Raw genomic sequence first — 144,179 nt, 5'->3', positions numbered from 1 at the left:
GGTGATCTCGATGCCTTATATGCTTGTTTTGACTGTCAAAACACAGAGGCATGAACTCCCACAGGCCCTGATGATGTTATGATTTCAGTCTCCATGAAATGACAGCATCCTTCGGGAAGCATACGGCTCAGACGGACTACCTGGCTGAGTACTAAAGGGCTGTGCTGATCAGCTGGCTGGAACATTTTTCGATATCTTTAAATTTTCTCTACGGCAGTCTGAGGTATCCAGCTGCTTCAAGTAGGCTTCAATTATACTGGTGCCTGAGAAGGGCGTGGTAACCTGACTATCAATGACTATCGTCCAGCAGCACTTAAGCACAATGTGCTTTGAGAGGTTGGTGATGAAACATATCAACTTCTGCCTGAGAAGCAACTTGAATCCTCCCCATTTTGCCTACCATCACAACGGGTCAGCAGCAGATGCCATTTCATTGGCTCTTCACTCAGCCCTGGAACATCTGGACAGTGAAGATGCGTACATCAGAATGCTCTCCATTGAGTACAACTCAGCATTCAGTACTATCATCCCCTCAAACCTAATCAAAAAGCTTCAAGATCTTGGTCTCAATACCTCCTTGTGCAACTGGATCCTCAGTTTCCTGATTTGCAAACCCCAATCAGTTCAGATTGGCAACAACATCTCCTGGACAATCTCCATCAGCACAGGAGCACCACAAGACTGTGCACTTAGACCCCAGCTCTACTTACTTTATACTAAGGACTGTGAGACCAAACAGAGTTCCAAAACCATATTTAAGCTTGTTGATGACATCATTGTCGCTGGCCAGGTCAAAGTTGGTGACTAATCAGTAGAGAGATTGAAAATCTAGCTGAGTGGTGCCACAACAACATCCTCTCACTCAATGTCAGCGAGACCAAAAGGCTGATTATTGACTTCAGCAAGAAGAATCCCAAGATCCATGACAGTCCTCATCAAGGGATGAGAGGTGGAGAGGATCGGCAACTTTAAATTCCTTAGTGTTATCATTTCAGAGGGTTTGTCCTGGGTCCAGCACGTAAGCGCTATGATGAAGAAAGCACATCAGCGCCTCTACGTTCTTAGAAATTTGTGAAGGTTTGGCACATCATCTGAAACTTTGAGAAAATTCGATAGATTAGTGGTGGAGAGTCTATTGACTGGTTACATCACTCCCTGGTATGAAAGAAACAATATTCCTGAACAGAAAAGCCTACCGAAAGCTATGGACACAGCCCCAGTTCATCACAGGTAAAGACCTCCCCACCACTGAGCACATCTACAAAGAGCGTGGTTGCAGGAAAGCAGCATCCACCATCCAGGTCACGCTCTTTTCTCGCTACTGCCATTAAGCAAAAGGTACAGGAGCCTCAGGACTTACACCACCAGGTTCAGAAACAATTATTACCCCTCATTCATCAGGCTCTTGAACCAGAGGGGATAACTTCACTCGCCCCATCCTTAAACTGTTCCCACAACCTATGGAGTCACTTTCAAATATTCTATAACTCATTTTCTTGATATTTATTGATCATTCATTTATCTAATATTATTATTCAGTTTCATTCTCATATTGTACTTGCACATGAGTTATTTGTCCGTCATATTGAGGGCAGTCTTTCATTAATTCTATCATGTTCCTTGTATTTAATGTGAGTCCCCACAAGGAAAATGAACCGCAGAGACATATAGGTGTATATATGTACTTCAATAATAAATTTACTTTGAACTTCAAACTTAAATAAATCAAACACAAAAATGAATAGCAAGATAGTGAGGATGGAAATCAACTGACAAATCCTCACATTGGAATAATTGGGTAAAAGGTTTGGTCTTTCCAGATTACAATATCAATTTTTGGGGTTTACTTTGATTTATTGTCCTCTTAAATCTGCTGTGGTCATTTTCTGCGCAGAGAGATAACGGAGAAGTTGCTCTCACAACCTTCCCACCGGCGCCATGCTCCAGCCTGCTAATGAATAAGAGACAGTATTCAGAGGTACTTGCTGGTCATACCAGTTCTGCACTATTCTTCCACTCGAGCCTCCATCCGCTGAAGAGAGGAGCACCTGGAGACGCAGCTCAAGGATCTGTGGAAGGAGTCCTTACTGGCATTTGTACACAAGAGCAGAGCTGTTGAGCCGTGTACCCTTCGCAGTGCTGCATGTAGTTAAACTGGCCAAGGGAACTGCCGTTGCTTGTGAAATATTGTATTAGAATCGATTTATTATTGTCATATGTACCAAAATACAGTGAGAGCTTGTCTTGCACATTGCGTATATATCTCAAATCCCTGCACAGTGCAGTGTGGTAGAGCAAGGTGAAATAATAACAATGCGGAATAAAGTGTAAAAGTTACCGACCAAGTTAAGCGTAGGTAAATGATAAAGTGCAAAATCATAATGAGGTGGATAGTGAGGCCAAGGGACCATCTCATAGTGCATTCAGGAGTCTGATAACAGTGGGGTAGAAGCTGTCCTTGCTTTCAGGCTTTTGTGTCTTCTGCACGATGGAAGAGGGGAGAAGAGAGAATGCCCAGGGTGGGTGGAGTCTTTGATTATGCTGGCTGTTTCACTGAGGCACAGAGAGGTGCAGGTTCCTGTTATGTGCTGAACAGGGTCCACAATTCTGCAGTGACTTGCATACTAAGCCATTGTGCTTCCAGACTGACTGCTTTCTGTGTTGGTAGGAGTCAGTGGGAACATGGCAAGTTTCCTTAGCCTCCTGAGGATGTAAAGGAACTGATGAGCTTTCTTGACTGTGCTATCAATATGGTTCGACCAGGACGGGCCCTTGGTGATATTCACACCTAGGAACTTGAAGCTCTCAACTCTCACCAAACCACACCAAAGATATCATTCAAGCCAAGTGATGACAGCTTTTGAAAGAGGAAAGAACATCATTCTCTCTTAAAGATATTTCAGAGTTCACAATGTAAAACAGTAGCTGCAGTGTCAACTGACAAAACTACCCACTACCCCAAATCGATCCATGTCTAGATTATTTACCATCTTACATTGAATGTTGTAGCACTGCCATTGACATATATCCAAGTTCTCTGCTCCGCACTTCCTTCTGAAACATTTCTGCCTCTTAGCTCTTATTTTAATATTTGCACTTACCGATGACTAAAGTAGGTGGTGTTAGAGATAGTGCAGAACATTTTGAAATATTACAGAAGGATTTTGGCTTTCTATAAGATATAGAAACAGAATTAGGCCATCTGGCTCATCGGGTCTGCCCTACCATTCCATGATGACCAATTTATCGTCCCTCTCAACTTCGTTCTCCTGCCTTCTTCCCATAACACCCTTACTAATCAAGAACCTATCAAGCTCTGCCTTAAATATACCTAATGACTGAGCCACAGCCATCTTTGGCAATGAATTCCTCTTCATCTCTGATCTAAAGGGACATCCTTGTATTTTGAGGCTGTACCCTTTGTCCTGGACTCTACCACTATAAGAAAAATCCTCTCCACTTGAGCTCTGTCCAGACCTTTCAATATTCAATAGGCTTCAATGGGATCGCCCCTCATTCTTCTAAGCTCCAACAAGTACAGACACAAAGCTACCTTAACCCTTTCATTTCTAGGGTCATTGCAATTTGCCTATTGCCACAATAGGTCAATGGCAGATGCAATCTCAATGGCTCTCCACACAGCTTTAGACCACCTGGACAGCACAAACACCCACATCAGGATGTTGTTCATCGACTATAGCTCAGCATTTAATACCGTCTTTCCCATAATCCTGATTGAGAAGTTGCAGAACCTGGGCCTCTGCACCGCCCTCTACAATTGGATCTTTAGCTTCCTAACTGGAAGACCACATTCTGTACGGATTGGTGATAACATATCCTTCTTGCTAACAATCAACACTGGTGCACCTCCGGGGTGTACTTAGCCCACTGCTCTACTCTCTATATACACATGACTGTGTGGCTAGGTATAGCTCAAATGCTATCTATACATTTGCTGATGATACAACCATTGTTGGTAGAATGTCAGGTGGCAATGAGAGGGCGTGTAGGAGTAAGGTATGCCAACTAGTGGTGTGGTACTGCAGCAACAACCTGGTACTCAATGTCAGTAAGACAAAGGAGCTGATTGTGGACTTCAGGAAGGGTAAGACAAAGGAATACATACCAATCCTCATAGAGGGATCAGAAGTGGAGAGAGTGAACAGATTCAAGTTCCTGGGTGTCAAGATCTCTGAGGACCTAACCTGGTCCCAACATATTGACATAGTTATAAAGAAGGCAGGACAGTGGCTATATTTCATTAGGAGTTTGAAGAAATTTGGCATATCAACAAATACACTCAAAAATGTCTATAGATGTACTATGGAGAGCAATCTGACAGGCTGCATCATTGTCTGGTATGGAGGGGCTACTGCACAGGACTGAAAGAAGCTGCAAAGGGTTGTAAATTTAGTCGGCTCCATCTTGGGTACTAGCCTACAAAGTACCCAGGACATCTTCAAGGAGCAGTGTCTCAGAAAGGCAGTGTCCATTATTAAGGACCTCCAGCACCGAGGACATGCCCTTTTCTCACTGTTACCATCAGGCAGGAGATACAGAAGCCTGAAGGCACACTCTCAGCGATTCAGAAACAGCTTCTTCCCCTCTGCCATCCGATTCCTAAATGGACATTGAGCCCGTGAACACTACATCACTTTTTTAAATATACAGTACTTCTGTTTTTTGCACGTTTTTAAAATCTATTCAATAAGCGTATACTGTAATTGATTTACTTATTTATTACTATTATTATTTCTCTCTTCTATATTATGTATCGCATTGAACTGCTGCTGCTAAGTTAACAAATTTCACATCACATGCCGGTGATAATAAACCCAATTCTGATTCTGATTCTTGTGGAACTCCTCTGGACCTTCTCTGATGTCAGTACATCCTTTCTTGTAAAAGGAACTCAAACCTGCTCATGATACTTCAAGTGCAGTCTGACCAGTGCCTTACAAAAAGCCTCCTTGCCTTTAGATTCTAGTCCTCTCAAAATGAATGACTTCAATCCAGATAAATGTGAGGTGTTGTATTTTGGGAGATCAACGACAGTAAGATTTATGCAGTGAATAGTAGGCCCCTGGGGAGTATCATGGAACAGATGAATATAGGAGTGAAAATTCATAGTTGAGTGAAAGCAGCATCACACATGCACTAAGAGAAGAAAATCTGCAGATGCTGGAAATCCAAGCAACACACACAAAATGTTGGAGGAACTCAGCAGGCCAGGGAGCAGCTATGGGAAAAAGAACGTCCAACCGAAGGGTCCTGGCCCGAAACATCGACACTGCTCTTTTCCATAGATACTGCCTGGCCTGCTGAGTTCCTCCAGCATTTTGTGTGTGCTGATCACACATACACTACATGGTGAAGGTGGTGTCTGGCACTCTAGCCTTCATCAGTCAGCACATCGAATAATGGAATCCAAAAGTCATGTTGCAGTTCTGTTAGAGTGTTGGTGAAGCTGCACCTGGGGTTTTGGTCATCCTGTTACAGGCAAGATGTTATCAAAGAGTGCAAAAAAAAAGTGTTGTGTGAAGGGCCTGAGTTCAAGGAGAGGTTGTGTTGACTAGGGTTTTATTTCCTGGAACACGGGAGATTGATGGGTACCCTGATAGATGAGAGGCATAGACAAGATGAAAGCACATAATCTTTTTTTCCAAAGGATAGGGTGCTAAAAAAAACAAGATGGTATGGATTTAAGATCAGAGTTGAGAGATTTGAAAGGGACATTGGGGCAGCTTCATCACACAAAGTGTTTGGAATGAATTGTCAGAAACAGTGGTTGAGGTGGACACATTGGCAACATTTAAATGCTGTCTTGGTAAGTATATGGATAGGAGAGTTTGAGAGGGCATGGACCAAATGTGAGCAGATTGGACTAGCTCAGCAAGGGCAATGGGCCTGTTCCCATTCTGTCTGACTCTGTACCTCTGTAACCTTCAGCTCCTCCATTCAAATGAACCTCTTAGACCAAGAGCTGTTACCCACTAGGAACTCCTACTGGATCATCATTGCTGCTCTTCAGGTAAATGCAGTTGACAAAGCACATGAATGTTGACGATCCAATCCTGAATGACAAGCCTTGAAAGTTCTCAAGTTTACTTTGTAGAAATTTCACTCCAAAGCTGCGTTAACTTTTCCACCATGTGTGGGCTGACCGCACTATGAGTCTCGATGTCTTGGACCTCTATAGACTGCTTGTGCCCTCCAGCAAACACTGTGCAGGGTGAGAGGCAGCTCTTTTGATCTCTGCAAAAATCTGCTCTTGGTTTTGGGTTTCTAACCTTCCTTAAACCTTTTTGGAGATGTCTGCTGCCCATCCACACAAACCACTTTTTTCCAGACTCCAATATTTTTAAAACAAATAATCAGAAGTATTCAGAAGAACTTCTAATGCCACCATGAATTTTTGCTGGAATGATCAGAAGGAAAATTTTTCATTTCGGGCAGCTTCAAGATAGTCCATGAAGCTTGCCCACCTTATTCCCGGAAGTTATCTACATTATCCTGGGAGTTGTTCGCATTATCCCAGAGCAGTATTCATATTCTCCTGGAGAGTTGTCCATATTATCCCTGAGGAATGTACACATTAAACCAAGAAAAAAATTAAAAGATTTAAAGATTAGCTTTATTTGTCCCATGTAAATTGAAACATTGAAACATACAGTGAAGTGTATCAGTTGTCTCAAATCAAATCAACAAGCAAGTGTGGCCACACTTCCAGCACCAGCAGAGCGTGTCCACAACTCACAAACCCTAAACCTAACCATACACCTTTGGAATGTGGAAGGAAACTAGAGCACCCAGAGGAAATCCACACAATCCCAGGGAGAATGTTCTGTAGGGTTTTGTAATTGGTCAAAAAGTACATAATTCACAACCACCAACAGCGAGTTGGGGTTCCCTTCAAGGGACCAGTCTGACGTGATGACATAATTATGTGAAGTTCAGTTACTCCACGCTTTGTGTTCAGGTTTTGGAGTACAATAAATGAGTTGTTACGGTTTTTCTTAAATATAGAATGCCTCACGTCATTTTACTTGCAAAAACCTGCAGTACACACTCTCTATAGACAGCAGTAAGAATTGAACTCTGATCAGTGATCACTGGCACTGTGAAGCAATTGCACTAACTACGATGCTATGCTACGTGGCATGTAGAAGGTTAATTTTCCGTTCCTGGCAGCTTCAAGATAGTCCAACAAGTTGGTTTGCCTTATTCCAGGAAGTTATCGACACTTTCCTGAAAGTTGACAACATTTTCAGAGTTGCAAGAGTTGCGAGAGTTACAAGTAAGTATCTTTTTAATCCCCTCATAAATCCAGACATTATTTTGACATAAAACAACAAATCTTTATCACACATCACCATCCTGTTCACAGTGTGGGCTCCTGTACACGGAGGAGACTAAATAGGACCTGGGAGCCACGTGTGACAAATACCTCTGCTCAGCCTGGGTTCACCTGACTTCCCAGCTACTCCGTTAGCAGGTGGAAGCTACCGTTCCACTCCTTGCAGAATTGACAGGAGTTGTACTTACTTCCACAGTGAAGAAGTGATTGAGCGGTTGGTGATGAAACATATCAACTCCAGTTTGAGAAGCGACTCGGATCCACTCTAATTTGCCCACTGGAGTAACAGGTCTCCCTGTTGCAATACCTCCTTGTGCAACTGAATCCTCGATTTTCTCACTTGCAGACCCCAGTCAGTTTGGATTGGCAACAACATCTCCTCTACAGTCATCAGCAGAGGGGCATCACAAAGCCGTGTGCTTAGTCCCCTGCTCTACTCACTTCACACTTATGACTGTGTGGATAAGCACAGCTCCATTACCATATTCAAGTTTGCAAATGACAACATTACAGGCCAAATGAAAGGCAGTGATGAATCAGCATATAGGAGGGAGATTGTAGATCCAGCTGAGTGGTGCCACAACAACCACCTCTCACTCAATGTCAGCAAGACCGAGGAGCTGATTATTGACTTCAGGAGGAGGAAACTGAAGGCCCATGAGCCAGTTCTTATCAGGAGATCAGAGGTGGAGAGGGTCAGCAGCTTTAAATTCCTCTGCGTTATTATTTCAGAGGACTTGCCCTGACCCAGCACAGAAGTGCAATTATGAAGAAAGCACAGCAGTGCCTCTACTTCCTTAGGAGTTTGTGGAGAATTGGCATGACATCTAAAACTCTGACATAGATGTGGAGTGGAATGTATTTTGTCTGGACTGGTATGGAAACACCAATGCTCCTGAATGGAAAATCCTACAAAAAGTAGTGGATTCTGCCCAGTCCATTAATGGGTAAAGCCCTCCCCACCATTGAGCATATCGACATGAAACACCGTCACATGATCATCAGGGACCCCCACCACCATCAACATGTTCTCTTGTCACTGCTACCATCAGGAAAACAGTACAGGAGCCTCAGGACCCACACCACCAGGTCTAGGAACATTTATTATCCTTCAACCATCAGGCTCTTGAACCAAAAAGGATAACTTCACTCAATCCATTATTGAAATGTTGCTACAACCAATGCACTCACATTCAAGGGCTCTTCATTTCATGTTTTCTAAATTTATTTATTATTATTATTATTATTATTATTTCTTTCTTTTTGTATTTGCCCAGTGTGTTGCCTTCTGCAGTCCGGTTGAAAGCTCAAGTTGGGCGGTCTTTCTCTGATTCTGTTGTAGCTATTACTTATTGAGTATGGCCACAAGAAGATGAATCTCATGGCTGTAGATGGTGACATACATGTACTTTGATAATAAACTTGCTTTGAACTCTTGAACAAGGCTCCATTCGCTGAGAGCAAGTAAACCTTGGTTTGCTCATCCAGTCTCGGCTCCTCAGTTGTGTACCAGACTGTTGTGCTCAGTTCCACACGATGAACTTCAACCCACTCAGAATGATCATCATTAAGACCCAGAAAACTGCTGCTGCTTTTCTGACAAACACTGACATGTGCTCCCTGAAGCAGTCATGTGAGCCACCTCCAGATCGGCAGGGGATTTTGAGGTAATTTTTGTTCTCTACATTGGACAGATTGTGCATGTTACACAAGAGAAGGCACAGCATTACAAACAAAGCACAGCAGCACCTCTGCTTTCTTAGAAGTTTGCACAGACATGGCATGTCATGTAAAACTTCAACTAACTTCTATACATGCACAGTGGAGAGAATCCTGACTGGTTGTGTTGTGGTCTGGTATGAAAACACCAATGCTGCTCCACACCATTCTAAACTGATTCCACAACTATCAACTCATTTTCAAGTACTGTACAACTCATGTTCTCAATGTTATTTATTTATCTATCTATCCATCATATTTATTCATTCAATCATCTGTTTATTTATTTATTCATTTATGTGTTTGTTATTGCATTTTCATTGTTTGTCTTCTTTTGCACTCGGGTTGCTTGTTAGTCTCTGTGTGTCGTTTTTCATTGATCCTTTTGTACTTACAGTGAATGCCTTCAAGAAAATGGATCTCAGTTGGATAAATAGTGACATATTCATACTTAGGTAAAAAAAATTACTCTGAACTTTGAAGAGAAACGACAGATGCTGGTACACAAAACGTTGGGGGAACTTAGTGAGTCAGGCAGGACCTATGGAGAAAAATAAACAGTCAACATTTCAGGCTGAGACCCTTCAACAGGGCTGGACAGGAAGGGGAACACCATACATTGTCGATCACCTCATACCTCCGGTTCTTCTCCCGATGACGTCTTGAGATTAATAGTACTTGTTGTTAAAGGTAGGTGAGTGAATTCCCTTCAATACTGATATTCAACTGCACACCAGGAAGATGTATTTGTATTTTAATTTTGAAACCTTCCCGCCGTTTCCATAGGTGTGTGAATGCTGTCGGTCTAGTCCAAATCTGACAGCAGCACCAGGGCTTGCTTTGCTAGCACTGCCGTAGACAGTGGATCTAGTTTCCAGCCTAACTCCACTCAGGTAAACTCTTTAACAGAACCATTAATCACTGATGTTTCATCTTCTCTTCACGTCTTTGCATCAAACTTGTACCTCTCTGTTAGTTCAAGTGGCTCCAAATGGGAACAGTGCTCCAATTTCTTCACTACTTCTGTGAACAGGACTACCCTGACCTTCTGTGGGACCACCAGTAAGCATATGGTAGGTTTCAGAACAAGCCTCTATCAATAGGATACTCCTGTAGGCTGTAAACAATATCTCTCAGTTACTGCATGACAGGCTCTCCCTCTTGGGCTGCCTGTCCACGCTTGCCCATCTTCTCCCAGTTTCCGCCACACTCAAACTTTGTTATACTGTACTCATCTCACTTCCCTGTCAGTGAACTGTGAAATTGGTTTATTATGTCACAGGCACTGAGGTACAGTGTTTCCCATGATCATTTCATCACATCAGTGCAGCAAGGTAGTTTATGGGGAAAGCATTAACAGTATGCAGAATATAGTGTTGGAGTTACAGAGCAAGGGCAATGCACGAAGTGGTAGATTGTGAGGTCGCAAGTCCATTCAGTAGTCATATACAGCTGGGTAAAAGCTGTCCTTGAGCCTGGTGGTATGTGCTTTCGGACCTTTATGCCTTCGGCCCAATGGGAGGGGCGAGAAGAGAGAGTGACTGGGGTGGTAGAGTCTTTGATTATGTTGGCTGCTTTACCAAAGGAGAGAGGTGCGTAGGCAGAGTCTGCTCCCGTGCATTTACTTTTCCAGTAGCCCACATTTATTTCCATGCCACAGGCTCCCTTTGCTTTTTTTTAAAAGAAGAGTTGCCACAGCCGGCACAGTTTGACAGGCTCACTGTGCACTCCATAAATCGTCAACACTCAAGCCTTTTCCTCTCCCCTGGCTGCCTATGCTGAGGGCTATTAATCAGCAGTGCCCAGTAGCTTCATTCATACTACTGCTTCCTTTTAGGAGCCAAATCTTATCAGATGTTCGGTCTATCCTCAACACCAGATGTAGCATATTAGGAAATGGTCTGCAAGCCAATCTTGAAGAGCAGTTAAGTATTATTTATAGTTAATCCTCGGAGACATCACAGACAAGGGTGTATACTACTGATTAACTACTAACATATGCTTACACCACACATTTTATAATTAATTTATTCATTTTTTAATTTAGAGATACAGCGAAGTAACAGGCCCTTCTAGCCCAATGAGCCTACAGCACCCAACTACAGCCATGTGACCAATCAACCTACTAACCCGTACGTCTTTTGAACATGGGAGGAATCTGGAGCACCTGGAGGAAACCCAAGTGGTCATGGGCAGAGCGTACAGACTTCTTACAGAAAAACAGCAGGAATTCAGCCCGATCACTGGCACTGCGAAGTGTTATGCTAACCACTACACCACCATGCCAACTCCTGATTCCAGTAGAGAAGTAATTCTAGAATTTATGGTACATCATTGCCAGGCTGAAGAGTGGAAAGCCTCAAGAGGAATGTTTGATTTAATCCAGGCTTGCCAGAATTTTGTAAGCTTTTACTATAATTCCAGAAGGAAGTGTGAATTCTTCTACATATATAGAATCCAGCAGTTCTGACTGCATATGAAATTCCACTTGTGCTTTGAGAATACAGTGCGACCAATCAGACTGGCAAAGTGTCTCTCCTCTTAGCTGGAGGGGGCTGTCCACTGCCCAGTTAACCATCACACAGAAAACTGTCGCAAGTAAAAACACCTGCTGGGAGAAAAGACAATGATGGTTACTCAGCGGGTCCGTGGAAAGAGAAGCAGAGTTAATATGCCGGTTGGCTAACCTTTCTTTGGTAATGATGAAAATTATGCCATAAGGTTTTAGAAACTGTAGATCTGTCGAAAAGTAGAAAGGGGTGAAAGGAGATATAGACTGGTGGAATAGGATATGATATAATTTCAGATTTGCCAAGTGCTTGTCATTGTGGGAAAATTATGATTCACTCTACATTGCATCAAACTTTGAGCAATTCTGTTAAATCCACGTCCCTGGATTTTGACCACTCTACTAAGAGAAATAGGTCCTTCCTATTCACTCAATCTTAGCTCTAATTTTATGTACCTCAGGTCTCCCTTCAACATTCCCTCTGGCCAGCTTGTCCAGTCCTACCTCGTAGTTTCAGTCCTCCAGTCCCAGTAACACTTCGTCAGTCCGCACTGCGCTGTGTCTGCTTCAATCACACCTTCCCCTGTTTTGGTGACCGGAGCGATGTATAAAACTGAAGCTCTGCTGCTGTATACAATGTCTAATAAAGGAAATATGAGCGACTTTCCTTGGACGTTGTGGTGGTATTTAGTACACTCCCAGCAATATGACTGCCTCTTTGTTGTCTTTAGTTCAACCCATACAACTAATTGATCCCTCTTGCTCTCTCTGACCTGCTAATCTTTATCTGTGAGGCAGCTGCCCAGCAACTCTCTGTCTGAACTCTCTTGATGGATGGGGTGTATTAATTTCTGAGAAGTGTCCTCCATAGAACCCTCAGCCTCATGGATAGGCTGAGTAACACCAGCTGAGGGTCAAGCTCCAAAGCCTGGAGCTCGATCACCTCCTCTTTCGTACACCCTGGACCCAAGTGACCTCGAGGTTCTAAACAGCAAATCCTGCATTACATGGGTCTGAGGTGCTCCACCATGACTTGTTCTCCTCAGATCAGCTCACAAAGCAGAAACCAAATACTGGAAAATTTTAGTTTATCTATTTTTGTAAATATAAAGCTGCACCACTGCACTAGATTCACTGAAGTTCCTATTCATTTCCTGCCGAGCGCACATCCCTACAAAACAGCTCTATAGAAACCAACTAAAACGGTGCCTGCTGGGGATCAAAACAACAAATGCAATGACAGAAGATAAGCTTCCAAAAGTATCATGAGCCCTCCTGGACTGGAGAACAAATATCAACTACAAACATCCTCTCTTCCTATTGCCCATCCAAGCCAATATTAATTAACATAATCTTTCAAATACACCGTGGATCTCTGCTCCCTCTAGGAGAGCACTTGACCTCCTCTTGAGACTGTACAGTACCTTTTGCTCTTCCCTAAGTGATTGATATTGCATTCATTGATACAATATCCAGATGATCCATCATTAGTACTAGGTCCTGTTTAGCTGCCCCAGACACTGGAAAATGAATAAGTGCATTGTCCTGTTTCAAAAACCATTGACAATCCATATCTACTCAAGGTCAAAGCCCATCTTTAAACTCATGGTGAAACCACTTGAGGCACTGGGTTCATTTCATGGGGATTAGGGGGTTGTGATCTGTGCAAATGGTGAATTGGTATCTATAAACATACTTCTGGAACCAAAACATGAGAGCTGGACCTTCTTTTCCAAGCTGTGAACAGTTTCTCTCTGCTGTAGTCAGTATCGTGGACATAATTGTGTTGGCTTCTCAGGATCGCCTTCCGTTTAATGGGACAACACAGCAACATTTTAGGAGACATAGAGTCACAGGGTTATATAATGTGGAAGCACACCCTTCAGCCTAATTTGTCCATGCTGACTGAAATATCTTTCCAAGCTAGTCCCATTTGCTTGTGTTTGGCCCACATCCATATAAAACTTCCATATGAAGGTCCGAGTGTCTTTCAGCTATTGCATCTGTACCCACCTCTATAGCTCCTTCTGCAGCTCGTTCCCTATACCCACCACCCACTGGGTGGAAAGTTTCTTTTTAGCTCCCTTTGAAATCTTTCCCCTCTTACCTTTACCCCATATGCTCTAGTTTTAAACACCCTGCCTGGGAAAAAGACTGTGACCATCCATTTTGTCCTCATGATTTCATAAACCATTATATAAGGTCATCCCTCAGCCTCCTACACTCCAGGGAAAAAGTCCCAGCCTTTCCTTATTGCTCAAGCCCTCCAGACTCGACAACTTCTGCATTCTTCTTATAGATGGGCAACCAGACACTATGAAATGCCACCAACAACTTGCACAATTGTAACATGATATACCAACTCAAGGCTCTGATGAACTCTGTATCCTGAGGTCTATCTATTCTTCAGCCCTTTCCAGGACCCTACAATTCACTGTGTAAACCCTGCCCTGTATTAAACTTACCAAAATGCACACTTTGTACTTGTCTGTTATATTCCATCTGTTTTACTTGTCCACCATCCCCAGTTCATCTAGATCCTGTTGCAATCTTAGACAACATTCCTCACTGTCCACTACACCACCAATTTGGATGTCAGCCACGATCTTATTAATCCTGTAATCCAAATTGCTAATATACAGTAGGCGTTGATAATAAAGGAGGCAGCACCAAACCCTGAGACGGCCCATCTGAATAACACCCTCTACCACCATCCCCTGACTCTTTCCACCATGCCAATTTTATTTTCAAATTGGTTAGCTCACCCTGTATTACATGTGATCTAGATTAATGTGATCTACATTATAAGACGATGTGTCACAAGATAAAGTTAACTCTGTGGCTGTTAAGTAGAGGACAAACACATTGGTAGACTGTTGGAATTCTTTGGAATGCACAAACCCCTTTGCCGTGGTTTTGCCCCACTCTTTTCCAACAGCTATTGTAATGCAGCCAAGAGCATTGCCTGATATTATTTGGGGCCGGTTATTACCCGAACAGGGCGTAATCCAAGCAGTGCCCTAAGTATGTTACTTTGATCACTAAGTAACTACACTTACTTTTCTTTAAATATCTTTTCCAATCTTCTCAACACTTCCATTTTCTACAGGTATTTATTTCTCAAAGTCCCCATAACCAGCATTTTGTCCAAGAATACAGTGGCCCTGTTGATGCCATTTAGCAAGTCCTCAGTGACTATCTGAAAGATAGCAGCTGCCAATGAAACTCTGAAGGGTAGAGAGCTGGGTATGAATCAGCCCTTATATATTGACAGTCAAAACCTTCTCAGACGGTTCCTCTGAAGCCCTCTGTTGATATGTATGACTCATATCCATCTCAGTGAACTGTTGCCCTCCAGTCAACATTTCAAACAAGTCTTCTATTCTAGAAAAGAGATACAGTTCCAGGAAGTAGACTCATCTATCATCCATCTTGTAATCTCCACAAATCTTGATGGATCAAAAAGACTGAGACAGAAGCAAGAGTAGGTCACCATTCCCCTTGTAGCTCAGAGAACACATTCTGATCTTTCAAGTATTTGTCCAGTTCCATTTTAAATACTTCTGATGACCCAACTTCCACAACCCTCTGGACCCAGAATTCCAGAGGTTAATACCCTCTTCAAGAGGAAATTTCTATATACCACAGTTTTAAATAACCAGCCACTTACTTGAAACTATGCCCCATCATTCGAGACTCTCCACTTGTGATAATGTCTCAACATCTTCCCCCATCACAGTCCCTCAGGATCTACTATAGTTCAGTGATTCCCACCGCCCCCTCCTCATTCTTCTAAACTCCAAGGAATGCAGAACCAGCCAGTTTAAAAGTACAATCCTCTGATTCCCAGGAGTTATCCTGCTGAATCTATTTTGGCTGCCTCCAAAGCCACTGTATCCTCTCTCTGCTCTACACTCATGACTGTGTGGCTAGGCACAGCTCAAACAGCATCTATAAATTCACCAATGACGGCACTGTTGCTGGCAAAATCTCAGGTGGCAACAAGAAGGCAAGGAGTGAGATTGGTCAGTTGGCCGAGTATTGTCACAAGAACAACATTGCACCAACGTCAATAAGGCCAAGGAATCGATTGTGGTCTTCAGGAAGAAGTTGGGAAAACACGTACCAGTCCTCTTTGAGAGATCAGCAGCAGAAAGAGTGAGTAGTTCCTGGACATCAACATCTCAGAGGACTATCCTGGGTCCAACACATTGATGCACTCATAAAGAAAGCGTGCCAATGGCTATACTTCATTATGAGTTTGAGGAGTCATCAAAGTCACTAGCAAATCTCTACAGATGTATAGTGGGGAGCATTCTGACTGGTATGGAGGCTCCAATGCAGGGGATTGAAAGAGGCTGCAGAGGGTTGTGGACTCTGCCAGCTCCATTGCAGACACAAGCTTCCCCACCGTCAAGGATGTCTTCAAAGGGTGGCGCCTCACCAACATCCTGCCTAATTGCAACAAAACGTCACTATTTGTAAACTCCAATCTCTTTACAATGAAGGCCATCATACCATTTTCCCTCTTAATCCTTGTACCCACCTGCTAACATTTTGAGATTTATTGCCGAGGTTGCTCGAAACTTCACTCATCTGTAGTTTCTCCCAACTCAGATAATAATCAGTCATCTAGCTCTTCTTACTAAAGTACATAACCTCACACTTTCCCGCTTTAAACTCCATTTGCCAAGTTTTAACTCATTTACTTGATCTATCTATATCATATTGCAGAGCTCAAATAACCTCATCACAACATACCCTCCCACCTATTTTTGTATCATGGCAAACTTGGCAACCTTACATTCAGCCGCCTCCTCAAGGTTATTAATATAAATAGGAAATAGGAACTAATGAAAAGGAAATAGGATCCATCATGCCATAACTCAGGCACATTCAGGGTACTTAACAGGCTCAATTACCTTCTCCTTGAGACGCCTGTCAATTTTTGCCTCCAATTCTGGCTCCAGTCCACCAGAACAACCATGATGTGATGTTGGGATCGACACAACTTTTGGCTTGGATCCCCTTTAATGTAAGCAGCTCATCTTTGAATACCTCTTCATGACTTGCAGGCACTTCTTGTAATATTCCACCCTTTCCTGTCTTAATGCAATTAATACTTCTCCAATCTAGCCAACCAACCATCAAATTTGTTCTGGACCCACTAGTTGTAAGTCTTTAACCTGTCTTTGGCATTTCATTGTCGCCTTAGCAACTCCAACATCTTCACAGTTTACAGATTTAGCTGTGCCTTGTTAAGTTCAAGTGCTGTGTTTTCTGGCCAACAGTTACATATTCAGTCTGATTTATCAGCCGAGCCGTGCACACTTTCTCAGGCTCAAATGTCATCTGTCTGTCATTCATTCTCACAATAACATTCATTAGTCAGCCTCCTTCTCATTAAAAAATTGTGAACATTTCCTCTGTATTTCAAACTTCACTTATCTCCTACAGATTATGGAAGTTTACAAATTTTGAGCACCATCATTTAATTTCTTACTTTCATATTATTTTCTCAGCTTTATTGCTACGAGCTCTGGCAATATGTTCTTTTAGCACTTTTCTTGCTTAAATTAGCATTCTGGTCCATATGTTTCACTCCACATTGGTAATATACTGTGCATACATTTTAAAAATGATGTTCAGTTTGTTTTGGAACTGGATGTTATACCATTTGTCCAATATGCACACAGTTGCATGGGAGGAAAAAACAGTCTCACTTGCAAATTTTTACTTGCCCGCTCCACCAATTGGAAATATTTCAATGCTTTCTCAAAGGTAAGACTCGTCTCTGAAATCATCCATCTCTAAATCAGATAATCATTAGTTCCACTTGCTAGCCCATCCCTTAGCATCATGCCATGATTGCGGTCTTGTGGCAAGTTTCTCGATCCAGCTACAAACTTCTACACCGTTTCATTAGATTTCTTAAACCCTGAAACAAACTTAAAGCTTTGAACGCTTTTGCTTGGCTTTGGGCTAAAATGATTACTCAACAAATACACGAAGTCCTTAGTTGACTCTGGGCTCATCAGGTTGCTCATCAGACTTTATTTAGGAACTCCTATCAAGATAGACCACTCTCACTATTAATGTCATTTGTAGCGCAGTATCCCATAGCATTCCACCCATGAATAGAGTTAAGAATCAAATGCTGCGATGAGTACTTTAGCTTTGACCATGTTCTTTATCTTATTATCTTGTTAGAATTTGGTTGCTAGAATTTCCATCCCCTCTGACCTGACCAGACTTTTGGAGCAATTGTCCTCCTTTCTCTAACTTCTGGTAACAGCTCTACTCTGTCCCCCTTTGTTTTCCTTTGTCCCACCAGCCCCACCTCTTCTTCTCTTTCTCCTCTCCCACCTTGTCAATCTGACCATCACTAACACAGTCCTTCCATCAGTTTGCCTCCTCACTTAATTCCTTTTGTCCCATGGTTCACTGTTCTCTCTTCTCTGATTCAATCTTCTTCAGTCCTTTGTCACTTCCACCTATCACCTCCTAGTTTCTAATATCACTCCCACCTCCTGCCCCCTGCCCCTGACCTGCCTTTCTATATTCCCCTCTCACCTGGATCCATGGATAACCCGCCAGCTGTTGCTCCATCCCTCCTCCCACCCTTTTATACCAGCTGCCTTCTCTCTTTCTTTCCAATCCTAACCCAAAACACTAAGTGCCCATTTCCCTCCATAGATGCTGCCTGATCTGCCAAGATCCTCTATGATTTTGGGAGTTGTTTCCTCATCACCAATTACTTTTAGCAAACAAAAAAAAAAGGTGAAGGCTGAAAGTTTTTCTTCAAGAGGTTTACCTGTTTCCTTCAAGCCTGCTGAGTCTGCAAGTATGATCCTTATCGAGGTCAAAATAAATGGTGTCAATAATCGTCTAAAAGCACGTGTCCCGGCTTTCTTGGAGGAGAAAAACTATCAAATATAGACACTCAGTATACTGCAAAAACACTTTTAGATTAAGTTTTGATTGCTATGAAACAATGGCAGTCACCGAAAATCAGCCAGTTCACATCTTGTTCCAAGCATTGCAGCTACAAATGTAAAAAAAAGTACTTTTTTGCCTTTTTTGTCACTTTGATTCAGTCATTTTGGTTCTTTTTATTAATTCCACCTTTCTTTCCTTGTCTTTATTTCTCTTTCTCTACCTCATTTGAAACTGCATTCATAAGCGAAACAATTGCCTTTATAAAGCAGCACTCAAAGCAGATCTTGTCTGTGGAATAATTGAGATATATTCACCGCTTTAATGTGGGAAATGTGCTGGCCAATTTGAGCATGACCTAGTGATAATGATCAAGTAAACTGTGTTCAGTAGTGCTAAGTGAAAGATAAACCTCCCTACTCCCCTTTGAAATAGAGCCTTGAGATCTTTTATCTCCATCTAAAGAAACAGCCTCTTCCACCTATCGTCTCCCGGTTTCTTACTTCATCCCCCTTTCCTACCACCCTCCTTCCCCTTCACCTGGGCTTTGTCTCTTCCACCTATCACTTATTGTACTACTCGAATGGTCTACTTCTGCACCTATTGTCTATTGTCCTCCTTCACCACCTCCCACATTCTTATTCTGGCTCCTGCTCCTGTCCTTTCCTGTCCCAATGAAGGAGTTTTCCCTCCATAGATGTTGAGTTCCTCCATTTTGTGTGTCACTATCCATTACTGTGCTTAAGTCTCTGGCAAGAGAATTCACACCACAATAGCCTAACAGAAACAAGGATGATAAAAAATGAACTGCAGTTGACATTCCCTTTAATATACCCTCCCCTCACCCACACCCCATGCATTATTTTCCTCCAATTAGTTTGGACCAAAAGGAACAACTTGCTCTTTTCCTTCAACCAAATCGAACCAATATTTATATTTACAAATCATAAACGCAAACTCATTTACAAAGCAGCTTGAGCCAAATGAAACATCCCAGGACGTTTCCTAGGAGGAGTCTTGAACAAAACGTAACATCAAGCCAGTTAGAAGTATTAGGACTGTTGAGCAAATGCTTGGCCAGTAGCTAGAGAGGCAGCAGAGATTATGAAGAGAATTATATAATGAGTTTATGCAGTTATATGCAGGATATGCAGTTTATACTGTGGGTGGCACGGTACTGCAACTAGTAGAGTTGCTGCCTCACAATGCTAGTGACTTATGTTCAATCCTACCCTCAAACGTTGCCCATGTGGAGTTTGCATGTTCTTCCCATCACCACGTGGGCTTCTCCAGGCTGCTTCTGGTCCTTTCAACGTGCTTGAAGATATGCAGCTTGGCAGGGAACCGTGGTTGGTGGGCAAAGGTGGATGAAATTGAAGGAAAGAAGGCATGCTCGTGGTTGTACTTCATAAGGAGTTTGAGGAGATTAGGCATGTCACCAAAGACTAGCAAACTTCTGCAGGTGTATGTCAGAGAGCATTCTGCCTGGTTACGTGCCCAATTGGCATCGAGTTTCCAATGCCCAGGATTGAAAGAAGCTGCAGAGGTTTGTAGACCCAGCCAGCTCTATCACTGGCTCAAGCCTCCCCACCATCGAGGGCCCTTCAAAGAGTGGTGTTTCAAGGTGGTGTCATCCACCTTCACCATCCTGGACTTGCCCTCTACTCATTACGACCATCATGGAGAAGGTACAGGAGCCTGAAGGTGCACACTCAATGCTTTAGGAACAGCTTCCTCAATTCCACCATCAGATTCTGAATGGTCCATGAACCCAAGAACACTACCTTGCTTTTCCTCTTTCACACTATTTATTTATTGTAAATTACAGTAATGTTTGTCTTGCACTGTACTGCTGCCACAAAACCATAAATCCCATATCATACAGTATGTCAGTGTTAACAAACCTGATTCTGAGTAAAAGGAATAGGGTAGCAATGGTACATAGAGGATGGCTGGTGGTCAGCACGAGGTCAGTTATCCTCTTGTACCTCTGTGTGACTCTTTAAGACTGTATGACCAGGAATGAAGGACCTGTTAAAGGGAAGTGATTACAGAGTTAGAAGGAAAAGACCATGGAGGAACTTCGTAAAATAAACAGTTTAAAAATGCCTTCCTTCACTAGGGTCCAGTACAGGCGAGTGAGCACTGGGATGATGGAGGAATAGAACCTGTTAGGATACAAGTATCAGGACTTTAGATGAGAGATTTACAGAGGATGGAAGATGACAATCCTTCTAGTGTCTTGATCTAGAACTAACAATGGCATAGAGAAGGGCTCAGCAGCAGAAATATTCACTCAGTGGCCACTTTTTAGGTACACCTATATGCCTGCTCATTAACACAAGTATCTAATCAGCCAATCATGTGGCAGAAACTCAATGCATAAAAGCATGCAGACACCATCAAGAGGTTCAGTCGCTGTTCAGACCAAATATCAGAAAAGTGATCTAAGTGACTTTGATTGTTGGTGCCAGATGGGGTGGTTTGAGTATCTCAGAAACTGCTGATCTCACACACAACAGCCTCTAGAGTTTATAGAGAATGGTGCAAAAAACAAAAAGCATCCAGTGAATAGCAGTTCTGTGAGTGAAGATGCCTTGTTAATGAGAGAGATCAGAGAAGAATGGTCAGACTGGTTCAAGCTGACAGGAAGGCAACAGTAACTCAACTAACCACGTGTTACAACAGTGCAATCACTGCAACCCACATCCTGTAATTTCCCTCTGAGATTTGTGCTTTTGAACCGTTGTATGACCTGACATTTTTGTGGTATCCTGAAAGATTCAGCAAATTGGAATATCAAGTGTGCAGGTATGGACTAGGGGCTGGATTAAAACTTCAGTCCAGATCGAAACAGCGGGACAAGGGCTGAGAAATTAACTGATGTTTAGTCGATATAAGCACCAAGCCAGATAAAATATCAAGGCATTGAGACTCAGGGCGAAGGAGAACTACTCTGAGAAGCTTTACTCACCTCAGTACTGAGGCCTGCTGCCCTCAGGCTCCTGGACTGGCCCCGTGGCTGTGCGCTGAGTTTCTGGAACTCCATGGTTCATGTTCTGTGTGTTGTTTGTTTATTTTTTTCCATTGTTAGTGCGATTTGATCTTTTTTTCGCACATTGCGTGTTTAACCGTCTTTGTTGTGTGACGTGTTTTAGCAGGGTTTCTTTGTTTTTGTGGCTGCCTGCAAAAAAAGAATCTCAGGGTTATATATGGTATACATACTTTGATAATAAATGTATTTCAAAATCTGAAATTTGAATTTTGGTATACAGCAGACCATCTGTAAGTGCACAACACATCGAACCTTGGATGGATAGGTTACAGCAGCAGAAGACCATGAGCACACACTCAGTGTCCTCTGTATTAGGTGCAGACTGTACCTAATAAATTGGCCTCTGACAGCATGGTGTTACAGTTGCGATAGTCTGTGGCCTTGTCATTGAAGCTGATAGAAGTTAGGGCTCACCTCATGGTCAGCTGCAAAGGGAAGTCTGGTTCAGCATGAGGTAATTGTTGGGCTGGACGCAGTAGATGAAGAGAGGATGTATGCTCTGTCTGAGGAGTCTAGAACCAGGAGTTACACTCTCAGAATAATGGATAGGACATTTAGGAGTGATATGAAAAGAAATCTCTTCATGCAAGAAGTGAATTTGAAAATATCTCCCATTGAGGCTGTGAGAGCTCAGTCACTGAGTTAATTCAAGACAGAGATCATTAGATTTCTGGATATTAGAGGAATCACGGAATATGGGAATAAAATCACAGAATCATAGAACAGTTGGCGCACAGGAGGCCATTCAGTCCATTGTGTCTGTGGTGGCCCTCTACCAGAACAGTTCTCTAGTTCCACTCTCTGGCTCCTCTTCCAGAACCTTTTCCTCACCACATTTATTCACTTCCCCCCCAAAGGCCACCCGAAAGAACCACCCTCCATTCCACCACATCTGCAGGCAGAGTGCTCCATCCACACATGTTGCACAATAGATTCTCGCCATGTCACGATTAAATCTAGAGTTATACCATCATGGAAAGGTACATCCTTCAGCCCATTGAGTCTGTGCTCACCATCTAGGGTCCATTTTCATTCTAATCATACCTTAGATGGAGACAAGAGGGTGTACAGGAATGAGATATGCCAACTAGTGGAGTGGTGTTGCAGGAACAACCTGGCACTCAACATTAGTAAGACAAAAGAGCTGATTGTGGACTTCAGGAATAGTAAGATAAAGGAACACATACCAATCCTCAGAGGGATCAGAAGTGGAGAGAGTGAGCAGTTTTAAGTTCATACGTGTCAAGATCTCTGAGGAGCTAACCTGGTCCCAACATATCGATGCACTTATAAAGAAGGCAAGTCAGCAACTATCTTTCATTAGGAGTTTGAAGAGATTTGGTAGGTCAACAAATACACTCAAAAACTTCTATAGAAGTACAGGGGAGAGCATTTCTACAGACCGCATCACTGTCTGGTATGGGGGCGGGGGGCGGTGGTGTGGAAGGCAACTGCACAGGACCAAAAGAAGCTGCAGAGGGTTGTAAATTTAGTCAGCTCCATCTTGGGTACTAGCCTACAAAGTACCCAGGATGTCTTCAAGGAGCAGTGTCTCAGAAAGGCAGTGTCCATTACTAAGGACCTCCAGCACCCAGGGCATGCCCTTTTCTCACTGTTACCATCAGGTAGGAGATACAGAAGCCTGAAGGCACACACTCAGCGATTCAGGAACAGCTTCTTCCCCTCTGCCATCTGATTCCTAAATGGACATTGAACCCATGAATACTACCTCACTTTTTTAATATATATTATTTCTGTTTTTTTGCACGATTTTAATCTTTTCAATATATGTAAGCTGTAATTGATTTATTTATTATTATTTTTTCTTTCTATATTAACATGTATTGCATTGAACTGCTGCTGCTAAGTTAACAGATTTCACGACACATGCCGGTGATAATAAACCTGATTCTGATTCATGCTATTTAATTCTCTTCCCCACTATTTTAGGCCATTAATTCTCTACTGGCTTCTCTTTTCCAAGTACAACTATCTCAATCCCTCTACTCTGTACTTGAAACTGTTATCACTCCTCTCAAAACTAGTCACCTAAGTGATTTCCAGAACCTTTCTGAGGCCTTCACATTATGGTATAATGTGGTACCCAGAATCAACACAATAGTCAAGTTATGACTGGAATAGTAAATATTCAATCTGCCTTACCTGCTCTGTGTTCTGCATCTCCATTAATAAAGGATAGAACCGTGTACACATTATCAACAACTTTCTCAATCTGTCTTGTGCGGCACAGTAGCCTCACAGTTAGTACAATTGCTTCACAGCCCCAGCAACTGCTGATCAGGGTTCGATTCCTACCAAAGACTTGTATGTTCTTACAACAAAGTTGTATGTTCTTCCTGTGACTAAGTGGGCTTTCTCAAAGTGCTCTGGGGTCCTCTCAAATTGTAAAGATATATGCTTAAGGTTAGTAATTTGTGGCATGCTGTGTTGAAGCTGGAAGCATAGTGACACTTACACCTGCCCCCAGCATGATTCTCATTTGTCTAACTAGTATTCACCCTCCCTGGGAGTTTTCATGTTTTATTGTTTTACAACATTAAATCACAATGAATTTAATGACTTTTTTTTTGATACTGATCAACAGAACAAGACTCTTTCATGTCAAAGTGAAAACAGATCTTTACAAAGTGATCTAAATTAACTACAAATATAAAACACAAAATAATTGATTGCACAAGTATTTTCACCCCCTTCAGGTCAATATTTAGCAGACGCAGCTTTGGCAGCAATGACAGCCTTGAGTCTGTGTGGATAGGTCTCTGTCAGCTTTGCACATCTCAACACTGCAGTTTCCCCCATTCTTCTGTAAAAACTGCCAGATTGCATGGAGATCATGAGTGAACAGCCCTTTTCAAGTCCAATCACAAATTCTCAATTGGATTGATGTCTGGACTCTGTTTTGGCCACTCCAGGACATTAACTTTATTGTTTTTAAGCTATTCCTGTGTAGCTTTGGCTTTATGCTTGGGATCATTGTCTTGTTGGAAAACAAATCTTTTCCCAAGTTGCAGTTCCCTTGAAGACTGCATCAGGGTTTTCCTCCAGGATTTCCTTGTATTTTTCTGCATTCATTTTACCCTCTACCTTCACAAGCCTTCCAGGGCCTGCTGCAGTGAAGCATTCCTACAGCATGATGCAGCCACCACCTTGCTTCATGGTTGGGGTGGTGTGATTTTGATGATGTGCAGTGCTTAGTCTGATGGTCAAAAAGCTCAATTTTGGTTTTATCAGTTCTTCCAGCTGACTTCAGAGTCTCACAAATGCCTTCTGGCCAACTCTAACAGAGATTTCATGTGAGATTTTTTTTCAGCAGTGGCTTTCTCTTTGCCACTCTCCCATGAAGCTGTGACTGGTGAAGCGCCTGGGCAACAGTTGTATGCTCAGTCTCTCCCATCTCAGTCACTGAAGCTTGTGACCACTCCAGAGTTATCATAGGTCTCTTGGTCTCACTATTCTCCTTCTTACACCGTCACTAAGTTATTGAGGACAACTTGCTCTAGGCAGATTTACAGCTGTGCCATATTCTTACCATTTCTAGATGATTGACTTAACTGTATTCCAAGGGATATTCAGTGACTTGGAAATTTTCTTGAATCTATCTACTGACTTGTGCTTTTCAATAACCTTTTCATGGAGTTGCTTGGCTTGTTCTTTTGTCTTCATGGTGTAGTTTCTGCCAGGATACTGACTCACCAGCAATTGGACCTGCCAGACACAGGTGTACGATTATACAATCAATTTAAACACTTTGATTGCATACAGGTGATCTCCATTTAACTAATTATCTGACTTCTAAAATCATTTGGCTGCACCAATGATATTTGGTGTGTCATAAAGCAATGGGGTGAATATTTTTGCAACAATTATTTTGTGTTTTATATTTGTAATTAATTTTGATCACTTTGTAGAGATCTGTTTTCACTTTGACATGAAAGAGACATTTTCTGCTGATCAGTGTCAAAAAAGCCAGATTAACTCCACTGTAATTCAACATTGTAAAACAAAAAAACAAGAAAACGTCCGAGGGAGGTAAATACTTTTTATAGGTACTGTAAATTATGGATTTCACTGGATATTTTGACGTACTCGTGCCAAATAAAGCTACTGCATCTAATCATCTAATCTAATTAACATCTTGGGTATGCAAACCATCAGAGCTTTCTGCTGCTGTGCCCTTTCTAGCAGTATCTACATTCAATGGCCACTTTATTAGATACACCGGTTACCCTGCTCATTATTGCAAATAATAGCCAATCATCTGGCAGCAACTCAATGCATAAAAGCATGTAGACATGGTCAAGAGGTTCAGTCGTTCAGGACAAACATTTAGAGTGGGTATGGTGGATAATCCCGGTCTTTTTCCCAGGGTAGAGTGAGTCTAAAACTAGACAGCATAGGTTTAAGGTGAGAAGGGAAAGATTTTAACAGGATGTGAGGGGAATCTTTTTCATGCAGAGGATGGCAGGTATTTGAATGAGCTGCCAGAGGAAGCTGAAGAGGTGGGTACAACTATGATGTTTAGAGAGGTACACAGACAGGAAACATTTAGAAGGCCATATGTTTAACACGGTCAAGTAGGGCTACCTCAGATAGACATCCTCTTTGGCAGGTTGGGCTGAAGGACCTTATGCTGTGCTTTATCACTCTATAACTCCAGTTTTTCATCAAGATACAATACCTGTGAGTTGTCCAACCCTCATTAAGCTATTCTACAGGCCGGTTTATATCCAGCTGCGGTTTATCAGCATCTTCTATGCAGAGTTCAGAGTACAGCAAAGTTTTGAGTCATTCACAAAGTTAGAAATTGTGTTTTACAGCCCCAGGTCTGAGTTATTAATATAAACCAAAAAAAATCAATAGATCCTAAACCAACTTTTGAAGAACATCACTCTTCAACTTCCTCTGCTAAAAAAAAATCATCCATCAGGATTCTGTGTTATCTGCCTTATTTTCAGGGTGGGGGTTCTAAAGACTAGATATCATAGAATTATGGTGAGATGGGAAAACTTTAAAACAGATTTCAGGGGAATGGGGTTATGGCGAGAAGTTAGGAGAATGGGGTTGAAAATCCATCAGCCTTGATTGAATGGTGGAGCAGACCCAATGAGCTGAATAGTGTAATTTAACTCCTATACCTAATGGCTTTGTGGTGATATCATCATATCCATATGATCAATATCCCGTTTATGCCATGTGCATGAGGCAACTTAGAAGAAGCTTCTGGAAGCCCACATACACCACACTGACTGCATTACCCACATCAGCTCAGTGTAAAAAATTCTATCAAACTGGTAAAACATGATGTACCCTTAACAAATCTATGCTGACTTGCCTAAAATGATCCCTTTCCCTTCTGGATGATGATTAATATTGCCTCGGGTCAACAGGAAAGCTGAAAGCATGCCCACCCACTGACGTAGGAGGTTAGCCATGGTGGCTCAAGTTTGAAAGGCCCAAAGGCCTATTTCTGCCTTGTCAGTAACTAGGAAGCAGGGTTTCTGGTAGATACATACTTCTCTCACTTTGTGGTCACATCAATGCACCATGCCAAATATGCAAAAATTTAAACAAGCACTTTAGTTCCTGTGGCCTGTGATCTGATGTATGATCAAATCTCCATTCATAGTTGGCAGCCTTCACTGAGAATAAGCTGCAATTAACACCTGGAACCTTCGATGCTGACTAAACTTACTGATCAACAACTCCTAACAACGTGGGTTACCTGAGGGAAATTTTTAAGGGAAAATGGTGCCAATGAGCTTCACCTTTCCCAGAATTGAGGAGAAAGAGAGAAAATAGTCAGGGGAAAAGGAAAACAAGGAATGTAGGTACAGTAAATGTAACTAAAACATTGCAGAACTTAAAATAATGAGAAAAGATACTTAAAAATTTAAGATCTTCAGATATTTAAGATGGATAAAAATGAATGTTAAGACAGAAATAAGGGTGTTAAAGGAGTCTGTTGGGGTCATATATGTGTCCAATGTTCACAGTGTGGCCTCCTGTATATCGGTGAGACCCAGCGTAGATTGGGAGACCGCTTCACTAAGCACCTATGCTCTGTCTGCCAGAAGAAGCGGGATCTCCCAGTGGCTACCTATTTTAATTCCACTTCCCATTCCCATTCCGATATGTCAGTCCATGGCCTCCTCTACTGCCACACACTGGTTGGAGGAACAACACCTTATATTCTGTCTGGGTAACCTCCAACCTGATGGCATGAACATCTATTTCTCAGACTTCTGCTAATGCCCCCTCCCCACTCTCCTTCACCATTTCCCACCCCCTTTTCCCTCCCTGACCTTGCCTCCCCATCACCTTCCTCTGGTGCTCCTCCCCCTTCCCTTTCTTCCATGGCCTTCTGTCCTCTCCAATTAGAATTCCCCTTCTTCAGCCCTGTTTCTCTTCCACCAATTAACTTCCCACCTCTCCCCCTCCCAGTTTTGCCTATTACCTTGTGTTTCTCCCTCACCTTTTAAACCTACTCCTCATAATTTCTTCTCCAGTACCGCCAAAGGGTCTCAGCCTGAAACATCGACTTTAATCTTTTCAATCGATGTTGCCTGGCTGCTGAACTCGTCCAGCATTCTGTGTGTGTTGTTAAATGAGCATCTTCTAAGATTACACTAAGAACTGATAATCTCTCTTACCACCCAGACATTTCCCAAATTCATGTGCATTGAATCCCTGACACTCCTTTGATGGCGTCTACAGTGCCTGAAAATAAGCAGATCATTGCAGGCCTCACCTAAGTGGCAATTCAGAACACAGGGTGTGTGTGTGTGTGTGTGTGTGTGTGTGTGTGTGTGTGTGTGTGTGTGTGTGTGTGTGTGTGTGTGTGTGTGTGTGTGTGTGTGTGTGTGTGTGTGTGTGTGTGTGTGTGTGTGTGTGTGTGTGTGTGTGTGTGTGTGTTGGTCCAGCATGAGACATGACATCTGTGTATGATATACTCTGTGATTAATTCAGCCACCTCCTGGTGTTATAGTGTCTACCCTCCTCTGCTCTGCCAGTTAGTATTGTGGTGTCATGTCACTCTCATGATAGTACAATGACTCATGGAGGCCAGGCAATATTGCCACAGTTGTTTCTGGTTGTCATACTCTGCAAAGTACTGCTCAACACAGTGAAGCATCTAGTGGTGGAGGAATCCATTCACTAAAACCCAGTAGAGCAATACCCAAAGAAATAACAGAAGATGCAGCAGATGCTCAGCCGATCAGGCAGCATCTGTGGACGAGAGAAGCAAGGGTAATGGTTGATGACCTTTGAAACCACAGCCTTAGTCTCAGAGGCTGCCGTGATGACATTCAGGCTGCCAGTCAACTAAATTAGCAAGAAAATAAGATCACATGCTTTAATGACGGCCACCCAGTGGCTCCAACATCTACCATCAAGAAGTGGTTCGAGAGGCTGGTGATGCCACACATCAACTCCAGCTTTCTAGACAACCTTGAGCCTCTACAATTTTCCAACTGTCAAAACAGGTGCACGGTGGATGCCATCTCCCTGTCCCTCACTTAGCTCTGGAGCATCTGGTCTAAAGATACCTATGTCAGATTATTAACTACTGTTCTGCCTTCAGTACTATCATTCCAAGCCAACACATTGTCAACTCTGATGCTGGATGTTAAAGCTTCCCTCTACAACTGACTCCTTGACTTTCTGACCAACAGACAGACTGTAATCAATAAGAATAGGTGGTAATACCTCCACCACAATTATTCTAAACACTGGTACTACACAAGATTGAATCGTCATTCCCCTACACTGCTCCTTGTACATTCATGACTGTGTGGCCAGATCCATCTACAAGTTTAGAGATGATACCACTGTAGTGACCTGCTTCTCAAGTAACAAGAAGATCAGAGAGCTTAGTGGCACAGTGTCATGACAATAACCTTTCCCTTAAGGTCAATGAAAGAACTGATCATTGACTTCAGAAAGGAGGGCAGTGCACGTGCGCCTGTCTACATCAACAGTGTTGAGATTGTGAGAGTCAATAGCTTCATGTTCCTAGATGTGAACATCACCAATAGCTTGTCCTGGTCCAACCATGTTGATGCCATGGTTAGGAATGCTCACTAATTCCTCTCCTTCCTCAGGAGGCTAAAGAAATTCGGCATGTCCCCATCAACCCTTACCAATTTTTATCAATTCACCATAGAAAGCATTGAGTCTGATTACTTAACAGCTTTGTATGGTAACTGGTAGTAAAATGCCATGGTATTACAGGAAAGGTACGAGTCTGGATAGAGCATTGGCTGATTGGCAGGAGGCAAAGAGTGGGAATAAAGGGAGTCTTTTCTGATTGACTGCCGGTGACTAGCTGTGTTTCACTGGAGGGTGTTGGGACCGCTTCTTTTTACTTTGTATGTCAATGATTTGGATGACAGAATTGATGGCTTTGTGGCCAAGGGTGCAGATGATACAACAATAGGTGGAGGAGCAAGTAGTGTTGAGAAAGCAGGGAGGCTGCAGAAGGACTTAGACAAATTAGGAGAATGAGCAGATGGAATACAGTGTAGGGAACTGTATGATTATGCACTTCAGTAGAAGGAATAAAAGCAGGGTACAAAAGTCTTGGGAGTCCTCATGCAGGCTTCCCTAAAGGTTAATTTGAAGGTTGAGTCTGTGGTGAGGAAGACAAATGCAATGATAGCATTCATTTCAAGAGAACCAGAACATAAAAGCAAGGTCGTAATGCTGAGGATTTAGAAGGCATTGGTGAGGCCTCACTTGGAGTACCGTGAACAGTTTTGGGCCCCTTATTTAAGAAAGGATGTGCTGACATTGGAGAGGGTTCAGAGGAGGTTCACAAGAATGATTCCAGGAATGAAAAGCTAATCATATGAGGAATGATTGATGGCTCCGGGCCTGTACACACTGGAATTTAGAAGAATGAAGGATATCTCATAGAAACTTACCAAATATTGAAAGGCCTAGATAGAGTGGATGAGGAGAGGATGTTTCCTATAGTGGGGGAGTCAAAGTCCAGAGGGCACAGCCTCAGAATAGAGGGATGTATATTTAGAATGGAGATGAGGATGAATTTCTTCAGCCAGAGGGTGGTGAATCTGCGGAATTCACTGCCAAAGGCAGATCTGAAGGCCAGATCATTGGGTGAACTTAAGGTAGAGACTGATAGGCTCTTGATTAGTCATGACATGAAGGGATACAGGGAATAGGTAGGAGATTGGGATTGACAGAGGAATGGAACAGCCATGATGAAATGGCGGAGCAGACTTGACCGGCCAAATTGCGTAATTCTGCTCATATGTCTTATGGTCTTATGGAATTGATGGCTTTGTGGTCGAGTTTGCAGAGAATACGAAGACAGGTGGATGGATGGCAGGTAGTGATAAAGAAGCAGGGGGTCTGCAGGAGGACTTAGACATGTGAGGAGAATGAGCAAAGATGTGGCAGATAGCATACGGTGTAGGGAAGTGTACAGTCATACACTTTGGTAAAAGGAATAAAGGCATGGACAATGTTCTAAACAGGGAGCAAATTCAGAAACTGGAGGTGCAAAGGGACTTGGGAGTCCTCATGCATGATTCCCTAAATGTTAACTCGCAGTTTAAGTCAGTGGTAAGGAAAGCAAATGAAGTGTTAGAATTCACTTCAAGAGAACTAGAATGCAAAATGAAGGATGTAATGCTGAAGCTTTAAAAGGCATTGGTCAGACCACACAGAGTGTTGTGAGCCATTTTGAGCCCCTTTGCTAAGAAAGGATGTGCAGGCATTGGAGATGGTCCAGAGGAGGTTCAGAGGAATGATCCCAGGAGCAAAAGAGTTAACATATAAGGAACGTTTGATGGCTCTGGGTCTGTACTCACTGGAGTTTAGAAGAATGAGGAGAGATCTCATTGAAAGCTATTGAATATTTGAAAGTTGGAGTGGATGTGGAGAGGATGTTTTTATATAGTGGGGGAGTCTAGGATTAGAGGAAATAGAAGGATGTGTAATGGTAGTTCCTATGCCACTCAGTTAGCCATTGTTACATGGGATGAGTTCACATACTGTGCAAGCAGGATTATCAATGAAGTTCAGGTGAGTATCCTCAATGCTGTTGTCTGGAGTGCTCTGCAGTATCCCTCAATATTGAACTCAACATGGTTGTCATAAATGGTTGATTGATGATGAATTGGTGCTACAGACTAAGTGAGATCCCCAACAAAAAAAAATTTACAGTTAAGACAGTTCTGGTTTGCATAGATCAATGAAAAATATCCCGAGACTTAGCAACCTAAACTGCCAATGCTAGTTTACTAACAGTATGCATGAGCTGAGGAAGAGCCAAGGTTGTTAGGCACCGCGTTCAGGCTACATCCAAAAGTGGATAAATTGTAATAATCTACAGCCCACTAGCCAAGGAAGGTGCACAGAGACACAGATACAGCAGAGAAGTCAGTCAAGCTCTCTGAGTGAGAAAACAATACTTCTGTAGTCCAAATAAATAAAATAATAAATAAGCAAACAGGAAAATGGAGCAAATATCTGCTGTACCTACATCTGCTTACCTAATAAGGTCACCCAAGACATTTCTCTAAATGGGATGACTTATAGAGATAGCTCAGATGCTTTGAGAGATTTAGGGTTGCAGGCAATCTCACTCAGGCTTCAGAAGTGCATCAAGTAAGCACACTGATATGCTGCAAGAGTGACAAAGCAGATGACACCGTGGGTGGATCAGAACTGACAGATGCTCACTAAAAGGAGTACAAATCAGTGCAGCACAAATTCAAAGAATATTTCACAGGAAAGCAAAATGTGATATATGAGAGGGCAAAGTTCAACTCCAGGAAACAGGAGCCAGATGAAAGTGTAAATGACTTTATCACAGTATGCCCTCTCAAATAGCAGTGCATATAGAAATCTGAGAGATGAGCTCATTAGAGAAAGGATTGTTGTCAGGCTACTAGACACCAAATTGTCAGCGGGTTCAGTTTCACGCAGATCTCATACTGGAGAAAGCTATTACTATGGGCAAGCAGAGTGAGAATGTTCTTCAACAACAGGCAGAATTCAGGCATGAAAATAATGCTGATGCCTTTCAAAAAGAAGGGCAGAAACACGGTGCAGCCAGAAAGACTACAGAAAGAGGTGACAGTAGAGATCAGCTCAAACACAACAGACAAGCGAAACAAAGAGCAGGTAAAATGCCCATCTGCAGGAGATGCAGCAAGTCTCCATTCCCTGTCAAAGAGCTCTGTCCAGCAAACAAAGGGAAATGTCACCAGTACAATAGAGTTGGCCATTATAAAATTGAATGTCACTCAAAAACAGTTATTTGTGAGGTCAAAGAAAACCATGACTCAGACGAAGGCAAAGCTTTCTTTGGGGCTCTACATTCAAATAGACAAGACTCATTTGCAACATGCGGCAGTGACGTTCAAAATGGTCACTGGAACAGATGCCACAGCCATCCTCGAATGTCTGTTCTCAAAACTGGTGAAGAAAACAGGTAATACATTAAACCCAACAAAGGAAGAGCTCATGGGGCTTGGGAAACATAAACTCAGTGTGAAAGGAATGTTTACTTCTTCCATCCGTAAATATGAGAAACAGTTAAAAGAGGATGTCTCTGTTGTTCAGAATCTCTTCTCAGCACTACTGGGATGACATGCCATTGAAGCCACATGCCACATGCTCATTGCAAGGTTGGATTCACTAAGCAATGTTCAATGGCAGGAGAAGTACCCGGAGTTGTTCACAGATGAAAGAAGAGTACCTTAACCAGCTGAGGCCAAGAGTCACACCCTACTGTCTGACCACAGCAAGGTGTATACCAGTCCCATTGTTGAACAAAGTCAAAGCTGAACTTGAGAGAATGGAGGTGCTTGACATCATAACTAGAGTGAATTGACCTACTGACTGGTGTGTGGGCATTGTTCCTGTTCCCAAGCCAGATAGTACAGTGAGGATCTGTGTTGATCTAACAAAGCTGAATAATGCAGTGAGGTGGAAGAAGTTCATTCTGCCCTCTTTTGAGCACACATTAGGTATGCTGGGTGAAGCGATATTCTTCACCAAACTGGCTGTAAACTCAGGGATCTGGTAAATCCATTTAGCTCCTGTGTCACTGAAACTCACAACTTTTATTACACCATATGGATACAATACCTTTAAGAGACTCCCTTTTAGCATCTAATCAGATGAGGATGAACCAAACTTCAGAGGGACTAGAAGGAGTAGTCTGCCACATAGACTATATACTCATCCTCGAAGGTTCAAGTGAGGAAAATGACAAAAGAGAGGAAGCTGCCTTGGAGAAACTGATCCAGGCTGGAATCACACTGATCAAAAATAAATGTGAATTTGCAAAGTTGGAGGTGACGTTCTTAGGCCACCAACTGTCCTCGGAGGGAAAGCAACCAGATTCAGACAAACTGGCAGGAGTTCAGAACATGGAGCAGCCCACAAATATATTATAGATCCTCAGTTTCCTTGGCATGGTAAACCAGCAGGTTCATTCCAGATTTCGCAGAAAAATCAAAGCCACTTCATGACTTCCTCTCTCAGAGAACATAGTAGTCAATCTCATCACTTAAAGAAGAGCTTATCTCTCCACCAACATTAGTGTTCTTTGATCTGAACAAAGCAACCAAGGTCTCCACAGATGCCTCTTCCTTTGGCTTGGGGGTTGCTCATACAAACTGCAGTGGTGTATAGAAACCGGTGCATTTCATCAAACGCACTGACTCCTACCAATCACCATTAAGCCCAAATCGAAAGGAGACGCTGGAGCTTGTGGGGCTTCAGCTGCTCCTTGATATGCACTAAATTCCTGCTCAAAACAGACCCCAAGCCACTGGCCAGCCTTCTCAGCTCGAAACATTTGGATGACTTGCCTCCATATCTGCAAAGATTCAGGATGGGTCCTCTGTGATACTGTTATGACTTTGAACATGTCCCCGGCAAACTTTTCACAATGCTAGACCTCTGTCGAGGACGCTGTGAGAAAGTGAATGGACGGAAACTGACTTCACCCTTGTGGAAGATACCAACATCTACTTATCTCAGGTACATGAAGGCTTTCCTGCTTCACAGAGTAAACGGGATGAAATTTGAAAAAGGACCAAATCTGCAGCAAGACCATGCAATGCTGTGAGCATGGACGGCCAGCTGTTCCAAAAAGAGCTCACAAGCTCAGACCTTACTGGCTTGAAAGAGATACACTCACCATTCTTCATGGTTTGCTGCTAACAGGCTCCAGACTCATCATTCTTGCTTTTATGTGTGCCAAAATCATCAGCCAAATCCACCAAGGACATCAAGGTATTGAAAAATATCACCTAAGATCAAGGCAATCTATATGGTGGCCTAGCCTGAGCCACAGCTGGGAGGTTCTGTAAAACAATGTGAAGCCTGCAGAAAACTGCACAAAATCATCCAGGCCTGAAAGGTCAACTGTACTTTTTTCCATAGGTGCTGCCTGGCCTGCTGAGCTCCTCCAGCAGTTTGTGCATTGCTTAGATTTCCAGCATCTGCAGGTTTTCTCTTGTTTGAAAAGTCATGCTGAATCTCTGTCCCATCAAATTCCCAGACCTTCCATGGCAAATTGCAGGCACAGACATTTCTGAGCTGAAAAGAGACAAATACCTTCTCACTGTGGATGCTACTCACGGAAAGTTGAGGTGTCCAAGCTGTCCTCTCCATCCTCGGCAGCAGTTATACAGCATCTGAAAGCTGTATTCACTCTCCATGGAATACCAGAGACACTTGTGTCAGACAGCGAACGGTCCACAGTTCAGCTGCTCAGAATTCAAAGCCTTTGCTAGGGACTGAGTTCAAACACCAGACAAGCAGTCCACAGTACCCACGGGCAAATGGAAAAACAGAAGGAGCACTGTGAACTGTTAAGGGTCTCCTACTGAAGGCAAAGGACGCTACAAAGTACTCCTAGCTTATTGCTCCACACCTCTTGTGAATGGCTACAGTCCATCAGATCTGTCAATGGGCCTGAGACTGAGAACAAGCCTGCCTATTCTTCCTCCCCTTCTCCAACCTCACTTATTGGACTTAGACGAAGTGAGAATTTTTGAGACCACGCGGCATGAGAAAATGAAGAGCATGCATGATCTCAGACACAGAACAAAATCCTTGTCCAAGCTGTCTGGGTTTCAGACCAAAGGGACAATAGTCTGGCAGCATACACCACGATCGTTTGTGGTCAGAACATCACAAGGTGAAATCAGGTGGAACAGACGTGCGCTCGTGTGCCTTCTAAATCCACAAAAGGCAAAGAAAGAAACAGAGGGGCCTGATCGCTATGATGAGAACCACATACCCGGGGTGGAGACACCTGATCAAGAATCTCCATACCCTCCCCTCCAACACTTCCAGGAACCTTTACCAGATCAGGTTGTTTATCTGTCCCACCACAGAGATACAGTATACTCCATAACAGCTTAGGGCAAGTGACAAAAGAGGCAGAATCACCCTGTCACTTTGCCAGAGTGTTCAGGTAAACTGCCCTGACCTCCATCAGGTTTAGTGCTTTTTTAAAACAAAGGAGTTCTAATGTTAAAAACATTTCATAAAATGAGACTGTTCTTAAAAAAAGGAAACAAAGAGAGAGAAAGACTGTTAAAAACAAAGAGGAAGACAGTTATAAATTTGGTATTTTTTATGTTTATGTAAGGAGCATAAGCTACATGCTCTGGGTAAAGTGAACTGAATCACTCAATTTCAGTGACTATAATTTCAATGTAGTTCAATGGACAAGAAATACAAACCTAGTTTTTCTTGTTTTTTTTTGGAGAAGGGGAGAGATGTAGTGGTTAATATTATGTCAGTCAGTTAGCTACTCCCACATGGGTGGAGTTTGCATACTGTACAGGCAGTAAAGTTCAGGTGAGTATCCTGCAGGCTGAAGTCCCCGTGTGTTCTGCACTATCCCTCAATATCCAACACAACAGTTGTCCCTTTAGAACAGAGATGCGGAGGAATTTCTTTACCCAGAGAGTAGCGAATCTGCGGAATTCATTGCCACAGACTGCTGTGGAGGCCAGATCATTGGGTATATTTAAAGTGTCCTTGATTAGTAAGGGCATCAAAGGTTATGGGGAGAAGGCAGAAGAGATAATAAATCAGTCATGATGGTGGAACAGACTCAATGGGCCGAGTGGCCTAATTCTGCTCCTATGGACTACCCTCTTACACATGAGATAGGGGAAAGGGAGATGGAGAAATGGGAGGGGGAAACTTTCTTTAAGGTAACTTTGAATTCAGAAATTTAAAAAATTTTCAGCAGACCAAGCACCATTTGCGGATAGGGAATGTTCGATTTCTGTCCTTTCAGAGAACATAAGACCAGCTGAATGTGGTGAATCGGTTAATAAAAGCTAAACAAATAGAAGAGAAAATGGTAAACTCAGTTTACAGGAACTGAAAACAAAAAAGAGGCTGGAAATGCTGGGCCGATCAGACAGGTTCGGTGACCTGAAATGTTAACTCTTTTTCTGCCCCTCTGATCTGGAGAATGTTTCCAGCCTTCGCGTACTGCCAGTACTTTCCTTTCGTAACAATGAACTCGGCTTGTCCTCGTGGACCCGGCACTGCAGTAGACATAAAGGTCACGTATGTTCTTTCATTCGCGCAAGGAGCCACCGCGCTGGAGCTTGTAGGGAATATTGGCTGTGTTAAAGGAAGCGGAGCAAGATACACGGACAGCTGTCTGATATCCTTTCATGCAACAGGGGCATCTAATGTTGCTGTTAGGTATCAGACTGGAACAGAGCAGTACCGAGGAGAAACGGAATGAACCAACCGGCCGCTTCAATTCACTTGCGGGAAGTCGTTCTGTTTGCATTGGAAAGGGAGGATTCGTGTCTGTCTGCATTTTTTGTTTTGTTTTCTAATCCACTCCCAGTCGCCGACACACACACCAGGCATTAAGTCCAAGTGCAAACGCAGACAACAATCGCTGAGAAAAACCACAGGCTTCCTTCAGCTGGCTGGCGAAGAGCCCATCTATTGGGCAACCGTGACCAGCCAGGCACAAAGAACAGACTAACCCTGCACTCCCACCAACCTCCACTATCTCGCCGCCTGTGGGAAATATCAAATATAGATATAGAGGGAAAGATTTTAAATGCATTTTATCAGCAGTATCCAGATCAGTCGTACCACACTTTCTCCGACGGTTGTAAAATGATCTGAGGTCACAGAATATCACATTTATACGATGAGATTTGCACGCAGACAAGGCTCCTGGGTGTCAGCGGAGTAACTTCATATCACGCTTTGTTATTTTCACCTAAAATTTCATGTTTTTTTTACAGCTTCCATTAATCTTCATACTTCCTATACTTTTATTTGGAAACTCCGTTCTTAGTATTGCATTTACGGTATTCGTCTGAAGGAAATGGAGGAGTTCAGACGGATGTGGAGAAAACAGTGTCGATTCGGTTTGTATCATTTTCGGGTCAACGTAAGGTTACGCTTTACAAGAGCAGATTGCCTTGTAAAGTCTGTCTGAATACACAGACGATCCCTCCCCCAACCACAGCCTTTATTTTGTATTCATTCATTCCGAGGTGTGTGTATACGAAGTGCGAGAGAAAATGTAAACGTGATCTGGGTTGCGGCATCCTGTTCATCTCTCCTGCATAGCTCTCCAAATTTATTCTCGAAATACCAAAGCGACTTTGACTCAGCTTAGTATATTTGCAAACGTTAGCCCGCTTACGAAAGTGCCTTATCTAATTTCTTAGTTAATTTTCCAAGATATGAAGAATGCAACTTTGTGAAATTGCTTATTTATGTTAACATCAGCACTCAAGCTGCGTCAAGATTTTAATCACTCGGTTTTACATGATCTTTTTTCATTTTTTATAGGGAGCTGGATTAATTTATTTAAAGTTAATCAATTGCCTTGCTGACCAGTGAACCGAAAATTCCTATCCATAATCGTACCCTGCATTTTGAGCATAAAAGAGGAATTCTAACAAACACTCCCCTCCTTTAGTTTCCTGTACTCGTATAAAACAAGTGGTATTGGCCCACGTGTGCGCTCCAGATTGTCTCCGCCCTTCCTTCCCATTGTCCAATTAAGATACGGGTGACCGCGCCAGCCTAGTTCCAATTGGCTCTCTTTTACATCAATAAGCTCTCCAACGTCAATTTCGGCCCCTGATTTCTCCCCATCTCTGGTGTAAAAAGCTTCAAAAACTCCGCCGTCACGCCTCTTCACTCTCCCACGATTAGCCAGTTCTCCCGGGTGCTTCCAATAGCAGCGCGCTACCGTCGCCCCCTGTGAACTTTTGATTGGGTGGCATCCACGCCAATCACTGGGGCGGCCGAACGAAGAAGTTGGTCGGTCGCGCCCTGTCTCGCTGGTGACGTCATACAGGCGAACTCGAACTTCCTGAGCTCCCGCCCCCGTCGACTTTCTCTGTTCCTGATTGGCGGCCGCCCGCAGGAATGCTGGGCGGTGAATGGCCAGGCGTGCGGTCCATCGGGCGGGCGGAGGCGGGGCTGAGGTCGGGGGGGGGGGGGGCCGGTTTGAGTGGCAGCGGCTGAGGGTTGGTTGCGGCGCTACTTGTACGTGAGTGAGAGGCAGCCAGACACAAAGTAGCACTTGGTGTTTCCGGAGCCAGGCTGAGCAGAGACTGAGTAACGGGGACCGGACCGGACTGGGCTCGCATTCCCTGACTATGCTCTCTCACAACTGAGGCGGACCCAGCTGCCCTCCCTGTTCCAGGGGCCAGCCTGAAGCCCTGAGCACTCAGCCAGCCAAGACTCCTCTCTTTCTCTCCCTCGCTCTCTCTTCCCCCCCCACCCCCCTCTCCAGGGGCCGCCTGGCTGCCTTTATTTAATTTTATTTATTTCCCCCCCCTTCCCCCCTCACATATTAAATGTACAACTTGATGGGTCTGAACAGTACAGCCGCCACGAATCAGCCCAATGTTTCCTGCACATGCAACTGTAAACGCTCTTTGTTCCAGAGTATGGAAATTAGTAAGTAATCGAAACATCTTATTTATATGCAGTTTTAATTAAATGCGGCATTGTTTGGGGGGAGGGGGGAAGATCCTGAATGTTGACAATTGCAACTAATATAAAGAGACTCCTTTTAATAAAGGGGGAGCGCTGAGAGTGTGGGGGGTGGATTTGGGGGTCTGTCTGTCTGGTTGCCTGTCTGGCAGTATTGTTAGTGAAGACGGCGCTTCAGCCTCGGCTGCCGAGAGTTTTCGCTCCTGTCAGAGTTTGTGGCTTTTTTCTCTCAGAAATTTCCTCCCTCCCCCCCCCCCCTCGTGTTTTCAATTCTGTCTATACTGATCTGCTTTCATTTTGTGCCGCTCTTTCACTTTCTGGTGGTCCGGATGAGCTTGAAGCCGACCTTCCCCCGTGTTTCTGATTTTATTTTCTCCCTTACTCGCTCCTTGGCCAAGTTCGAGGCCACAACTCCCGGACTGTAACGAAGGCGTCTGCTCGCCCTCTTTTCCTCCAGCCACCCGACTCGTTTTTTTTAATTAAGGCAGTTTTGAGGCACTTTCAGTTTTTTGTTGAAGCAGTCAAATCCTGGGCAAGTGTGTTCGATTTCGTTTAAGGCTTGCCTCCACCCTCAGCCTTTTTTTGTCTGTTTCATTCCCCTTCGCTTCCCTTTGGAGCAGAATGTTTGGTCTCGTTCTGTACCTGGCTAAGACGGGTTGGTCTCTAGTCAAACCCAGCGTATCTTCAGATGACCTTGTCATGCAATGTATTCAAACGCACTAAGCATTCTTTGTGTCACATCTTTATGGCATTTCTCACAATTCATTACAAAAGCGTAAAGGAATTGGGGAATGCTTATCCTTTTCTACACTTAATAGTCTGTATTTATGATTTGTTAAAAGGAATGAGTCATTCTAACAGTTCTGTAGGATGTCTGAATACTCACTGGCTTTCTATAAAATACAATTCATTATTGATTTGAGTAAAAATAATCATAACTTTGAGTAAATATCATCGTACTGTGACCAGACATGATGTTCAGGGTTTTTTTTTCCAGAGCAATGAAACAATTTTAAGATTATTGGAAAAATCCTGTGAGTTGAAAAAAAAGTTGACTGTTTCAACTATGCTTATTTTAATTTAGGGGATAATAACTGCTTATTAAGAACAGATATTTAAAATAAAAGCTTTCTGTCTAACTTTTGAAATGTTCACTGTTCCAGTCATTTGGAAAGGAACAGAAGTTGACTGAAGCTGCGTGTTCTCTTCCTACCCTTGTTGGATATTAAGAGTTCTGTTTCTTGGAGGGTGATCACCCAATCCTGCCAAAATGGGTGCAGATATTTACCTCCCAGTCTGTAGATCAGATGTTGCTTTGTGACTTTGTCTCTTCTCTGATGGAGGAACTGTCAATTATTTGCTGCTTGGCTAATTACTGACAGCACAGGTTTGTTGGGTTTCAGGGGAGCAGCTTACAATTGAGTCTGGCAAGAGTTTATATAAATAATTTTTTTAAAGCAGTGTCGCTGTTTGCTCAGCATTACTTAACATTTACTGTCAAACCACAGATCCTGATTCAAATGCATCATCTTTTACCATCTGCCAAGATTTCCCACTGTCAGACTTCAGATGTTTGTGTGAGGGCTGAAGATTGAGACATCTTTTGCATTTCTCCCTCCACTGATTGCCATTTTGTTGTAATATTTTTCAATGTAGACTCTTAATTCTTGTCAATCATTAAGAACTGCTTAAACATCAGCCTTGTACTGGTTTTGTGCTCCTACTCAGCATTTGCTGTTGGATGCTTTTTTACAGGCTATAGAATTGCAAGAAATGTATCATAAAAGTAATTATAGAAATTTACAGAACAGTAATGAATTAGTTTGTTGAATGCTACATAGCCAGCCCAGGTTGCTGAGTCTAGACAGTAGGATTAAAATTGGGGTGCAGTGCTGCACTGTGTGGTGTTTGTCTGGCAGGTTTTGATTGTCAGATTTGAAGCTTGTGGGGAGGATCTGTTGTTCAGCTTGTTATTTAAATACCAGTATGATGCATTTCCTTCCACATTACTGACTCTCTGCAGTCAAATACACTTCAGGTGCTGAAATTCTAATGAATGTTGTGACCAAGCCCAGAGGCTGAAGATTCCGGTCAGTAACCTGTATAGCTGTTTAGTTTGTACACAGTTCACAAAACCTCCAGGTGCTTCATGTTCCTGGGGAGGGGAGTGACAATGAGCCCCACCTGTAATCAACCACTGCATTCTCTTGGTGCGAGGGAGCCTCTTAGAATGTTTTTAATTGTAGTTATTCTGTTCTCTCTGACAGTATTTTGTTCCATTTCAAACATTATTTCCAGGCAGCAGGCAGTTGCTTTTAGAAAGACTGACTGTGGTTCACACCTATGAGAAGAGCTGTTTTATTTTAAGTGTAACCTAATTCACAGTTACAAAAGTAAATCAAAACCTGATAAGGTTTGATTGTGGTTAAATTGTGCACCATTTGAACTTAGTGTAACTCTGTGCTGCCCCTTCTACGCCCTCAATTCTCAGGGATCATCGAGATGCTTGAGGTTGTCATTGTCAAACACCCACTCTTCTATCTCAGTGCCTTGGTCTACTAGTACACCTCTTCCCCCCCCCCCCCCCCCATAAGCCTGTTCCAATCAGATCTTGACTCAATAACTGGACATAACAGCATCAAACAGCTCATACATGCTTTGTCCCAAGTAGTAATGTTATGCCTGTGTCTCGTTCCAGTCCAGAATTCTGTAGCATGGATGTTGGTAGTAGTCACTGGGTAATGCCATCCTTGCCAGGCAACTGGAGACTAGCAAATCCCGACCGGAATCTGAGGTTGGCAGAGCGCAGAGTATTATCTGATTCCTGGGATGGAGCTCATTGGGTCAAGACCATATTTGGAAATGGGAGCTGATTCCACTCCTTTTCCATTTTTTCCCTCTTCATTGACCTCCTCCTTGTCCCAGTGAGATGTCATCCAGTCAATTATTGACCATGGGGTTGTAATACAACCACCTCCAGCATAAATGGGAAAGGGAGGGCCTTAAAGCTATTGATGTTGCTCTCACCCACCATTTTTCCAGACATCCCATCAGCACTCACCCCATCTTCCCATTGCCTTAACAGGGATAGTTCCTCTTGTCTTCATTTACCACCCTTTGAACCTCCACATCCAGCACATCATCCTCCGCAACTTCTGCCATCTTCAACTGGATCCTACCACCAAGCACATCTTTACCTCTTCCCCCCCCCCCCCCCATTTTCCACAGAGATTGCACCCTCCACGATTCCCCTGTCCATTTGTCCCTCCCCACTAATCTTCCTCCTGGCACTTATCCCTGCTACCCTGGCCATCCACCTCCTCCCTCACCTCCATTCAAGCAGTCCTTCTAGGTGAGGCAACATTTCACGTGTGAATCTGTTGGGGTTGTCTACTGTATCTGGTGCTCCCCATGCTGCAGCCTCTTCATGAGTGAGACCCGACATAAAATGGGAGACTGCTTTAAGCACTTGTGCTCCATCTGCAAAAAGCAGAAGGTTCTGGTGACCAACCATTTTAATTCCTGTCCCTATCCCTGTTACATGTCAGTCCATGACCTTCTCTTCTGCCACAACAAGGTCGATCTCAGGTTGGGGGAGCAGCACCTCATATTCTATATAGGTAGCCTCCGACCTGATGGCATGCACATTGACTTCTCCTTCTGGTAGTTTGTCCGCTCCCCTTTCTCTCTTCCGTTCCCCACTCTGGCCTCTTGCCTCTTCTCACCTGCCTATCACCTCTTCTTCCCCCCCGCCCCCCGTCCATTTCTCTCATGGTCCACTCTCCTCTCCTTTCAGATTTCTTCTTCTCCAGCCCTTTGCATCTCTCCTCCCAGTTTCTCACTTCATTCCCCCCACCACCCACCTAGCTTCCTCTCTCACCTTCTCGCTTGTCCTTCCCCTCCCCATACCTTTTTTCATTCCAGCATCTTCCCACTTCCTTTCCTGCCCTAATAAAGGGTCTCTGCCTGAAGCATTGACTGTCTGTTCATTTCCATAGACGTTGCTTGACCTGTTGAGTTCCTCTAGCATTTTGTGTGTATTGCCTTAAAACTGTTTGTCCCTTCTTGTTTCACAAACTTGCATCTGCATCATTAGCCTGGGGAAATGGGAATGTTATAAATTCCAGCTGTTTCCTTTCATAAGACCTTGGTTGACTTTATTCCCAAGATGTATCACTGGTTCCCAGGGCTAATTTAGCTTTGCTGGTGTAAAGTTAAGGGTGTGTCTTGTATGTTGGAGTTGTCTGCTACTTGGTCAGGTCAAGTGTCAGTGCTGTTTTGATGTGTTTCAGGTAGCACCTGGTGTTATAACAGAAATGAAGATTCCCTTGCCCTTCCTATACCTCAGGTTTTGAAGAAAATATCTTGTTCCCAATTCCATCCTCTTTCCCCATTCTTTAGTTCCCTTTCAACTACTTATCATAAAAACAAAGGATTCCGCAGAGCAGAACACACAAAATGCTGGAGAATCTCGGCAGGTCAGGCAGTATCTCTGGACAGGAATAAACAGTCCAGGTTTCAGTTCTGATGAAGGGTCTTGGCCCAGAATGTTGACTGTTTGTTCTACTTCATAGAGGCTGCCTGAGCCCCTCCAGTAATTTGTGTGTGTTACACCTACTTAACATATTTCTTTATCAGAGTTTTCTGACATCCTCTTTCGAAGCGGTGAATTGTAGAGCTCTGGTTATGATAGATGAAATAAAATTTTCCTCCTTCTCATTTTATAATCTTAAATTTGGGCTCTGGACACTAACACTGCTGCAAGTGTTTTCTGTATCAGGAACTTTCATAAGATTGTGTGGAAGACTACAAGACAAGCAGAATTGAGCCATTCAGCCCATCAAGTCAGCTCTGCTATTCCATCATGACTAATTTATTATGCCTCTCAACCCCATTCTCCTGCCTTCTCCCTGTATCCTTTGACACTCTGACTAATCAAGAACCTCTGAGATGGATGCTCAAAGAAAGGAAGGACTGATATTTAACACTGATTGAAATGGTCAAAGCCAGTGTTTGGAAGCTCTGACAATTGAACTCGCCACGCTCCTTTGAAGTTCAGTTCAAGTTGCATGCTAAAACACTTTTTGTAGCTTGAAGCTACAAACTTTTTAATGTGTAAGTGGGAGTGTCTTATTACCTTAAGCATCCTGTTATTCAAGTCCACAGCTAATGAGCCAATGCTTGTATAGCTGCGGTCTCAAGCTAAAGTGTATAGCATCTGTTGGCGTGGGGACTAACAAGTTGGATATTGCACAGCTATGTGGAGTAGATCTATCTGTGCTGTCTTGATCCTTTGCACTAGTTATAAATTACTCATTCTACAGCAGTAGCTTGCTGGTAAGTACAGATTTAGTGCTGAATTATTGCGTGCAGAAATTGCACGCAATAGTTCAGCAGTCCAATGCAGGTAGTCAGTTGCTGTCTTATCGGGTTGCTCATGTGTTGTACCCCTGTGCTGGAAGATGCCACTGTGGTGATTTACTGTTATAATGTAGAAGCAAAGGGAGGGTCATCTGGCAGAGCGGGGAGCCCCTAAGTGCAGCTTTTGGAGTCCCATCTGTAATGGGCATTGGGCTGGAATGGAGGCTCAGGCTCCCCAAAGTTCATGGAGATGCCCTTGCTTTCCCATGTGCCTTACTTCAGCCTTTCCAAGGGTCCTTTGCCCTCTTCCTCTTCCAGAACTATCTGCTTCCTTTCTTTCCTGATTGTCGAAGGCACTTAACTTTTGGCAACCCTCCCCAGGTCCTGGAAGAGTGCTGGCTATATTGTGATGCATTTGTTACAAAGGTTAATTTGTACTTTCAGAACTGTAAGGAAAGTTGTTACTAATGTGAGAAATCCAACCTCTGACACCTTCCCTACCTGGTATCGAATGACCCTTTACAAGGGAGCTCTTGGGTGTTTTTCTTTTTCGGAACTGGTGGTAGAGACTTTCATATCTTAGTTTTTTTTTAAAAAATTGTTTAAAGTGATTCTTGACACAATTTTAATGCTGCAAAAATTGTTAGATGATTTTCTAGGTCATTATTCCAGCCTGTGTCTGCAAGATGCAGCCTTCCCCAATCTCTGAACTCATCTAATTCTGGCCTATTTGGCATCTGCAACTTATTTATTGAATTGTCATTGGATGCTGTGCATTCAGCTGCCCAAGCCCTATGCTTTGGCGATCCCTCTATCGCGCCTCCTTTGTTGATGCTGTTTAATCCCTGCCTCTTTAATCAAACTTTTGGTCATTAGTCCTGATGTACTCTTGACGTGGTTTGGCATCGAGCACTATTCGATAATACATCGGTAAAGCTTGCCATATAAATGTTGGACTAAAGGTCACTGGAGGTTTGGGACAAATAGCAGTATTAACATCTTCATGCAGGTCATAGCAGACACTGACTGAGAATGGAGCAGGGTGACGCAACTATGGATAGGAAACATCCGGCTGTGAGCTTGACCGGACTGAAAATCCTATGCTAAGTGTGCTTCTCTTTTCATTTTATAAGATTGTTGGGTTGTTTAACAGCACTTCTCACACTGGGGTATTTGAGGTTACTTGAAGTAACATGCCTAATTTCATGAAGGGCCGGGCCTGGTAGAGGTGTGGAGTGAACTCCAGTTTCACCAATGCCATTTTAATCAATTGGATTGACCACAAAGTTCCAGCCTTCAATATCAAGAACAAACTTGCAAATACACAGGACAAGAAAAGTTAGTTATTGTTAATTGTGGCTCACTGTAATGGTACCTAAAGACAAGAGGTTCTGGATTCCATTCCTGGTCTGCCTTAAGATAGTTGATCTCAGCCAGGAAATAATTTTGGGGCAATATTTAATCTCAGAGGAAGGATCTGTTGCCCTCAGCCTTCTGTACCAACTTGGAGAATGGGTTTGTTTCCCGGTTTGCCACCTTTTGAGCTTGGTGGGCCACACCGAGGGGCACAAAGCAAAATGGATGTTAACTATTATTGGAAGAACTCCAGCTTGATGCAAGCGGTCCAGAGACACGTCTGTTTCCAGATGAGAGAACCACCTAAAACCAAGTGTTACGAGGTTCAAGGACCATATGCTCAGGAATGCACTCCCTCAAGTATTGATTTTTGGGGGAGATGGACACGGGCAACAAGAAACTTACCTCAAATGCTTACCCTGCTCTGTTCATTGCAAAAGGACAACCAGTATGCTCTTCTCCTAAATGATCTGCTCAGTGCACAACAGCTTGGCTGGAATACGCCAGGTTCAATCCTCTCTTCCCATGCTATCTATGTAGAGTTTGCATAATCTCCCTGTGACAGCACGAGTTTCATTTGGTTGCTCCTATTTCTGCCTGTCACTCTTTAAGATGAGTGGGTAACTGGGTACTGTAAATCCCATGTCATGAGCAGGTGGGTGGTAATGGGGTAGTTGATGGAGAGAATGAAATTGGATTAGTATAAATGGCTTTTGATGGGACCAATAGGCCTGAAATTGTATTGTATAATTCTGTGGCTTCATGTTAATGACATTACAATGTATTGACTGTAAATGTGTAAAATATTTTCTATTAGCTTTTCAGCTTCATAGTGCACATTGTGTAAAATGTAATTTAATGCTTGTTGCGGAAAGGAACGGAGGGACATGCCAGTGAGTCCTGGTGAATTGGATGGGTTGGAAGTTAAGATGTTGTAATTTAATGCTTGTTGCGGAAAGGAAAGGAGGGACGTGCCAGTGAGTCCTGGTGAACTGGAAGTTAAGATGGTTGCCCTCCCGAGTCAAATAGTCTTTAGGCATATCCTGACGATGTTCAATATTGAGCATGGTTGCTGGAGTAAGGGAGGGACCAAGGCCTCTAAGAGTTGCTGCTTTTCAGGAGGGAAGGAGTGAACATTTTTGACTCCACTCTGTTCTTCCTCGCTTGTGCGAGGGTAAAGTAAGAAATGTGAAGTGCACTCCACCTCCTTTCTTTCCCTTTGCGATGAAAATCATTCTTTGGAAAAAGCGCCAATAAGGATCATGCCACGTGAGGGATGAGGAGATTGATGGCAGATCCGTGCATCTCTGATGCTGACCATGAGATTTGACCAAGAGATTTGATCAAGGTCTCGCTCTGGATGATTAGCTGTTTGTTGGTGAGAGATCTGCATAGAAACTAGTTTGTTTATATATGCTATAGATTGTATATTGATTAGGCTGAATGGCCTAATTCTGCTCCTTACAGATTTTGTATGTAAAAGCTATTTTAACTCTTTCAGTTGTAGAGGCAGTTAATCTTTAATGAATTTTGGATTTTTCTAGTTTGAATGAATTATTTTAATTGAGACAAATGTGGGTGTTACTTTCAGTATGATGAGGTTTTTGTTTACCTTAGGTGGTTTTAATAATCCAATGTCTATGAAGTGACGGTTTAGAGTACATCTCAGTGAATACACAGGTTGTAATAGACTGGCATATTTGTGGTCTGAAAGGCAGTCTTCCTGTGCCCGTTCAGTCCCCATACAGAGGTCGTGTCCAGGGCGTTGAAATCAGTATTCCCCATGAGACACTGTTTATCTTGCTGTCTGTCTGCTACTGATTTCACCTCTGTCTTTTTTTAATCCAAGGTTCTTTGTATTTGCTTCCCCCCCCCCCCCAATCATTTTCCATCCTGATTATACAATTCCTCTCCTTGCTTTTCTGTGTCTCTGGCTCCCTGCTTGTGCTTGTATCCTCATTTGTTGTAAATCATTTTATGTTGGTGGTTTGGCTGATGTTACCTGCACCTTTTAATTCAGTTGCCTGCACTAATTAAGGGCCAAGGCTTTCACTTTTTAAATGTTGATGAGTCTTGGGGGAATCTGTACTGTTAAGAAGACTCTTTTAAAAGGGCTTGACCCGTCTGAACCGCACAGCTCTTTAGTGGCAGAGAGGGGAGGGGAAGGTGGTGGGGTTGATGTTGAAAGAAGGATTAAATTGATTTGCTGTGTCTGACGGCATGTACATCATGAGCTGTGCTCTTTGCCACTGAACAGATTTGTATTGCTTTTTAATAAACCAGTTTGGTTGTTGGAGGCAGCTTCTAACTCTGTTTCCTGAGGTGAATCCTGTTGCGTCCTCAGTGTTGTCCATACCATTCAACACAGTCACATGTGGCACAGAAGAAATCCAGATGCTGACTAATTGGACTTCTAATTAGTATATTTAAAAATGAGTAATCAGCATGCTCATTGGGCCCAATCCCATGGACAATATGGCTGTCTTCTGTTATCAATTTGCAAGTTGATGAGTATCTGTGACCGATTTGAACTGCCCCCTCGGTGGGGGGGGGGGGGGTGGGGATGCTGCGGATAGAATATTTGTAGGAAAAGCAAGACCACATTCTTCGGTGCCTGGGTGTAACTGATCCTTTTTTCCTGTCCAGTTTCTAGAAGATGTTGGGAATGTGGTTTGAGGAGATGGCCTGTGCTTAGGCTCCATGGTGGAGGAGATGAGCTGTGCTCAGGCAAAATGGTTAGCGTCACACTATTACAGGTCATGGCATTCTGGAGTTCCAATCCAGCGGCACCTGTCAGGAGTTTGCACCTTCTCCTGTGAACCAAGACAAAGGCTCGCCGGATAATTGGTCATTGTAAATTGTCCTGGAATTAAGCTAGTGTTAAATAGATGGCAGTATGGCTCGTTGTGCCAAAAGGGCCTGTCCAACATTGTACATCTACATAAATGGACTGGACAGAGCGCGTAGATGAGGCGGGACTTCACCTGGTCATGTGGGATAGTGGAAGGAATAGGATTATCAGCTGCAAGCTGATCTTGGGGTTGATGCAGTGGGACAGGGGCTACATGTGGTTGGCATCCATCTGTCTCAATGGGCGGTGTGATGATGATCATCAATCCAGGGTGGAAGGTATGGAGATCCTGAGATCCCCAGTTGTCAAGACCCCCTCTCAGCTTCACTGGTGTAGTCCAAAAGCTGTGAAGCAATACTTATGGCACCAGCTTGCAGGAAGGATGTTCGGTGACAGCCAGCCACCTCTTCGGATTTGCTGTCTGGGTTATCTTCTGTAGTCTTCATCTCTTCTGTGGCTACCCATGAGGTAGTGGGACTATTTACCTGTAGTTAGGAGTCTGGTTCATGTGCTAGGGCGTGTCCACACACCAGTGGGCCTGCGTACCCCCAGCAGGGAGAGACTTACACATTCAGCTCTCTTTTTGCAAGACTGCTAGCTAGCGGTGGAAGCTGAAAGTGAGAGCGACAAGCGCTACCCACTAGACACATCGCAACAACCATTGTACAATGCTATTTTCCATGCCAAACGGATGTTGGGTATCGGATTGTGTCTACAGAGAGGCAATCGACAAAATTCCGGAAAAGACCAGGAAAATGTGTGAAGCTGCATTGAGATTGAATACACAAACACCAAGCATCCCTACCTGATAAAGGTTTTAATCTGTCCCACTGTGAGCCTAGCCACATTGCCATGGAATAGTCCATTCATTTGGGTCATTTCTCACCAACAGTCCCTTCCAAAAATGTTTCCAGAGATGAACACTGCAGACTGGCCAAGCAGTGTGGTCCATGTGAAACGTCCCTGCTGGATGCTGTGGGATGATTTCCCCAAGCAAAGAGTGATCGAGCTCTGAGACATAGAGCACAACAGTAGCTGGAAATACCCAACAAGTCAGACTGTTACAGGTCATCAGATTTTGCCAGTCCTGCCACAAACTGGAAAGGCTGGTTATGGTTAAAGGCTGAAATAGTTGCATATTGGGTCTTGAGGGTTGTAGTGTGCCTCGACTAAAGAGGAAGTGCAGATTTCCAGCATCTGCAGTTCTTTTAATTTCCGATACAAATTCATTATACACTCAATGGCCACGTTATTAGGTATCTCCTGTACTTAATGAAGTGACCACTGAATGCCGCTGTAGCCCATCCACTTCGAGGTTCGTGTTCTGCATTCAGAGATGCTCTTCTGCACGACACTCTTGTAATGTGTGGTTGTTTGAGTTACTGTCGCCTTTCCTGTCAACTTGAACCAGTGTGACAGTGTCCTCTGACCTCTCTTTAATAAGGTTTTTTCACCTACAGAAATGCTGCATACTGGATGTCTTTTTTTGTTTTTCGCACTGTCTGTAAACTATAGTCTGTTGTGTGTGAAAATCCCAGGAGATTAGCCGTTTCTGATGTGCTGAAGCCACCCCATCATTCCATGGTCCAAGTCACTTAGATCACATTTCTTCCCCATTCAAAATGTTCGGAGTGGTCAACAACTGAACCTCCTAACCATGTCTGCACGCATTCATTCATTGAGTTGCTGTTAAATGACTGGCTGAATAGATACTTGTATAACAAGACGTACAAGTATATCTAATAAAGTGGCCGCTGAGTATATATGCTTGCAAATATTATATTTTTGATTTTTAAATTTCAATAGCCATGTTCACCTTAGTAACTCAGATCTAAGGTTTTGATAACTTAGTGAAAGAGCAAATGGATCATTTTTTGTGTGTACTTACTAATAGTAGATATTAGATCTCAGAAGTACAGTTATCTTGGTTGTACGTAACTATAATTAGACCGTTTGGTTAAAATGGCCACACCCACTTCTGATCACCGGATTTACTGCAAGAATGGAGTGTGAAAGTTCAGTGCTGTGCTCATTTGAACTGTAGGGTTGAAAACATCAGCAACACAATACCAACGAATGCCCTTGAACTCTGAGAAAGATGTACTGTTGTTGCATTAGATCTGGTCAATACAGCACTGTGACTGACGATAATGAGCAAGCTCGTGTTGAAACACCACTCTGCTCCCCCCTCCACAGCATGGATTTAGTGGCCTGATTTTTAAATCCCTCTGTACAAGTAATAGTTGAGAAAGTTACAGATGTGGTATTATCCCTCCCTATGTCTGTAACCTCCCCCAGCTGTCTGCTATCAGGTCTCTGTGCTTCCACTTCTGTATTCTGGTTTCTATCATTGCCAGTTTTTAAACTCCGTAAAACTCTCCCTCTGCCTCTGCCCTTCTAGTCACCTGTCCTGTTATTTTCTGAAGTGGGCTGATGTCAAACTTTACTAATAAAGTCAAATGGACTTGGGGATTTGTCACTTTACTAACCGTGCTATGTAAGTGCAAATTCTTCAATGAGAAAGATTAGCTGTATTTGTCTGTACATTGAGACATAGAGTTTGTGTCAGCAACCAGCATGCCTTTTGGAATGTGGGAGGAAGCAAGGAGCACCTGGGGAACAGCTGCACGCTCATGAGGAGAAAGGGCAAGCTTACAGTGGTGGGTATTAAACCCTAATCACCAGCAACTAACCGCTACGCTACCGTGTTGCCTGTGTGTATATATGGGGGCATGTGAGTCTTTTCTACTTGAACCAGACCAATCCCAAAACAATGGTGCAGCGTGAGATATAGCAGTAGAATTAGGCCACTCAGCCCATCGAGTCTGCAATGCCATTCTATCTTGGCTGATTTTTATCCCTCTTCTGCCTTCTCCCTTCAACCTTTGACCCCCTGACAAACCAAGAATCTATGAATCTCAGATTTGAGTATACTTGATGACCTACCCTCCACAGCTGTCCGTGATGATGAATTGCAGTTTCACCGTCCTCTGGCTAAAGAAACTCCTCCTCATCTCTGTTCTAAATGGACAATCCTCTATTCTGAGGCTCTGCCCTCTTGTCCTAGATTTACCCACTACATGGTATTCAGTAGATTTCAATGAGATCTCCTCTCGATCTTCTAATCTGCAGTGAGTACAGGCTCAGAGTCGTCAAGCACTCCTCAGATGTTAACCCTTTTGATGCACCATCAATAACTCACACTGAGACGTAGGCGAGATATCGGCTTTTATTGACTGGAAGAAGGAACCAGGAGTGAGTGTCTATCATACAAGGTCCTGGAGACTGAGGCCGATCTTCAGGCCGCAGGTCTCCTTTATACAGGGGCCTGTGGGAGGAGCCACAGGAGCAGTCAGTAGGGGCGTGTCCCGACAGGCACATAGTTCACCACATTCACCCCCCCTTCGTTTGAAAAAGTCCTCATGTAGCGAAGGTTCTTACAAGTCAAGCCGGTCGAATCTGTCGCTGCGATCTACGTAGCACCGGCTGTGACCGCATAGGTGCCGGCAACATTGGCGATTGCACAGGGGACGGGGGTTGCGCGTGTTCTTGCCCACTAGGCGCCGGTGATCCCTCATGCATGTGCGAGGCGCCTGGTATAAATGCGTACGAAACGCCCGGTATACAAGTGTCGTGAGGAGTCTGTGTAGGGCCTGGTGAGTACGGTGTCACCTCTGGTGCAGGGTTCACAGTTACCGGAGAGCCTTCAGGGTAGTGGTCTGCTGCACCTGCGGGTGCCAGGTCGCGGATGGAGACCGTGTCCTCCCGCCCATCAGGTAAGACCACATAAGCATACTGGGGGTTCGCATGGAGAAGGTGAACCCTCTCCACCAGCGGGGAGTATTTATTGCTCCTCACATGTTTCCGGAGCAGCACTGGCCCCGGGGACGTCAGCCAAACTGGTAGGGTGGTCCCAGTGACAGACTTCCTGGGAAAAGAGAATAGGCGTTCGTGAGGGGTGGCATTGGTGGACGTACATAACAGAGAGCGGATAGAGTGCAGTGCCTCAGGGAGGACCTCCTGCCATCGAGAGACCGGCAACCCTTTGGACTTAAGGGCTAAAAGTGTGGCCTTCCACACTGTGGCATTCTCCTCCAGGAACGCAACCGAGCGCTGGTCGGTCAGCACAGTGAATCTTTTGCCAGCAAGATAGTGCCTCCAGTGCCTAACAGCCTCCACTATGGCCTGGGCTTCTTTCTCCACCGCGGAGTGCCGAATTTCAGAGCCTTGGAGGGTGCGAGAAAAGAATGCTACTGGTCTGCCTTCCTGATTAAGGGTAGCAGCCAGAGCGAAATCGGAGGCATCACACTCCACTTGGAAGGGAGCGGTCTCGTCCACTGCATGCATCGTAGCTTTGGCAATGTCCGCTTTAATGCAGTTGAAGGCCGCGCAGGCCTCAGCAGAGAGGGGAAACGAGGTAGACTTGACCAGGGGGCGAGCCTTGTCTGCGTAATGGGGGACCCATTGGGCGTAATAGGAAAAAAACCCCAGGCACCGTCTGAGGGCCTTGAGAGTGGTGGGAAGAGGGAGCTCTAACAGGGGGCGCATACGTTCGGGATCAGGCCCAATAACCCCGTTTTCCACGACATACCCAAGTATAGCAAGGCGGGTGGTACCAAAAACACACTTGTCCCTGTTATAAGTAAGGTTCAGAGCTGCGGCCACTTGGAGAAACCGTTGGAGGTTGGCGTCGTGATCTGGCCTGTCATGACCACAGATGGTGATGTTATCCAGATAGGGAAATGTGGCCTGCAGTTGGTACTGGTCCACCATCCGGTCCATTTCCCTCTGGAAGACAGAGACACCATTCGTGACACCGAAAGGGACGCGCAGGAAGTGATAGAGCCGGCCGCCCGCCTCGAAGGCGGTGTAGGGGCGGTCCTCTGGGCAGATGGGGAGCTGGTGATAAGCGGATTTCAGATCTATTGTCGAGTACACCTTATACTGAGCAATCTGGTTGACCATATCCGCGATGCGGGGTAGGGGGTATGCGTCAAGCTGCGTAAACCTATTGATGGTTTGACTATAGTCCACCACCATCCTATTTTTCTGCCCAGTCCGAACAACAACCACCTGGGCCCTCCAAGGGCTTGTGCTCGGCTCAATGATCCCCTCCCTGAGCAGCCGCTGCACCTCCGACTGAATGAAGGCCCGGTCCCCCGCGCTGTACCTCCTGCTTTTGGTTGCCACAGGTTTACAGTCGGGGGTCAGGTTGGCGAACAGCGGTGGGGGAGGGATCTTGAGAGTGGAGAGGCTGCAAGTGTCGGTAGCGCAGCTGTTGGCCTGGTTCTGGATGGGATGTGTGTGTCCGTGTGTGTGTGTGGTCAGTAGTGGGGTATGTGAAGAAGTCCCACAAAACTGAGGATTCTTGACAGTGAGTGGTGGGAGGGGCCCGTCGTATACCATAGTCACACTTTCGAGATGGCTCTGGAAGTCCAGCCCCAATAGCACAGGTGCACACAGATTAGGCATGACCAGCAGTTCAAAGTCCCGATATTCTGTGCCTTGCACCACCAAAGTCGCTACACAACCCGCCCGGATGTCTGCGGACTGCGACCCAGAGGCCAAATGGAACCTCCGACTGACCGGCCGCGTTGCAAGTCCGCAGCGTTGCACTGTGTCCGGGTGAATAAAACTCCCAGTGCTGCCCGTGTCAAACAGGCATCCAGTCCAATGCCCCTCCACCTGGATGTCCATCATGGATCTTGCAAGCTGGTGCGGGGCGCTTTGGTCGAGAGTCACAGTGGCCAGAGTTGGATCGCCGTCGGGGTACCCGGTCAGCATCGGAGGGTCGGGGGCGGGGCATGCTGACGTCGACAAAGATGGCCGCTCACATCCGGGGTACCCGGTCAGCATCCGAGGATCGGGGGCGGGGCGTGCTGACGTCGACAAAGATGGCCGCCCACATCCCGGCATGCAAGATGGCGGCCCCCACGTTTCACCCGCAGCGCTGCACTCCGCTCGAGGTTGAGACTTACAGACCTTGGCGAAATGGCCCCGCTTTCCGCAGCTGGAGCAGGTCGCTTCTCGCGCTGGACAGCGTTGTCGAGGATGTTTCTTTTGGCCACAGAAATAACAAAGCACGAGTTTCTTACGGGCCACAGCCGTGGTCTGGGTCGGGGAGCTCGTGGAATGGCGACTGGCGGCGGCGTTGGCGAATTCGCTCCCGGGAGCCGGCGGTGGCGGGGTCTGAGGCGTCCACGAAACCGGCGGGGAATCGCGCGACTGGACAGCGTCGGCGTTATGCAAAGCAGCTTCTAGAGCGTTGGCCTTCTCTATCGCCGAGCTTAAGGTAAGATCCGAGTTCTCCAGCAGTCGCTGGCACATGTACACTGACCTCAGTCCCGTCACAAAGGCGTCTCGCACCAGCAGCTCCGCATGCTGTTCTGCCGTGAGCGTCTTGCAGTCACAAGCTCGGACGAGTGTCTGTAGTGCTCGGAGAAACTCAGCGCACGATTCGCCAGGCCGCTGTTGCCGGGTAGCTAAGCGATGTCTTGCGTAGACGGTGTTCTCTCCAATGCCAGCACATGATTTCTTTAGATAAGGATCCCAAAACTGCTCACAATACTCTTAATGTGGTCTGACCGGTGCCTTACAAAGCCTCAGCATCACATCTTTGCTCTTGTATTCTAGTTCTCTGGAAATGAATGCTAACACTTCTTTTGCCTTCCTTACCTCCAATTCCACCTGCAAGGGAGCCAGCACAAGGACTCCCATCCCCTTGTACTTAAGATTTTTGAATTTTCTCCCTGTTTAGAGAATAGTCTGTCTTTATTCCTTCTACCAAAGTGCATGATCATACACATCCCTTCGCTATATTCCGTCTGCCATTTCCTTGCCCACTTTCATAATCTGTCCAAGGCCTTCTGCAGACTCCCTGCTTGTTCACCACTACTGGCCACTCCACCTGCCTTTGGATTGTCTGCAAACTTGGCCACAAAGACACCAATTCTGTCATGCAAATCACTGATGTATCAAGTGAAAAGAAATGGTCCCCATGCCAACCCCTGTGAAACACCTCTTGTCACCAGCAGCCAAACAGAATAGGCCCCCTTTACCCTGACTCCTTGCCTCCTGCCAGTCGCCAATCTTCTATGCATGTTAGTATGGGCTCTTGTCTTGTTGACCAGCTTCACGTGCGGCATCTTGTCATGCTTTTATGCCCTCTGTATTACAATATGGAATGTTTTGAGCTGTCTGATCCTTTCCACTCCCAGTCTGAGGCTTCTGTCCTCCCTGCTTCTGTTGTGAAGTTAACAAATTTCACCAAGGATATTAAATCGGGTTCTGATCCTAATATCCAGGGTTCTCAGCCTTCAGTCCATGCAGTTCTAGCCCCTGTATTTACTGTAGAACCCAATCGTATAACTGGATTAGAGCAATGAGTTATAGTGCAGAAGGAAGGTGTAGTGAAAAATGCTGGTTACTAAGGTAAAACACTCCACAGACAAGACTGAACTGTTTGTAAAATGTATACAAAGTTTAATCTGTATTTCCCCCCGAAACTAAATGCCAACTAACTTCTTCAAATCACCACAACTAATATAAACATTACTTTTCAGCAATTTTATCTGTCCTGTCTGCAATTCAGCTGTAATTTTGTTTTTGACTTTCATCATGAAGTCTGGGTCAGGATTTAAAAATGCTACGTGAGCCCAGTAATGCCAGAGTGTTAGCACTGTGGCCGGAACAGTTAGGGCTGTGTAATTCTGTCATCAGAGAGTTATCCTATCTGTACTGGGTGAGCAGTCATGCCCTGATTAAACTGTCTGTGAGCAGCAGTACAATGTGAAGAGACAGCTGCTTTCTTGGTTAGATTCTTTATGCATCAGCTGATTCTTTTGTACGGTGGTTGTAATTTTTTTTCTCTCTCTTCCTGTCACAGACGCAGCCTGTGTGATGTGTGCAGTGCGCCCTGTCTGGGTTTTAAGCAAACTGTATAGTCTGCCAGGGTGAACTTGGACAGCTGTCTTATAAGCTTTTATGAGGCAGTAATGTTTTAAAAAAAATCGCAGGGTTGAAGATTTCAGAAGATAATCCCTCCTGTCTTGACCGAGAAATAGTCCTGGTTTTGTGACTTGGCTGTATTTTGCTTTTGTAATTGTTGAATTTCTCTTTGGCAAGGACATTTATCAGTAGGCTTAGAAATTTTGACTCCTGCCTCAATACTCCTGATTCTGGGAGAGGAGTTCCAGGTCTAAGTTGAACTTCTTGTGAAGGAGTGTTCATTTCTAAGTGTGGGCTCCTTGTTTTGGCTTCTCTGATGTGGGGGGAGAGAGGGTTGGAATTGCACCACTTGCCCATGCCACTGTGGAAGGAAGGAAGGAGATCACTGCGGCAGAGATAGTGAACTCTTCACTGGCCTTGGGTGAGGTGCCAGATAACAGGAAGATGACTAACTGATACCTTTTATTAAAGAAAGGCAGTGGCGTGATGGGGGAAAGAAAGTTACGTCACGTAACTATAGGTCAGTTAAGGCTGATTTATATCTGTGCGTCGCATCTACGCTGTAGGTACCGCATACCCCATGCCATAGGGTGACGTGCACCTCCCCAAAAAAGTAACTCGCGCATTGCAGCAACGCAGACTGCAACAACTGTGATTGGTCCGCTTGGTAGCATCGCATTTCTGATTGCTTCTTCTCCGCCATGTCTGTACACCGATGCGAAATGGATGAACCAAATCATCAAATCTACCTGCCGACATGTGAAAATGGTTGAAATGCATTTCCTTGTCCATGTTTCTCACAACGAAACTCAACACTGTGGCATAGAAACCCCACCGCCAACTAGCGTTTTGGCACACACCAATGCATGCTCACTATGGCATAGAGCTACGCAGAAGTGAAAAATCAGGGCTATGGCGTAGCCCGTGTGCACAAGTATCAATCTGCCTTTAGATTAAAGTCATTGGTTGGGGAATTATTTTTTGTTTTTAAAATTGAACGACAAGTAAGTCTACACTTGGAATGGCAGGTATTGTTTAGGAAGAGATGGCCAGAATGGATTTGTTAGTGAAGAATCCAGCGAGTAATTTGAAGAGCTAACTAAATATACTGGTGAGGGCTGTGCAGTCAATGTGGTTTACTGGATTTCAGTAACAGCTTGCATAAGGTCCCTCTGAGTAAGGCTGGTCCAAAAGTAGAGTGTGTGGGATCCAGGGCAAATTGGATCCAAAAATGTTTTTTTTAAATAGACAATGGAAGGTTGGTTGGAACCTTGTGACTAGTGTACCACAGGGATCGGTACTTGTGTTATGTACATAAATGACTTGGGTGTGAATATAGGAAGTATGACTAGTAACTTTTCAGATGGCTGTTACGTGTTGTTGACCACGAGGCAGATAATCTTGGGATTCAGAAATTATATTTATCCCTGGAAAAATTAGGCAGGCAACTGGTAGATGGAATCTAATCCTAGTACACATTGGGTGATTATTTCCAGAGATCCAATAAGGGCAAGATAAATAATTGGGTTAAGGGAGCACAGAGCAAGAACTGGATCTTGGTGTCAAAGTCCAAAGATCCAGGCCTGTTTCCATGATGTTTGACTCTAATCTTGTAATAATCATGGTGTCAAAGTCCAAAGCTGATAGGTTACAGTACAGGTAGATAGTGTGGTGATGAAGGCAGAGGGGATGGTTGCCCTCATAAGCAAGGTTATAGAGTATCATGGCAGTCAGGTCTTGGTGGTGTTATGTAATATACTGACTGTAGCTGAAATACTGTGTGCAATCTCATTCGCTGTATTATGGGAATGATGTGTTTGTGGTGGAGAAAGTGCAGAACAGATTCACCAAGGTGTTTTCCATCCCAGGCAACGTAGCATAGGCAGAAGCCTTTTGACTCTCCCTGTCTGTGCTAACTGTGATGCTAACCTAGTTAGTCCCATCTGCCTGTACGTGGCCTGTATCTCTCTATTCCCAGCTAATTTATTGTGAACATGGTAACAGGCCCTTCCAGCCCAATGAGCCCAAAGCACCTAATTGCACCCATATGACCAATTAACCTTCTAACCCATACGTCTTGGGAATATGGGAGGAAACCAGTGCATCCAAAGGAAACCCACGCAGTCACAGGGAGAACGTACAGACCCCTTACAGACAGCAGCAGAACTGAACCCTCGTGGCTGTAATAGCATTCTGCCACGTTCCCGTGCTGCCCGTGCTTGGTCATGGTTCTCCAGTCAAAACAGCAATCCAATTTACCAGCTTGCTATAGACCCTGTGTGACTCTATCTTTTGTCCAGCCTAGGCAAATATATAGTAGTAGTAATGTCAAATACTAGACAATATTCATTGCTGTACCCTCCTCAATCATCAACTCCAAAAATGTAACCAAATTTGAAACTAGGAACCCCCCCCCCCCCCCACAACAAAAGGCCATGCTGACTGTCCCTAATAAATCCATGCTTTTCCAAATGCAAGTTAATGCTATCCCTAAGAATATTCAATGTAAGGCACATTGCCCTTGAATTTCTTGGTTTATCCTTGTCTTCAATAGAAGAACAAATTGACTAATCCGCTCTCTTCTTGAACTTGCCTTTGGCTAATGAAGCTGGAGAGATCAGTGTCCTTCCTTGCTTTCTTCACTATCCTGGGATTCATTCCGTCAGGCCTTGGGGACTTGCCCAACTCTCTCAAGGTACTCAGCACCACTGCCTCTTTAATACTTAAAGCCCTAAATATCAACATACACAATCCTGATCTCGTCATCATTTCTAACCTTGGGGAATACTCATTTACTACTTCACTGCTCCGCACACAACTTCCTTCCTTTGGCATTGAGATCTAAAACACCTTGAGATTCTCTTTAATCCTTTGCCAAGTGCATTCCATGGCCCCTTTTAGCCTTTCTAGTTCCTTGTTTAAAATCTTTCCTGTTTTCTTTAGTCACTGAGTTTTATCCCATTTCATCTTCCAAAACTTTGCATATACAGTGGATTCCAGTTAATTGGGCCATCAGTTAATGTTTCGGGCCAAAACGTCATTATTGCCTCCTCCCATAGATGCTGTCTGGCCTGCTGAGTTCTGCCAGCATTTTGTGTTTTATTTATTTATTTCCCGCATCTGAAAATTCACTGGTGTTGCGAAGGACCAGTTATACATTTCCAAAATTGTGAAATGCACAGATTACGTAGGTAATAGAAACTCCCCCCCCATAACAAGTTCTAAGAGGATAGATTTAGGGGATGAGCAAGAAGTTGGGAGTGATTTTGAAGAAGAATTTTTCATCCAGAAAAACACTTGCTTGAGAAGGTGAAAGCAGAGACTCGTATGTTTAAGAAGCATCTGGCCAAGCATTCAAATCACCAAGGCATATTCACCGAGTGCTGGTAAAGGGGTTAATTTTAGGATATGATCTTTGGGATGCTTATGGTGGCTGAAGAGCCTGTATCTGTACTGAATAGCTCCTTGCTCTGTACCCAACACCAGCTCACCCGGCAGTGCACGTAATGTTCAGCTGCCTGGTCCATTCATTGAGATGGGAACTAGTTTGTTACATACAGCATAAGTGGACTGTGCAGAATGATTGTTTCAAATTGATTGAAGCAAAATGATCACTTGAAGAACAAAATCAGCCAGAAAGTTTACAAATACTGGCCTTCCTCATCAGTCTGTGCTTAATTTGTGTGGCCTCTTCTCCAGCCAGGGAAGTTGGTATAAGTTGTTAGTGTGTAGACTCCTGAGTCTGGGGGTAGCAGAGAATAGGCTTCAGTGAGAGCTCCTGCTGCTGTTAACTCTTTGTTGCTAATATTCCTTTCCTAGACTGCATTTCAGGCTAATGATGCATGTAAGGAATGATCACACAGCCAAATGCAGACGTCTTTTAATCTTTTACTTTCTCCCCAGACAAGTTTGTTACATCAGTGGCTGCCTGTGAGTCTTTAACTGCACATCCTTAAACCAAGGTGAACTCCTTGTGAGGAGTCTGCCCTCCCTTGATCTGAGCATGTAGTGAAAGATTGTGTTAATATAGTGCCTTCCACTACCTCTGAACATCGCAAAGCAAATACTAACTTGCAAAATACTGTCAGAAGGGATAGTTGAGAGGTGCCATGCAATTTGTACACAGCGTTCCACAAATAGCAATGAAATGTAGGAGCGATTTTCAGTGATCTTTACATATTGGTCAGAATGTCAGGCAAAATATGCTGCTCCTTATTTTGCTCGTGAGTCATTGAGCAGGAACTCGGTGGCCGAGTAGCATCTGCAGGGAAGGGCAGGTGAGGGGAATTGTCTGTGTCAGCAATTCCTTTCCCTCCACAGATGCTGCTTGACTTGTGAAGCTCCTCCGGCACGCTGCAGACTCATGATATAGCCAGAAGCCTGCCACTGGGACCACCCTACCGGCTTGGCTGACATCCCCAGGGCCAGTGCTGTTCCAGAAACATGCGAGGAGCAATAAATACTCCCTGCTGGTCGAGAGGGTTCACCTACTTCATGCGAACCCCCAGTATGCCTATGTGGTCTTACCTGATGGGTGGGAGGACAGAGTCTCTGTCCGCGAACTGACGCCCGCAGGAGCAGTCAGCAAAGGGGCGTGTCCAGACAGGTATACACATGGTTTACCACACTCACCCCCCCCCCCCCCTTTGTTTTAAAAGAGAGTCCCCACAGGGCGAAGTTTCTTACAAGTATATTTACAGGTTAAGTCCATCAGGTGGTCGAGTCTGTCGCTGCGATCTACGTAGCACCGGCTGTGATTGCACAGGTGACGGTGGTTGTGCTGGCTCCAGCCTGACTGGAGGTGTCAGCCCATTAGGCGTCAGTAATCCCTCATGCGTGTGTGTAGGGCTTGGTGTGCGCGGTGTCTCGTGGGTATGGACCTCAGTGGGTACGGGGTTCATAGTCACCGTGGAGTGTTTGGGGTAGGGGTCTGGTGCTCCTGCGGGCGCCAGGTCACGGACGGATACTGTGTCCTCCCGCCCATCAGGTAAGACCACGTAGGCATACTGGGGGTTCGCATGAAGTAGGTGAACCCTCTCGACCAGCGGGGAGTATTTATTGCTCCTCACATATTTCCAGAGCAGCACTGGCTCTGGGGACGTCAGCCAAGCCAGTAGGGTGGTCCCAGTGGCAGACTTCCGGCTGTGTCACGAGTCCGCAGCGTTGCACTGTGTCCGGGTGAATAAAACTCTCAGTGCTGCCCGTGTCAAACAGGCAGCGAGTCCTGTGCCCCTCCACCAGGATGTCCATCATTGACCTTGCGAGCTGGTGTGGAGTGCTTTGGCCGAGGGTCACGGAGGCCAGAATTGCATCGCCATCTAGGTGCCCAGTAAGCACCCGTGGGTCGGGAGCGGGGCAAGGAGGTGCTGACAAAGATGGCCGCCCCCATGCCTTGCATGCGGCGCTGCTCGACCCCACTCGTGGTTTGGACTTGCAGGCCTTGGCGAAGTGGCCCTTCTTTCCACAGCTGGAGCAGGTGGCTTCTCGGGCCGGGCAGCGTTTTTGGTGGTGCTTTTCGAGTCTGCAGAAGTAACACTGCGCGGACTTGCGACTGGCAACAGCCGTGGTCGATACGCTGGGTTGTGGGGACTTCATGGACTTGCGACTGGCAGCAACCGAGGTCGATTCGCCATCGGGTTGCGGGGACTTCACGGACTTGCGACTGGCAGCAACCGAGGTCGATTCGCCGGCGGGTTGCGGGGTCTGCAGCGTCCACGGGGCCGACGGGAGATCGCACACCTGGACAGCGTCAGCATCGTGCAGAGCGGCCTCCAGCATGTCAGCCAGCTCGATCGTCGACTGTAAGGTAAGGTCGGCGTGTTCCAGCAGCCACTGGCACACGTACACTGACCTGATCCCCGTAACGAAGGCGTCTCGTACTGGGAGCTCCGCATGCTGTTCCGCCGTCAGTCCCCTGCAGTCTCAGGCCCGCACGAGTGTTTGTAGGGCCCGGACAAACTCAGCGCTCGACTCTCCGGCCCGCTGCCGCCGTGTCGCTAAGCGATGTCTTGCATAGACGGTGTTCACCGGCCACAGGTATTGTCTTTTGAGGGCGTCCAGTGCCCCTTGGTAGGTCTGCAGGTCCCTGATCAGGGAGTGGACCCGCGGACTGACCCTGGAGAGGAGAACTCTGTGCATGATAGCAGGCTCAGTCACGGGAATCTCTCCCAGGTACGATTGGAAGCATGCAAGCCAGAGTTCAAAAGCGATGCTGGCTTCCGGAGATTGAGGGTCAATATCCAATCTCTCGGGTCGTAAAATGCTCTCCATGTTTTAAAATGCTGCTCATAAAATCAATGCACCATCAATAACTCTCGGAGACGGGAGGCGAGCAATAGGCTTTTATTAGCAGCAGAAGTGACCACAACATCCTGGAGACTGAGGGAGGAGCAGTGCCTCCAATCACCTTTATACAGGGGTCTGTGGGAGGAGCCACAGGAGCAGTCAGCAGGGGGGCATGTCCAGACAGGTATACATAGTTTACCACACAAGGTGAGGGGAATTGTCTGTGTCAGCAATTCCTTTCCCTCCACAGATGCTGCTTGACTTGTGAAGCTCCTCCGGCAGTTTGCTTTTTGGCTCCAGATTCCAGCATCTGTGGTCTCCTGTGTTTCTGGTCATTTGTAGCTTCCTCAGGTGGCAGGTACTATATAACAACCTAATCTGGAAGCACCTGATACCTTACAGCCTGCACTATATACTCAGATTTTCATGCCAGTCTTATTTCTCTTTGCCAGTTATTATTCATAAATAATTATACATGAGATGTATACAACAAAACAGGCCATTCGGCCCAGTCAGTGAATGCTGCCATTTATGCTCCACCTCACTTTAACAGCTCTTATTGCATACCAACATCTTCCCTGATTTTTAAATTCTCCAACTTGGCCAGCCTTCCCTTAAATGCATCAAAACTACTTGCTGTGTAGCAAGTTCCACTTTCTCACTACTGGAAACAGTTTCATTCTGTACCTGGAGGAGAGTTTCTTCGTAATATAGACCGGGAAAGTGCTAATCCTTTTTCAGTTTCTCCCTAGTTGTGAGATCTTGAGGTATGCTTATCCCTGTAAGTGGAAAATTTCAAGCAGTATCTTCCATAAGTTAAAAGACCTATTTTAGGTCATCCTCTCAACTGCATTTTTCCATATTTCATAAAGACTTGTAATATAAAAATTGTGCAAAGCAATAATGCAAGAATTGCATTCAGTAGTGTAAACATATGGAGGGGACAAACACAATGATAGAACCATTGCCACTCGTATGTCTTCCTGAGGTGATTCATCCTTTGATTGTTCAAAGGGCTACCCCAGCTGACATCACTCCTCCATATGTTGTAGTGGATGGAGCTTAAACTGTTCCATATTGGCTGACCCATTGTGTTGCTAAGCAGCGTGGACTGTGCCAATCAGCGGCATTCCCTTATCCCGCTGTGCTGGAAGGCCAACAAGTTTCAGGCAGGCCAATGGGTGTCCTTCAAGCTGATGACCTTTCAGCGGCAGTTCGAGTCTACGCCGTGTCATACAGGCATCATCCTTTCCAGTTTTCTCCACGCTCTCTCCAGTGTCTTTCTACAATATGGTGACCAGAAAAATACACAACGCTGCGTGTTCTAACCAAGGTTCAATTCCAATTTAGCGTAACTCTGAATTTTCAGTTTGTTTCTAGAAATAAGCCCTATGCTAGCTTTTCTTCCTGTATAACCTTGCTACACAGGAGGGAATGTGCAGTGGGGGGGGGAGGAGGGGGTCAATTTTAGTGGTTTCCTTATCTATACTCAGACTCTCACCTTCCAAATCACCCTACCACCAAAATGTGCTACCTTGCCTTTACTTGTGTTGAATATAGTCTTTAAAAAAAAATGCCACTCCAGTTTACAGCTGGGTGTCATTTGGAAAATTTAGTAATAGTCACTTTAATTCCAGAGTTCAAATTATTAGTATCAATGTGAACAGCAGTGGTCCCAGTACTGTCCTTTCCACTATGACTTTACTTACACTTCCTGTGCTGTACAACATATCCCTTCTGTAAGCTGTCCTCTACTCTGCAGGTTGTCCTCTAACTCCCATGTTCTCTGACCTTATTTGTCTCTTGCGGAGAAGTTTACAAATAATCTTTTGTAAAAATCTAGGTAATAATTCCATCTTCTCCATCACCATTGTGTCTCCTTTCATAAAGGTTGGTCAAACATGACCTTCCTTTGAAAATTCATGTTAGCTATTCAGCCATCCATGCCAAATTCTCTCAATTACTTTCCGCGTTCTCAAACTGGAAAATAGACGTTCATACAGAATTCCTGTTCCTAAAATCTTGCCAGCAATGTCCATCTGTAGCTGAGATTACTTCCAGCTGGGATGCCCCTCACAGTTGGACAACTCATTAATACTAAGGTTGTGAATTTGCATGGAAGGGCTGCATTGATTTCGGCCATTCCTACCTTGACAAAACCATAGCATTCAAGTGAATGATGGTGATCAGGACATAGTCAGATATAGCGAAAAGTATTATGATCAGTATCCATAGTTCCTTGGGGTTTTCTAATAATACTCCTTTTCTCTAAGGCTGGTTTGCACCACTGTAATTTGACATGAAACTACACTAAAGGTAAATTGTTTTGTTTACTGGGAGGACACTTGTTGGTTGTCACCAAATTTGACTCAGTCATAAACAGAAATGCTTCAATTGATTGTTGGTCTTGTGCACACATGGATGGGAGACTCTTTATCTGGACAGAACTAACTACAATGCAGTAGTTTTGCTTTTGCCAGCCCCCACCACCACTTGGCAAGGCAATGTTTTAAGTGCCTTTTGATGGATGAACAATCCTTAAAACGTTCGTGCAGCTGTTTTCATTCTCTGCAGCCTATGTGGAGTACCCAGGGACCATTTATGGAACTGTTCTTTAAGCAAGCACTGCCTTGGTGGTTCATAAGCCTTAAAGAGCCTGTGGCTTCAGACTAGAAGGTGTACAGGGTGATCCTGGTAGTGTGTATGCACACACAACAGAGTTAAAATACACTTATTTTTGAACCCTTGTGATACAAATTGCAGCTGTAGATCCCGTTTCCAAAATTCAACCTTCGTAAAACCAGCAAGTGATTGTTATCTAGCCTCCTGGTATTTCTTCAGAGTCATACAAAAAATAACATTAATTTCCATTTTCTGATCTACCTTTTGAGAGATTGAATCCTTTTGCACAAGTTAATGATTAAGCTACGTCAAACACGCAGACATTATGGGCAAATACATGTCTCAACTGTCGGTTTCTTCTCTCTATTGGTGATTCAAGAGGAAAGGGAGGAGACGGGTGTTGCCTGGATTCGAATCTCTGCTCATTCCTCTGAAAGACGAAGGCTTGGCTGTTTCCACCTTGCAAGTGTGGCTGTTCCAGCCACGTGTGAATGATAGTGCATATTAAGTGCAGTGCTGGGGTAGTCTATATCCTGCTAATGTGCTCCTTCCATTCACTGCCCAGCAGTCCTGCCCCTCACCTTCCATAAAAGCTGGATAACAAGCTGAGTAAAAGCATAAAAGGCTGATTTATTTATTTATTTTTACCCCTCCTTTACCAACATTGACTTTTGCATAACGCTTTAAAGTGGTAAAGCATCCTTATGTGACAATGCAATCGGACAAAATCAACAACAAGGTATTTGGGTAAAAAAAACGTGTAATCTAGCAAATTTTTGTAGTTTCTTCCTCTTGGTACTTTTTTAAAGAAGAAAACTTTAGAGCTATCGATCTCTGCTACTTTTAGTGGTTTCTTGGGGTTAGGGATAGCTGGGCAGGGGAATGGAGTCAAGAGGGAGAATGGATTAGCCGTGAGGGAATGGTGGAGCAGACTCAATGGGCCAAATAGCCCCATTCTGTACCTATGTCTGTTGGAGTTGAAATGACAAATGAGGGCACTGTGGGATCTGCAGAGTGTGCTATGAGTGTGAGTGAGAGGTGGGCAGATCAAGAGGAAACGCCTTCCTTGTACCATACACCCACCAGAGGAATTGATTCTCAAATGTCCTCTTCTCCACTTTGGATCGTTGTGTGCCAGAGGTTGCTGTGAGGCCAGTGTGGATTATTTCGGGAAGCTTGGAGGGCATGCTTTGTCCACCTGGTGATCTCTTGCTGTGCCAGGGCTCAGAACAGAATGTCTGATGTCAATCATATGAGCAACCTGACCTGCCTGGCAGATCCAACTGAATGCATTCTGGGCCTTTGTTGGGTTGGGAGGGAACACTGACAGTGGTTTGTTTATCATACTAAAGGTTTCGTAGGATAAATGAACGTTTGTCCGGAATAATAGGTTTGCCACCATCTCTGGCTCCGAGCAGTGTAGGTCCATTGGTGTTTAGGAAGTAGGCTGACCTTGTCAGTGTTGTAGAATCAGCTTATTTCATGGCTGTCAGCCTGTGGCTATGACCTTTGCACTTCCCCACAAACATCTGTTTTTTTAACTACAGGTTTTTTTCTTACTGTTGGACCTTGCCCATGCATTGATGGAGTTTCTGGTCTTGGAACACCTTGTATTTGTGGTAAACTGCTCACATATCTCCTGTTCATTCATACCAAACCAGCCCTGGTGTTTTTTCTGCCTTCTGCCAGTTAGCCAATCTTCCATCAATGCTAGTATCTTTCCTGTGATACCATGGGCTTTTATCTTGTTAAGCAGCCTCGTGTAAGTCACATTGTCAAAGATCTGCTGAAAATCCAAGTAAACAACATCACTGACTCTCCATTGTCTACCCTCCTCGAATGAGTTTACCTGTAAGGAAGCCATGCTGACTGTGGCCCATTTTTTAAATCATGGTGAGGGGGATGCAGACATTCTTGTGGTTTCTTGCTGCAATTATATAATCGAGTAGGTGGCAGTGTCTGGGCTGGAGATATGACCTTGAGGTCTTGGATATGTCTTTTGAAATGGGTATTGATTATGATGAGATCCTGCTGAAGCTTTTAGCAAGGGTGAGTACGTCATTGGGAAACACTCACAAAATGCTGGAGGAACTCAGCAGGTCAAGCAGCACCTGTGGAAATAAACAACATTTTGAGTTGAGATCCTGCATCAGTACTGGAAAGGAAGAGGGCAGAAGCCTTTCACTACTGCTCCTTGCTGGACATCTTTTCTGACCCAGGCATTGACACCATCCAGGAGGGTCAGTTTATCTCCCTCTGGCTAGAACTTTACTCTGCCAAGGACTTCAAACTTCATCTATTGCTTCTGGCTCAATGCCCTTCTGATTTGTAATGTGTTGGTTCTGCATTATTGTGAACTGAAGGTATTCACCCATCCCACAGGAGATGTTTTGAAGATACCACGCTGGCTTGATCTTGATGTCAATACCTACCCAATGAATAGTGTTCAGCTTCCAGTTTGCTGCTCCAGAAGGTGGTGTACCCATTGCCTGATTCCCTGAGTTGACTTTCTCCTGCCTGTCCTGTCTGACATGGGGCACCAATGTTGATGTCAGCCCACTCTCATGGCATGCAAACACTGGTGCTTTGACATTTGTTCTTTCACTATCAGGGCTGACCATAAGGGTCCTGACATCCTAGGTCCCAGAAATTGATATCTCCCTTGCTTTGCTAAAACATTTCATGCATCCTTTGCACGCTAGTCACAATGCATAGTTGACTGGATGAAGTCTTAGTCTGGGAGGCAGGGGTGTGGATTGGTGCCAGAACAGCTCATTTACATGCTCATCAGTGAAATTGTGTACAGGAGCCAGTATTGGAATGAAGGAGGTGTGGATGGACAAGAGCGAAACTGAAGGACCACAGAGCCCAGGGAAGGTTGAAGGGGACAAAAGGGAATGTAGCAGCCCAACCACTGAATCTGTCAAGTTTGGATATGAAAAGCACATGGGATCCTTCTCAATGTGTGCCAAGCATTAGAAGAACGAAGAGTGCTAACAAAACTTGCATTATGGCGTATTGAAGAGTGCAATAGAATCTGGAAGTTAAGCTAAGGCTGTTCTGAAGGTCTACAGGCATAGAAATCCCTTTTTGTAAATAACATGGGCTCTGAGCCACACCCAAACCCTACAGCCAAGGGAAGAGGTGGTTAACAGGGAGAGTGCATTGTGGAGGTAACAACGTGTGGCCACATTCACACAAGAGGGATAATCAGGTTTTTTAAAAAAAAACAAGTTTAGCTGGAAATGTCAAATAGTAAGTCTGAGAACTATCACAAAAACAATTGCTTTTTCCTGCGAATTGTCTTGGCTTGTGCTAGGTTGGCTTAAATGGACAAAACTGAGTTCATATGGATGCTGAATTGAAATACCCTGGGTACTTCTCATCTGTAAGGTTTGCTGTTGCTCTTGGTCCACAGACCTAGGGATTGAGAATACAATGCAATTACATTTTGGTCCATCCAGGCAATAACTCTAGATGATTTCCCCCATCTCATTATCCTTAGAGTAATCTTAGTTTGAATCCTACCATCCTGGCATTTCTTTAGCTCATTATGGTGCACTGTTCCGGATATTACAATGAGGATCATCACCTTGTCATGGTGGGTGGGCTTGTGGGTTCCTGAGATCCCGAGAGCAATGCCTCCTGTTTTTGGTCACCTGGCACTTAGCTCTTGGTTAGGGTCAAGAGGGAGGTTCCAGTCAGGGCAATCCAACCAAGACCTCAGTGATGGAACTGGCAGGAGATGATGCCACATCACAATGGTAGTGAAGGGTCCCCAGTCATCTTACATTCCATGCCACTGGACCCTGATCCTGATCTGTCTTAGCTAAATGGCCACTGGTTTTTTTGCATGAGAGTCCAGATATGTCCAGTCTTGATGAAGGGTCTCAGCCCAAAATATCAACTGTTTATTTCTTGCCATACATGCTGCCTGACCTGCTGAGTTACAGCAGTGTGTGTGTGTGTTGCACCAGATACGCTGGTGAATAGACACAGGTGGTAAAAATGTTATTGCACAGACCAGGATGATGACTTTGATTCGGTAACAAGAGAATGAGAGTTTAGGGAGAAAATTTAACACGTATTGAAAGATTGCTTTTGAGCACTATCTTAAAGGAGGGGAGGCACACGGGGGTGGTTAGTGGATGATTAAATTGAGAATTTTAAGATTAGGTAATTTGGTACTTTCAATTTTTACCCTTTTCCTTCCTGACAGAGCTGCACAGAAAGGAGCATAACTTACAAACAGAAAGTTTAAAAATACTTTCCTCAGAAGGCTGGGAGTGATATGAACACTTCTAGGAAGTGAGTTTAAATGTTATTAAGGATAACAGGGAGAGTAGGTGAACTGATTAGTAATGCAGGCTAGAAGGGCTGAAATGCCTCCCCTGCGTTCCATTTGCTGGGATATAAAGAATGTTTTTCTATCTTCTGCAACATCACTGTTCCATTTTGTTTCGAAACAAAACGAGGCTTGGATCCAGTGTTTGAGTTCTCTTGGTGTTCTGGCTGTGCTGTTGTTGACAGTGCAGCTTTAGAGACGCTGGGACATGAGCTGGAGAAGGTTGCACCGTGGGCCAAATTGGCTGAAGTCTGACCTTTTTCCCCCGTACAAAATGTTCTAGTGAGTTAATAGCCTAATTATCTTTCAGTCAACAACCTCTAACAAACTAGCAAGGCAAGCCTTCAGAAGTGCCAGTGGCTGGGACTGATTGGCAACCTGCAGTACAGTGACACCCTTTCACTTAAGGTGATAATTATTATCTTTTTGATAACAGAAAAGGAAGGAAAGCGCCGTTAAAACACACAATATGCTTAAGCAAAAAATTGCGCAATTTCCAAGAAATAGTTGCTGCAAAATTAGGCACTGTTAAAATCGGCCAGCGGTCTTTGAAGATGGTAGAAACCAAGTGAAAGGTCTGTTTCATCTGCCACTCTTAGAATCTTCCAGCTGAGCAGCAGGCCATTTGGTCAATCATGCTTGTGCTAGCTCTTCAAAAGAATTATCCAGCTATGCTCAGGGCAATGCAGAATCCCAGGTTGTAGTGTGAGAGGAGGCCATTCAGCCCTTCAAGACCATGCTGGCTCCTTACAAAATAATCCAATTTGTCTCACACCTGCCTCTCTCCCTGTGTCTTTTTCTTTCAAATACCATTCCCTTTTATTGTAATCCAGATTGCAACAACTCACTTTTTATATATTAAAAAAAAGTCTGTAGTGTTTACCTGCCACTTGGTACAAATTTCTCCATAGCATTCCATCAACTTCCCTCATTTTAAGTGCAGGCAGAGAAGTCTCAGGTTTGACCTTGGGCTCTGTAGCAACGTATCAAGTGCCATGTGTGCCTAGCAGGGAGTAGAATGGTTGAGAGGGCAGTGTTTGGGTAAGCAACCTCTTGCAAGCTAGAGAGGTGTATAGCGAGGACTCCCAGAGTAGAATTGGTCGGTGGTAGCCTCGTATCTGTCGGAAGTCGGTTGCGAAGAATGCAGAGCCTGGAGAGTTGCGCGCCTGAAACTGTATGGTCCCACCCTGCCAAGCCAAATCAACCCACTGGTGTGAACCAATTCTTCAGGGTATGGTTAGTAGACTGGATTTAGAATTTTACATTGCCTCTGTTGTGACTTTTCCTGTATCAGCTCTTGCCACTATTCGCATCTTGCAGTGAGATTGAGATATGCTACTTCATAGCACAGCAAGTTATACCATTTCAGCAACTCCTAGCTCTAACACCCAGTTAAACTGCAAGGTTGTGGTCACGGAGAACTGTGCAGTCAGAGGTACCCAGCAACGCAATCTGCAGCCATTCCTCGTGTCTGAGCCAGGGAAGGGAATGTCCAGCTCCTGATGATCCAACTTACCCCTGGGCTGCAAAGGAGGGCAGGGTCAAGTTAGACCATGGGAATACTACGCAAACATGTACATGATATATAAACATCCAGGTTCGTGCATGCAGAGCTCTCAGTCACCAAGAAATTTTGATCCATTCCTTGTGTAAACAACTTCAGGAGGAGGAGGAAACCTGTAATGAAATTGGTCTTGGGTAACTTCCATGCTTTTCATTCCTGATTCCAAATCCGGGGAATCAGTTATCATTTTCTCTCTCCTCGGGTTGGCCTGCTAAGTGTTTCCAGCATCTAGTTACTTTGACTCTTGGGGGCCACTTCCTATACTTTCTTCCTCTGTACCCATGGCGATTCATTTTCATAACTGCAGTCAGGAAGTGGTGTGCAGTACCTAGAATAAAAGATTTGAACTGATCAATCAGTTTCAGGATTAGCAAGATGTCACTTAGCCTGCCTGTGTCTTGTGTTTGCCGAGTGTTTTTTTCCAGCTGGCTGTGTCAGTGCTCTCCAAAGTGTGACTTCTGATTGCCATTAGTATGAGAAAAAGCGCTATTTGTAGAGCACTATTTTCATCACTTATTCTATTTGTCTATTAAACAGTCTAGCATGTCTATCACACTACAGATGTTGCAGTGTGGTTTGCATTCACACTGTTTTATATCAGTAAACATTTCTTTTAAAGAAAGATGAAACTCTTGGCTTCTCATTCTGGATTCTAAATCCTGATGTTTTAGTGAGTCCTGGATTTGGAACCCAGATTATCGGGGGAAGTATTACAACAACAAACCAAGTGCTACTATCCAGGCAAACCACACTCAACATTACGTGTTGTCTGTTGGTAGATGAGGGACCTTGGCCATGGCTGCTTGATCGATTGGTGCCAGTTCATCCTTCATGAAGCTGCAAGTAATCTGCTCCTTTAGCGCTCCCACAACAATCACAGTAGAGGCAGCAGTGTCCTTTCCCAGCACAGCAACCAGCATGATTGAAGAATCTTGAAGTTGGAAGCATTCTCATGTAGATTAGTGATCCAGAGATGGTGACATTGGGTAGGGTGAGAGTGTCTTTCGTGTTGACCTGCATGCCTAACTGTGTCTTCAGCCTGAAGATGGAAACTAATCAAATATGCTATTTAAAAAAAAACATTTCCAGCAGTGTAAAGCAGGATAGGCTCCACAACACCAGTATCTCCATGTATTGGAAGGCCCAGGTAGAGTGGATGTGCAGAGGACAGTGGGACAGACTAGGACCAGAGGGGACAGTCTCAGATTAGATGGACATCCCATTAGAACAGAGGTGAGAGGTCTCGTTAGCCAAACGATGCTGAATCTGTGCAGTTCATTGTTGCAGCCGACTGGAGGCCAAAAGCTTGGGTATATTTAAAGTGAAAATAAGAGTCTCAAGCATTTTGTGGGGGAAGGCAGGAGGATGGGGTTGAGAGAGGAAATAAAGCAGCCATGATGGAATGGTGGAGCAGACTCAATGGGTTGAATTCTGCTCCTGTGTCTGATGGTCTTATGTCACAGAGATGATCCTTGGGCATAACTGTCTTTAAAATGTTTTGTTTCCCTCTTGCCTTTGCAAAGTGCTGAGACAGGAATAGCCTTCTTGTAACATCGATTGATTATGGAGTTGGTTGGTCTGCTGAAGGGGAAATGGCTCCTGTTTATTCAGGTGTCACAGATGAGACTGCAGTGAGATACTTGCTGGCTGTCTGCTGTCAACACCTTATCTCGTGAACTATCTGTCTAAGAATTCTGCAAAATCTCCAGTCACAACCTTTATCTTGCAACAAAGGCAGCCTTTGTGAGAACACAGGTGTACTCTGCAGTGTGCTCAGGCAACGCTTATAAGATTAGGCCATGAGACCATCAACGTCACTCTTGCAATGAGATAATCCACATGAGAAATGTCGGCACCCTAGCAATTTTTTGCTTTGTGATTTTCTTTAACACACTCTAGTTGTCCAAGTTCATATGATTTTCTGTGCAAATCCACTAGAAAGGATTTGTTTCTTGTCTGAAGGAAACCCAAGCATGCTCTCAGAATTTCTAATCAAAATATATGTGCTCTTAATAAATAGTTTGCACTTGCCCAAATACTCACAGCATATTATAAGCAGAGTTATGAGATATCTGATGAAAGGTCTCAGCCTAAAATGACATCTGCTTATTCCTGTCCATGTTGCCTGACCTGCTGAGTTCCTCTTGCATTTTGTGTGTGTTACTCTACATTTCCTGCACCTGCTGAACCTTTTGTGGTTGTGAAAGTGTTGTCCCTGCTCTCTTCGTGTATTTGTATTGGTCTTAAGACACAGAATTTACTTGTAACTTCACTTTTAAATTTTTTTTGAGATGTTAAGCTACAAGGCTGAGGATCCTGTTGATGGCAGTATAGGGAGATGAGGTGAAGGGTTTGGTACAACTTTGTGAAACATTGACTGGCCAGATTTGGAGTATGTGTACAGTTCTGGTCATTGTACTATAGGAAGGATGTAACTGGATTGGAGAGGGTGCAGAGGAGGTTCACCAGCTGTTGCCTGGGATGGATCATTTTAGTTATAAAGAGAATGGGTTTGTTTTCCTTGGAGCACAGGTGGCTGAGTACAGATGGCATAGAAAAGGTAAGTAGTAACCACTTTCTCCTCATTGTAAAATTGTTTTAAGTTAGAAGGTATAAGTTTGAGTGTCGGGGAGAGGCTTAGTTAGAAAAGTTTAGAGATGATTTTAGGAAGTCTGCAAACACTCCCTTTGGATTGTTGGGGCAAGTACTTTTGCAGCCTTTAAGAAGCATCTGCATGAGCACTCAAATAGACAAGGCACAGACGGTTGCAGGTTGATAACTGGGATCAGTATAGTAAGGTGACGGTCAGTATGGAACGGTGGGCTGAAGGGCCTGTTCCAATGCTGTATGATTCTGACTATAAACTTGACTGGCATGGGATAGTTGCTTGAAAAGCAATCTTAAACAACAGATAGAATCCAACAGGGAGGAATAAAGACTTTGCAGAACAAAGGCCTTCGTCTGTTGCAAGATGTTGTGGTTCTATAAATGTGGTATCCATTACCACAAGCGCCTAGTGATTAAACAAGATATTTTTTCCAAAAAAAATTAAAAGATTGAGGAAAGAGAAGGAAAATGGGATTAGAGTCAATAGTTGTGACTGATTACAGTGAACAGAATTGGCCTCCTCCTGTCCTGAAACTACTTAGAATCTGGAAACCATCAGCATTCTTTGTAATGACGTGATGTTCTTTTCCTTTTGGCATCTTTCCTAATGTCTGATCTGGAGTTCTGAAGTAACTGTTGCCTGTTTCCAATGTGTGGAAAAATTACACAGGGTCCGGGCAGCAGATGGTCCCAACTAAAGACTTGTTTATTTACTTCACTTTGAGGGAACTGGGTGATTATGAGACCAACTTTCACCCTGAGGAAGGTGGCAACAAGCCACCAGCTTGAACCTACGCAGTCCTAACAGTCAAGGTGCTGTTGGGTTGAAAGTTAGACCCAATAGTGAAGCTACAGTGTCTTATTTCCAAGTCATGATTGTGTCAAGTCAGAGGAGAACCTGCAAAGCTGATGGTTTTCCATGCCCCTGCCCCTTAATGGTAAAGGTCAAGAGATTGGTGTCAAGAATATCCTGGCAGAGTAATAGTACTGCATTTTATAGATGGTACGCATTTCATTTCCTCTCATTTCTGAGTTTAGTTGCGACATCATCAACCCATTCAATAAATAATGCTTGCTCTTGTCAATTATCCAAGCTGATGTGTTGGTGGGCTACTTGAGATGGTGCATGAGCAAAAGGAGAAAACAAAGGCTCTAGTGAGACCGTTAGTGGCCGAGCCCAAAATATTCCTCGAAGAGTTCAAGTTCTCTAGAGCAAGAGGGCTGCTACTCCTGCAAGACTAAACATGTTATCATTACAACTGCATCAAGCCCAAGTGAGGCTGGAATATTGTGATCGAGTCTGGAATAGAAGAAGCTGTACAGTCAATGTTCACCTCATTGATTCCTGGCTGAGTAGACATTGGACATTGATAGTTCTGAGTTTAGAAGAGGTGGTCTAAGTAGTACAAGTAATTTTTAGAGGGCTTGATATAATAAATGTGGGAAGACCTCTAGTGGTCAGCCGGCCAAGGTAGGATGGTGGGGTGGGAGGGGGAGGAATTCTTCGCTAAGGGTTAGTGAATATTTAGAATTCTCTATCTGAGGTCTGTCATGGCTAAGTAGTTGAGCGTCTTCAAGTCAGACTTGAAAAGGTTTTTAGATTTTAAGAGAATGTAGAGGGAGGCATTGCTGTGGTTAAAAATGGGTGATTTCTGTTGAATGGCATAGCTGGGAGAGTGAGTCAGATAGACTCTGTTTTTGCAGTTCAATGCAGAGGAATGTAACTCTGTCTGTTGTGTCTTGCTTTGCGAATGGGATGCATGCCCGATGATTCGGTGTGAAATTTCCAGTCATGTGGATTTGATAGCTGCTCTGATTAGTGTTGGAATTCGGAAGAGGTGGGTGTGTAATGAAGCTGAGGTGCTGGAGCTCAAGTTCGCTGAGTCTGAGTCTTCACGGTCAGTGGGGGGGGGAGCAAAGTCATGCATTCCCCGCCTCCTTTTGCGTCCCTCCTCAGCGCATCAAGGATACTTCACTGCGGATCACCAGCCCCTGAAGTGACGTCTGAAAGGCTACAGCCAGGCAAGCTCCCAGCAATGTGAGCTCCTCTTAGTGTTAGGTAACGGGGAGAACTCCCCCACTCTTTAAAATTGTGGTGTTGTCCTTTCCTTACCCCCGCTATATATTTTATCAGAAGATGGCAGCATTGTATGCAGCCTAGATTGTGATACCAGAAGTACAAGTGCGGTACGTGATAGGTCCACTCCGCCTGTAATCCAGGTACCTCAGTTAATTTAATTTTAAATCCTGCCATGAGTGTATGAGATGTTAGCAACAAAACATCAAAAAAAAGCTTACGTCAAGCTGCCCCTAAACAAAAGTGAGGCTCTACAACTTGTCTGTCCGCAAGTCATTGGCTCCTGTGTTGGCAGGCACAGTGTTGTTGGTGTTTTTGTTGAATCCAGAGAGCAGATGTGCCCATGACTTTGGTATAAACACTCTGTGAGGAGAGGCTGTGGGATTGTCATGTAAAAGTTACAGTGGAAGGGGATGCTTTAAGGAACTTGCTATTCCCATCTGGTCCACGTGACTTCTGGTCTGACTCCAGAGCTTTGAGTTGGCCCCAGAAGTGACCCTGCCACTGGTCTTTTCAAACTGAGAGTCTGAATACCTTGGTTCCCTGCCCCTGTAGGGGAGCACTTTTGCCATTCACTTTGTATGAGCACCAAGAAGGCAGATAGAATGTGCTTTAATATTTTCACACCAACTAGAAACTGCACTGATAGAGGAACCCAGTCTGAGGTGCAGGCTTTACCCCATGATGATCACAGCATTGTGCTTGCATTGAGGGTAGGATTGGTTAGGGACTTCCTGTCTCTGTCCCAGGCCGTTTAAAATTACACTTCTAGTGCCCTATTAATTGACATGAGTAGTACAGTTTTTGGTTTAATTGCATAACAAGGGTCAGAATCTACCCACATAATGCATCTCCTTTTTCAAAATACAACAGCCACAAATACCCACAAGACTAAGTGGCCACGTTCCTACCCTGGGTGTAACTTTGTGCCTGTGTCTGCCAGTGGTAAACAGATTCCCTGCAGTTGTGGGGAATAGTAATACTGGGCCCCATTTGCGGAGTCTGGTGAAGGGACATGGGGAGGTGGTACGAGGTACTCCAGTAGCAATCTCAATGTGGAGGTGGGAGAAATGACACATCCGAGTGACGTTGAAGGATGAGAGAAGCTGAGGCAGTTCCCCTCACAGCCAACAAGGTGAAGAGATGATTTATAGATATCTAAAGGTCACATTTGAAATGACACTGACGAAGCTGAACACTGAAGTTTGTTACTCAAAACTAAAAGTGGGGCACTGTTATGCATTCCTTGTGATGACACTTGGATACATCAGCGCATCTGTCCCAGGGCAGATTCCCTGATGTATTAACACCAAAGGATTTTAAAGTTACTGACCTTCTCCAACTCCATTTTCCTAATGAGGACTGGCTCATGGTCTTCTGCTGGCATTAACACATCCCCAGGATGTGTCAGAGAGGCTGAAACCCAAAATACAGCCAGAAATATTTGATGCACTTTGCAGTCCTAGTCTGAAGACCCATGGGACTGAGGTTAAGTTGTGGTGTTTTAGGATTTATAGCACAGCTTAATTTTTGATTTGTTTTCATTACAATAATTGAGTAAAGATGCCTGAGTTCAGGAACTATGTTGCAGTTACAAGGAGAATCCGATGTAAGTACACCGATATCTCAGTATTCATGATGCACAAACTACCCAGTTTTGTTTGTTAGTGAATTAAGAATCCTATGTAAATACAGTGATATCTCGGTATTCATGATGCACAAAACTAGTGAATTTTGAATTATGGTTATAGCCACAGTACTTTACTGCGGGGGGGGGGAGGAGTATGAATCTAGAAAGAATTTATCGTGGGTGGTGGGATGGGAGGGATGAGGAAAGAGACAGAAACTAGGAAAAGAGGGCTGAGGTCACGATGCTCTTATTATATAACTGAGTCAGCTGGTCTCTGATTACTTTACTCATCTCCCTTGGGCCTTCGGTGAGTTATTCAGGAAAATGATGAAACATTTCCAGTGAGATGCTCTTACGAATTTTATTTTCCCTTTGACACCTGACTCTCCTTCACGGATCTCATTGTCTCCTGGTTTATTATTGAGGTATTGCTTTTCTTGCTCTTCGGCACTGACCCTATGTGAAGAGTGGCTCACATTTATCCAGCACTCTTCAGGTCTCAAAGTACCTGAAGCGCAGTCACTATCGTATAGTAGGTCACGTGGCAGCTATCTCCCAGACAGCAAGATCCCACTCACAAGGGGTGACTGACCACAGGCCTACTTTCTTACCCAGGAAAGTTCTGAAACGTTTCTAGTGAGATGCTTTCGTGAACATCCCTCATAAGGAACAAGGCTGATTTCAAGAAGTTATTGTACGGAATGGATACAGGCCCTTTGGCCCAACTGGTCCATGCCAACCGAGGTATCTGTTTAAGCTGCTCCATTTCAAAGTCAGGGTGTATTTTATTATCAAAGTATGTATGCATTAAACACCCTTGAGCTTTGACTCCTTACATGCAGCCACAAAACAAAGGAACCCCAAAAAAAGACCGCTGAACACCCAGTGTGCAGAAAGAAAACAAATAACACAAGCAATAAATGAACGCAAGCAAATGGCATTCTGAATGGAAGTCTGCGAAGAGTCTGTCTCACAGAGCCAATTAAAAGCCGCTGAGCCTTGCCTCAGGCCCCGACACCCTCACCTTTTTAATCTGGCCCAGCAGTTGTCCAAACCGTGCTGCCTCGATTCTGCTGTACCTGACGTTTCTGATTTGGCCCAGCACTTAAATTGATCTAACTTCGGGCCTTCCTCGCTCTCCATGACAGTGCCGCTGCCTCACCTTGTCTCTGCTGCATCGAATTGCCTCTGAGCCTGAAGGGAAGTTGCAGACTTTTGCTGGCAATGATCATTTACCAGAAAAAGTGTGATTAACAAAGTATTTAGTCCTGCCGAAAGGTCTCGGCACGAAACACCGAATGTACTCTATTTCCATAGAGTAAATAGAGGCTCCCTGGCCTACTGAGTTCCCTCAGCATTTTGTGTGTGTTGCTTGGATTTCCAGCGTCTGAGATTTTCTCTTGTTTATATTTAGTTGTTTTCTTTATTTCATTAGCCACCTGCCAGAAGTCACTGAGACTCACCAGCACAGTCTTAAACAGAAGCCTTAAATTTGCTTTAAATCCCTCTGAACCTTTCTGATACATGTTACCTGTCCAAGTGCCTTTTAAATATTGTTAATCTACCTGCCTCAACCGCTTCTTCTTCTGGCAGCTCTTTCTATATACAGTCGGTCCTCCTTATCTGCAGGGATTGGTTCCAAGACTCCCCCCGCGGATACCAAAAAACGCGGATGCTCAAGTCCCTTATTTAACCTGTCTCAGTGCGGTGGTCTTTAGGACCCAGCGGAACCCTGGACTTTATTTAACATGTCTCCATGCCGTGGACATTAGGACCTGGCGGTGCAGCTCTGAATCCACGGTGTTTCTGTTCACGAAAATAATCATGATCACAATTGAAAATAAGGTGGAAGTAATAAAGCAATCGGAAAGAGGTGAAACGCCATTGGTCATTGGAAAAGCGTTAGGCTACGTCAGTCAACGATCGGAACATTTTTAATGGAGCGTGTAAAAGGCCCTGCCCTGATGAAAGTTACAATTATTACTAAGCAACGCAGTGGTTTAATTATTGAAATGCGTGTGTTTCTGAAGAGTTTTATATGCACAGAAAGGTAAAGTATGTACTATATACTAAGAAAAACATTTCACTAACTGACGCTAAATACTGAATGTACCTGTTCCGACTTCAAATCCGACTTAAAGACGGACTCAGGAACGGAACTCATTCATAACCCGGGGACTGCCTGTACTTTTAAGTCATTTCTAGATTACTTATAATACCTAATACAATGTAAATAGTTGTCATTATTCCCTAAACAATACAGTATAACAAGAAAAAATAGTCTGTACATGCTCAAACAACAAATGCTGGAGAGAGAACTTCTGGGTTTTCCCGATCTGTGGTTGGTTGAATCCACGCATGCAGAGGGCTGACTGTATTGAACATCTTCTGAGTGGAAAAATTTGCCCCTCGGGTTTTTATTAAATTTCTCCCCTCTCTAAACCAATGGCCTCTCCTCCTTCATTCCCCAATCCTGGGGAAGGAGAAAGTGATATAAAGTAGGTTTTCTCTAACACACTTTGTGGCAAGTGGAAGGTAAGCTCCTCTACAAAACCATGCTCTTTTCAAGTCTCTTGGAAAGAACTGGTAGTAAATAGTTAATCTGCATGAAAGTTGCACCTCCTGAGGGTAGAGTTCACTCCATGTCTGCTCTAGTCTTTCTTCCAGGCATCAGATAACTGCCTGATAACCCTCAACAAGGTTTCATTAAAGCAAGACTCTCCAGATGCTGGCAATCTGAAAAGCAAAGCAGGCTGTGGATGTTCGGCAGGGGTAGGGTTAGGGCTCCACGTTGACATGCTCTGTTCAGTTATTCTCAGCACAGGTTCAGCCTGACCTGAGTTTTCCCGGCCCACACACTTCCTGACTCCATACAAGAGTCACGTAGAGTGAAATGTAGGTACCGCCATTCTAGCCATGTGACAAGATTTAGAGATCAGCTTGTACCTGGGAGCATCCAGTGAAATGCTTTGTTTGCGTCAGTTGTCAGCATGGTGTGAGGATGTGCTGGGGGCAGTCTGCAAGTGTTGCCAAGCTTCCGGCACCAATGTAGCATCACCATAACTTGCTGACCTGTGCACCTTTCGAATTTGGGGGGGAACCACAGCACCCAGAGAGGGCGGGGAGGGATGCACAAAACTCCCTACAGGCAAATGGTGGGAATTGAGCCCCTATCTCTGGTGCTGCAAAGCTTTATGCTAACGGCTCCCGAGGCACCCTGATCTGATACTTATTGGACTAATCGAAGCCAAAAAACTTCCTCGTCACAGTATTTGCCTGAACCTGCAAAAGCTGATCCACTCAGGTATTTTTAATTAACTATAGATACAAACGTGACCTAGTTTTTCGAACTCCAAACCTCTCATGAGATCTCCGGCTGTGTCCCAGATTACAAACACCCCCTTCGCTCTGTAGCTTGATCCTGTTCTGCCTCCCATCTTCCCAAATTGTACTACCATTGCGCATCGCTGAGTACCACGGCATTAGGAAGACCAAAAGGGCACCTGTTGTCCCAGTTATGCTGGAGACCCTGAGCTCGTCATGGTGAATGGATGTGCTGCTTCTGATCAGTTTGGCGCTGAGCTGCGACGTCCACCAGTGGCATGGCCCGGACTGTTTTGCTTTCGGTTCGTAGCGATGATTTTGGGGCCAGCGCAAGGGGTTGAGGGTTGGCTGAGTGTTTAGGGGCAGGGATGAGGGAGAATGAATGAAGAGTCAGGTGCAGGAGCTGGGTGGAAATGCTCTGTGTTGAGAGGTCAGTGATCCTGTAGGCAAATCCTGAGGTGGGAATCTTTACGTGTGGGAGTCACGAGGGCCAGGAGCCCCCTCAGACCACAAGGATTGGAGGTCTGCACGAGTCAGGAAGTTGATGCCCAAGGCGTTCCATGGTCAGGTCTGGCCTGTTGAGGCCTGAAGGTTGCGATTGGCGAGTATTGGGGTCGATACCAGAGATCCAGAGGTCAAAGCTGAAGGTCAAAATCCAGAACTCCGAGTATGGGGGCTGAAAGCCCAGCAGGTCAAAAACAGGATCCGGGGGTACAGGTCCAAAGGAAGAGTCTGCAATTCCAAGCCAGGAGCTCAATACTGGCAGCCCTTTGTCTGAGAGTCCAGGGCCGGGGACTGGTGGCCTCTGCTGGGGTCAGAGTCCAGGGCCGGGGACTGGTGGCCTCTCTGTGGGTTTGGAGGTGTGTGCATATCAGGGTGGGAAAGGGCTTGTTTTGCTGTTTTGTTCTGTTGCTGCTGTGTATATTGTTTTGTTGAAGACTGTGAGCATGCTGTTTGCATTGGCATGTATGATTGCCCCCAGCACATCCTCGGGTGTGTTGGTTGTTAAAGCTGATGCATTTCACTGTTTCAAAGTACATGTGAAAAATCTGAATCTCTCATCCTTCCTTTCCATTTGTGATTGAAGTTATCGGTGATTACTACAACCACAATCTGCGAGTATTATTCCACGGTGGCTCGGCAGGATTTTGGATCAATCTGACATGATAAAGAAGACAATAAAATGCAGGTTTTTAAGTAGAATAGGTAGAGTAGAGGATGGAAAGACTTGGAAAAGAGCGTGAATGTGTGGTTGGGGAATGGTCAGTGGAGAGGGCCTCCTGCTGTTGTAATTACTGACCCTTCACACTTTGCATAGGTATGCGATCTTGTAGGAAAGGGGTGAATGATGGGTGTGTGAGGAACAAGCTCGCAGTGGAACAGTGTGGTGGGGAAGCCAGGCCCTCAATGAGCTGGCAATCTAATCTGCCAGTGTGGCTCTCCAGCACCTTTGCTTCCTGCCTTAAGGGAGTTGATTGCCCCCCCGGAGGGTGATCTCTTCAGAGGACTACAATGCAGCCCCTGCACGTTGTGACCTCAAGGCTGTGGGAGGGATCTCGCAGGTGTATTTGGATGGAGCTGCTGGACTCCGTTCCAGACTGATCGAACACCGTGTGTTACCCAAAGCCTGAGCTGTATTCATCTAATCACTTTTGTTCTAAGACTCCCAGCAGCTGGAAGATGGCTTTGCTCTATGTTCCTTTATCCTCTTTCCTGAATGCCCACTTGATTTTTTTCCGCAGGAAAGATGCATATTTATATATTGTAGGAACATAGAATTGAAATAGTGTTACTTTACACTTGGAGATGGTGTTCGCTCCCTCCCCTTGCCTCTGGTGATTTTATTTCCCTATACCATCTGCCCAGTTCTCTGCTGCTATCACTGGCATTCCAAGGACTGAATTTACAGGTCATGAAAATTGCTGACATCCCTGGTTCTTTTTCTCCCCCCTTACTTTAAACCTGTGTCCTTGACCAATTTATCAGTGGAGAATCCAGAAATACAAACACAACTCCGCACAGGCGGGCCTTTCTGCCCAAACTAGTTAAACAGGTAATTAAATGTGTAACTAAACTAATCCCATCTGCCTACACAATGACTATACCCATATCTGTGAGCCTCCTGAATGCCTCATTTGTGTCAGCCAGCACCCCTGGCACAGCATTAGAAGATTCCAGGTACCAACTGCTGTTTGGAAGAAAACTTGCCCTGCACTTCTCCTTTGAACTTGCCGCATCTCGCCTTAAGTGCATACCTCTTAGTAGTAGACATTTCAACCCTATGGGGGAAGCTGTCCACTATCTGTCCTTCAGAAACTTCCATCAGCTCTCCCCTCAGCCTATGCCACTCCAAAGAAAACAACCTAAGTTTGTTCAACCTGTCCTCCTGCCCTCTCATCCAGCCATCATCCTTCTAAACCACTTCTGCACCCTCTCCATCCTGCAATTTAAAGGGAATGGTCCCAGCTTCTCCACTTTTATCCACAAATCTGAAATCCTTCGTCTATTGGGCCATTTCTACTAAATCTTTCCTCTAATGTAGTGCTCTTAACTATGTCCTAACCTGTATTCCTTAGCATAACTTCTTCCTTTCCTGTGCCTCAGTTTAAAAAGCCGAGAGAGCTCTTGTTCTGTTTTAATTACTTTCTCACTTCATCGTTCTGCCACTTTCACATTTTTTTCGCATGTGAGGAGGCTTCACTATTCCTGCACACACTTTTTAGATGTACTGTAAATATTGTTGTCTTAATTTTTTCTGCCAAAGTACATCACTTGGCATTTCTCGGCATTAAATTCCATCTGTTGTGTGTCCGTCCATTCCCAAGTTGTGTTTAAGACTGCAACTGTTTGTTTCACTTCCAATCGAACTTGGTAAAGCTCGGATTGTGATCAGCACTTAAGATTTATGAAATCTTGGTGCTGTGCTGTTTCTTGGGCAATGTAAAGAAGTCTGAATGTGGACTACAGCTGTAGAATTAAACATAGTAAATTTGAGTTGGCTTTGTATGGTACAGATTCCCAAATCATCTGCAGAGGGAGTCTGTGTGGATTTTTGGTGGTTGTTCTGTAGAGAGACTTTAAATACTTTTACATGTGGTTTAAGGGTAAGTAGTGGGAGATCATTTCCACTGGATGTTGAATCTGTCACGCTGGGCATGAATTTCTAATGTGTAATGGAAGCTGGGTGAGGAATTTCAGTAACACAAATTTGGAAACGTGTTGCTACCAAATGCAATCATGCCTTCAAATAAGAGGGAGCTGGGTAAATGTTTGTGGGCAGCACGGGAGCGTAGCAGCCAGCATAATGCTTTACAACGCCAGCAATTGGGTTCAATTCCCACTGCCGTCTGTAAGGAGTTGGGACATTCTCCCCGTGACCACGTGGGCTCTTTCTGAATGCTCCGATTTCCTCCCAATTTCCAAATGTGCAGGCTAGTAAGTTGTGGGCACACTATGTTGGTGCTGGAGGAATGGGAACACTTGCAAGCTTCCTCACCCCCCTGCCACCCCCAAGGATATCCTTGGACTGTGTTGGTCATTGATACAAATGGTGCATTCTATTGTGTTGGTGTTTTTGTGACAAATAAATCTTTGAATGGTATGAGGAGCCTTGCTTCAACGAAGAGCAGGTGGTGAGGCAGTAGCAACTTGTAGAGCTGGTGCCTGGGCAGCAGACAGAATGGCCTCCCTACCAGGAAATGTCAATGCTGACCCCGTCATGGTGGAGGTACTTCCCCGCCACTCCCTGCCATATCAACTGTTGACAGCTCCATCTCTCTGTCCACTCAGCAGTTTCCCAGCCATTTGCAGCTGGGTGGTGAATGCAGAGTGAGATCAAACGCTTTGCCACCTTTTAAATAAAGTAGTATTACTGCGGTGACAAAACAGCTCCCCAGTGGGCCCACTGCCCTTAATGTGTAGTGGAGGCTCTGTGTGCCGATGAATGCTTCAGGCACAAGATCCTTTTGGAGGAAGCAAATCTTCAGGCCTGGACAGCAGGAGGGGCAGTTACTGAGCCAGCTGTGTTTTCCTAAGTTGGATAAGCATCTGCTCGGCTCGCTGGCGGCTTCTGATTTTGATGTTGTTTCAGCTGGATGTTATAAATCAGCTTTTAAAATCCAAGAGGTTTTCTACGACTCCTGCACTTTGGGTCATTGAAATTTACTGCCCACAAGGAGACCATTCAGCCTTTAAACCCATCCCATCCTGTCCTATCTTTCGCTTCCAGTTCATTGGTCAGTTGCATGCATAATGCACATCAATCTCATTTGTAAATGGGATGGGGAGAGATGGGTTCCTGTTTCATTTTGACGTGAGTTCCACAGCACGCTGCCCTTTGGTCAGAAAGAATTCTCAGAGCCGAAACAGGAATGTGCAAAGGCAGGCACACAATTACACATAATCTTTCTCAACAGTCTAAATCCAGTTCCGTCCTCTAATTCTTTGCACGCTTTTTTTTAAACTGGTGGTTACCAAAACGAGAAATACAATTAAATATTAATAACAATTTTTCTGTTAAAATTATGATAAACAATCTGCAAACAATGAAGGGGTGAGCAAAGGTGGCACTGAGTCAAGGGTCAAAGTGTGCAGGTGCAAGGCATACAGTGCCTGTAAAAAGTATTCCCCCCCCCCCCTCCCGGAAGTTTTCATGTTTTATTGTCTTACAACATTGAATCACAGTGGATTTAACTTGACTGTTTTTTGACACTGATTGTCAGAAAAAGACGAGTCAAAGTGAAAACAGATCTCTACAAAGTGATCTAAATTCATCACAAATATAAAACACAAAACAGTTGATTGCATAAGTATTCAACCCCTTCACCAAATCATCACAGGGGTAGCCAGTTAGTTTTAGAAGTCACATAATTAGTTAAATGGAGTTCTGTTTTTGGAGACCTGCATGCAGTCAAGGTGTTTGATTGTAGTAAAAAGAATACACCTGTACCTGGAAGGTCCAACTATTGGTGAGTCAGTGTTTTGGCAAAAGCTACACCATGAAGACAAAAGAACACTCCAAGCAAGTCTGTGAAAAGATCATTGAAAAGCACAAGTCATGAGATGGATACAAGTCGCTGAATATCCCTTGTACAATTATCCCTTGTTTCAATCATCAAGAAAAGAATATTGCACAGTTGTAAAACTGACTAGAGCAGACCATCCTCAAAAACTGAGTGACTGTGCAAGAAAGAGAATAGTGAGGGAGGCCACCAAGAGACCTATGACAACTTTGGAGGAGTTACAAGCTTCAGTGGCTGAGATGGGAGAGACTGCGTATACAACTGTTGCCCGGGTGCTTCACCAGTCTCAGCTTTATGGCAGAGTGGCAAAGAGAAAGCCGTTGTTGGGGAGAAAAAAATGCATGAAGTCTTGGTTAGAGTTTGCTAGATGGCATGTGGAAGACTCTGAATTCAGCTGGAAAAAAGTTCTCTGGTCTGATGAAACAAAAATTGAGCTTTTTGGACATCAGACTAAACTCTGTTTGGCATAAGCCAAACACAGTACATCATCAAAAACACACCATCCCTACCATGAAGCATGGTGGTGGCTGCATCATGATGTAGGGATGCTTCACTGCAGCAGGCCCTGGAAGGCTTGTGAAGGTAGAGGGTAAAATGAATGCAGCAGAATGCAGAAAAACTCCTGGAGGAAAACCTGATGCAGTCTGCAAGAAAACTGACTTGGGAGAAGATTTGTTTGCCAGCAAGACAATGATCCCAAACATAAAGTCAAAGCTACACAGGAATAGCTTAAAAACAATAAAGTTAATGTCCTGGAGTGGCCAAGTCAGAGTCCAGACCTCAATCCAATTGAGAATTTGTGGTTGGATTTGGAAAGGGCTGTTCACTCATGATCCCCATACAATCTGACAGTTTTTAAAGAAGAATGGAGAAAATTGCAGTGTCCAGATGTGCAAAACTGGTAGAGAACTATCCACACCAGCTCAAGGCTGTCATTACTGCCATAGGTGCATCTGCTAAATACTGACCTGAAGGGGGTGAAAATGCTTGTGTGATCAATTATTTTGTGTTTTATATTTGTAGTTAATTTAGATCACTTTGTGGAGATCTGTTTTCACTTTCACACAAAAAAGTCTTCTGTTAGTCAGTGTCAAAAAAAGCCAAAGTAAATCCACAGTGATTCAATGTTGTAAAACAATAAAACCTGGAAACTTTCAAGGGGATGAAAATTTTCTATAGGTACTGTATTCAAGGTGAAGTTGGGCGGACAAGAGCAAAGTTGGAGCAGAGGAGAGGCAGATTCAAGGTCCCTCCGCCTAAAACGATTTAAGTGCCGGGTCGATTTGGAAAGGCTGGGTATGGGGTGAAACGTGGCAGTGGGGTCCAAGCCCAGGGTGTATCAATGCGTCTGGGCCCAGGTCTTAAGAGTGAGGAATGACCTGATGCACCAGACTAGATGGATTGAACATGCAGGGTGTTAGAACATGCAGAGCTGAGAATCAGTCTGGTTCTGCTTGCTACTCCACAATGTTTATTCTGCTTCTCGTTGCACTGAGGCTATGGCCTGCTCCAGGCTTCGTATCTGAGGACTCACTTCCATTCTAAATGCTACTTGCTTCTGTCATTTGCACAATCTGAGCTTTCTCTCACTCTGCACATTGGGTGTTTGTTTTCTTTGGGTTTCTTGTTTTGTGGCTGCCTATAAGGAGATGAATCTTAAGTTGTAGGCTGATAATAAATTTACTTGGAAATGCCATCTCTGTGTCTTACTCAATAGCCACCAACTGGCCTGCTGTGTATTGCCAGCATTTTGTTAAACAAGTATCGTGACTTGCAACACTTACTGTCTTTTCTTATGGGATACTCAAATAGTGCAACCCAAAGGAATAATTCTGGAGTTCTTGCCAATTTAGGTTAACTATCCTTGGGTCAAGTAGAAATAATTCCTGTTTCTATTCCTGTCTCTCCTAATCAATTGTCCTATATCCTTTTTAATTTGTTTTTGAAAAAAAAATCAGTAGAAAAGGAATGTTCACTCCACATTCTACAAATTTCTAATCATTTTCCAAAAAAAGTTGGTATTCGTTTGCTTTAATGATTTAACATAGAAAGGCTGGCTGCTTTCAAAGTGCTGCCTTAGTTATTCCAGAAGGATGAGTATGACTAATGTTCCAGTTTAACAACAGATGGGGAAAAGCAGCATTGAATCGGAGAGCAGAAAATTCTGCACTGGTGTGCCCAGCATGAAGTGACAAGAAACTCGAGGCTGCCAAAATGCTAGGAGTAATATCATATCTTTCCATTGCCCTGCAGGACTCCTAACAGCTTCGGGTCCGGTTCATGTCCCTCCGAAATAGGATCGGACACCTATAAAACAAAAGAAACATTTCGCGCAATTTGTTTCTTGAGATAATGCACATTAAATGTGAATTGCAAAGGTAGTGAATTTATACACTGCTTCAGATAAAATTAACATTCCTGTAATGTTGTCAAGAATAGTGTGTTTGTGATTTGGGACTGTTTCAAGAACAAATAACATTGAACAAAATGTTGATGTAGGGAGATGATGGATTGAGAGTAAATTAAATGAAAGGTATGGGGGGGAGGAAGAATTTCATCTTTTAACTTGCCACATTCTTCATTTTATGAAATGAGTCCCATTGAAGTCAGATCAAGGAGATAGTGATGGTATGCAGTTAGAATATTGGATCTACTATCCAGACACCAAGTTAAAATCTCTTCATGGCAGCAGTGTAGTTTGGGGAAGGGCTGAAGGCAACAGCAACGGTGAACATCAGGCTACTAAATTGTGGTTAAAAGGCCAAAAGGGATCAATAAAGTATCTATTATCTATCTAATTCATCAAATGAACACCAGATTGTGGTCACTGCTAATTGAAATGACATGGCACAGAATAGTACAGAACAGGCCCTTTGGCCCACGATGTGCCAACTTGTATAAACCTGCTCCATGATCAATCTAGCCCGCCCTTCCTACAGTGTCCATAGCCATCTACTTTTCTAATGTCCAAATGCCTATCGTATCAGCCTCTGCCACCAACCTCTGCAGTGCATTGCAGGCACCTACCACTCTTTCAATAAACAAATATTTTAAAACCTACCTCTAAACTTTTCCTCCATTCACCTTAAACAGATGTGTGCTGGTATTGGCCATTGTCGACCTGGGGAAAAGATGCTGGCTGTCCATTCTGACTATGTCTCTCAATAATCTTCTAATCCTCTATCAAGTCACACCTCATCCTCCTTTGCTCCAAAGAGGGAAAACTCTAGCTCACTCAACCTTTCCTAACATGCCACGCTCAGCAGATGTTAGGTGTATTTTGTAAACCTTTGAGAACATAGAACAGTATCAGCCATTTGGCCCACACAATTTTGTCAGCCTTTTAACCTACTCCAAGATCAACCTGACATGGCCTCTCACATGGCCCTCTGTTTTTCTTTCATCCACCTGCCTAATCAAGAGTCTTTTAAATGTCCCTAAGGTGTCTGCCCCTACCACCATCCTCGGCAACCTGCTCCATACACCCACCACTCTCGTTAAAATAAAGACACCTACCTCTAACATTCTCCCCCCATACTTCCCTCCAGTCATCTTAAAATTATGCCCACTTGTATTAGCCATTTCTGCTCTGGGTAAGAGGCACTGGCTGTCCACTCTATCTGTGCCTCTGTCTTGAACACCTCTATCAAGTCACCTCTCATCCTCCTCCATTCTGAAGAGAAAACCCCTAGTTCACTCATCCTTTCCTCATCAGCCACGCTCACCATAAGAGCCAGTAAGCATATCAGAAATTGTACAGAATCGAGGATCCAGTAATGAAATGACTGGTATTGCTAAAGAGAAATAAAGGGGAGGGAGACTAGATGGGGCAAAGTTCAGGCGAGCTGACACAGTGGGGAATTTGGTCACCCTTTGTGGGTGATGATGGTGAGAACACGAGTGCTTTTCTGACTGAAACAAGGGTGGTTTGTTGCTTCCTTGAAGCCAGGGGTAACAACTTCTGTGAACAAAGAAGCTTGGAGGTTAGAATGGTGGGTGGGGATTGGCCCATTTGAAGGATGTGTAAAGAGGGTGTATGAGGGACGATGACTGTCGAGGAGTGGCGGTGGTCCGCAGTAGTACATTGGTAAGTAGGAGAGATGGAGGTCCTACCAATGGATTGTGGTGAGATTGGGAGACAAGACCTCGCGCAATACTTTCATAATGATAGGTTCAACCAAAGCTGCAGTACTGAGTCCAGCTTAGGGTGCCAGACTTGAAGACTTTGGAGAAGGTGGTTTACCAGAATGATCGTTTAGGTTTTATAAATCATTCAGTTTGTTCTCCATGGGGTCATGTGCTCAAATGTTTTCAAACAAGACTCATTTTTTTTAATAAAGATGTTAGGGGTCAAGGGATGCTGGGTTGGGACAGAAAAAATAGATCTGGTGTATTGCATAACTGCATGCTGTGCAGGAACAGAATGCTATCCTCCTGTGCTGTATGGTGGATCCCAACCGGCTGACCTTGGTGATGGTGCCTGCAAACTGGTGCGGGCTTTTTGAAGGTTTTGAGCATCTCTCTATCCTCTCCGTTGATTGGGCTTGTAAATCCCTCCCGTAAAGGGACCCTTCACCATAAATCCCACAACTGTATTTTCATCCTTGGTGGGGGGGGGGGGGGGTAGGTATTACCTGAGACACTCTATTTCTAGGTGATCTTTGATTGTTCCATATATATTAGGAACTTGATATTTGCAAAGTGAGTAAAACTGGCTTCCAGTATTCAATTTGAGCATGGAAAATTTGCAGCAACAATTTGGGCATAGTTCTGTAGGCTTTGACCACTCCTTCACTACATCTCCATATATGTTGGTTGATCTTGCAGGTTAAAACTCTTAACAGTTTGTACAAATTGTTTTATGGATCTGTAATCTAAATGTTAATAGGTTGAGGGTAGAGAATGGAATACTCTTTTCTTTTCAAAGTGCTTCTTAATAACCTATTTGACCAAACCTTTGGTTGTCTAAATTAAAGTCTTGTGACTTAGTGTTAATTTTAGTTTGATAATTCTGCTGTAAAGTCAGTTTAGGATATTAAAGGCACCATTCCTAAATTAATGCTGTTCTGCACGATTGTTTCCAATCAGTCAAGGTCTGCACCTTACTGGCCAGTATTAGCTGATCCACATGTACAAATGGATGTCTGGTTTCTGCCCTTGCAGAGAATTGTGCTGTCTAGCACTTTGTACAATCCCCATAGCGCTCTTTTTGTATTGCTTTATGTACTAGCTCTATATATTTCTTCCCTAGGGAAGGGTGAAGAAGTACCAGCCAAATCAGTCCTGACGCAAGCAGTTTCCCTCTGAGCCAGACTTCAGACTTCAGGATAAGTCCTGTGATTTCTCGTTTTTTTACAAAAAGCACCTTCTTGGGTTCCTGCAGCTAAAACAGCATAGATGTAGCTCCTGCACATAACGAAAAAAACTGCAACCTCTGCTTGCTTAAGTATCTCTCTGTTACAACTGTCTAGATATGATGCCGCTGTGGGTTTTACCTTTTAGCTGCTGATTAATCTGTTGAAAAGGGACCTGAGTCAAAGCTTCTACTCACTGAGTGACTCTGATTCACTCCCTCACACTGCTGTTGTATGTGTGTGCTTCCCCTCATCCTGCTTCTTGTATTTTCAGCATTTGGAAGGACAAACAAAATTTTCCAAGAGAGATATTTAGATGCAGGCATTCTGAGAACAAAATAAAATTCACCGATTGTGACAATTGAGTTTGCGAAGTCAAGTCTGGGTTTTCTTTGTAGGGCATGTGGGAAAACTGGGTGAAAGGTAACCTTGGGATGGAACAGGACTGAATGGTTGTTATTTCTTCTGAATAGGAGTGTTTTCTCCCTGCTATGTTTTTTAATTGTTTCCTTTCATAGAATTTTTATCCATTTCCATCAAGTATTGCAAGTCTATCAAGTAGCAAAAGATACCTTAAGAATCGGGCCATTTGCAGTTAATTGCACCGGCATCGGATGTCTCTCTTGTCACCTTGCTGGAAAACACAGAGAGGAGAAACATTGTACACCAGAAACTGGAGTGGGAAGGTTCATTGTGTCCATCGATCTTGGAGGGAAGGTGAAGAATGGGGAATCTGGCACACGAACTATGTGTGACCACTTTGTTTGAAGCACTACCAGAGTGCTTCCTATGGTGCAGGTAGTGCGACAGTCTGTCCTTCAGCGGTCCTTTGTAATGTTTTTTTTAACAGGGTGAGTTTGGGACTTGCATGTTGAACCACTGCAGCGGTGCCTTGGATGGGATGCTTGAACTGTCATCAGTGGGATCTTTGGAAAGGTGGTTGTCATTGGCCACTTCTGTTTGCCACATGCCAAAGCAAGTGCATTGGAAAGGAGGTCTTATCACGGAGACGTACAACCCTTCAGCCCACCTTCTCATTGTACCTGTATTTCATTTACCCACATTATGCCTTGGTGATTTAGCTGCTCGTCTAGATACTTAATGTTGAGATGCGTCTTCCTCCATTTCAGGCAGCACATTCCAGACTCCTGCCTCTGTGGGTGGGGAGGAGGGAGGGGAATAGAATACCCTTCAGAGCATCCTTCCTCTCACCCTAAATCTACATCTCCTTCCCTCTGATATAGCACCATGGGCAAAATAATTTATATTAATACCCCTTGTAGTTTTGCACATCTGTCAGGTTTCCCACTCAGCCGCCTCCACTCCAAGGAAAACAAACCCAACAAATCCTACAACACCCCCCCGCCCCCAACTGAAACCCTCCATCCAAGCAATATCCAGGTGAATGTCCTCTGCACTCCCTCTAGTGCCGTTACATACTTCCCACAATCTGACAACCAGAAGTGCAGTCTACAGCAAGCTATCAGCTGTACAACGTCAATAGGGAATTCGGGGGGGGGGGGGGGAGGGTAGCCAGATGCATGAAAATTTGTCAAAATATTTACATTCATTGCTTCCCATCACGGCTGATTTTCTCCCCTCCTACCCACCCCACAAAACCCTCGATCTTGCTCCATCTTCCTGTAGTCTTTAACCCCTTTAACAATCAAGAAATGTCTGTCTTGCATGCATCCACTGCCCTCTGTGGTAATGAAGTTCACAGACTAACCACCTTAGAAATCCTTCTTCATCTCAATTTTGAAGGGACGTCTCTTTATTCTGAGGCTGTGCCCTTAGATCTTGGGCACTCCTACTGATGGAAGTATCCTCTCTACGTCCACTTTACATGCTCTGGTTTCAGTGAGATTCTCTCTCTTCTCTTCTCCCCCCCCCCCACCCCCCCAACCCCCACAGCTTTCCTTCTGAACTTGAGTCCAGGCCCATGGTCATCAAACGTTCCTTCAAAACAAATGCTTTGCTTTGTAATTCTATATTTTGTATTGTACTCATCACAAAGTGCCAGATCTTCGGAGACGTTCCTGCTAAACAGCCTACAACTAAATTTCCTTTTGTGTATAAATGTAATACACTAAAAATGTCACTTCATACTTATTTTGCATAGCACTTGAATTAAAATTCATGTATGTTGGCTATGTATAGACTTTTACACGCAGTCTGGCTGCTTATCACTTAGTCGTGCTGCAGAGTGACGAGAGACTGTGCATGAACACAATCACGTGATTTCCATTCTTTTTTTTGAAGAAAAGAATTATGGCACTCCTTAATGTTCTTAAAAAAATTCCCAGTTATATGAGAGTTATGGATACATAAATACTGGATAAACAAGAGTGGGAGAATCTGTACAGCTTTAATCACACTGGTTTCAAGCGGTACAACAGCTACTTCCCACAGGTGACATCAGAACCTGTGAAATGTGGCTGCTACTGTAATGTCTGAAAGAAGTGGTTTTGGGTACTGAGAGGCCCAGAAACTGCAGTAGGAGTGTTCAGATAGTCTGTTTTCTGCCGTTATATGGGAGATGTATATTAAACGAGGCACTGGGTAAGGTTACTATTTGGTCATCTTTTGAAATTCTGCAGTCAAGGTCTTTGACATCCCTCCATTAGAGAGGGCATAGAAGCCTCAAGTAATGACTTCACCTGGAAGATGATAATTCAGTGCTTCCCAAGAGCATCAGGTTAGGTAATACAGTCCATCCCTCAGATAATTATGGTGAAACACTTCATTGTGTAATCTGGTGTGAGAATATGTTTGTTTAAATCCTTTTTTTGGTTGATAATGAGGTCATAACCTTAAATTAGTGGCAAAGCATGCCCTCTTCACATTGCTACCATCAGGGAGATAGGTGGTACAGGAACCTGAAGACCAGTGCTTGAAGTTAAAAGAACAGCGTCTTCCTGAATGAATTCTGACTCCAATTCTTTTGCACTCTTTATGTTATTGTAACTTAAAGTAATCTTTTTTTTGTGCTGTATAGCTGCCACAAAAACAACAAGCTTCGTGATATATGTTAGTGATTACAATCTGATGATGCTAATTCTGAACAGGCCTTCAGTACTTAGCCACTCAACCTTTGCAGGTGCTGGAATATTCGTGTGGGTAAATATGTGATCTTAAAACTTTCGAGGGAAGTGTTCCATCTTCAGTAGCAGCTGACCAGACAAGGTCTCACCGTTGCCTGCAACACCGCACAGGCCCTGCCAACAACGCTGTGCTGCAGGGAGGTCAGTAGCTGCTGTAGAACTTAACCCAACAACCATCTTTAAAGGGTTAGAGGAACAACACGGCATTGAAAATTCTGCCTAACCTTTTGCAGCACACTTTTGAACTTTGAATCCTGTAGCATGCAGAAGCTGAGGGAAGGGACACCAAGTAGAAGCAGGAGGAATTCACCAGGCCCCTGAGGCCTGCCCCTGCCATTCAGTATGATAGTGGCCGATCATTGCTGGGCTCAACTCATCTTCTGTACTGGTTCCCCATTGCTTGTAATGCCTTAATCTTGAAATTTATTTCCACCTTAAACCCATCTGCTGGTCTGACCCCCTCCACCTTTGGAGTTGGGGGGGTTGGCATAGAAATCCAGTGATTAACTACCCTGGAAGAGAAGATGAACAACCTCTTATCCTTTAGGAAATAGCAGGGGCACCAGCTTCAGAGTATAGTTGGTGATGAATGAGGCACAAAGATCTTTTCTGCACCGTTTGGAGCATGTTTTAGCTGGCAGATTGCACATGTGTAAGAATGCGCCTGTTTGCTGCAGTTTGACTTTTCTCCAGGCAGCTTGTGTTTAATGGCAGAATCTATAATTGTGTGTTCTTCACGGTTCAAGTGGTTAGTAGGGAAATTTCACACAGCCTCTTCACTGGAACAGTAGATAAACTGCCTTGAAACCAGTGTGTCCTTCATGTTAACTAAAAATCACACAGTACAGTGTGGCAACATCTTGTGCAAGCAACCAAGAATGGGAGAAGTTACATTTTTACAATAAATAGCAATGAGCCTGTGATCAGTTGAACTACCTTGAAGCCACTTAATGGAAATATTACCCAGGACATAAGAATATCTTTATTATTAGGATGTCACTTCTGTTTCTTGAGTAGTACCATGGAATCTTTGCATCCACCAGGGATGACAGGTGGAGCCTCTTTAACACAACGGGCTGGACTTACCAGCAGCGCTCTGTTCCTACAGCACATCACTGGTATCATGATGGATACGTTTGACAATGGCACTTCATTCTAGAAGCTGTTACTTCTATGTCTGGTAGCTGAAATATCTCGTTGGTACCAAAATGCTGCTTAAACAAATGGTCCAGGCTCTCCTTCGGTAAGACTGGCTGTTGAGCAACTTGCCATGTCAGGTGGCAGGGAGAGAAGTCTGATAGTATTACAGCTAATGCACTAATGGACCAGGGACGGGGAGCAAAGCTAACAAGAATAAAATGGATATTGTCTTGGCGCCACAGGCCGAGTTAACAGTGCCTTCATGTGGGTTAGATACCATCTTGACTACATCCAAGCACAATGGAGAATGTGAATGATAGCAGTGTGGACTTCCCATTTCAAAAGAACAAATAGCCACTGAATGAAAGCCCCGTAGTTCCCCAAGATGCTTTGCTGCTCGCAATGAGAGAGAAATCCCGACCCATTCAAGAAACGTCAGCAGATAATTCAGATGGCTTACCATGCTAACGCAGGGTGTTGGGGGGCGGGGGGGGGGCTTATCCTCCAAGTGACTGGGCTGGATGCAAACCCTCAAATTGGAAGAGGACTGTAATTCCCTCAAAATGGGTAGGCAAATGCTTCTCCCTCAGCCAGTGTTGCTAGGATGAGCCGCACATCTGGTATAGATGCTGCCTCACAGCAGTAGTGGCCCAGGTGCGACTCTGACCTTGCATCTGTGCGAAGCATGCAAGTTCTCCCGGTCGCTCGACAATTCCTCCTGGGTGCTGCAGTTTCTTCCACTCCCTCTGTGGGGTGGTAGGTTAATTGTGTGTAGGTGAGTGGTGGAACCTAGGGGTGGGGGGAGCTGGTAAGAATGCAAGGAGAATGAAAAGTAAAAATGTGGGTTTAAATAAAAACGTGGTTGGGGGGTGGTCTCAGTGGACTGAAGGGCCAATGCTGCGTATCTGCAGCTCTGGAATAATTGGTTCTTTATCCGCCTGTTGGTCTGGCTGCTACATTTCCCAACACTGAAGCAATCGGCCAGAAAGCCCTGGGGCTGATGACGAAGCTGTGAGCGATCAGGAGCGCATCAGCTGATGATGGAGCTCAGTGGTAACTGTGCAAAGCTTTCAGTGAAAAGCAGGGCGCACATACTCAACTCGTGTGGCAAGGCCGCTCATCAGTGGGGGAGGGTGGAGGGTATTTCTGGGATCCTGATAATGAGTGCAGGGCAGTAAAACAGGTGGCTTTGGATAGAGGTCTACACTCCTGAAAGGCACCACCTTTTCCTGTCTGCAGTACACTCCAAAGGAATGTGTTTGGAATCTGTTTGAGACTCTTTAACAATGCTTAAATAGACCAAATACAGCCTGGGAAGGAAGAGATGAAACCTCCTTCCTTTATCTGTGCTTTAGTCAGTTTGGTTGATGAGCCCCGGACATGGGAGCAGAATTAGACCATTCAGCCCGTTGAGTCTGCTCCACTGTTTCAGCATGGCTGATTTATTATTCCTCTCCACCCAATTCTCATGCCTTCTAAAGTCCTAATGAAAAGGATGAAGAATTCAGCCAGAAGTGATGATGCTTCCTCCTGAGGCCTCTTCTCCTCACCTTCACAAGTTCATCTTCAGTCGATTTGATTCCCTCCACATCTTATTAAGAAACAGTGAGAACGCCGGATACAGGAAAGACCCAGCAACGTCCTGAGAGCAACCCGCAAACCTGGAGGAACTGTGCAGGTCAGCAGCGTCTGTGGGTGGCAACGGACAGGTGACATCCTGGGAGTGCTCCTGAAGACTTGCACTCCAAAACTCACTGCCCTCTGGCCAGGCTCTTTCAGCTCCCTGCCAATGTGGAGAGTTGCCCAAGTATGATGTGTTCACAAGATAAATCTTACTGCTCACTGTCTAGTCAATCCAATCCCTGTTAGCAGCCAGCTGATAAGACCATAAGACATAGGAACAGGATTAGGCCACAGCCTATTGAGTCAGCTCCACCATTTAATCATGGCTGATTTATTTTCCCACTCAACCCCATTCTTCCTCCTCCCCATAATCTTTGACACCTGTACTTATTAAGTACCTATCATTCTCTGCTTTAAATATATCCAATAACTTGGCCTCCACAGCTGTCTGTGGTAATGAATTCCAAATTCACCACCCTCTGGCTAAAGAAATTCCTTCTCTTCTATTCTAAAGGGGCATTCTTCTATTCTGAGGCTGTGCCCTCTAGTCCAGACTCATCTCCTGCACGCCCACTCTATCTAGGCCTTTCCCCTCTTAAATTCAGCAAGTACAGGCCCAAAGCCTTGTATACTAACAGTATTGTATGTGGGACTTGTATTCATTCCTGGGATCCTCTTGTAAACCTTTCTGGACCCTCTCCAAAGCCAGTACATCCTTTCTTGGATATAGGGTCTCAGCCCCAAGGCACCCTGCAGGAGATCTTCAGGCAGCGTCCAAGGCCCAGTCACCTTTTCACTGCTGCAAGTGTTACTTGACACTTCTCAGTCTGTGCCTAAATCTTGTCCAGGTCTTGCTGCATGCAGACATGGGCTGAGTTGCAAATGGAATTGAACAGTCAGAAATGGGTTTGTTCGCTGGTGATTACACCATGTTAAATTCCATTTACAACTCTGTTCATGTCTACATGCAGCAGTAAATGCTAGGCGCTGACTCTCTCTAATAAAAGAGTCTATCCACCTATCCTTGGCAACTCCCTTGAATACAAGTCCCACATTATCGACATTCTGGAGGTCACCATTGACTAGAAACGCAGCTCCACTAGCTACACAAGTGTATTTTGGTCATGAGGGCAGGTCGGAGACTGGCTGTCCTGTGACAAATGATTAATTTCCTGACACATCAGACATATGGGAACACTTCCTCCTCATGCCCGACCCAGCCTGTACCTCCCGAGTCACCATCCTGCCTTGGAAATGTTTCTGTGGTCCTTCATCATCATCACTGGGTCTAAACCCAGCAGCTCCCTTCCCAACATCACTCTGGGGGTGCTTTCACCAGAACTACTAAAGCAAGTTGCCACTACTGCCAACGAAGGAAAGCCCATTAAATACCTTGTTCCCAAAGTTTGAATTTACAGACAATCCGAAGCCCCTAGCAGGAATGTCTGCTTGCCCGGTTAATTATTGTCTAAAACCAGGTTATCTGGAAATTTATCGTTTTAATTTTGGGCTGTCTGCGAACTGGCTGCTATGCTTGTTACACTGCAGAGGCACCTACTTCAGGAATACCACTTTACATGCAACACGTATTCAGAGTGCAAAGTGCAGGTTTAGTTCATTCGGTTGCACCTATCCACCAGACCCACTGCCAGTGGAAATAAACCTACATCAAAGCTGCATCAGTGATGCTGATCTGCAGCCTGTTGGGAAAGTACAACATAGCCACCCCAAAGGCAGCACCTGCCCAGGAGTCTCCCTCATGGACTGAAAGGCATTCTTCAAACCTGATGGAATGAGTACGGTTGACAGTTCTCCACTCTCAGGGCAGAACCGGCCAAACTTGCTAATAAAGAAGTGGGAGCTGATATAACCTGCACAGTTTAAAAGGTCAGTGCAGATGGTTACTGTGACAGTGATTAGGGTCCAGGATAATCCACAGTGTACTTCTGCCAGCGCCCCAGAATTGACCTGAAGGACATTGATCTCCAATTGTTAATTCAGATGGAAAATCAATGGGCCATTAAAAATAACTGTGGTGAATTACCCTGTAGAACATTGCTGCTTAACGGCAAAGTTCTGGCAGTGAGTTGTGACCATTTGACTTAACCATTCATTTTCGCTTTCCGGTTTGTTGAGGGCAGCTGGTTACAAACGCAAGGATGGGAGAGGATGCAGAGCATTTGAAGGTGAGGTGATGCCTCTGAATTTGCCAGATGAGTTGGAAACTTGCCACCAACCGTAACAGGCTCTGTTAAACCAACCAGTGTAACGAAGGAGTGTGCACTCTGGGCACCTCAGAGTAGACCTCATTTACAGAAACAGTTACTTCTGTGGCTCTTGCTGGAGGGCTTAATTTTTCCTTGTGCTGCAGCATAAAATCTGTGGGGTGTCAGCATCTTCACCAGCTCTCCGTGCATGTCAGCAGACCGGAGGGGGGGGGGGTGAGAAGGGTTTGCAAGTCCTTCAGAGGTCACACTCACCTGAAAGCACTGAGCTTCCCAGAATTGTCTGTCCCCAGTGATATTCCATTGCTGACTTAGCAGGTTTCCTCCTCCTGTTTTTAAAAATATTTCAGGTTAGTGGTGATTATGATCTTGAATAGGGAGGAGCGATCAGATTGCAAGGTTCATTGGTAGCTGGAAGTCTGTATCCTGTGTTTATGGAGTGTGATACCCAGTTTACAAGGCAGCCGCAATGTTGTGTCTCTGTGTTTGATCGCATGGACAGATAAACTAGGTGTGGACATGTTTGCAGGTCTTTGTGCTGGTGGTTAATTTTAGAAGTGTTGTATTATGCTGAAGAGTCAGTAGGGGAGGGGTTATGCTTGTGTGTATTTTACCCACTACTTGAGTCTCTCTCCCCCCCCCCCCATTCTTATATTGATGATTGGTTCCTGAGCTGTCGCTAACTGATAAAGGGTGGGGGTGGGGAGAGGGGGAAGAGAGAGAGAGAGAGAGAGAGAGAGCTCAAGGCCCTCCATTGTGTGGTTTCTGAAGTGTTTGGGTTGTCTGAGTTGAAGGCATTAATTAATGCAGTTGCCATTGTTGAGTGGGAAGACTTTGAATCAGGTTTCATATCACTGGCATATGTTGTGAAATTTGTTGTTCTGCAGTAGCAGTAAATCACAAAATATATAAATTACAATTAAGTGTGTGTGTGTGTGTGTGTGTGTGTGTGTGTGTGTGTATAATCAAATAAGTAGTGCAAAAAGAAAGGAATAAAAATACCGAGATAGTATTGGTGGTTTCATTGTCCATTTATAAATCTGAAGGTGAGGGCAAGAAGCTGTTGGTGGAAGGTTGAGTGTTTGTGGCCTGAGGCCTTCTGTACTGGCAATGGGAAGAGGGCACGTCCTGACTGAGAGTCCTTAGTGACGGATACCACCTTCTGAAGATGTCCTCTATGCTGGGGAGGCTAGTGCTCATGATGGAGCAGCATTTTCCAGTCCTGTGCAGTGACCCCCCCCCCCCCCCCACCACACCAGGCGGTGACACAACCAGTTAGAATGCTCTCCACGGTACATCTGTAGAAATCTGCATGCGTCATACCAAGTCTCCTCAAACACAGGGGTAACTCCTACAAATGGCACAATGCTCCAATTGTTCTCCCCACCCCATTACATTCTAGAAGAGCTAAAGGTAGCGAGTTTGAAACGGGAGATTTTTTAAACAACAGATGTCTCTGAATGTGAGTTTGGAAGGATGTTAACAAAAATGGCTCCCATTTTTTTTCCCTTTTAATGGAGTTGTCTCTTGTTTTTATTATTCACCCATGGCAAAATTGCAAGCTGTAAAGAGTCTTGCTTTTTCATCTTGGAGGGTTTGGGGGGAGGGGGAAATGCAGACTGAAACCTCAAGGGGCTGTCTCCAAAGGTCACAGAGTTCCTCTAACATGGCACGGCTTCAGCTGGCGAACGGGGTTCTTGTGAAATTGCAGCATCTGTACACAAGAATGTAAATAACACTCACCAAAACACTACTGCAGTGAAGACAACACAAAGATAAAATTGTTGCAGCTGCAGTTTTTTCTCTTCTGCCACCTCCTCATTTCATGCTTCTACCAGCATTTGAGTTTTGAGGGATTTGTCTCACTAAAATAGGAACTTGTGCCAAATTCACCTCCCTTCAGTACCTTTAACCATTTCCTGGGAGTTATTAATTTTAGTCTTGCATTGTTGATATTCATGTGAAGGGTTTCCAGCTCTCTCTGTTATTCCCATTGTTCATATTTTCACACAAAACTCTTAAAGAGAGGCATGGGGGAGATTTGGGGTGAGGCACATCCCAGGCTGCTGCTACTGCTGCTGAAGAACAGTTTCAGCTTGTGTTCCCTTGCCCCATTTCTGTTCCTCGGATTTGCGCAGTGCTGGGATTAAGTGCATCAGACACAGGCAGAGTTCCGCTGTCTGCAGTATTACGTAGCAGCTTGGACGGCTGGCTCGCTCAGCGAGGATTCCTCCAACTGTAGAGAAAGTCCAAAGCTCCCCATTCTCTCTCTTCCCCCCCCACCCCCACCAACCAAAGCTCATTGACTGAAGAGCACAACAGATTTCACTGTTCGCTGTTTTAAGGGGGCCTCCTTTTCCTTCTGCCCGCACAGTAGACAGACAGACAGACAGGCATGTGACAATGTAGGTCAGAAGTGATCTGTTACTTCACATCTACATAAACAGTAGCCAGCTCTCACTGAAAGGGAGACCGTCTCTGCTGCTCCAAGTTAATTCACTCAGCTCATTGAATAAAAAGAACGAGCCTTTTGTATCCTCGCTTACACAGTCCGCGGAGAGCTGAGATTTGTCAGTGTCTGACTCTCCCCTCTTCTTCGACAACACCTTTCTCCTGCAACTTCAGTGTATTTGTGGATCTTTGTTAGGCTTGTGTTCTGTAAAATCAGGTCTGTCCAGAAGGCTGCATCAGCAGATGGAGCTGGGAACTAAGAGTCAGTCCCTCCTGAGGGAGTGGTTTCACTCCAGTTAAGGGTTGTGTGTTTAATTCTGACGCATGAGATGCACCCTACTGCATGCCCCATGCCTAAGTGCAGCAAAATCTACGAGGAGTAGTTGCTCTTTTATAGTCAATGCAAGGAGAACGTCAATTTGCAACATTCCCTTCAACCTGTCTTGAGAGTGTCAGCTTCCTATAGGTGCAACAAAGGACCTGCCAAAGGAACCCAGCGATAGAGCGGTTGGTGCCTGTGGGAAAGAAAGTAATTGTTAAAGTTTTTTGGGTTAAGAGCCTGCATCAGGACCTGCTGAGTTCCTCCAGCAGATTGTTTGTTGCTCCAGATTCCAACATCTGCAACCATTAGAGAGACAGAAAGGGGAGGGGGGCATTGGTCAGTAAGCAGAAGACTGCAGGGAATTCCAAAGACTAGGACACATCACCAGTCCTTCATTATCGATGGATCTAAATCCTGGCACTCCCTAGCCAAGAGCACTATTGGAGCACCTACACCAGAGGGATGCAGATGTCAGGAAGACGGAGGTTCAGCACTGCCTGCTCGGGAACAGTTGGGGGCAGACCACAGTGTGAGGAAATAAACTTTGTAAGAAGAAAGCACATGGATCTGAGCATCAGTGTTAATGTGGCAAAACAGCAGATACAATGCTGAGGGAGACACGAGATCCTCCAGATGCTGGAAATCTTGAGCAGCACATAGAAAACTCAGCAGGTCAGGCAGCATCTGTGGAGGGAATGAACAGTTGACATTTCAGGACTGAGGAAAAGCCCGCAATGGCAACTGTTTATTCTCTTCGGTAGTTCCTTCAGCATTTTGTATGTGTTGCACAAGGTAAGGGTGTGCAGCCTCACACCGCTCGGGAGCTGTGAACTTGGTCCGGGTCTCCATCCAAAGACAGTGTAGGTGGAACTGATGAGGTGCAGCAAAATTCCAGTGGGACCAAGTTGAACATTTGGGCGGGAAAGGGGGGCCAGTGGCAAAAATGGGCATTACTGAAACATTTTCTTAACCAATTTAAATCTTCTCCCATCATGGCGCAGGATGCGGTTAAGCGGATGGGCTGTGGTGTTCAGGGTGGGGTTGCTGGTCTGAGTGAGCTGGTGCAGGACTGCTCGGTGCCCCCAAACGCTTTTGTTGGAATAGAATTGTCAGGCACACTTCAGGTTCCAAAAGATACTGTGAGTTGTTGTACAGTGGGCAGTGTTGCCCATTCTTGAAGATAAATTTACCTGACTGAATGTGCATGTCTGTGCTTTTGTAAGTAATGCCCATTGTAGACCCTGTACAGTTGAATCCAGGTGAGTTAACCACAATGGTGTCAGTTGCTCACAGAACCTCCTGGTTCTGTTGTTATTTCTCACTGTCTAACATCTGCTGCAAACCTAAGGGAAAGATCTGCTTTCATAATCCTCTCTAGTCTTTGCATTTTTTTTGTGTGTGAAAAGCACTTCATCAGTGCCAAGTTTAATGACGTTTTGGTTCCAAGTGAAGTCCATTCCTGTAAACTAGGCTTAGAATGGCATGCCTCCTTTTTTTGGTTACTAGATTTTATTTTGCCCAGAGTACACCTGGCTCCTCTCTGTGCCTGTTGAAGTCGACCTCCCCACCCCCTGCAATTCCTTTGCGGTCACCATCCCTGCAATGGGTCAGTAGGAAATAACTTCTGAGTTCCACTTCCCATCCTGTTTCTCAGCAGTGTATCTTTTTATGGATAATAAGCTGCAAGTTATGGCAAGACAATGAAAAGTGCTGGTTAAAAGAATATTGGAGGGGCAAGAGCTGAGTGGTTTTGTTTCTGCAGAGTTTTGGGCCCTGACAACTGGGGGCATGCCCCCTGTGGTACGGCCTTGAATTCTGGGGTTCCGCTGAAGGCCAGAATGCCGAGATACAAGTGAATGGTAGGGCTGGTGAAGGTTACAACCAGGGTCACTACTGGAGTGTGAAAGCCTGTTTTATTTCACTTTTTATGGAACCAAATTTGTTATTTTCTGATCTACCTTTCCTTTCTAATAAATGCAGAATCGAATTTGCTACCACGTGGAGAGGTTGAAGCTAATAGCACAGATAAACACATGAGGGAGGAAGGAACTAGAGGTATGTGCAGATGTGGGGGGTGGTTAGATGAAGAGAGTTGGGAAGAGACTGGTTGGGAACATAAATGACAACATAGACTGTTAGAGCTAGTTGGCTGTTTCTATGTTGTGCATTTTGTGTAGGTCTCGAACTATTACCACCACTCGATTGTTGTGGGTTTCAACAGGCACTTTACAGTAAAATGGCCCTATGCACAAGGGATCGATTTATGACCCTGTCCCACTTGGTTCTGGTCATCTCAGGCTTGCAGAAGAGTTGGGGGAAAATCATGACCAGACTCTTCCCATTCATTATTTCAAGATGAATATCATCAACGTGCATTGTTCAAAGTATCTGCAAGTCTTTAAAATACTTTTGTAGAAATACTGTCTATTTTATTGTCACTATATCTCATCAGATAAATTTATCCAAAATGTTTAATTCATGCATTTCCTTTGGCCTTTTTATGGTCATAGTTTGCTTTGGTGTAGTTGTGTCCATTCGTAACCCAAAGTACTGTGCAGTCAGTGTACTGTAAATCAGCAAAGATCCTGTGTGCAGGCATGTTCATTAAACAGCATGCAAGTTATTTTTCCTAACGTATTGCAGAGATGTGAAGAAATGCCATGGCACTCTGCTGAGCAAGGGATTCGTGTAGTGTCCTTACCACTGTCGTCAGAACACAAGCTTCTGCAGAGTGTCTGGGAAACGATGATATCTGCCTGTCTTCCATCCGCGGAGGAGGCCTTGTGCAAATGGAGCAATGTAGGAGTTTTCTTGAACACCTCCACAGTACTTTGCAGTTGAAGTGGTGTTGCTGTGTAGTGTAGGAAATGCAGCAGTAAATTTAATCTTCCATTTGATATATAATATTAAAAAAACCTGTGATCATGACCACACCATCCAGAGATCTGAGTACGCCATCCAGAGTTTTCAGTGTTGTCAGTGGGGAAAACCTTTGGGTGAGTTGTCATTCTGAATGCACCTACCTTATGTGGAAATGATTCTGTTTACTAGGGAAATTTTCATGGATATCCTGGACAGTGTTTATCTGTGTGGTTTACTTCTGATATGTAGGGGTTGTAATTAAAAGAGTATCTGTTAGTTGTTGCAAGTGCTTGATTCGTCTATGATTATGGAAGTCGTGAGGTAAGCACGGTTCTCCGGCACTGCACCAGCTCAGAGCATCGCTTCAGTCTTCCATGTCGGGGTGAGCCCGGGTGCAATCCCAGACCGGTTCCTTGGTGCGGTGAGTCTGCCTCACAGCATCTGGTGTGGGTGACGGAATCCACACACCATCACAGATCTCCTCACAAACTAAGCCATGAGCCAAGCCTGACCTGACATGACCATCTAAAGCAGGAATGAGCACGTGGGAAGCTGGCTGTGTGGGTACAAACCTCTCCCTTTCAGAGTGGAGCCATGAGTGATGGCTGTAGAATCACGGGGCGTGGCATGGAGAATTGACCAAGTGCTAGTAAATGGGATTGTTATTGTTGTTGTTGTTGCTCCTTCTCGTGCCTTGTGGCTCATCGGGCGGCATTTTTTCTGTATCTGTAGCATTTGACTTTTTTTTAAACAAGGTCGAGTTGCTAGCTCAACGCTCGACCCAGCATGGGTGGAAAGCTTGCAAGGAACCAGCCGGATTCAAACTCGGGACAATTCGCCTCGAAGTCCAGTCGGCAAAGTAATGGTGTATGCTTAGTGGTTACCATGGACTCAGTGGGCTGAAGGGCATGCTTCTGTGGTTCTCTTTTCCACAGAGATCTTCACATTTGTGTTGGTCGAGAATTAACCATCTAACGAGTTCCAGCCACTGCCCCCTCCCTCCACACTTGTCGACTGGGTGTGTAGCTCTGCAGGTCATGCCTCTCTGAGTACATACCCATGTCCCACGCTTTCAGACACCCACCACATCTTTTAGATTTTTATATTTTTTTAAAAAGTGCTCCTCCCCTCTAACCCTTCTACCAATCACTGCGTATCAAGGTTGGCCTTCTGCGTGGGTGGGGGGGGGTGAGGCATTCCTAGTCACTGTCTTAACCCCTCTTTCCCATGGCTAGTCAAAGTGAAGGAGGATGTTCAGGATTGTGTTGAGAACCTCCAGTCCCTGCTTCCAAGAGCACATGGAGCCTCTCTGCCTCAGCAGCGGAAGGAGTGAATCACCCCACACCTACCTCCTACACCAAGAGTCTGCACTTGCCACTGTTAGTTTATCTACCAAACCCAAAGGGTTGCCCAAGACAGTGGTTAAAGACCATCATAACCATTATTCTTTAACACCTTAATTACGCTCCTCTACAAATAAAACAATCCCAGCCTAGCCAATCTTCCTACATAGCTGCAGTTTTGCTAAGCTAGTGGCACTCTTGTAAATTCCTCCCTCTCCAGCCCAATCATACCTCCTGTATCCAGAACTCTGAAGTGCTGTAACTTGTGTGATATGTCAGCCCCTACACCAAAGGTGTTCTTTTTCCCGAATGGTACACTTGGGAACAGAAGTTTGACCTGAGCATTTTACACTCTTGAGGAGAGAGGTTAAGAATTTTTTTTAGACTGAATACATTTTGTGGTGTTCCTCATTCACAACGCCTTCATTGCAGTTAAAATACAAACCAGTAAAATTGTGGTGGTAGGGTTTTTTTAAAAAGACAAATGGCTGAGAGTTGCCACCCAGTGATAATCTGCCCATTATGGTACCAGCATAGGAACTGGCTGATGCACCCCTCACCCCTGATGAGAAAATATATACTGTGAATATTATTAAAGCTGTGTTCTCCTGTGTTGGGAGTTATTAAATTGTTGGTGCTGCATGTTGTTGGCAAGTAAAATTCCATTCTCGCCAGCCAGCCAGCCAGACATGATGCTCCCCAGAGCCACTTTACTTACCCTGCTTTGTGAAATCTCCCAAAGCCTTCACTCTTTTTGCAGCGAGCTAATCGGAGGGAGCTGCTGCTCAGGGAAGAGAGGATAAATGAATCATTGGGCCCAGCCAAAAGTGAGTCAGCAGGGAGCTGATTGTCAGAATGTAAATGAGCTCTCTCCACTGTCGCGCCACATAGAAAGCTGTCATTAGCCCAGATTAGATTTTCATAAAATTCAGACAGTTTAAGGTTTTAATATTTGATGTTTGCATGCTGTCCAGAGAGTGCAGAGTGATGGATTAGTTTAGGAAGGGGTTTGCATCGCTGTTGTTTGGAATAACAATTTTAATGTTTTGAGCACTTATCTGCCATTGAAAGCCACAGCCTGATGTAGGGGTAGGTGGGGCAGGAAGCCAATCCCTCCCTCCTTTTCATTCTATCCTTTAGTCTCTTTGTGTCTCGTTCTCTCGCTCTCCCTTGTAACTCTGGACAGTGAAATTGTTTGGAAGTGTACCTTAGGCATAAGATAAGGATTAGGAGAATGGGCAAAGAAGTGGCAGATGGAACACAATGCAGGGAAGTGTATGGTCATGCACGTTGCTGGAAGCAATAAAGGAGTAGTCTGTGTTCTAAATGGGGCAAATTCAGAAATTGAAGGTGCAAAAGGACTTGGGAGTCCTAGTGCAGGATTCCTAAAGGTTAACCTGCAGCTTGTTGGTAAGAAGGCAAATACAATGATAGTATTTGTTTCCAGAGAGCTAGAATATGAAAGCAAGGATATGATGTGGAAGGATTATAAAGCCATAATTTGGAGTATTTTGAGCCGTTTTGGACCCCATATCTAAGAAAGGATGTGCTGGCATTGTAGAGGATTCAGAGGAGGTTTATGCAAATTATCTCAGAAATGAAAGGGTTAAGATGTCCTCTGGGGACTGTACTCACTGGAGTTTACAAGAATGAAGGGGGTGGTCTCATTGAAATTCACCGAATATTGAAAAGCCTAAATAAAAGTGGATGTGGAGAGGATGTTTACAGTCTATGACCAGAGCGCACAGCCTCAGGATAAAAGGGCGTCGCTTTAGAACAGAAATGAAGTTGGTGGTGAGTCTGTGGAATTTATTGCCACAGATGGCTGTGGAGACCAAGTCATTGGGTATGGTTAAAGCGGAGGTTAGTTAATAAGGGCGTCAAAGGTTATGGAGAAGGCAGAAAAGTGGGGAGAGGGGAAAAATAAACTAGCTGTAATCGAATGGCAAAGCAGACTCAGTGGGCCAAATTTTGCTCCTCTGACTTGTGGTCTTCTGGATAACATTGCCTTGCTTGAAGATCAGAGTGTTTATTAAGCTACATTTGCTGGGCTTGCCTTTCACACCCTCCGGAGTCCAACCCTTCTGGCATGTTGCTGCCCTTGACCACTTCATTGCTGCAGCTCATGAGACTCACTAAACCTACAGTCCAGGGTCCCAGCTTCCATTCCCATCGCCCGTCACTGCCCAGGCTATCAACAGCCAGGCGGAAGGATGGCAGAGATAAAATATTAGTAGTAAAGATCATAAACGAAAAGAGGCAGTCCTTGGATCGCCACTGGTATCTGAAACAGTTTGTGTGTACGGCAGGAAACAACCAGGTTAATGGTGTGGTGGAATGATCCATGAAGGGTTAAATTCAAGCCAGCCTGGTTAGGTTAGTCATATAATACAGATGAGGGATTTAAAGATGATGATGCAGGCTTTAAAGAAGGTATTTCCTAAATTGGCCAATCTCTGATAAATTAGCTACGAAAATAGGCAGGGACGAATGTGGTACGACATCTTACTGTAAATCATCCCGTGCAGAACCAGGACTCGGGCAAGAAGGCTGGGTCCTTGCTGCTCTTGTAAAAGCCAGTGATCAGATAATAAATGATTTGGTGCCTGGGAGTTAATAGAGAAAGTGAACTCTTTGTGATTTGTTTAAATGACTTGAATGAGGAAGTAGACTGGTGAGTTAATAAGTTTGCAGATGACATAAAGGTTAGTGAAGTTCTGGAAGGTTGCCGTAGGATACAATGGGACATGGGCAGAGTGCAAAACTGGGCTGAGAAGTAGCAGATGGAGGTCAACCTGGAAAAAGTGTGAAGTGATTCACTTTGGAAGGTCGCACTTGAAGGCAGTATAGAGGGCTATGTGTGGAGGACAGGGAGATCTTTGGTTCCATGTCCATGGATCCCTCAAAGTTGCTATGAAAGTTGATAGGTGGTTAAGGTGGTGTCTGGTATGTTGGCCTTCATTAGTCTAGGGATTGAGTTCAAGAGCTGTGAGGTAGTGTTGTAGTGGTCTCCTCATTATGGGCATGATGTGGAAGCTTTAAAGAGTGTGCAGAGGAGATTGACCAGGACACTGCCAAGATTAGACCATATCTCTTATAAGGATAGGTGGAGCAAGCTATGACTTTTCTTTTTGGAGCAAAGAAGGATGAGAGATGACTTGATAAAGGTGTATGAGATACGAAGCATAGATAGACAGACTGACTGACTTTTTGTAATAGGCTAATATGAGAGAACATCACTTAAAGGTGATTGGGGAAAGTATGCAGGGATATCAGAACTAGATGTTACAGAGTGATATGTGCATGGATCACACTGCCAGTGGTGGGCATTTAGGAAACACTTTCAAAGGCATGTGGGTGGGGGGAAAACATTAGAGGTTTATGTTGGAGGGAAGGGTTAGATTGATCTTGGAGTAGGTTACAAGGTCGGTATAACATCTTGGGCTGACGATCCTGTAGTGTTCTATGAACTGTATCTGGGTATTAACAAGTTTGTGGTTTGTGTACAACTTGCTTGCTCACTCTCACATACAAAAGCCCATCCTTCTATAACCACTGAGTGATGGGAGCAATCAGCGGTATTCACATATCATTCTGCAGTGAGTGGTCTGCGCGTTTATGTTGTGTTCCTTGCTGCATTTATTATTAGACACCAGAAAAGGAAAATAGTACACTAACCTCGATTGTACATCCTTCCCCAGCATTCAGAGCCACTCTGACTACTATTAAACATCTATCAACAGTCCCCAAGGACAAATTACTAGTGAAAAATTGAGCAAGGTCTCCTCCTAATTGAATAGTAATAGTGATTAGCAGCCGCTCTGCTCTAATCACTCACTGCTGCTGCTTCTCCCTTCTACAAGAAGGGAAACTACTCCACACTCCACCTTCAGGCGCGCTCTTCATTTAAATCCTTTTCCCCACTGCTCTGCCTTTCAGAATGAGTGGTCCTGGTCTTCCGAGGTTGTTGCTTTTTTTTTGAGGAGGCTAATGTGTGTGAGAGGTTTGTATTAATGGGTTAGTTTTATTTCAGAATGACAGCAGGATGTTCAAATATTTTCGCAACTTTTGTTTGGCAAATGTTGGAGTTGGTGCTTTTACGCTGCACGTACATCATTTTTCTTCAGCAACAGCACCCAGATCTCTTATGGTTAAAGTTCTAGCCAGTTAGCACAATTCATCAACAATTACAGACCCTTCAGCCCACTTTGTTGCACTGACCTTTTAATCTACCCTAAGGTTGATCTAACCCTTCCCTCCCACATAGCCCTCTATTTTTCTATCTTCCATGTGCCAATCTAAGAGTTTCTTAAATGCACGTAAGGTATATGCCTCTACCTTCACCCCTGGCTGAGTGCTGTATGCACCCACCACATTTTGTGCTTTTTTAAAAAAAACTTTACTCTGACGCCTTTTTTTTTCCTCCAATCACCTTAAAATTGTGCTTCCCCACATTAGCCATTTGCATCCTAGGAGAATGTTTTTGGTTATAGCCTAAATCTATGGCAGTTATCTTCTACACCTCTGGAGCAAAGGGGACAAGAGGAGAGTTGACAAAGAGGAACAACGCTAGCTTGATCAGCCTACAAGACAAGCTTTTTAATCCAGATAAATCTCCGCTGCACCCTGTAAAGCTTTCACATCCTTCCTATAATGTGGTGACTAGAACTGAACACAACATTTCAAAACCCGTATAGCAATAGGCAGAGTTTCCATCTGCTGGAATTCAAGGAGAGCCATCTCAGACTGGATCAGCCGCCTCGTCAAAGCATGTCCTGAATTCCTAAGTGAGACCAGTCGTGGGTCTTTCTTTGCGCAGTTGAATGTTCCATTTGGGCTTTGTACGTCTCAGTGTTGGAGTGAACCATAGTTGTAAGGTGCAGTGATATTTAAGGTCATCTAAACCAGTTACCTTAAATATCACCCGTTCTTTGGCTGTAGGCAGTGGAGGGATAACAGATTGCAACTGCAGTAATTCCTTGAGATCTGGTTTTGGGTGCCTGCATTATGTCCCTGTAGAATGAGTGAATTAAGTCACTAGGCACATCATTGTCTTGCTGGCTCATTGAAAGAACTATTCAATGGTTCCTGCTCTGGAGATTTTCAGAAACTGTTTGGACATTCAGTTAAGTCTGCATCTGCCATCTTTGGAGGGCTCCAGATTGTTACTTCCCTCACATAGGGAAATGCATTTCCGTCTGGTTATTGTACTGTTATCTACAGTGGCATGCAAAAGTTTGGGCACCCCGGTCAAACTTTCTGATTCTGTGAACAGCTGAGCGAGTAAAAGATGACCTGATTTCCAAAAGGCATAAAGTTAAAGATGACACATTTCTTTAATATGTTAAGCAAGATTACTTTTTTTTACTTCCATCTTTTACAGTTTCAAAATTACAAAAAAGGAAAAGGGCCTGAAGCAAAAGTTTGGGCACCCTGCATGGTCAGTACTGAATAACACCCCCTTTGGCAAGAATCACAGCTTGTAGACACTTTCTGTAGCCAGCCAAGAGTCTTTCAATTCTTGTTTGGGGGATTTTCACCCATTCTTCCTTGCAAAAGGCTTCTTGTTCTGTGAGATTCTTGGGCCGTTTTGCATGCACTGCTCTTTTTGAGGTCTATCCACAGATTTTCGATGATGTTTTGGTCGGGGGACTGTGAGGGCCATGGCAAAACATTCAGCTTGCGCCTCTTGAGGTAGTACAATGTGGATTTTGAGGTGTGTTTAGGATCATTATCCTGTTGTAGAAGCCATCCTCTTTTCATCTTCAGCTTTTTTACAGACGGTGTGACATTTGCTTCCAGAATTTGCTGGTATTTAATTGAATTCATTCTTCCCTCTACCAGTGAAATGTTTCTCATGCCACTGGCTGCAACACAAACCCAAGGCATGATCGATCCACCCCCATGCTTAACAGTTGGAGAAGTGTTCTTTTCATGAATTTCTGCATCCTTTTTTCTCTAAACATACCTTTGCTCATTGCGGCCAAAAAGTTCTATTTTAACTTCAACAGTCCACAGGACTTGTTTCCAAAGTGCATCAGGCTTGTTTAGATGTTCCTTTGCAAACTCTGACGCTGAATTTTGTGGTGAGGACGCAGGAAAGGTTTTCTTCTGATGACTCTTCCATATATTTGTGCAGGTGTTGCTGCACAGTAGAACAGTGCACCACCACTCCAGAGTCTGCTAAATCTTCCTGAAGGTCTTTTGCAGTCAAATGGGGGTTTTGATTTGCCTTTCTAACAATCCTATGAGCAGTTCTCTTGGAATGTTTTCTTCGTCTTCCAGACCTCAACTTGACCTCCACCATTCCTGTTAACTACCATTTCTTAACTACATTACAAACTGAGGAACTGGTTCCCTGAAAATGCTTTGCTATCTTCTTATAGCCTTCTTCTGCTTTGTGGGTATCATATATTTTAATTTTCAGAGTGCTAGACGGCTGCTTAGAGGAGCCCATGGCTGCTGACTGTTGGGACAAGGTTTGAGGAGTCAGGGTATTTATAAAGCTTTGAAATTTGCATCACCTGGCCTTTCCTAATGATGACTGTAAACAAGCCATAGCCCTAACAAGCTAATTAAGGTCTGAAAGCTTGGTAAAAATTATCTGAGAGCTCAAATCTCTTGGGGTGCCCAAACTTCTGCATGGTGCTCCTTTCCTTTTTTCACTCTAAAATTGTACAAAACAAAAATAATACACTAATCTTGCTTAAAATGTTGAAAAGAAGTTTTCATCTTTAACTTTATGACTTTTGGAGATCAGTTCATCTTCTACTCACTTAACTATTCAGTGACAAGAAATTTTGACCGGGGTGCCCAAACTTCTGCATGCCACTGTATGTACTTTGGTTATTAACCCTCCTTCCAGTACATCAAAACTCTTCCCACTGCTGTCTGTAAGTTGTTTCTATCAAGCAAGTTTCTTTTTATCTGTGACCATACAAGTTTATTCCAGGTGCTCCAACTTCCTGCTCCATTACAAAGCTGCGCGGGTCGGCGGGTTAATTGGGTGGTGCAGGCTCACACTGGGCGAGAAGGTCCTGTTACCATGTCGCATCTCGAAATAAATAACATTTATAATTCTTCCTCTTCAAAGAGGATATGCAGTTACAGTCCATGGATTGGGAAGCCAGTTGAACACCCTCCCAAGTTCAGTAATGTTTCTTCTGGCTTGTATAAAGTTGTGGAACAGTACAGAATGGAAACAGGTCCTTCAGTCCACAGAGCCCATCTAAACCATTCACCATCATTTACACTTGTATTTACCCCCTTTCTTTCTCTCTCACCCTTCAAGTTTCTCTTCTATTTTACCTTTTACAGTCTAAGTTCAGGACATCCAAAAGCAGTCCCTGTTGCTGGATTAAATGCTGTCAACCAGCCGTCTGACGTGCTGGTGTCATTTTCAGAGATCCGTGTCAGCCAGGTCACCTACAACTCTATAATGAATCGCCTTGGTTTTAGATTTAATTTATATACTTGGCCTAAGAAATGTTTAGGATGGGATAGATAGAGTATGTGCCTGTATAACAGCCAGTTCTAGTCTGGGAACTATCAGACGGAGGATTATAAGCAGTTAGCTTTCCTGAGCCTGTGTAACAGCTGAGTTCACCCTTGTGCAGAGTGTGGGCTTCAGTATATTTCTGGGCCAGCCTCTCCTTGCTCTAGTGACTCTGCTGTCCAGGCATGAGGTGACAATTTAGTTCCAATAAATATCATCATCATTCCTCACCGAGTCTGAGACAGCTGTTCAGTTCCCTCTCCAATGTGCACTCACATCGCTGTCTCCGACCTTTGTTGGGGGGTTGTGTTGTTGTGAGCAATGACGTTCAGCCCTTGCCTGTCTCCAAACGAACTGACCCAAGCGTCAGTGTGGAATGTAGAGTTATATAGTGACAGGCCTATTCCCACCAGTTACGTACCCCAGTGTTATAGTGTGGTTGGCAGCTCATCTAGGAGAAGGAGAACTCAGATCTGAAACCACCACTGCCTTGCGGCTATACCCACTTATGGTGAAAGCCTTGGGAGTAAAACCTGAGGGGGAAATCCAGAGCTGGAGTCCTTAAGGCAATCCTACATTGAGTTCATGCTGATATTGACAACCCCTGCGACGCAACAGGTGCCAAACTGTATTGGTGTCTGCCGTTCATTTTGATTCATCATCTGTGAGGAGAGAAGGAGCTTGCTGCATGGGCATTGGCTTGTTCTCTGCGTCGTTCCGCTCTGGCTTGCTTATCGTGTAGGTGGCTATGAAGCAATATCCGTGGTCAACCCTGACCGACAGAGGACTGAAGTGACCAACCCATCCCCACATGCACCCCAGTGTTATACAGTGACAACCCATCCCCAGCAGTAATGTACCCCAGTGTTATACAATGACAAACTATCCTCAACAGTAACGTGCCCCAGTGTTACAGTGATGGCCTGTCTCTCAATAAATTGTGAGCTGAGGTGTTTTCAGGATGATTGTTTTTGTGGGGGGGGGTGCTTTCTCTGATTTGTTCCCTGCAGTGTCTCATGTCGCCTTTGTGCTTTCTGTTACAGCTGAGTTGGAGTTTGTGCAGATAATCGTGATAGTGGTGGTGATGATAGTGATGGTCGTGGTAATCACCTGCCTCCTCAACCACTACAAACTCTCCACGCGATCCGTAATAAACCGACAGAGCCAAATGCGAAGGCAAGAAGGCACCCTGCAGTCGGTAAGATACCCGTCTAGAACCGACGCCTTCGGGGGTTTTGAAGATAATTGCCTCAATGCATAGCAAATTCAGTAAATAGGATCATTTGTGAGTTGAAATCACCAGACACAGTTTCAGACATCCCAATGCATGGTGCAAGTTCTGAAATGCCTTTGTAATGTAAAACACTTGCCATTGTCATGATAGAGACACAAACAGCCTGCTAATTTGTTCTTAATGACGTTCATTGAGGGGGAGAGATGTTTCCCAAGACAATAGGGAGAACTCCCATTAGTCTCTGATCAGTTTCGTCACTTGGGAAAGCAATGGGAACCTCCTGCAAAGTGCAGTGTCTGTGCTCTGTGCCAAGGAACGAGCCTGGAGTATTGGTGGAATCGAGCCTGCAGCATCTGACTTGGGCAAGTTCCACCAGCAGCTGGCCACATGTTATCAGTCCAGGCTGCCCAGCATTGTTTTCATTGCCCAAACCTGATGAATGGCAGGGTGTCTCCTGCCCTGCTCTCCTACCTCAGTCCCAACTCCTGTGTGGGTGACACGTATTCCAGCTCCAGTTGCAGCTTCTGCCAGCGATGAGGGTTAAACCCATAACTCTGTTTTCCTGACTACAGAGGAAGTTTACGAGAAAGATCCTGGGAATGAAAGGGTTAACATATGAGAAGCTTTTGATAGCTCTTTGCCTGTACTGGCTGGAGTTTAGAATGATTGTGGGAGGGGGTAGGTATTGATATTTCAGTGAACCCTACCAAATATTGAATGGCCTCGATAGAGTGGACATGCAGAGGATGTTCCTAATAGTGGTAGAGTCTGGGACCAGAGGGCACAGCCTCTGAATAGGATGTTCTTTTAGAACCAATGCGGAGTAATTCCTTTGGCCAGAATCTGTGTTGAATTTGTTGTCACTGATGGCTATAGTCTAGTTGAAGCATATTTTACTAGATCAGTAAGGGTATCAAAGGCAGGAAAATGGGGTTGGGAGAGAAAATAATTCAGCCGTGTTTAAATAACAAAACAAGTTTGATGGGCTGAATGGCCAAGATTCTGCTCCTGTGTCTATGGGTCTGGAAAGTATGTATGGAGTTGGAGGGGAAGAGATCTGCTGAAGAAATGGGCCTAGTATCTAAGGGCTCACTCTGCTCCATCTACAGACACAGTTTGCTCACCGTTGAGGATGTGTCTTCAAAAGGCAGAGCCTCGAGAAGACAGTATCCATCATTAAGGACTGCCACCCTCTGGGACATGCCCTCGTTGCTGTCATCAGGGACAGGTACAGCAGCCTGAAGACCCATTCTCAACATTTATTTAGGAACCGCTTCTTCCCCTCCGCCATCAGGTTTCTGCACAGTCTGTGAGCACTACCTCACCGTTCCTCTTTTGCACTGTTTATTGTGACTTGTGCTCATTTTTGTCTTGAGACATACTGCTGCCATGAAACAACTTTCATGACGTGTGTCAGTGATGGTAAATCTGATTCTGAATCTGTCTGCAGAAGATTCACAAGAATGATCCCGAGAATGAATGGGTTAACTTGTGAAAAGCGCTTGATGCCCCTGGGCCTGTACTCAGTGGAGTTTGGAAAGACGGGGGGATCTTACTGAAACCGAGGCCTGGATAGATTGGATGGGGGGAGGATGCTTCCATCAGTGGGGAAGTCGATCGGAGGGCACAGCCTCAGAATAAAAGGGCATCCCTTTAAGAGTGAGAAAAGGAGAAATGTCTTCAGCCAGAGGGTGGTGAATCTGTGGAATTCACTGCCATGGAGTGCTGTGGAGGCCGAGTCATTGGGTGTATTTGAGGCTGAGGTGGATAGGTTCTTGGTGATGATGTTAGGAAGGTGGATTGGGGGAGGGGAATGGCAGAGCAGACTCGATGGGCTGAATGGCTCAATGCTGCTGCATATTATGGTTGTGTGGAAAGGCTGAGCAGTTTCAGAGCTGTGTTAGTGAATGACCTTTCACCACTGCCTAGGCTTGTGGACAGGTTCAGGCGAAGGGGCAGACATGCTAGCGGTAATTGGTGGCCTGCCTGGAACGGCACCAGGTAGAACAGACAGCCCTGGAAAGGGCTCCAAGTCACCTGAGGGTTTTCACAGTGACGTTTGTACACTGCAGTTCCCAGAATGTATGGTTCCGCCCCTTGCTGCCAGGAGCACGTGGAGCTGCCACAGATGGAAGTTGGTACCTCCTGCCGTGTGAGGCTGCCTGTGCAGAAGCAGTCCCTCCCTGCGCAGTGACCTGAAGGCCACAAACAGCCCCTGGTTGCCAGCAGATCGTACACACGAGTGCAGCTCCATTAACCGGAGGAGTTCTCGGGCAGGTGAGACCCACGTTACTGGGACGGTGAAGGTGTGTGGGTTAAGGCTGCGCTCTCTGGGACAGGTGTGGTGTCACCTATGTTCCACACTGCACCTGCACATCAACACCTCTGCCTCCATCTGTTTTCCATCACATTTCCCTTAACACTGCTGCCCAGCAACCATTGGGTTTATTGTCACAGAAACTCTGGCCCTTTTGCTCCATGCCAGCCCGGTCTTCTGCCAGTCCTATCTCCCTGCACCCAGACCACAGCCCTCCATTTCTCTCACCTCTGCCACTATCGCTGGCACCTTGTTCCATGCTCACACCACCGTTTGAGTGAAAAGGATCCCCCTCAGATTCCCCTTAAATATTTCACTGTCACTATCCTCGCTGATCTGATTTGACACATGATGTATTTCACTGTATGTTTCGATGTATACCATTGTATACCTCTATAACATTCCCCTTATTCTCCTGCACTCGGGAATAAAGTCCTAACCTTTTCAAACTTTCCCTATAACTTTGGTCGTCAAGGATCCTTGCAGCATCAGTGTAAATTTTCTTTGCACTCTTTTAATTTATTGGTATCTTTCCTTCTGAAGCTGGGAGTGTTTGTACTCTGTATGACAGAGCAAGAACACAAACTCCAGAGCGGAGTGTCCCTAATCAAGTTGTCCAAAGCTCACCCACTCTGCTATCGTCAGTCTCTCCGGTCTCGCAGCAGATTGGTTTATTGTTGTCACACTCACCAAGATACTGTGAAAAGATTTTTTTGTGCCATCCAGACAGATTATGCCATGCGTAATTAAATCATGCAAAATGTAGTGTGCAGGTATACAAAGGGTAAGGGCCACACCAAGATCAATTGGGAAATCGAGATTTTGTAGTTTAACCTATGACTGGTCCAGTCAAGAGTCTGGTAACAGTGGGGTAGAAGCTGTCCTTAAGCCTAGTGCACTTGTTCTCAGACTTTTGTGCCTTTTGCTCGACAGGGAAGAGGAGTAGAATGGACAGGATAGCAAGGCCCTTGAATAGGTCGGCTGCCTTCACCAACGTTTCCTTCAGCCTCTGCCACTCTGGGCCAATGTAGCAAGAGTCCAACCGGAGCTTGTCTCACAGGAGAAAGAGGTTTGGGGAGACCCGACACATCCGGTTTTACTCCTGTCGCATACAGTGTACACTGCCCTGGTCCAGAGAGGGGCATTGTGCAGCTGAATTTTGTTACCCCTCCATAGATCCAGGGTCAGTGTTGTTCAACCGGTACAATGATTCGCAATCTCAGACCTCACAGAAATTGGGGTGGATTTCCAAGTGTTATATCATTCAGTTGTGGCTACCTTGCTTTCATGTGTTTGAACCCCCAGGAGCCATCGAGGCTCCCATTGCCGCAGTGTAAATACCATTTATTGAGACTGCTTATCCAGACTTTCACGTGACATTTGCTTGGAATTGACACCCTTTCTGATCCAAGTTCTCACTCATTCCCCATCCAGCACAGGGCCAAAGAACCCCAGACTGTGACCTCCCTTCAGGTTGAACTGGGGGTCAGATGGAAACTCAGAATCGATTCTTTTATAGTTATTGCATAATTCCAAAGGTATTTTGCGACAGAGAGGAAATTTCTGTTAGACTGGAAATGACTGAGTTTGCATTTGAATGAGTGTCAGAGGAGTTTGCACACCAGTGAAATCTTTGATTTCATGAACAATCCTGAGCCTAACATGTGCTTTTATCAAAGCTGATTTGCATTCCCTTTGGAAGCGTGTGTTGGGAAGTACATGCATAAACCTGTTCCAAGTGGCAGCTCACCACTTTGGGGAAATTGCCAGCCGTTTTGGAAAAACGAGCCACTGGGAATTCCCGGCAATTTTCCCTCTGCTTGGAAGGTGCTGTTACATGTTTGCTGAATACCGTATGTGATAGCAGTACTATCACCAACAGTCCTGTTCCAAGTAAGGGAGCAGCTGACCGACAAGGCAGGACGTCATCATCTGACAGTGAAAGGGAAGCCAAGTCCTCCAACCTGATAGCAGAACAACAGCCCCTTATAATCTTGCCTTGGTTTCAGCAGTTGTCCCATGCAATCACCATTATCCTGCCTAATGTTTCCCTGTGCACCCATGGATTTGCACCCATCGTTCCAGCCACCTCCTGCCCTTGCACAGATGGTTCATGGTATGCCTGTGAAAGCCAGCGAGGGAGGTCGATTTCCAGTCATGTGGTCTCGGTGTGTGACCCAGGTGCTGAGGCTGTGCCTATCTGCTCTGTTTATGGTGCTCTTTGCCCTCAAGTTGCCAATGTTTAATAAACACGAGAAAATCTGCAACTTCTGGAAATCCAAGCAACACACACACACACACACAATGCTGGAGGGACTCATCAGGCCAGGCGTCATCTATGGAAAAGAGTAAACAGTCAACGTTTCGAGCCAAGACCCTTCACTGGGACTCAACTCGGACCAAAACGTCGGCTGTTTTACTCTTTTCCCATCGTGACATTTAATAAATCCAGGCCAATACTGAGGGAGTGTCACACTACCCAAGCCACAATCCTTCATGTGTTGTCCTTGCATGGCAAAGTGGCTCAGCTGGCAGGGCCACTGCTTCACAGCACCTGAGGTGCAGGTTCCATCCTGACCTCGGGTGCTGCCTGTGTGGAGTTCACATGTCCTCCAAACTACATGGGTTCCCTTTGAGTGCTCAGCTTTCTGCCCACAGCCCAAGTCCATTAAGGTCAGTAGGTTCATGGGTCATTGTAAGTGGCACCTGATATTGGGTAAATGGCAGAATCTGGGGTCAGGGTGGAGTTGTTTGGGGTAAAATGGGATTAATGTATTTGTTTCCAGGTTATTTCAGTGACATGAAGATTTGTGGCCATCCCAGGGCACTGAACAATGTACTATTTTTTTAAACCACAGATGGAATAAATAAAGCAGAAATACTCAGCAGGTTGGGCAGTATTTCAGGTCAAAGACCCACTGTCAGAGCTGGGCAAAATGAGAAGCCAAGTGTGTTCTATGGTGCAGACAGGAAAGGGTGGAAAGAGCAGGGTAAGGTGACAGGTAAATCGCACTCGCTGTCGCATAGGAGCAGAATTAGACCATTTGGCTCATCGAGTCTGCTCTGCCATTTCATCATGGCTGATCCAATTTTCCCCCTCAGCCCCAGTTTCCTGCCTCCCCCACCCCATATGCATTCATGCCCTGGCTAATTAAGAATCTATCAACCTCTGCCTTCAATATACCCAATGATCTGGCCTCCACAGCCGTCTGTGGCAATGAATTCCAGATTCACTGCTCTCTGGCTAAATAAATTCCTCCTCATCTCTGTTCTGTGGCTGTGTCATCTGGTCTTAGACTCCTCCACCATCCTCTCCACGTCCACGCTATCAAGGCCTTTCACCGTTCCATAGAGTTCAATGAGGTCTCCCCCTCACTCTTGAATCCTAGTGGATATGCTCACATTTATTCGATTTCTCTTTCCTGAGCTGCTGCCTGACCTGCTGGGTATTTACAGCCTTCCGCTTTAGCTCGGATTTCCACAGCTGATGCTTCTTGCATCTCTCAGATTCGGCATTCTTCTCTGTTCTTGTCTCTGTTTGCATCTCTTCTGCTGTCAGCCGCCCTTTATCCGCCTCTGCCATCCGGTTTCACCTGGGACTTCACCTCCTCATGGGCATTCTCCACCCTCCTCCCCTCGCTGTAACGTAAAAACTCATCGTCCCCCTTGTCCCAGTTCTGATGATGAAGGGTCATGACCTTGAACACCGGCTGTTTCTGAGTATTTCCAGCAATCTTCATTCAAACGCCTTTATTGCAAGCTCCAGAGAGAGTGTTTCCCAAATTGTGTCTTGGCAACAATGGCTTTTTTTAGAACTCAGCAGAATAATTCAACATCGCCAGACTTGTCACTGGAACATCACGGGTCCCTCTGTTGAAACCAGGAACAAGCGTGATGACGCGACGTGCGTTACTTGGCATGGTCGCCACATTGCAGCAGCGGATTGACAGACGGTCTTTGCCCAACATTGTACAGGGTCATTTAACTGTTTCCGATGCTCCCAGTACAGCCCCTCTACGTCACTAGACTCTGCAGGTGGTGGGGGGTGGTGAGAAACCTCTTTGTCGGGCACTTTTTGCTCTGTCTGCTGCAACAGCCAGGATATCCTGGTGGCTACACATTTCAATTAGGCTTCCTATTCTGGCATGTCTGTCCGTGGCTGCCTCTGCTAGCACGATGAGGACAAACTCGGGATGAAGGAGTAACACCTCGTATTCTGCCTGCGCAATCTGTTCTTACCCCGGTTACCCTCTCACCCCATCCTCAGTATTTATCACCTGCCCCTCACCCCCTGCCGAGTTCCTTCAGCATTTTGTGCCTGTTGGTTATTCATCCAGCTCGGCTCCTGCACTCATCATCTGTGTGCTTGTACACACTTGTGTAGCCAGTGCAGCTGCACCACCCCCACACCCCCGAACTGCAGCCACTCTGCCCACATGCACAGGTCTGGGCACTTGCGTTGACCTCATTGCCCTGCTCTTCAGGTGAGGAGCGAAGTGCAACGAGTGCTCCTCGCATGCCAAGATCGCTGCTGCTAATGAAGTGGTCACGGACCGTGACATTCACAGGTCCCTGCGGTGTTTAGCCACATCTAGACTTTGTCTTTTGGAGCAAATCAGTCTCGAGGGACGCCACGGTTGCTGAAAGGTTCAGCCCCTCTGTCTTTGGGGCAACACCGCCACCTACTGGGCGCGCAGTGCATTGCCGTTACTTCTTTTTCCCAGATCAGAATCACCATTCAGACATGTGCCTGAAATTTGGTGTTTTGTAAGCAGTGCAGAACAAAAATTATTTTAAGCTACGATAAAAAATAAAATGGACAAAGAGATGTGGCAAGGAGGTGCTTCTGAGCCAACCTGCTTTTTATAAATATTTGTAACAAAGAATGGTCAAGGTATGTTCGACTGGGATCAGAACTGGTCAGTAATTTAAAATCTCCTTGGAGAGGAAAGAGACTTTATTAATTTTCACATAGAATAATTTGATATTCAGGTGAGTAACTTTTCAAAATCTCAACATTTGCAAGCATGTGTACAGTAGAATGGGAAGAAGGAATGCAGGGAGAGGAAAAGCTGTGCTTTTAATTTTGCCTCAGACTTTAGTATAATAGTTGCAGTTTTTTGTCTGCGTTTTGCTTTTGTTTGGTAAGTGCCTGACATTCTGACATTGTTGTGTTGAGATAAAATAGGGAAGAGGTGGGGGGAGAGGGAAGAGATAATTTCCCAGAGACAGTACTCTCCCTATGTAATGTACGGGAGAACCCTTGACTACAATGGAGAAGAGGCTGTAAATATCTCGATACTTTTGTGTAACTGCTGAGTTAGAGAGCACAGGGAGGAATATGCACAGCTCCTATAAAACAGCCACTGTTGCTTTGCCTTCCTCACTAGTAGACAGCCCGCAGAATACACATGGTGATGTGGGTCTTCATTCTCTCTCCCATGTTGCAATTTTATTCCAAACCAATTTATTTTTTAACATTGTGCCTCAAAAGCATAGGAGCCAGGAGTAGGCTACTCAGCCCCTCATCTGCCCTGTCATTCATTGTGATTTGTGGCTGGTCTGTGCTGGGCCCATTTCTTTTTTTGCACTTGTTTCCTACAACCCTCCGGCTGTAATTGTCAGCTTTCGGGAGTGGGGGTGTGATAGAAAGTTACTTGAATATATTCTGTTTTAATAATAGCTTGCTAGAGTTGTATTGCAGAACACCACACACCTGCCACCCCCAACTAATTTCTTGCTCATTCTTGCATCCTGGGTCTCCTGGGCATCTTTCTTCCTTTCTGCTTCCATGGGCTTGGAGCTGGACAAGGCTGGTTAACCAGTGGACTTTCGGCATACAGCTGCTGGTTCAAGGCCAGCTACAGAATTAAGATCAAGAGGGGGTTTCTTTCTCACTCGAGATACCATGAGGCTTTGTTCTGTTGATGAACGTTAACCTTCTGCAGAAGGTTTTGCAGTGTTTTTGAAGTGTTGCTCTGCTGTGAGTCATTGGGTTCTCCGGTACAATACATAGAAAGAGAGTACTGTCTTCCTGGGAAATGATCTCCTTCCTCTACCCAAGGGTTCTGGATCAGTAAGGGTGTCAAAGATTACTGGGAGAAGACAAGAGAATGGGGTTGAGACGGGTAATAAGTCAGCCATGATGGAATGGCTTAATTCTGCTCCTATGAAGTCACACAAAATTCGAAATGCTGGAATCTGGAGCAAGGCACGAACAGTCTGGAGGACCTCAATGAGTTAGACAATGTCTGTGAAGGGAAGTACCTGGTTATGGAAAACAGTTTACAAGATGGAAGCAGAAAGTTTGATTCTGACCAGATATTTTTGCAGAGGGTTAGCAGTGGCCCCACAACCACTCCATGCCCTGGCCAGTGTGAGAAGTGGACGCTGCCTCCTGTTGGAGTGGACTTGGGCAGCTTTACATCTGGCTGTCCGGTTTGCCAAAGCCAACATCCCAATGGAAGGCATTGCAATCCCCAAACCGCGTTAATAAACACAGGAACCAAGAGAAGCCTCAGAGTGGTCGGTCGCCACTGGCAACCATGTCAGTCGTGCTGCAGGAGTTCGCAGTCAGTAAAGTGATAACTGGATGCGCATGCAAAATGCATGACAAACTAAGCAGTTCAGGCAGCATCTGTGGAGGGGAATAGGTGGTCAGTGTTTCAGGCCAAGATCCTTTATGATGCTTCCTGACCTGCTGACCCCTTCACCATGTTGTGTGTTTTGCTCAGAATTTCCAGTATCTTCAGAATATCTTGCGTTTATGATAACTGATGTTCTGTTTTGGGAATATTGTTTGAGGTAAATGTCAGTGTAGGTGGGAAGGGTGTTGTAAGGACAGAGATGAACAGTTCACTGTTCTGAAAGCCTCATTGGGTTTGTAGCCATCAGACAGGACGTTGTCCACATTCCTCCGCCTTTTGAGCTTTATAACCATTTCCATTAAGCTAAGAGTGGGAGTAGAGATCGACAGGTGTGTCCCACTGCTTCTCTGCACTAAAATCCTCCCAGATGGGCCATCCATCAGTAAGGTGTTTAGTGGAGTGCTGGTGAGAGCCAGTCACTCAGACCTCACCACAGAGGCCAAGGGCAGCTTCCATGAAGACTGTCTTGGCCCGGGCGGTGTGGAGAGGAACGCTGGTAAAGGTCCCGGCCGCCATCTGCATTTTGCATTGCCTATCTCTTCCTCCTAGAGCTCAACGTTCCCGAGTCTCTCTCACACTCATAGTCGGACAACTTCCTCCTTCTCTGTGTGTGTGTGTGTGTGTGGGGGGAGCTTGGGGCCAGCCAGCAGGCAACAGTGCCGGCAAGTGGAATATAGGAGGCGACCCATTCTTACCTGGTTGTGCACTTCAGCCTGTTAGCAGCAGGATAATCTGTTAGTTGAGTGCTAGGTGTTACTGGCCTGGACACGGGGAACGTTGTTGCTTCTTCTCAAGTGGTTAATTGTATTGCATAAACAGAGCATGTATGTTAAAATAATCAACAAGAACAAATGTAGTAATGGTCCCATGAGTGTTACAAGAACAATTTTTGAATAATGAATTTAAAGATTACCTGCAATGCACTGCACTGAAGGATTTTGATCGTCTTTCTCCCCCCCACCCTCACCGGCACCATATGTTAGAGCAAAATGACTCATTCAAGCGATTCTGCAGATGCTGGGAATCTGGAGCAACACACACCAAATACTGGAGGAGATCAGGAGCTCAGGCAGCATCTTTGGGAGGGGAATGAACAGTTGACATTCTGACTGAAAAGAAAGGGGGCAGAGGCCAGGATAAGGTGGTGGGAGGGGCACAACCTGGCGGGTGATAGTTGCGATCAGTCAAGGGGAGAGGGAGGGTGAAGTAAGCAAGGCTGAGGAAGGAATCTGCTAGGGGAGGACAGTAGGATAAAGGGAAGAAGTGGTGAACCAAAGGGAGGTGTACCCCTTCTCCTCCCCTACCCTCATGACCTAACCATCACCTCTCTTCCCTTCACAGATTGGTCTCACCTATCACTGCCTCCCACTCCCCCTTGTCCTCCCTTATTCTGGCTTCTGCCCCTTTCTTTTCCAGTCCTGATGAAGGGTCTTGGCCTGAAACAATAATTGCTTATTCCCCTCATGAGGAGCTGCCTGACCTGCTGAGTTTTGAGTTCTTGGTATCAAGCTGAGGGTAGTTTAACAGATCTCTCACCCCCACCCCTTTACGGTGCAGTAGAGAAAATGGTGACATCTTGTGACCATTCCTTTCTCTGGCTGCCAGGTGGTAAAGGGCAGGACCATAGACATCACAAAATGTTCTTGTAAACGCAGGCATCCATCCAGCTACACATGCGGATACAGTCTGTTTACATGCAGGGAGCTCACCTTTCTGCCAGCAGTATTCATCGGCGTTTCTGCCAGAGGGGAGATGAGGTGTGGAAATGGGAGGGTGGGGAGTGAGGGAACGTCCTGAAGGAAGCAGGTAGGTAAGCTGGGTAAGCGGCCACACAGGGCTCTTTATTGGCTGCACCATGAGAACACCAACTGTTGATGTTGTGCCAGAATAGAAGCTTGTAAAGTCATCATCTTTTCCCAGAGGTGAGGTCCAAAGCTAGACTGTACAGATAACAAGGTAAGAGAGGTAGCTATTGTACACAGAAGGTCATGGGTATCTGGAATGAGGTGGTTGAGGCAGGCATTTGTAGGTGGAGGGGAGGGGTTTGGAGGGTCCTGGGCCGACTGGGAAGAGCAAGGAGTGTGATCTCTGCAGCACGGACCAGAGGGCCTGTTTCCGTGCCACGTGACTGTGAGACCAGGGCTGCAGGCAGGGTTTGGCAGCGCGACAGGAGTGCAGGGCGATGAGAATGAACTGAGTTGTTCAGGACAGCGCACGGCGGTTTAGCTGTGAGGCAACACCGGAACAGGAGGCTAAGACGACCTCGCCCTGAGGAGCCAGCGTCTCCGAGCAGTTCGGTAAACGGAAAGGAGAAACCAGGCAGAGGGTGCTGGAATATGGCACACAACAAACTGCTGAAGCAACTCAGCAAGTCGAGCAGCATCTGTGGAGGCAAAAGAATAGTCATGATGCAGGGTTTGGACCCAAACTACTGACTAATTATGTAAAGGGAAAATGTCCAGTTTGTATACATAAGAGGGGAGCGGTTGAGATGGAGGCTGGGAGGGGGAGGTGGGGTGACAGGTTTGAAGTGGATGATGGGCAGTGTTGGAGATGGAAAACCAAGGAAGGAAAATCAATGAGGATGTGAGTGATGGGCAGGTGGAACCAGGTTTGGGGGGTAAGTGAGTGATGGGCAGGTGGAACCAGGTTTGATGGGGTATGTGAGTGATGGGCAGGTGGAACCAGGTTCGGTGGGGTATGTGAGTGATGGGCAGGTGGAACCAGGTTTGATGGGGTATGTGAGTGATGGGCAGGTGGAACCAGGTTTGGTGGGGTAAGTGAGTGATGGGCAGGTGGAACCAGGTTTGGTGGGGTAAGTGAGTGATGGGCAGGTGGAACCAGGTTTGGGGGGTAAGTGAGTGATGGGCAGGTGGAACCAGGTTTGGTCGGGTAAGTGAGTGATGGGCAGGTGGAACCAGGTTTGGGGGGTATGTGAGTGATGGGCAGGTGGAACCAGGTTTGGTGGGGTAAGTGAGTGATGGGCAGGTGGAACCAGGTTTGGGGGGTAAGTGAGTGATGGGCAGGTGGAACCAGGTTTGGTGGGGTATGTGAGTGATGGGCAGGTGGAACCAGGTTGGGTGGGGTATGTGAGTGATGGGCAGGTGGAACCAGGTTTGGTGGGGTATGTGAGTGATGGGCAGGTGGAACCAGGTTTGGTGGGGTATGTGAGTGATGGGCAGGTGGAACCAGGTTTGGGGGGTAAGTGAGTGATGGGCAGGTGGAACCAGGTTTGATGGGGTATGTGAGTGATGGGCAGGTGGAACCAGGTTTGGTGGGGTATGTGAGTGATGGGCAGGTGGAACCAGGTTTGGTGGGGTATGTGAGTGATGGGCAGGTGGAACCAGGTTTGGTGGGGTATGAGAGTGATGGGCAGGTGGAACCAGGTTTGGTGGGGTATGTGAGTGATGGGCAGGTGGAACCAGGTTTGGTCGGGTAAGTGAGTGATGGGCAGGTGGAACCAGGTTTGGGGGGTATGTGAGTGATGGGCAGGTGGAACCAGGTTTGGGGGGTAAGTGAGTGATGGGCAGGTGGAACCAGGTTTGGTGGGTATGTGAGTGATGGGCAGGTGGAACCAGGTTTGGTGGGTATGTGAGTGATGGGCAGGTGGAACCAGGTTTGGGGGGTAAGTGAGTGATGGGCAGGTGGAACCAGGTTTGATGGGGTATGTGAGTGATGGGCAGGTGGAACCAGGTTTGGGGGGTATGTGAGTGATGGGCAGGTGGAACCAGGTTTGGTGGGGTATGTGAGTGATGGGCAGGTGGAACCAGGTTTGATGGGGTATGTGAGTGATGGGCAGGTGGAACCAGGTTCGGTGGGGTATGTGAGTGATGGGCAGGTGGAACCAGGTTTGGGGGGTAAGTGAGTGATGGGCAGGTGGAACCAGGTTTGGTGGGGTATGTGAGTGATGGGCAGGTGGAACCAGGTTTGATGGGGTATGAGAGTGATGGGCAGGTGGAACCAGGTTTGGGGGGTAAGTGAGTGATGGGCAGGTGGAACCAGGTTTGGGGAGTAAGTGAGTGATGGGCAGGTGGAACCAGGTTTGGGGGGTAAGTGAGTGATGGGCAGGTGGAACCAGGTTTGGGGGGTAAGTGAGTGATGGGCAGGTGGAACCAGGTTTGGGGGGTAAGTGAGTGATGGGCAGGTGGAACCAGGTTTGGGGGGGTAAGTGAGTGATGGGCAGGTGGAACCAGGTTTGGTGGGGTAAGTGAGTGATGGGCAGGTAGAACCAGGTTTGGTGGGGTATGTGAGTGATGGACAGGTAGAACCAGGTTTGGTGGGGTATGTCAGTGATGGGCAGGTGGAACCAGGTTTGGTGGGTATGTGAGTGATGGGCAGGTGGAACCAGGTTTGGGGGGTAAGTGAGTGATGGGCAGGTGGAACCAGGTTTGGGGGGGTAAGTGAGTGATGGGCAGGTGGAACCAGGTTTGGTGGGGTAAGTGAGTGATGGGCAGGTAGAACCAGGTTTGGTGGGGTATGTGAGTGATGGACAGGTAGAACCAGGTTTGGTGGGGTATGTCAGTGATGGGCAGGTGGAACCAGGTTTGGTGGGTATGTGAGTGATGGGCAGGTGGAACCAGGTTTGGTGGGGTAAGTGAGTGATGGGCAGGTGGAACCAGGTTTGGTGGGGTATGTCAGTGATGGGCAGGTGGAACCAGGTTTGGTGGGGTATGTCAGTGATGGGCAGGTGGAACCAGGTTTGGTGGGGTATGTCAGTGATGGGCAGGTGGAACCAGGTTTGGTGGGGTATGTCAGTGATGGGCAGGTGGAACCAGGTTTGGTGGGGCATGTGAGTGATGGGCAGGTGGAACCAGGTTTGGTCGGGTAAGTGAGTGATGGGCAGGTGGAACCAGGTTTGGGGGGTATGTGAGTGATGGGCAGGTGGAACCAGGTTTGGGGGGTAAGTGAGTGATGGGCAGGTGGAACCAGGTTTGGTGGGTATGTGAGTGATGGGCAGGTGGAACCAGGTTTGGTGGGTATGTGAGTGATGGGCAGGTGGAACCAGGTTTGGGGGGTAAGTGAGTGATGGGCAGGTGGAACCAGGTTTGATGGGGTATGTGAGTGATGGGCAGGTGGAACCAGGTTTGGGGGATATGTGAGTGATGGGCAGGTGGAACCAGGTTTGGTGGGGTATGTGAGTGATGGGCAGGTGGAACCAGGTTTGATGGGGTATGTGAGTGATGGGCAGGTGGAACCAGGTTCGGTGGGGTATGTGAGTGATGGGCAGGTGGAACCAGGTTTGGGGGGTAAGTGAGTGATGGGCAGGTGGAACCAGGTTTGGTGGGGTATGTGAGTGATGGGCAGGTGGAACCAGGTTTGATGGGGTATGAGAGTGATGGGCAGGTGGAACCAGGTTTGGGGGGTAAGTGAGTGATGGGCAGGTGGAACCAGGTTTGGGGGGTAAGTGAGTGATGGGCAGGTGGAACCAGGTTTGATGGGGTATGTGAGTGATGGGCAGGTGGAACCAGGTTTGGGGGGTATGTGAGTGATGGGCAGGTGGAACCAGGTTTGGTGGGGTATGTGAGTGATGGGCAGGTGGAACCAGGTTTGATGGGGTATGTGAGTGATGGGCAGGTGGAACCAGGTTCGGTGGGGTATGTGAGTGATGGGCAGGTGGAACCAGGTTTGGGGGGTAAGTGAGTGATGGGCAGGTGGAACCAGGTTTGGTGGGGTATGTGAGTGATGGGCAGGTGGAACCAGGTTTGGGGGGTAAGTGAGTGATGGGCAGGTGGAACCAGGTTTGGGGGGTAAGTGAGTGATGGGCAGGTGGAACCAGGTTTGGGGGGTAAGTGAGTGATGGGCAGGTGGAACCAGGTTTGGGGGGTAAGTGAGTGATGGGCAGGTGGAACCAGGTTTGGGGGGGTAAGTGAGTGATGGGCAGGTGGAACCAGGTTTGGTGGGGTAAGTGAGTGATGGGCAGGTAGAACCAGGTTTGGTGGGGTATGTGAGTGATGGACAGGTAGAACCAGGTTTGGTGGGGTATGTCAGTGATGGGCAGGTGGAACCAGGTTTGGTGGGTATGTGAGTGATGGGCAGGTGGAACCAGGTTTGGTGGGGTAAGTGAGTGATGGGCAGGTGGAACCAGGTTTGGTGGGGTATGTCAGTGATGGGCAGGTGGAACCAGGTTTGGTGGGGTATGTCAGTGATGGGCAGGTGGAACCAGGTTTGGTGGGGTATGTCAGTGATGGGCAGGTGGAACCAGGTTTGGTGGGGTATGTCAGTGATGGGCAGGTGGAACCAGGTTTGGTGGGGTATGTGAGTGATGGGCAGGTGGAACCAGGTTTGGTGGGTATGTGAGTGATGGGCAGGTGGAACCAGGTTTGGTGGGGTATGTGAGTGATGGGCAGGTGGAACCAGGTTTGGTGGGGTATGTGAGTGATGGGCAGGTGGAACCAGGTTTGGTGGGGTATGTCAGTGATGGGCAGATGGAACCAGGTTTGGTGGGGTATGTCAGTGATGGGCAGGTGGAACCAGGTTTGGTGGGGTATGTCAGTGATGGGCAGGTGGAACCAGGTTTGGTGGGGTATGTGAGTGATGGGCAGGTGGAACCAGGTTTGAGGTTCTGAGGTTCATCAATTTTGAACTGTGCCTCACAATTTTTCCCTGTAACTTATTACTCCACCCTCATCTAATTTCCCCACATCCTACCACCCATATACTAGGGGCAATTGACAGGAACCAATTAACCAAACTCTCCAAGAGCTGGGGGGGGAGGGGGAGAGAAGGCATACCCCGTTTCCACCCAGTAGATGATGTCTGGAAACAGCATATTCTTCCAGCTGGTCGTCTGAATGTTTGTCTCCTCTGCCCGTACGTTGCCTTTGGTTGCAAGATATGAGGAGCTGCTACATGCTTGTTCTTGCAAGAATGTGGCTCCGGGGCAACGTCCAGTGCATCGTCAATCTTCAGGGCATGCCACTCAGTACTGTGTTTGCACCTTGGCACCAAAGGAGCATTATTTTGCTTCACTTGTATAATTGAATAACATTTGAGCTTGAACTTGATTAACGGTTGTGTGAGCACACTAAGTAAATCCAGACTGTTCCCCAAGGAAGCTCCAATGCACAGGGTTGCAGATAGGCCAGCTGTATGGTGGCACAGTCCTCCCTGCCACTGAGGACACCCATCATTAATGACCCCTGCCATCCTGGACATGCCCTCTTCTTATTACTAGCATCAAGGAGGAGGTACAGAAGCCTGAAGCCCCACATTCAATGTTTTAGGAACAGCTTCTTCCCCTCCATCAGATTTCTGAACAGTTTATCAACCTACCTCACTATTCCTCTTTATACAGTATATTTACTTTTTATTGTAACTTGTAGTAATTTTTATGTCTTGCACTGCACTAGAGCCACACATTCCACATTAGTCAGTGATAATAAACCTGATTCTTATTCTTTGACTTTAACACCGGGTGCCTCTCAGGAAAATCATAACTGACTGCCTGTCTTCTCTTCCAGCAGCAGATCTACACGCCCAGGTCGACGGACAGGCTGACAGTGCCATCGTTCTTGCACCGTGATCGGTTCAGCCGCTTCCAGCCCACCTACCCCTACCTGCAGCACGAGATCGACCTCCCCCCCACCATCTCGCTGTCCGATGGCGAAGAGCCCCCTCCCTACCAGGGTCCGTGCACCCTCCAGCTCCGTGACCCCGAGCAGCAGATGGAACTGAACCGGGAGTCAGTGCGGGCTCCCCCGAACAGGACTATTTTCGACAGTGACCTGATAGACACATCCATTTATAACGCGGGACCCTGCCCGCCGAGCAGTAACTCGGGCATCAGTGCCACCAGCTACAGTAGCAACGGCCGCATGGAGGGGCCTCCGCCCACTTACAATGAGGTCATCGGCCACTACCCAGGGTCAACGTTTTTCCAGCACCAGCAGGGCCACGGTGTCCATTCTGTGGTGGGCAGCAGCAGGTCACAGCAACCTCAGAACAATGGCCTTGAAGGGACAGTGCTCCGGAACAACAAAGATAAAAAGACGGGACATCCCTTCTGAGACCAACTTTGTGCACTTCGACGTAAGCCAGAGAGCGTTGGGTGAACAGGAAGATGAGCCCGGCTGTGCTCACTCTAACCCACTCCCTGCCCCCTGCCCCTACCTCCCACCCCTTCATCACCAACACCACCACCCACCCTCCCCCAAACACTCCTCCGCTGTATAAAATACTTAGTTACATTACATCTGAATTGAAAACTTGAGCATAAAGATTCAGATGGTTCTATGAGCTACATTAGATAAGGGAGTTCAAATACCCTGTTTAAACTAAGGTCTCGTAACACAATGTGCGTAAAATGCTGTCTTTAATTACCTTAACTTTAAAGAAACATTTGCACAAAATTTTATGTTTGGAAAAAACTTGCAATATGTCTAATGAGAGATTTGCATGTGGAAGCAGGCGTATTTTTGTAACTGAAATGGCCTATATGTTTAGTTCCCAGATGAGAGAGATGGCAGTTTTTTTGAGTGTCTCTAACATTCTGTATTTAAAAAAAAAAGACAGGGGTTTAGAGTTATTTATGAACACTTTTAAAACATTGCACTATTTTGTAATATGAGTAACAAGCAGATGCTTGTAATAGCAATGGCCTCCAGTGTCTGCCACAGACACACAAGCGAGCAAATACGGTCTTCATTATAGAAATGCTGAGCTGCGCGCAGCTGTAGGTAAAATCCTACAGGCCCTGGCTCCATTGGGAAGAGAAATTGCATTTATACTAGAACTTAGAGCAAAGCTAAAGCATTACATGACATTCAAAATAAAATTCTGCTACAAAGCTAGATAATGGGATTTGCAAGGAAGCTTCTCTTGTGGCTCTGAAGTGACAGACCTAATACTGTGAATCCAGTGTGCAGTACAGCTTAAACAAAAAACTGTCAGGCTACAAGATGGTTGGGAAGATAACCAAAGACACTGAGTCCTTTTTATGCCCTAGTGTTGGGAGGGGGAATAAAGCACCATTGTGACAGTTCTATTATCTATTAGCAGGTGCATACTTGTACAGAACCATTTTGTGAGACCATTCCCTCTGTTATGGAGACTAGGCTAATCTTCACTGCCTGAGAGATGAGGGTGGAGACAGGAGCCCGCCAAAAATTAGGAACCAGTCTGCGCGTTTTGGCACTCTGACACAGTCAGAGCTAGGTGCAGTTTATTTCTTACCCCCCCCTCCCCCCACACACATCCCCATACCAAGTCTATGGTTGAAATATAGTCTGTATACAGTGGCTCCACATTGCAGAGTGATCCCGATGTAGTCACCTCAGTTAGCTTTGAGCTCAAAATTCTCCATTTAAGGACTTGGGAAAGTGGGAGAATCAAAATAGGGATAATTGATTGGGAAAAGGAAGGCAAGAGTGAGATTTTTTAAAATTGAAAATCTTTTGCAATTTGATCACCACAAATAGCTACAATTTTTTTGAATTATGACGGTAGAGAGTCTGACTACTTCCCTCTCTGTGTGAAATCTCCCACAATGATAGAGAAGTTGCTCAGTTGGTTGTGGAGAGGGGAGGAGATCGCAATTTGACCCAGAACAATTATTCAGAGTGACATGTTATGCAGGAGATTGAGAATTCTCATTGGTCAAAAGTCCTGATAGCTTTCCATTGCATTTGGGCATTTTTTTAATTGAGTTGCTTTTGAAATGTTCTTGCCTCTGTCAAGGTATCTGGTAGGAAGGTTTGAAGATTTCAGTTGTAACCTGGTGTCTATAGTATAAGCTTTCCCTGGTTCTCAGAATTAGCAGTTTCAGAGACAAAAGCTTCCCCCAAGCCCAACCTTCAAAATGAGCTCACGCCTCAGAACAGCATCCAGTTGCAATTTGTTGCATTATTGGCGAAATAAAGTTGAAAATGGTGAGTGAATGTGGTACGAATCCATCTTTTCAGTTTATGGTGGTGCCTATTACTTCACTCCTTGTGTATGATACGTCCTTTGAAGAATTCTGTATAGCAATGGGCTACAAAAAAAGGAAGTTGCTACCTGGTAACTGGAAATAGAATTTGGATGCATGAGACACCATTTGCAAATGGCGTAAATCACTTTGGATTTTAGTGTGATGTCTCGTCCACACCATTATTTCCAGTACCCTGGTCTTTTATGAATATATTTGAATTGTTCACTTTAAATCTATTTTAATATCTGCTGCCCCACATGATGGGTAACATGATCCTGTAACATTTACTGGCCCAGGTTGATCTCTTAAATTGTCCTCACAAAATTTCAGACCCATTTTTCATTGCCAGTACCTTGTTGTAGTGTGATGCACCGAAACTGGTATATGACTGCTGGAAGGAGGGTGCAGAGTTAGTGTGTCTACCCACACTCCTGAAGGTCAGATACTGTAGCTTGATTATTTCCCCAAACACAGAAACAGTTGGTATCTTTTTATCCGAACAGCTGGATCAGATAGGTGATCACATCTCATCCAGTGTTACTCTTAAACCTCAGTTTCCCAACGCATGGGCTTGATTAAAATAATCCTGGAGCTGGCGCTACCTCCAGTCAGTGACGCCCTTCACCAATCCATTCTCCAAAGGAACAATCTTACTGGCTAGTGCTTTTCCCCTTTGTTCCTTTTTCATCCCTTTCTGCTCTCCCGCTGGTGGTTTCCAGCCACGATTTTCCTTTTAATCTTTCAGAAATCCTTCCATATGTGTGTTTATGAATCGCTGTTGGTGTTCGTCTCTCTGGTGTGGGGAGTGGAATGCTTGCTCATGCTGAGATACAGGAACACCCCCCCCACCCCACTTCCCGAACTGGGGGTTGCATTGTCTGAAATTACTGCACTACCCTTTCACCATCCTGTATTTATGATTTGTGCATAGTTATTCAAGTTTTTTTTTTAATTGCCTGTTTGAGGCAGTTTTTGTTTTGATGTTGGGCCTATTGAGAGTTCTACAGGCTGGGAGAGGAACTGTGTGCAATCTGGAAGGGGAGAAGAGACATGAGCTTATTTTTAAGATTTCAGCTTTGTTAAACCCCTCCCAGGCTCTGTAAATGTGCCTCGTTTAAATTGCTGCTTTGACCAATTCTGGCCCTTCCTTTTCTCTGTCTCTGGTGCTGTGTATAACTTGAATATATTATGCAAATATCCTATGCACATATTATGGATATTGTATGAATAGCATGTAGTTTAAACAATAGTGTTAACCAAAATGAACAGAATCTGTGACACCAAGCCTGCAGCGCCGTTGCATACTGTTACAGTCTGAATCTGTCTGGGCTAGTCGAGATGGATTAAAGAGGAACCATTAAAGGCGTAGTTATTTTGCCAGGTTTATTTTCAATTATCATTCTCACAATAAACGGCAACCAACGATAAGAGCCTCCAGCCCCTTTCGTTCTTAATTCTGATATACTGAATTTGGATTTTTTTTTTAAACTCTTTGGGGCTGTACACGGTGTGTGTAGGTCCTGAATAATTCCGATTGATGGTTCTATGGTTGTGGGGTGGACTGATTGGGGCCGAAGTAGTACAAGGATCTGGACCAACAGCCAGTCTACCGCCAGGGGAATTCAGCGGGCCGAGCGGGAGGTTAGGCATTTCCGATTACCCTCTTCCCGCGGCGGGCACTGTCAGCCCAGCGGTTCCTCCCAGTCACGGTGTAGCTTTTCATCAACTCTCATTAGTACCATTTCATTAAATTCCAACCATATCTACTGAATGTAATACTGGTGCGATGGATAGAGGGAGGGGCGAGAGTGGGTGCTGCTCCAACACTCTGATTTACTGACCCCCCCCATTCCTTCCTCCAGAAAGTAGAGCTGGCCGCGGGGCGGAGTTAAATTAAAGAAACACGTTTGCACTAAACCTGATCCAAGCCGCTCACTGCTACAAAGGTGTGGTGGTTTACGTTCCCTGCCCTGTGATTTGCAGAGCAGCACGGAGGTCCTGTGAGGAGACGGCGGTCTGAGGAATCCCTGCATACTCTGCCTTCGCTCATTTCAGCCCCGACCGTAGAAATAAACGTACTTTAAAAACCGAAAGGCTGGAGTTCACCGCAACAGCCCCAGGTACCTCCCAACATCTCCCATTCTCTTTCGCCGGCCTCCGGCGTGGGAAAGGGCTCTGGAGACACTGAGCATCGTTGTCCCTCGTTACAGTCGTTGGCACCGTTCTCTCTCTGGAGCCCAGAGCAAGCGGCACTGAGAAGTGATCACCTATCTGACTGCAGGAAAATTCCCCCACAAAAGGATCCGGCCATTTGGAGAAATAACTGATTTACATGAGCTTGAACCTTCTCCCGACTGTGACCCAGAGTGGAAACTCCCACTGTAGTCCGGGAAAGAGTTCACTTAAGTTAACTCAACGTGAGTGTCTGACACATACACTCTTCACCGTTCTACTCTTCAGTGACGAAACCATTATAGTTGGGGGGAAGAAGCCTTAAGTTTAGGCAAGGCTTTAATTTTTTTTTAAGTATTTTTAAGATCGAGCTTTTTTTCAACAGTCTGCTTACAGTTACTGGTTAAAGTTTGTGTAAAATAAATACTGCACTTTTTAAGGTGAGGAAAGGATAGTTTGTGTAGTGAGTACTGGTCTTTCCAAAGAAGATCTTTTTAAAGAGCATGTGACCAATGTGTTTCTTCACCCCCCCCCCCAAGAACCAGGCTGGCACTGACTAGATGGGCCGAAGTGTCTCTATGTAGTCGTCTATGATTGATAAATGCCCATTGCTAGTAGGTTACTCGTATGTCTCCACCATTGACACAAAGACATAGACACCGGTGTTGGTTCAGTGAGCCGAGCCGAGCCTCCAGCGTGGGCTTTCGGTGGGAGCAGTAATGACAGGGGTGAGGTACCCGAGCTGCGTCCCTGAAAAACCGGGTTCCAGACACAGTGCGGTGCTTTAGACACACACCAAACCCCCCCACCGTCCCCGGGACCGCTTACTTTTGTGGTTTAATATATTTGTAAAATGGTTCAAGTGACAATATTAATCAGTTATTTTTGTTTTTTTTTGTTTTCAGACGATTGTGGTCGACTTTATAGCGACCACATTTAAAACTACAAAAACACTTTAAATAAAGATGAAAAGTTAACGAAGTGCGTGGGGTTGTCGTTAATGGAGGTGAAGGGGTGTTGCGTGGTTGGAGGGTGTGTGGGGTGTGTCACTGTCTAACCTGGGTTGAGACAACGCACCTGTGCTGGATCATGCTAAGTGCAGGGAAGAGGAGGGCGAGGGGGGGGCGTACTGGATTGGGAGGAGCTTCCAGGACCCAGAATCACGCACGGTGGTCAGTGGTCCTTGGCCTACCAGAGCTGAGTAACCTGGTCAACCAGACAAACGGGTCCAGAGAAGTGCGTTACAAACCAACGCAACGAAACACGCTCAGGAATGAGATGCAGTTTGTGACTGAAAAGTGTGCGGTAGCTTCCTGGAAGCCCTCTGGGACCGGTGGGTGTACAATGGGAATGTGAGAATATTAGAAAATGGGAGCAGGATTCAGCACTCAAGCCGGTCGCATCGTTCGATCTGATTTTACAGTGACACGTGGGAAGCCAGGGAACCTCACAGCCCTTCTGCAAGATGAGCGAAATCTGGGAACTTCATGGTCTCCCTGGTGACTACATCTGAGGGAAGTGCACCCAGCTGCAGCTCCTGGCAGACCGGGTCATAGAACTGGAGGCTCCATAGGTGATTTTTTTTTACTGAGTTGTTTACGCCCAAAGTATAGGCTTCGATAGGCCACCAAGAGATGTGAGAGGAATAGGCAGTCAGTGCAGGGTTTCCCCAGTGGCCATTCACTGCAGAAGCAAGTCTACCCCTTTGGATACTGCTGGGGGTGGACTATCAGAACTCAGCAGCACTGGCTAGCTTTGAGAGTTAGCTGGGAAGGGTAAAGCGTTGGACTAGCGATCTCAAGGTCGTGAGTTCGAGCCCCAGTCGAGGCAGTGTGTTGTGTTCTTGAGCAAGGCACTTAACCACACATTGCTCCAGTCCACCCAGCTGAAAATGGGTACCGGCAAAATGCTGAGGGTTAACCTCGCGATAGACTGGTGTCCTATCCGGCAGGGAGGACACCCTCCCTGGATATAATGGTAGCAATCTCTGGATGACTCCTGGTGCCACATGGTAGTCAGGGCAGGAGTAGAAAGATAGCTGGATGAATACATGCCTGAGGCAGGGAGCAGGGTTTCAGATTCTTCGATCATTGGAACATCTTCTGGGACAGGAGTAATCTGCACAAGAAGGACGGGTTGCATTTTAATCGCAGGGGAGAAGATATCCAAGCGGGTAGGTTTGCTGCTGTTACTCGGGAGAGTTTAAACTGTGGTACCTAGAGCACCAGGTGGAGGGATTGAGAGGAAGATGGAGATCATGACCAGGAGAAACAGGGAATAGACACACTGGGACAGATGGGAGTATTATGGGTAAGGATAACGAACTTAAAGAGCATGGATCTGTAAATGAAACTATGGTGCTGTGGCCTTTATAAAAAGTTGGTTGAGAGAGGGAAAGTAATGGATGCTTAATGTTCCAGAGTTTAGGTTTTTCAGAAAAGATAGAGAAAGAAGTAATATGGGGGTGGTGAAGATGCAGTATTAATCGGAGACAATGCACTCAGAGGGGATATAATGGGAGACTCATCCACTGAGCAAATATGGATAAAACTCCAGAATAAGAAGGTGCAATCACTTTGATGGATTATACCCAATAGCTACTGGGATATTGATAAACAGATATGTAGGCTTATTGGGGAAATAGGTAAAAACAATGGGTTGTTGTAGGTCACCTAAACCTCCTTAGTATAGATTTGGACCTCCTTCATATAAGGAGTTTAAAAACAGAGGACTTGGGGGCTGATTAAGGCCATTCAGCCCATTGAGTCTGCTCTGTCATTCCATCATGGCAGATGTATTTTCCCTCTCAGCCCATTCTCCCTGTAACCCAATGACTTGGGCTCTGTGACCATCTGTGGCAATGACTTCCACAGATTCACTACCCTCTGGCTAAAGAAATTCCTCCTCATCTCTGTTCTAAATGGATGTCTCCATATTCTGACATTTTTCCCTCTGGTGCGAGACTCATCCACACTACAGGAAACATCAAAGTTTCCCACGTCATTCGCATCCATTCTATCAAGGCCTTTCATTATTAAATTGTTTTCCGTGAGATCCTCACCCCACCACCTCTCATTCTTCTAAACTCTAGTGAGTACAGGCCCAGGGCCATCAAATGCTCCTCATTCATTAACCCCTTCATTTCCAGAATAATTCTCATGAGTCTTCTCGGGACCTTCTTCAATGCCAGCATATCTTTTTGTAAATAAGGGGCACAAAACTGCTTCCAATACTCCCAAGTGTGGTGTGATCAATGCCTTGTTAAGCCTCAGTATTCTATCCTTGCTTTTATACTTTAGTCCACTTGCGATGAATGCTAACGTTGCATTTGCCTTCCTCACCACAGACTCAATCTATAAGTTAACCTTCAGGGAATCCTGCACAAGGACTGCCAAGTCCCTTTGCACCTGATTTTGGAATTATCTCCCCATTTATAATATAGTCTACGCCTTTATTCCTTCTACAAAAGTCCATGACCATATTGCATCTGCCACTTATTTGCCCATTCTCCCAATCTGTCTTAAGTCCTTCTGCAGACTTCCTCAGCACTACCTGCCCCTCCACCTATCTTCATATCATTTGCAAACTTGGCCACAAACCTTCAATTCCACCATCCAAATATTCTGACATTTCTTGCCAATCATCCAAATGTCTATCCCTGCCAGAATCTTGCCTGTAATTCTATGGGCTCTTATCTTGTTAACCAGCCTCATGTGCGCCATTTTGTCAAAGGCCTACAGCATCCACTGACTGTCCTCTGTCTATCCTACTTGTTATTTCCTCACACACTTCCAACAGATTTGTAAGGCAAGATTTCCCTGGCAAGATTTCCCTTAAGGAAGCCATGCTGACTTTTTTGTCATGTGCCTCCCAAAACCCCATCCTGAAGAATGGACTCCCAACAACTGCAGTAAGACTATCTGATCTATTATTTCCTTTCTTCTGCCTCTCTCCCTTCTCTAAAAAGTGGAGTAACATTTGCCATTTTCCGGTCCTCTGTAGCCACTCCAGAATCTAATAATTCTTGAAAGAATGTTACTAATACCTCCACAATCTCTTCAGCTGCCTCTCAGATGCTTGGGGTGTAGTCCATCTGGTCCAGGCGACTTTTTTACCTTCAGATCTTCCAGCTTCCCAAGCACCTTCTCAGTAATAGCAATTACACTCACTTCTGTAGTGCCTTTCACTGTAAAGATTAAAGCAAAATACTTGGTCAGTTCACCCACCATTTCTTTGTCCCTATTACTAACTTTCCAGTGTCATTTTTGAGTGGTCTGATATCCACTCCTGCTGCTCTTATTCTTTTATACATCTGAAAAAAACTTTTGGTATCCTCTTTGATATTATTGGCTACCTTACCTTCATATTTCATCGATTCTTGACATGGCTTTTTATTTGGTTTTTAAAAGCTTCCTAATCCTCTATTTTCCCACTAATTTTTGAAATATTATATGCCCTTTTGCTTTTACACTGTCTTTGACTTCCCTTGTCAGCCACAGTTTCATCATCCTCCCTTTAGAATACTTGGGATGTAAATATCCTGCACTTTCTGAATTGCCCAGAGAAACTCCAGCTATTGCTGTTCTGCTGTTATCCCTGCTAGTGTCCCCTTCCAGTCAACTTTGGCCAGCTCCTCTCTCGTGCCCCTGTAATTTCCTTTAATCCACTGCAATACTGATGCATCTGATTTTTAGCTTCCCCCTCTCAAACTGCAAGCTGAATTCTATTGTGTTATGATCACTTCCTCCCCAGGGTTTCTTTACCTTAACTTCCCTGATCAGATCTGGTTGACTGCACAACACCCAGTCCGGAATTGCCTTTCCCTGAGTCAGCTCAACCACGAGCTGCTCTAAAAAGCCATCTCATAGGCATTCTACAAATTTCATCTTTTAGGATCCAGCACCAACCTGATTTTCCCCATCTACCTGCATACTGAAATCCTCCATGATTATCTGTTTCCTGTTGAAATTTATGTCCTACTTCCTAGCTGTTGTTGGGAGGCCTATAAGTCTCATCAAGATGTTTTTACCTTTGCCGTTTCTTATCTCTACCCACAACGATTCTGCAATCTATGTCACCTCTTTCTGAGGATTTGATTTCCTTTTCTGCCAACAGTCACCCAGCCCCTCTGCCTATTTGCCTGCCCTTTTGAAACAACGTGCATCCCTGAATGTTAAGCTCCCACTATGATCTTCTTTCAGCCACGGCTCAGTGATGCCCACAATGTCACATCTGCCAGTCTCTATAACTGTGCTACAAGATCATCTATCTCATTCCATATACTATGTGCATTCAAATATAACACCTTCAGTCCTGTATTCATCATGCCCTTATTAGTCAGGGAACTGCGTTCAAGAGCCAGGAGGTTATGTCGCAGCCTTATATAACTCTAGTTAGGCTGCATCTGAAGTATTGCATTCATTTTTGGTTGTCCTGTAATAGGAAGGATATCAAAGCTTCAGAGAGGATGCAGAAGTGGTTTACCAGGATGCTGCCTGGATTTGAAAGCATCTTCTATAAGAAAAGGTTGGATAAACTTGGATTGTTTTCTCTGGAGTGGTGGATGCTGAGGGGAGATTTGATAGAGGCTCATTCGATTATATGACACGTAGACAAGACAGGCAGAATCTTCTTCCAAGGGTTGAAATGTCTTAATAGCAAAGGGCGTGTATTTAAGGTGAGCGGGGCTAAGTTTGAAGGAGGGTTGCAAGGCTTTTTTTTTGCAGAGAGTGATGACTGCTTGGAATGCACTGCCTAGGTTGGTGATGGAGGCAGTTAGGAGGCCTTTATCAAGCCACATCAATGTGCAGGGAATAGAAGGATATGGACATTGTGTAGGCAGAAGGGATTGGTTTGATTGGGTTTTTGATTACAAAATGTTGAACACTGTATTGTGGGCTGAAGGACTTTTCTATGTTCTACTGACTTCAGCTCCTCTTCTTTATCCTTGATTCCCCAACTTTCAAATATATATCCATATATATCACACCTCCACCTTCAGGGACTGAGAGCTCCAGAGATTAACTCCCCTCTGGGAGTAGAAATTTCTAGACATCTGTTTTAAACAATTGGACCCTTATCTTGTAACAGTTTCTCTCTATTTATGTCTTCCACTAGTGGGAACATTTCAACACCTCCCCTGTCAGGCTGCTTAGGATCCTGTATCTCTGGAAAAGGTCACCCCTCATTTTTCTAAACTCCAAGGCATACTGACTCAGACCATCTAGCTCCCGTTGATTAGACAACCCTCTCATCCGAGGAAAAGTGACTTCCTCCAATGCTACATAAACTTTCTCAGGTAAAGGGACCAAAACTCTGCAGAGTGTTCCTGATGTGGCCTCACCAACACGCTGTACAGCTGTAACAAGATCTTAAACTCCAACCTCTGCTGTTTGCCTTTTTAACTGGACCTGCAGGCATCCAAAGTGGATAATCTCACATTTCTCGACTTGCCAGGATTTTGCCAATCGCTCCATCTTTCTAAGCCCTGTCGCAGAATCATAATTTCCTCATCACAATCTGCCCTTCCACCTACTTCCATATCATCGGCCAACATACATCTACATTTTTCCCCACGCCCCAGACCAATAATGTATATAACAAACAACTTGGGGCCAAGAACCAATCCCTGACATACTACAGTCACTGGTGTAAACTGAAAAGGACCCATTGATTCCATCTTTCTGCTTTCTATGTGACATTCAGTTTTCAATCCACAGCCAAAAGAACATTTTAATTTAAGATTGCTGCCTTAATAAAAGAAAATGGCTTTTCTTCTGCCGTTTCAGAGATACTCTGCACCAGAGATCATCTGGGCGGTAAAGGCAAGCATTCTAACCACGAGATTCTGCAAATGCTGGAAATCTTCACTAACACTTGCAAAATGCTGAAGGGACTCAACAAGTCAGGGAGTATCTATGGAGAGGAATAAACAATCAGTGTTTCGGGCCAAGGCCTTTCATCAGGACTGGAAAGAAGGTGGGGGGGGGGGAAGAGTACAAGCTGGCAGGTGATTGGTGAGTCTGGCTGAGTGAGTGGGGGGGGATGACGTGAAAAGCTATCAGGTGACAGGTGAAAGAAGTAACTGATAGGCTGAAGAGGGTATCCAATAGGAGAGGACAATGGGCCCGTGGAATAAAGGGAAGGAGGCCATGAGGGCAGGTGAGGAGAAGGGGTGAGAGGGCTACCAGAACGGCAAATGTAAAAAGAGAGGAGGGAGGGGGGAGAAATTACCAGAAGATGGAGAAATCGAAATTCATGCCATCAGGTTGGAGGCTACCCTGACAGAATACGAGGCATTTCCTCCAAACTGAGTTTGGCCTCATCATGGCAGGAGACTCTGCTTGTATCAGCTCTGTATGAACCATCACAACTGACCATGAGCTGCCAGAGCTTC

At 45.1% G+C, this 144,179-nt stretch overlaps 1 protein-coding gene across 4 annotated transcripts; it reads left to right on the top strand.

Moving 5' to 3' along the window:
* Window positions 1–39,102: 39,102 nt before the first annotated feature.
* LOC132399697 (protein TMEPAI-like) lies at window positions 39,103–137,764 on the top strand. Of its 4 annotated transcripts, none has more exons than XM_059980364.1 (4): window positions 39,103–39,561; window positions 104,787–104,861; window positions 115,550–115,704; window positions 132,168–137,764. In XM_059980364.1, the coding sequence occupies exons 1-4, from the start codon at window positions 39,459–39,461 to the stop codon at window positions 132,708–132,710; spliced, it is 876 nt and encodes a 291-aa protein (XP_059836347.1). In that variant the 5' UTR covers window positions 39,103–39,458; the 3' UTR covers window positions 132,711–137,764. The 4 variants fall into 4 exon arrangements, with proteins under 4 accessions (XP_059836347.1, XP_059836346.1, XP_059836348.1 ...); XM_059980363.1 differs by having other exon boundaries at window positions 132,165–137,764; XM_059980366.1 differs by lacking the exon at window positions 39,103–39,561 and adding an exon at window positions 98,715–99,994 and having other exon boundaries at window positions 132,165–137,764.
* Window positions 137,765–144,179: the final 6,415 nt, after the last annotated feature.

This window comes from Hypanus sabinus, chromosome 9 (assembly GCF_030144855.1).
Source record: "Hypanus sabinus isolate sHypSab1 chromosome 9, sHypSab1.hap1, whole genome shotgun sequence".
Lineage (NCBI taxonomy): Eukaryota > Metazoa > Chordata > Chondrichthyes > Myliobatiformes > Dasyatidae > Hypanus > Hypanus sabinus.
Note: the sequence above shows the minus strand (reverse complement) of the source record. Positions and strands in the feature narration are given on the sequence as shown.

Coding starts and splice junctions, on each gene's coding strand:
- LOC132399697 (XM_059980363.1), top strand. CDS start 39,459: ATGTACAACTTGATGGGTCTGAACAGTACAGCCGCCACGAATCAGCCC. Junction 104,862..115,549: donor GAGGGAGGAAGGAACTAGAG/GTATGTGCAGAT, acceptor TTTCTGTTACAG/CTGAGTTGGAGTTTGTGCAG. Junction 115,705..132,164: donor AAGAAGGCACCCTGCAGTCG/GTAAGATACCCG, acceptor CTTCTCTTCCAG/CAGCAGATCTACACGCCCAG.